At 45.1% G+C, this 137,391-nt stretch overlaps 3 protein-coding genes, 1 long non-coding RNA gene and 1 other non-coding gene across 11 annotated transcripts in view; 2 read left to right on the top strand and 3 right to left on the bottom strand.

Moving 5' to 3' along the window:
* RLBP1 (retinaldehyde binding protein 1) overlaps positions 1-13,257 on the bottom strand; it is a 14,209-nt gene extending 952 nt beyond the window's left edge. The window contains exons 1-8 of the mRNA XM_020909373.2: positions 12,996-13,257; positions 10,121-10,218; positions 9,733-9,861; positions 7,883-8,087; positions 5,821-5,999; positions 2,299-2,457; positions 410-520; positions 1-93 (exon numbers count right to left, since the gene is read on the bottom strand). The exon at positions 1-93 is cut by the window's left edge and continues 952 nt beyond it. Coding sequence (XP_020765032.1) covers positions 1-93; positions 410-520; positions 2,299-2,457; positions 5,821-5,999; positions 7,883-8,087; positions 9,733-9,861; positions 10,121-10,132 — 888 coding nt within the window. The 5' untranslated portion in view covers positions 10,133-10,218; positions 12,996-13,257. The remainder of the gene's footprint in view (positions 94-409; positions 521-2,298; positions 2,458-5,820; positions 6,000-7,882; positions 8,088-9,732; positions 9,862-10,120; positions 10,219-12,995) is intronic.
* A 9,511-nt stretch (positions 13,258-22,768) lies between these two features.
* On the top strand, positions 22,769-89,266 carry FANCI (FA complementation group I). Of its 5 annotated transcripts, none has more exons than XM_070478358.1 (38): positions 22,769-22,886; positions 25,519-25,621; positions 30,936-31,008; positions 39,422-39,552; positions 39,976-40,132; positions 40,213-40,270; positions 41,738-41,779; positions 42,106-42,229; positions 42,642-42,727; positions 44,278-44,404; positions 47,555-47,647; positions 48,282-48,418; positions 51,533-51,713; positions 53,097-53,184; positions 58,642-58,772; positions 59,243-59,313; positions 60,106-60,220; positions 61,722-61,844; positions 65,727-65,795; positions 69,398-69,499; positions 70,373-70,543; positions 70,620-70,741; positions 71,258-71,422; positions 71,994-72,173; positions 75,960-76,126; positions 76,458-76,534; positions 77,551-77,667; positions 79,731-79,782; positions 80,611-80,738; positions 80,838-80,906; positions 81,093-81,186; positions 81,485-81,669; positions 83,056-83,109; positions 83,192-83,251; positions 85,565-85,633; positions 87,176-87,271; positions 87,566-87,673; positions 88,602-89,266. In XM_070478358.1, exons 2-38 carry the CDS (start codon positions 25,538-25,540, stop codon positions 88,680-88,682), a joined length of 3,987 nt encoding a protein of 1,328 aa, XP_070334459.1. In that variant the 5' UTR covers positions 22,769-22,886; positions 25,519-25,537; the 3' UTR covers positions 88,683-89,266. The 5 variants fall into 5 exon arrangements, with proteins under 5 accessions (XP_070334459.1, XP_020765024.2, XP_020765026.2 ...); XM_020909365.2 differs by having other exon boundaries at positions 81,482-81,669; XM_020909367.2 differs by having other exon boundaries at positions 22,769-22,907; positions 81,482-81,669.
* On the bottom strand, positions 55,904-61,911 carry LOC139038763 (uncharacterized). Its single transcript, XR_011491927.1, has 2 exons — positions 61,682-61,911; positions 55,904-60,317 (listed from the first exon to the last, which is right to left on the bottom strand). It is a non-coding gene; the product is annotated as an uncharacterized lncRNA (long non-coding RNA).
* Positions 88,512-106,533, bottom strand: POLG (DNA polymerase gamma, catalytic subunit). 3 transcript variants are annotated; one of them, XM_070478359.1, is made up of 22 exons: positions 105,135-106,533; positions 102,039-102,234; positions 100,986-101,150; positions 100,744-100,890; positions 100,519-100,598; positions 99,531-99,713; positions 99,271-99,452; positions 98,920-99,046; positions 97,781-98,017; positions 96,748-96,868; positions 96,509-96,595; positions 96,103-96,210; positions 95,157-95,317; positions 93,241-93,294; positions 93,020-93,137; positions 92,518-92,653; positions 92,171-92,417; positions 91,103-91,225; positions 90,819-91,008; positions 90,485-90,693; positions 89,498-89,658; positions 88,512-89,019 (listed from the first exon to the last, which is right to left on the bottom strand). In XM_070478359.1, exons 1-22 carry the CDS (start codon positions 105,743-105,745, stop codon positions 88,961-88,963), a joined length of 3,702 nt encoding a protein of 1,233 aa, XP_070334460.1. In that variant the 5' UTR covers positions 105,746-106,533; the 3' UTR covers positions 88,512-88,960. The 3 variants fall into 3 exon arrangements, with proteins under 3 accessions (XP_070334460.1, XP_070334461.1, XP_020765030.1); XM_070478360.1 differs by having other exon boundaries at positions 90,819-90,987; positions 105,135-106,527; XM_020909371.2 differs by having other exon boundaries at positions 90,819-90,987; positions 99,271-99,425; positions 105,135-106,523.
* Positions 106,534-107,012: 479 nt separating this feature from the next.
* Positions 107,013-107,085, top strand: TRNAR-UCG (transfer RNA arginine (anticodon UCG)). Its single transcript has one exon. It is a non-coding gene; the product is annotated as a tRNA-Arg (tRNA).
* The last annotated feature ends 30,306 nt before the right edge of the window (positions 107,086-137,391 follow it).

Below are 137,391 nucleotides of genomic sequence, written 5' to 3'. Positions count from 1 at the left end.
ATACTTGGGCAGTGTACCCCCGAAGTCGGAGGGCAGGATGTCCTCGTCAAACTCTTGGTAGAAGCTGGAGAGGTCTTCTCCATGGACAAAGACCTGCAAGGAAGAAGAGGAGATGGGTCTGAGCAAGGAGGTACCCTAAGGATGAGGTTGGGGGAGAAGAGGAACAGGCACACATGCCATCTCTGCCTGGTGATGTCCTTCTCAGAAGTCCTCTTTGCTGTGCTGCCCATGGGATCCACTTGGTTCCAAATCTTGGTACAGAGCCCAAGGGGGGCTCAGGTCGGGTCCCCTCCTCCTCCACCCTCATCCCTCTTGTCTCCTGAACCCTTTCCTGCTACAAGCCCATTCACTCACTCACCCACACACCAGACGACCAGTGGGCACCTTCCCTGTGCAGCCACGCACTCACCCTCTGGAGCAATTTGCTCTTCAAGAAGGGCTTGACCACGTTGTAGGTGGTGGTGAAGTACCACGGCTGGTAGATGAAGTGGATGGCTTTGAACCGAGCTGGGAAGGAATCCTGCAGGGACAGACAACATCCCACCACATGGCCACGTGACCTCAAAGGTTCCCACTCACTCTCCCACTACACTGCCTCTCCCCACGACATGAGGACAGTGCTGTCATCGCACAGTTGCCCCGGAGATAGCCCACTGCAGGTTCCATCCCCAGGCCAGTACCTGGGGAGCCCTGGCTTCGTCAAAGCTCCAAACTAAAGGAAGGATAACCCAGAGGCAGCCCAACCCTCTTCCTGCTAATGCACAAGTCCCTGCCATTTAGTGGAGTGGAAATGGAAAGGTAGCCTTGCTTGGCTTTTAGGTGACCGAGTTTTTTCAAATCCACTTGCCTGCTGAGTAGACTACAAACTGTGATAGACCAGAGGGACACTATTGCCATGCATTATTGTCTTGATGCACAGAGCTGACTCATTGGAAAAGACCCGGCTGCTGGGTAAGATTGAAGGCAGGAGGAGAAGGGAACGACAGAGGATGAGATGGCTGGATGGCATCACCAACTCGATGGACATGAGTTTAGGCAATCTCAGGGAGATGGTGAGGGACAGGGAGGCCTGGAGAGCTGCAGTCCATGGGGTCTCAAAGAGTGGGATACGACTTAGTGACTGAACAACAATTGTCCTCCATCCCCTCCCATGACCCTCACTTCCCATCTCTCCTTTCCAAGGCAAAGCAGATTTAAGATTAGACTCAGTTCAGTTCAGTCGCTCAGTCGTGTCCAACTCTTTGCGACCCCATGGACTGGAGTATGCCAGGCTTCCCTGTCTATCACCAACTCCCAGAGCTTGCTCAAACTCATGTCCATCAAGTCAGTGATGCCATCCAAACATCTCATCCTCTGTCATCCCCTTCTCCTCTTGCCTTCAATCTTTCCCAGCATCAGGGTCTTTTCAAATGAGTCAGTTCTTCACATCAGGTGGCCAAAGTATTGGAGCTTCAGCTTCAGCCTCAGTCCTTCCAATGAATATTCAGGACTGATTTCTTTTAGGATGGACTGGTTGGATCTCCTTGCAGTCCAAGGGACTCTCAAGAGTCTTCTTCAGCACCACAGCTCAAATGCATCAATTCTTCGATGCTCAGCTTTCTTTATGGTCCAACTCTCACATCCATACATGACTACTGGAAAAACCATAGCTTTGACTAGATGGACCTTTGTCAGCAAAGTAATGTCTCTGCTTTTAAATATGTTGTCTAGGTTTGTCATAGCTTTTCTTCCAAGGAGTAAGTGTCTTTTAATTTCATGACTGCAATCACTATCTGCAGCAATTTTGGAGCCCAAGAAAATTAAGTCTGTCACTGTTTTCATTCTAAGAAAGGACTTCAGATACATCAGTATATAGGAGTGAGTTGTCATGAGGCCTTAGTGATATCTCTTTCTCAGGATAAATTCACATGCAGAGGGAGATAGCCTGACAAAACGGGACAGAGAATGGGATTCCAGGTCAGAAGGTGTAGTTCAAGTCCCACCTCTGCCCCTTGATAGCTGTGTGACCTTGAGAAGTCACTCAAATCTCTGAGCCTAGGTTTCCAGGTTTGTAAAATGAAGCAGTGAAGCAGAAGAGAATGTTTTTAAAGAGTAAATGAACTGATGAATGTGAATACGTGGCAAAGTGTGGATCACATGAAGTGTTTGTGGTTGGGGTTGTGATTGTCACTGCTCTTTTGGGCACTAGGTAGTTGCCTTCTCAGGCCCCTGCCAGCATTATTAAACCAGAAAACCAGGCCCTGCCTCAGTCTCCCCACCCATGACAGGCTCCTGCAGGACAGAGTTCTGAGGCCTCACCTGGAGCATGTCCACCATCTTTCTGAGATCGGAAGGCCGAAGTCCAGAAGCCTGCTGCATGGTGAAGCCCTTGAAGTTCTCGATGATGCAAAAGCCATTAATTTGAGTCTCCTCATTCTCCAGTAGCTTCTCCAGGATGAAGCAGTATGCCTGCAAGATCTTGGGCACAAAGTGAATGGGCTGTAAGATCCAACCCATAAGGACAGCTAAGACTCAAGGTCCTAAGAGGAGGGCTTCCCTAGTGGTTCAGTGGTAAAGAATCCACCTGCCAATGCAGGAGACTCGGGCTTGACCCCTGGTCTGGGAAGATCCCACTGGCCACAAAGCAACTAAGCCCTTGTGCCATAACTACTAAGTCTGAGCTCTAGGGCCCGGGGGCCACAGCTACTGAAGCCCGTGCGCCTAGAGCCTGTGCTCCGCAACGAGAGAAGCCACAGCAGGCGCAATGAGACGCCTGCACACGGCAACTGGAGAGTAGCCCCCGCTCACCACGACTAGAGAAAAGCCTGCATAGCGATGAAGAGCCAGCACAGCCAGAAGAAAGAAGGAAAATTTTAAGAAAGGTCTTAAGGGAAGGGCTATACCAGTTAGCAAATTAGAGGTAATTTGTCACAGGCTCGGGGCTGGAACAGCCCACCTTTCTGAATGTATCCCAAGAAAATAATCAAATAATCCTCAGTGTCATATCCACGGTTAGATGCCAGAGTGTCTATCCTTATACCATTATAATAGTGGAACAACCTAAATGTCCAGCAATAAGGGACTGGTGAAATTATGGTATATTCACACCATGGGGTATTTTGGGACAGTGATATATAAGACTAATGATACAGAAAGATATCCATTCATGGTATATTATTGTCGAGTATAATCATGTTTATAAGAAAAAATGTGTATGTCTGTATGCATTTGCATGCATGTATGTTTCTAGGTTTCTTGAAAAAATAGACTTGGAAGAATGTCAGTAGTAGAAATCTCTGGATGGTAGAATTCTGGATGATTTTAAATTTGTGATTTTTTTTTTTTTTTGTATTTTCTAAAATGAGTGGTATCACTTATGTAATCAGAAAAAAAATATTTTAAGTCTTCCTTAGCAGATATACGTATGCTTCAGTCCTAAAGCCAATATCTTATTCAGTAGCAGACACTACAGGCATTCCTAATAGGATCAGGAACAAGATAAGCATGCTCACTTTCCCCAGCACAGAAGTACTGACCAATGCATTTGAGGTTTTTTTTTTTTGTTGCTGTTGGTTGGTTTTGTTTTTGTTTTAATCAGGGGCATAAGAACTAGAAAAGGAAAAGAAAATATTTCCTCTAATTACAGGTATTATGATAGCATTCTTAGGAAATCTGAGTCAGTTATATGAGTAACATAAATAACAGGAAAATTCAGTAAAAACACTAGGGTATGAAACTAGGAAACAAAAACAATAATCTTCATAGATGCAAAAAATAACCAATTAGGAGATATAATGGCAGGGAAAGTTCCACTAATAGCAAAAAAAATAAATACTTTAATGACAAATGTGCATAAGGATTAAAACTTTGAAAAACTTCTGGAAGCTCAAAATGTATTAATAAAAGGGAAGGCATCCCTTTTTTGTGAATGGTACCACTGGCCATGGATGTTGCATTCATACTGATACTGATTCTCCTTGTTTGTTATTTACATTAATGTTACGTCAATAAAAATCTTCTAGATTTTTTCTCCTAGGGCTAAACAAGTTAATTCTAATTGTTTTAGGGAGGGTAAACATGCAAGAATAGCTAGAAAAGCCCTGAAAAAGAGGAGCATTAAGGACAGAACTAATTCCAACACATAGTAAACATTCTATACTGGACATGGAACAACAAACTGGTTCCATATTGGGAAAGGAGTACATCAAGGCTGTATATTGTCACCCTGCTTATTTAACTTATGTGCAGAGTACATCATGAGAAACGCTGGGCTGGATGAAGCACAAGCTGGAATCAAGACGGCTGGGAAGAAATAGCAATAACCTCAGAAATGCAGATGACACCACCCTTATGGCAGAAAGCGAAGAACTAAAGAGCCTCTTGATGAAAGTGAAAGAGGAGAGTGAAAAAGCTGGCTTAAAACTCAACATTCAAAAAACTAAGATCATGGCATCTGGTCCCATCACTTCATGGCAAAGAGATGGGGAAACAGTGGAAACAGTGACAGACTTTATTTTGGGGGGCTTCAAATCACTGCAGATGGTGACTGCAGCCATGAAATTAAAAGACGCTTACTCCTTGGAAGAAAAGTTATGACCAACCTAGACAGCATATTAAAAAGCAGAGACATTACTTTGCCAACAAAGGTCCATCTAGTCCAGGCTATGGTTTTTCCAGTAGTCATGTATGGATGTGAGAGTTGGGCTAGAAAGAAAGCTGAGCGCTGAAGAATCGATGCATTTGAGCTGTGGTGTTGGAGAAGACTCTTGAGAGTCCCTTGGACTGCAAGGAGATCAACCAGTCCATCCTAAAAGAAATCAGTCCTGAATATTCATTGGAAGGACTGAGGCTGAAGCTGAAGCTCCAATACTTTGGCCACCTGATGTGAAGAACTGACTCATTTGAAAAGACCCTGATGCTGGGAAAGATTGAAGGCAAGAGGAGAAGGGGATGACAAAGGATGAGATGGTTGGATGGCATCACCAACTCAATGGACAAGAGTTTGAGTAAATTCCAGGAGTTGGTGATGGGCAGGGAGGCCTGGAGTGCTTTAGTCCATGGGGTCACAAAGAGTCAAACACGACTGAGTGACTGAACTGAACGGAACTGATTCTGTCTATAATTAAAACAGTGTGGTTCTGGAGCATGAAAAGACAGACTGATGGCACAGAGTAGAAAGTCCAGAAATAGATCCACGTACCTGTGAAGATGCAGAATATGATAAAGATGGCATCTCAAGTCATTGGGGGGAAAGATGAACTTTTAAATATATGTTGTTGCAATAACTAGATAGCGTTTTCTAAAAAAAGTTTGTACATTTTCTTTAAGGCTTGGTGGCACATGCCAACGTTCTGCCAAGATGAACCCTACATCGACCACTACAATAGCTCTCTTAAGGGCTTGACAAGTGAAATCACACACATACTCAAACGCAAAGAACACAGGCTGCTTAATAGATTGGAACCCATGCTTTCCAGAATCTCTCCCAGTCCACAGTCCACTAAGCCCCTTTCTCTGTGCTGCTCTCAGCTTTCAGCATTTGGCAGGGTTGATCCCAGCTCATGGCCCACAACAGTCACTCCCACTCGGCAGGGATACCAGGGGACAGCCGTGTACTGGCCAGCGGGCCCTGCCTGCAAAGCTGCTGGGTTTTCCAGCTGCCACGGCACATGCAAGGACTTCACTTCCTGCTCAGAAAGGGCTTGGTGCCATGAGTTCCCAGACATTCCCTCACAAACCTTGCCTCCCGGGGAGCCAGGAATGAGGTTCCAGTGGAGACCAGATCTGGAGAAGGGAACCCAGCCCAGGCAATGGCGGGGAACCAGGTGAGCCCCCACTGACCTCATCAAAGGTGATTTCTTCAGAGTCCCAGTTCTCAATATTGAAGAGCATGACTACTCGGCCATACTTGTCCCGAGTGGAAAGGACACCAGGGTAGCCAGCCTCGACGGTGCAGCGGACGGCCTCCAGGGACAGGCTGTCGAAGAGCTCTGGGTACTGCAGCCGGAAGTTCACGTAGCCTGGCAGAGGGGGAGCAGAGGGGGCCCCTCAGGGAGCCAGCCCCTCCCGGGGTGGCACGGGTGGGCATGCAGAGACCCGGGCTCCTGCCTGGCTCCTCATCTACATGCTGTGTATAACCCGGCAGGGTACTCAACCTTTCTGTGCCCCGAGTTTCCCCTCCAAAAGATAGAAGGATAATACTGGCCTATCTTGCCAAGTTGCTGTGGTAATCAAACAAGATTCCAGGTACGCGCCGGTCAAGCACAGGGAACTGTGCTCAACATTGCGTGGCAGCCTGGATGGGAGAGGAGTTCGGGGGGGAAGGATGGCTGAGTCACTCTGCTGTCCACCTGAAACTATCACAACGCTGTTAATTGGCTACATCCTAATACAAAATAAAAAGCGGAAAAAAAATGCATGGATTTTTTCCAGATATGAATGCCATCAGTAAACTGTACAAAAATGAAGTGTAATCCTAAATCTGAGGACAGCTATTACTGGTTATTTTTCTCTTTCCCAAGAGTAGAAGCACGGGTGTTTCAGTTGGACACAGGGTTAGCTGAGCAGGGGTGGGGAAATGATCCCCAGATAAAATCCAAACCCCAGGCAGGACACAGAGGTCCCTTCTAATTTCAGTGGGACTTCCACTACCCACCAACCCCATCCTGAGCCATCCTGATTGGGTCCCTTCTTCTCTGCGGTTGTCTCCTCCACCAGACCCTGGAGGTGCCAGGCTCGGAGGAGGAGTTTGGGAGACATTTGCCAAAGGAAAGCCACTGACCTCCTTGCTGTTCCTCCAACACCCCAGGCACGTTCCCACCACCCAGTTTTTGTCCTTGCTATACCCTCTGCCTTATTGCTCTTTCCTCAGGCATCTCACTTCTTTTTAGTTTTTCTTTAAAAGTTTCCTTTGCAAACTAGAGCCTTCCTAACCATTTTACCTAAAACTTCAACCCCTCAGTCCTTTATATCCACCTCTTTTGTTTTTCTCTGTATATTTTTAATTGTCTGGTCTATTATTTCTACCATTAGACTATCAGGGCCACGAGGGCAGGCAGTTCTTGTCTATTTTGTTCTCGGCTGCATCCTTTGGCCTGAAACAGCCCTTGACACAGAGCAACAGTGAATTAACATTTGTAGAAGGAAGGAAGGAGTTAGGAGAAGGACTTCCCTGGCAGTCCAGTGGTTAAGATTCTAGGCTCCCACTGGAGGGGTGTGCTGGTGGATATCTGGTGGGGGAACTAAGGTCCCACAGCACCCCCCCCCAAAAAAAAAAAACAGAGTGATGAAAAAAAAAATGTTTTTTAAGAAGAAGGAGAATCATTAGGTTGCTGAGCGCCTGCTCAGACACGGTTCCTTCCAACAGCACCAAAGACTTGATTCCCTTAGGACACTGGTCTTCATCCAATGGGCGTGGCGGGGGAGGTTCTGTCCTCTGGGCTTACTCCCAGGGCAGGCACCATCTCCAATTCCACTCTTTGTGAGGTTTGGGTACTCCCAAGGAATCAGGCTCATACCCACCTTCCAAGCAGCAGCTCCAGAGCCAAAGCCTGGGAGGGGCCGGTGGGAGCGAGGAGGGAGCAGGGTTTGGAGAGGGAGCTCTGGCATCTTGGGCTCCCAGTTTGGGTGGCTAAGTTCTGCTCACTGAGAGTGGAAAGAGGCGCCGGATCTCCAGGAATCTGGTCCTGCCAGACTCACTCATTGTCAGAACTGAAAAGGATCTCAGAGACTATTCAGTTCACACACCCATTTTAAAGATGAGAAGGAGGTTCAGATAGTCACTGGACAGAGCATGGGAGGGAGGTGGAGTGGGCAGTCTCCTCAGTGCCTGGATGAGGGTCCACACCATCCTCATGACCCTCCCCTCTCACTCCCAACCCCTGCAACCTTCCTGGGGCCTCACCTCTGAGCAGCTCGTAGGCACGCCCCACGTGGAACTTGCGCGCGCGGATGAAGCGCAGGAAGAAGGCGCTGTCTTTTCCCTGCACCCTCTCCGCCACAGCCACGGCCAGCTCCTGCCCGGAGGCCGCCTCCGCCTGCACCAGCTCCTGCAGCTCCCGCACCGCCTCCTCCCGGGTCTCCTCCTTCTCGTTCAGCTCGTCCTTGGCCTGGAGCAGGAGCGGGGTGCGGGCACGAAGTCAGGTAGGTGAGGTGCGGGAGGCTTCTCCCGGGGCCAGACCGGCGGACGGGCAGAGGGCACCGCATCAGCGCTGGCAGCAGCTCAGACTGCCCGTTATATTTGGAGAAAATTAGGGCAAACTGCTCATTCTGGGTTTGTTTGCAGGAGACGGCCAAAGGGTTAAATGTTTCTAACCACAACAACCTATGCTTACTGGAGCCCTGAATTAGCACACTGCTAAGTCCTGTAGATACGTTAAAAAAAAAAAAAATATTGATTTGTCTGCTCTGGGTCTTGGTTGCAGCCCTCAGGAGCCATGGGGTTGCAAAGAGTCGGACACGACTGAGAGACTCACACACACCGTCGAACTCCTAGTTGGGGTATGTGAAATCCCAGTTCCCTAACCAGGAATGGAACCCAGGTCCCTTGCAGTGGGAGGGCAGAGTCTTAGCCCCTGGACCACCAGGGAAATCCAATACATGATGTTTTAAAATCTTGGCCACAGTCCATCACAGGAAGGTTTATTCTTATCCCCCATTTCTCAGGGTGAGCAGACTGAGGCTCATAGAGGTCGAGATAGTCTTACCCAAGGTCACCCAGATAGAAAGAGGTGAAGCTGAAACTCCTGATCAGACAGAACTGTTAATTGCTTCACTCTGCTGCTTCCCAGGTTCATTTCTGATTTTCTCAAAATTAAAGATACCATTAATTTAAAAAAAAAATTAAAGATACCAGTCAGGTGGCAGCCTGCCCTCTCCCTCACATTCCTCCCCTTGGATGAGCCTGGAGAAATCCTCAGCATTCCAGGGGCGGTTCTTTCCTTGGCTGGCATGAGGGGTGAAGGCAGGTCTGGGGGAGCTCGGAGCAGCTTTCCCTTGAGGTGCCCAGGGAGCAGAGATGGAAGCCAGGAGCCCAGGGCCAGCTCAACCCCAGGCCAGCTCTGCCACACTTGGACTCTCTCTGAGCTTGTCCGACAACCTTCTTTTGTAGGCATGGAAGACAGGACCCGAAGAGGGAAAGCGGTTTGCTCAAGATCACACAGCAAGTTGGAAGTGGATGTGATATTAGGCCTCGGGCCCTTTCCTATTCAGCTGGGGGCAGCAGCTGTACCTGTCCTCTCTAAGACCATTGCAAATCAGGGTTCCTCACATCTGAGTCTAGGATGATCCCTAGTCCAGAAGCCCTAGGTCCCAGCCTTGGTTTCAGGGAACCCTGTTGATGCCATAATCTTAGAATAGGGTGGCCTGGACATCTGGTCGACCCAGTTGCTACCATGGCCCTGACTTTCAGAATAGCCCCTAGAACAAGCCAGTCCTTTAGGTCCAGAGTGACCCAGAGGGCTGGTACTGGACCCCTTCTACAGGAGAGAGGATGTTATCAGTATTCCCTTATGTTGGGACTACCATGATGGTCCAGTTGCTGAGACTCTGTGCTCCCAGTGAGGGGAACCCAGGTTCGATCCCTGCTCAGGGCACTAGATCTCACATACCGTGACTAACAGCTCCTGCATACCACAACTAAAGATCCCACATGCTGCAACTAAGACCCAGCACAGCCAAATAAATAAATAAATAAATATATTCCCCCTTGTTGCCTCCCTACCTGTCCCTTCACACACCCCCGGGCCACCTCACCTTCTGCAAGGTGTGGCGGGGCAGCTGGCTGCACGGGCCAAAGACAGGTCCATGGTCTTTGGTTGTAAGCCTCTCCAGCTGGGCACGGAGCTCCCGTTCCTCCTCAGGGACCATGCGGAATGTGCCCGCCTGAGGAAGGAGAAGCCAGGAAAAGGCCCCCATCAGCCTGAGCAAGCCAGCCAAACGGGTCTGCTCATACCCCAAGCTAGTGCTTTTGCCCAAGGTCACTGTTGAACTTCCTCCCCATGGGTGGGGTCAGGGACTCCCGAGAGGTTTGAAGGGTGAATGCCCATAACCCTGAGGAGAGCAGACAATGGAGAAACAGGGAGGAAGAAAAGGAAGGAGGGAAGGTGGACAGTGGGGAGCCCCAGGGCACGGGGGTACTCACCCCCTCCGACATGCTGTCTCTGGAAGACTGGGAGAGCTGAAGACAAAGAAGGATCCCACTTTGTCCGTCCTGGCCTCTCAAGGCAGGCAGCTTCCTTCCTAGGGGAGGCATGGAGAAGTTCTTCTGTTATTGTCTCAGAACAATGAATCTCAGACTTTTGAGTGCATCAGAGCAACATGAGGCATTTGCTAAGAATACAGATGCCTTGGCCCTGTGCCTGACTCTGTATTTTAAAGCAGACCAGACATCTGTATTTTAAAGCAGCACCCCAGGGACTTCCCTCATGATCCAGTGGTTAAGACTCCGTGCCTCCAGTTCAGGGGACCCGGGTTCAATCCTTGGTTGGGAAACTAAGATCCCACCTGCCATGTGACGCAGTCAAAGAAAATAAAGCAGCACCCCAGAGGCCCTGAATAAGGTGGTTTTTGCGCTACGCTTTGGGGAACACCCCTCTAAGAAGGAGCACACACAAATATACCTCGAACTTCAGTTCTTAAAATGAGATGGCCCAGCCAGGGAGAAACTAGAACAGGCTTCCATTCTCGGTTACATGGTCACTGAGGGATGAGGCAATCCCTCTTCCCATTTGTGTCCCTCTTTTTCCAGTCCCAAGGGGCACCTGAGAAACTCCCCAGCCTCGTGGATGGCCCCATTCCAGTGAATTCACTCTCCGGAGGGATGATGGCTAGTTATGTAACCATAACTGGGTGCATGTTCAGGGCCTTGTGATGCACTTTGCAAATCCATTGTCTGGGAGCCAGCATTATTATACCCATTTTACATAAGAGGGAACAGGCCCAGGAGAGTAGGTGACTTGTCCAAGGTCACACAGCCAGAAATAGCCAAGGATCAGGACTCAAGACCAAGTTGTGACTTTCCGTCAGCACCAAGAGGCAGCCTGTTGTGGCAGAAGTCAGATCTGGGTTCAAATTCTGTCTCTCCCACTTGCAAGTGATGTGATCTAACCTGAATCTGGGTTGTCCCCTATAAAAGGGAGGTGGAAGGTTATGAAGATTTTATTAAATAATGTACACAGAAGCAGTGGGAGGCCAGCAGAACAAATTTCATCCTTTGCCCACGTTGACATCGCACTGATTATTTTTGGAGACAATTCTTCTATTTTCACATTTTCCCTCTCCTACCTAAACATCCCCAGGCCCGTCACCACGCCACTCCTGCCTCTGATAAGGTTCCTGTCGGTCAGTTCTGTCGCCTGTTCACTGTTGATTAGTGGCAGAGGTGGCACTTGAACCTATGTCTGCCTGACACCAAGACTTTTTTTTGACACCTAGAGCCAAGACATCTCCAGGCAAACTCTTAGGACAGCAGGTGTCACAGAAAACCACACTTTTGAGTTAGAGAGACCCAGGTTTGAATCAGCCTTTGTTATTTATCACCCAGGTGATAAATAAAACCTTTCAGAGCCTCAGTTTTCTCATCTGCAAATTGGGGATAATAGCCACACCTACCAAATAGAGTTGTAATGAAGATCATATAAGTTCTCTAGGGTACCTAGCACAGTGTTTTGCTCTGAAACATAGTTCCCCTTCTCTTTCTTAGCACCACCATCCTGATCATTGCCCCAGCTTGTAGAGAGAGGCTTAGAGGATTCCAGGGAGTATCTGAGGATCTTCCATCTCCTGTCCCATTCCGCAGCCCCAGGAGGACAGGGAAGTTCTGGGGGGCTGTAATCCACCAACAGGAATAAAATCGAAGTCAACTTTCTGAGAGATAGACTTCCAAGTATGCAGGAAGATATATAAGATAGACTGAAATGCGACAGTGCTCTCACTTCAGTTTTGCTGGAACAAAAATAGCAAGGCTAATAGAACTCCCCAAGCGAGAGGCTCCGACAGGAGAGACAGTAGCTAGACACCCCCAGAGAGTTAAGCAGATCATCACAAGATCAAGGGTCTTAGAAATGAAGGGTTAAAGTCAGTACAGCAACTCTTTTTAACATATGCCCAGGGATGGGAGGGGAATTGGAGGGAGAATGGATACAAGTACATGTATAGCTGAGTTCCTTGCTGTTCAACTGAAACTATCACGACATTGTTAGTTGGCTATGCCCCAATACAAAATAAAAAGTTTAAAAAAAAATAAAATAAAATATGCCCAGGGGACTTCTCTGATGGTCCAGTGATTAAGACTCTGCACTGCCAATGCAGGGGATGTGGGTTTGATCTCTGGTTGGGGAACTAAGATCTGACATGCTGTGCATGGCCAAAAAATTAAAAATAAAATATGTCCAAACTACTAACTGTGATTTTAAACTATTGATTTATGAGTTGTATACATGGAGAAAATACCCACCCCTCACTCATGTCAAAGTTATTCCTTGCCAGCTAGGGTTGCCAGATAAAATATAGAATGTCCAATTACACATGAATTTCAGATAAACAAAAAGTTTTGAAGTGTTTAAGTATGTGCCATACAATATTTGGGACATACTTATACTAAAAAGGGCTTCCCAGGTGGCACAGTGGTAAAGAATTCACCTGCCAATGTATGAGATGCAAGAGACTCTGGTTCAATCCCTGGGTTGGAAAGGTCTCCTGGAGTAGGAAATGGCAACCCACTTCAGTATTCTTGTCTGAAAAATTCCATGGATAGAGGAGCCTGGCGGACTACAGTCCACGGGGTTACAAAGACTGAGAACACAAACACACTAAAAATGTATTTGTGGTTCATCTGAAATTTGCATTTAACTGGATATCCTATATTTTTATTTGCTAAATCTGCCATCAGGTTGGTCGGACTCAACCTGAAGAATGGCCAGGTTTTGGGGGCAGCCTGGAATGTGGTCTCCCCACCACAAACTGCTCACCCTAATCCTGAGCTTCCTGGCCCAGCCAGGCCCCTGCTACTGACTTACCTGCCAAGTTAGCAGCTCCTCTTGGGACACCTGGAGCCTGTGTCCTCCGGGAGCCTGGAGGTTGCCTCTGCTGGGGGCGTGGTCCAGTCAGCAGGCTGGGATTACTGGGTCACAAGGAACTTCTCAGGGCCCCCAGTTTCCGTTTAAATCAGGCTCCCAGGGAGGCCCAGGCTGGGGCAAGTGACGCGCCAAGGGGGAGAGGGGCGCAGCTCGGGCCTGGCTGGAGCTCCCTCAAAGCCCTCCTTTGTGTGCGGCTGCTCCGGAGCTCCTGCTCAGCCATGTGGAAGCCGGGCCACGGGGGTGGGATCTGGGTCAGTCCCATTCTCTCCTCCCCTTCCCCTCTCTCATCGCAGAGGGGGTCTGAGAAAGCACTCCCTAGGGTAAGACATGCTGGAGACGGAGGGAAAATTGAAATGTGATCGTTGATGAAATGGCAGCGGCGGAGAATCTGGGTTGGTCACCCTCTCCCTGAGCCCAGCAGGGCCTGGCATGGTAGGGCAGGGAGCAGGGCCCGTTGGGGAAGGTAACTGGTTAAGGCTGCGTGGGGAAAGGACAAGACCAGGCTGACCCACTTCTAGGCAGTGGTGTGCAGTGATAAGAGCCTGCTTAGGAACCAGACTGCCCACCCGCCCCTGCACCCAGCGTGTTCTAGCTTCAAGAAGTGACTTCACTGCTCAGTGACTCAGTTTCCTCCTCAGAGAAGTGGGGATCATTAGAGGAAGTCCTATTCCCCAGGATCTCAGAACAGGACTGTATTTGGAGATACAAGAGCTAATTAAGGAAAACTGAGGTCATCACGGTGGGCCCTAATCCAAATCACTGGTGTCCTTATAAGAAGAGGGAATGTGGACGCCGACACACACAGAGGGAAGACGGCATGAAGACCCAGGAAGAAGGCGCCATCTACGAGTCAAGGAGAGGAATCTCAGAAGAAACTAGCCCTGGGGACTCTCTGGCGGTCCAGTGGTTAGGACTCTGCACTTTCACTGTGAGGGCCCGGGTTCCATTTCTGGTCAAGGAACTAAGATCCCACAAGCAGCATGTGGCAGGACCAAAAAAAAGAAAAAAAGAAACCAGCCCTGCTGACACCTTGACCTTAAACTTCTAGCCTTCAGAATTGTGAGAAAATGAATTTCTGTTGTTTAAGCCACTCAGTCTATAGTACTTTGTTACGCCAGCTTTAGCAAACTAATAGAGATGTGTCCTTGGATTTTTTTTTTTTTTCTCCAGGTACTTCACAAAGTGTGAGGGCAATAACGGAAGGAGGCAGTGGTGAGAGTTTAAGCTGCTCTGTGGGAAGGAAACATAGAGACCCCAGAAGCGTGCATGCGTGCTCAGTTCATGTCCGACTCTACGACCCCATGGACTGTAGTCCACCAGGCTCTTCTGTCCATGGAATTTTTCAGGCAAGAATCCTGGAGTGGATTGCCATTTCCTTCTCCAGGGGCTCTTTCCTACCGGGGTATCGAACCTGAGTCTCTTGCACTGGCAGGCAGATTCTTTACCACTGAACCCCCTGGGAAGCCCAGAGACCTCAGAAAAGGCTTTGTCAGAATTGGATGATGGGAACTTCCCTGGCAATCTAGTGGTTCAGACTCCATGCTTCCACTGTAGCGGACATGGTTTTGAGCCCTGGTTGGGGAAACTAAGATCCTGCATGCCACATGGAACATCCAAAAATAATAATACAAATTACTTAAAAAACAAACAAACTGGGTAATGGACTCCATCATGAGGAATATTCCTTTCTACCAAGAACACTTTCAAGTTGATGGCACAGCCCTGACCGGAGTGGGGATTTTCAGGATGCTGACAGGCCACAAGACCCTGTGTAAGGAGCAGAGCCTTCTGTGGCATTCTGCTCACAGCCCTTCTGTGCCTCTGCCCTGCCCTTCCCCCCTCCCAAGAGTCACGTTCACGCCCAGCCTCTCTGGCTGGAACAATGGTGCCGCTGTGTGCGTGGAGACGCTGCCCTGTGCAGGCCGCACTGGCAGACCCCATGGGCTCCTCGGCGCTCTCTGCCAGGCTAGAGGCACAGAGGGAGGGCCTTGCCTTCACCATGCCCCCATTCTGTACCGCAGCAGGGGCCTTGCCAGCATTACCTGATCTAGTCCTTTCCGATGTGAAGTAGAGAGTGAATCCCCCCTTTTCACAGAACAGGGAACTCAGAGTCCCAAGAGGCGAGGGGACCTGCCCAAAGCCACACAGCTGGAAAAGAGTCGAGTCCTGGTTCCTCTAAAGCCCTCTCATTATTCATTGCATAAGCCTGCCCTCTTCTCCAGAAGTGAGAGTGACGGCCCAGGAAAGTCACACATGCCCCCAGCTCCTGGGGAAGGTGATGTGGTCTCCTCTTCTGGGGAGCAGCTTCCAGGCACAAGAGTCTGGTCATTGCCATTCTCTCTTGGTCAGTACTAATTCCCCTGGGCCAAGGAGGACCCCAGCGAGTGCCCAAGCCTCAACCCCCCAGCTTTGAGAAGTGGGAAAACCCAGGTTGAGGGACATTCTACACCTTCCTTAAAATTACACAGTGGTAATAAGAGTCCCTCAACTAGTGTGGGCTGACCCGCAAGGACTGGCAGTCACCTTGTGCTCTATAAATCTCCACAGAATTCCCTGGCGGTCCGGTGGTTAAGACTCCATGCTTCCACTGCCATGGGCACTGGTTCAATCCCTGGTCAGGGAACTAAAGATCCTGCAAGCTGCATAGTGTAGCCAAAAAAGTAATAATAATAATTAAAAATAAATAATAAAAAGCTCCTGTTCTTAGACATAGACATAGAGAACAGATTTATGGACACGGGGGAGAAGAGAGGGTGGGATATATGAAGGGAGTAACTTAGAAACATACATTACCATATGTAAAACAGACAGCCAATGGGTATTTGCAGTTTGACTCAGGGAACTCAAACCAGGCTCTCTAAAGACCTAGAGGGGTGGGATGGGAAGGGAGGTTCAAGAGGGAGGGGACATATGTATACCTATGGCTGATTAATGCTGATGTTTGGCAGAAACCAGCACAATTCTGTAAAGCATTTATACTTCAATTAAAAATAAATTTAAAAATCTTAATTAAAAAAAAAAGCCCCAGTTTTTCCAAGAGGTATGCTCATTCATCCCATGAAAAAGGGTCTGCCCTGTGGCAGTGGGGGAGAAGGAGGTGCCAGAGATGAAAGTTACAAGAAGTAGAAGAGTAAAATCAACCAATATGTTGTTCAAAGAGTATTTTCAAATTAGTAGGTTTAACAATATGTGGCGACTCAGCAGTAAAGAATCCACCTACAATGCAGGAGTTGCAGGCAACTTGGGTTTGATACCTGGGTCAGGAAGATCCCCTGGAGTAGGAAATGGCAACCCACTCCAGTATTCTTACCAGGAAAATTCCATGGACAGAGGAGCCTGGTACAGTCCATGGGGTCGCAAAGAGTCGGACATGACTGAACGCGCATGCCACACAACAATACAGGGAAAACCCACTTTGTGCTTTCAGATGGCAGGTTGGTTTTAACTCCCACTACTAAAGAAAAAGACACAAGTATTTGCTATGGACTGGATGTTTGTGTCTCCCACCAGGTTCTTATACTGAAGTCCAACCCTCAATGTGTTGGTATTAAGAGGCAGATCTTCTGACAGGTGATTAGATTTAGATAAGATCTTGCTGGTGGGGTCCTCGTCATGGGATTAATGCTTTTATTTAGAAGAGGAAGAAGACCCAGACCAAGCTGCTCTCTCTCTCCATGCGAATACATGGAGAAAGGCCTCAAGCACACAATGAGAAATTGGCCATCTGCAAGCCAGGAAGAGGGTCCTCACCAGAACTTGACCATGCTAGCCCCTTGATCTCAAGTTTTCAGCCTCCAGAACTGTGAGAAAAAAATGTCTCTTGTTTAAGCCACCCAGTCTATGATATCTTGTCATGGCAGTGTTTATAGGAAGGAAGCCATAGAAAGGGAGAGGTTAAAGATGAGTTTGAGCAAGCTCTGGGAGATAGCGAAGGACAGGGAAGCCTGGCGTGCTGCAGTCATGGGGTGGGAAAGAGAAGGACACAACCGAGCGACTGAACAACAACAGTGACCATGTTCAGAGAAGGGGAAGTGGCAGTGCGTGAGTTTCTTGCTGAGAAGATGGGAGAGAGTAGGATTCAGTGCTCCAGCAGAAGTCCTGGACACAGTCAGTTTGGTCGAACACTCTCTCGTCACTACAAGAAGCCAAAGAGAAGAATTTGTGCTGATGACTGTGAGTTTAAAGATTTGGTATAAAGTTCAGGTCATCTGCTGAGAGTAAAGGAGGAGATAGGAAACTTTGAAATAATCTTCATGAAGAAAAATGGTTAAACTTATTAAGGAAGATTGGCTGTGTTGAAGCCTTGAGATTGGTGACAGTGGCTTTTTCTTTTTTTTCAAATTGAAGAATAGTTGATTTATAATGTATTAGTTTCAGGTGTAAAGCAAAGTGATTCATATATATATATATATATATATATATAGTTGTTTAGTCGCTAAGTCATGTCCAACTCTTTTGTGACCCCATGGACTGTAGCCCAGTCCATGGGATTTCCTAGGCAAGAACACTGGAGTGGGTTGCACTTCCTTCTTCAACGGATCTTCCCAACCCAAGGATTGAACTTGTGTCTCCTGTGTTGGCAGGTGGATTCTTTACCACTGAGCCACCAGGGAAGCCTATATATATATATATATATATATATATATATATACATTCTTTTCCAAATTATTTTCCTTTATAGGTTATTACAAAATGTTGAGTATATTCCCTGTGCTATACAGTGGGTCCTTGGTGATTATTTATTTTATGTGCAGTAGTGTGTATATGTTAATCCCCAACCCCTCATTTATCCTCCCTCCCTCTTTCCCCTTTGGTAACTGTAAGTTTGTTTTCTATGTCTGTGGGTCTACCTCTGTTTTGTAAATAAGTTCATTTGAAACTTTTGTTTTTAAGATTCCACATATAAGTGATATTGGTTTTGCCTGGCCTATTTAATTTGGTATGATAATCTCTCAATTCATCCATGTTGCTGCAAATGGCATTATTTCATTCTATTTATGGCTAATATTCCATTGTATTAATATGTATGTACCACATCTTCTTTATCCATTCATCTGTTGATGGGCATTTACATTGCTTTCATGTCTTGGCTATCATAAATAGTGCTGCAATGAACATTTGGGTGCATGTATCATTTTAAATTATAGTTTTGCCTGGATGTATGCCCAGGAGTGGGATTGCTGGATCTTATGGTAACTCTTTTTTTTTTTTTGGCCACACTGCAAGGCTTGCAGGATCTTTGTTCCCTGATTGGAGATTGAACCTGTGCCTGTTGTATTTCGAGCCAAGTTCTTAACCACTAGGCCCCCAGAGGGGCTTTCCTGTTGGCTCAGTGGTAAAGAATCTGCCTGCAATTCAGGAGACAAGGTTTCAATCCCTGGATTGGAAAGATATCCTGGAGGAGAGCATGGCAACCTACTCAAGGATTCTTGCTGAGAAAATCCCATGGACAGAGGAGCCTGGCTGGCTATGGTCCCTGAGGTTGCAGAGTTGGACACAACTGAAGCGACTACACATGCATGAGATCACCAGGGAAGTCCCTAAGTCAAAATTTTCATTTTGAAATTTATTTCATTGAAATAATTTAAAAACCTATTTTTCTAAGGATGTGTTCATAACTTTGCACCCATTTAACAAATTCTCATAAATGGTGATCTATAAAATAGGGCATTTTTTTCTAATAAAAAATTCAATTAAAAAAAAAAAATATCTGAAGCACCCACTATGTGCCACCTTTCCAGACACTGGGAATACAAACAGTGAGCTGTTAAATCTCTGAACTTAAGCCCTTCTAAACCAGAATTTCTTCAGAATGAATTCAGCTGGTTCTTCTTAATAATCCTGTGGACTTCCCAGATAGTAATATCTTTTTCAAATCTTGGCCATTTTTAAGTATACACTTCAGTAGTGTTAAGTACATTCACATTATTGAGAAACAGATCTTCAGAACTTTTCATCTTATAAAACTGAAACTCTATACCTATTAAACAGCAGCTCCCAAATCCCCCCCTCTCCCCAGCCCCTGGAAACCACCATCTACTTTATTTTGTGTGTGTGTGCTGCACAGCATGTGGTATCTTAGGTCCCCAACTGGGACCTAATTGAACCCGAATTCCCTGCAGTGGAAGCTCAGAGTCCTAACCACCAGACTGCCAGGGAAGCCCCTTCCATTCTAATTTCTCTTTTCTTGGAGTTTGTCTCCTTAAGATATCTCATATGAGTGGAATCATACAGTGTTTGTCTTTTTGTGACTGGCTTATTTCACTTAACATGTCCTGTGGGTTCATCCATGTAGTAGCATGTGACAGGATTTCATTCCCTTTTTATGGCTGAATAGTATTTCACCTTATGGATATACCACATTCTGTTTATCCATTCATCTGTTGGTGGACATTTGGGTGTCCAAATGTTTTGGTGCATTGGCTTAGTTGCTCTGTGGCATGTGGGATCTTCCAGGATCAGGGATCAAACCCATGTCTCCTGCATTGTCAGGTGGATTCTTTACCACTGAGCTACCAAAGAAGCTCCCCCTTTTTAAAAAAAAAAAGGTTTTTTTTACATGCTACTTTGATTATTCCCTCAAGCAATGTCATCCTTAAACCCAGACAACTGGAGTGCCTGGGCTTAGTGGTGCCTCGATGGCCCCCTTCTTTGATGATGAAGAGTCCAAGGAACTTGAAGGGTATATCCTCTGAAGCCCACATACCCTCCTTTAGACCATGCTCAGGGTACCTTCCCAAACATCTCCAAGCTCAGTTCCTCAGTCTATACAGCTTCTTCCTAAGTTCACCCTTCTCAGAGTGGACCTGTTAGTGTGTATAGCCCTGGGCCCAGAAGTAGTCAAGGGTAGCCAAGGGCAGCTTTCAGAGAGAGACGTGGTGTGGGTTTTCAGACTGAGTGTCCATGTGCAGGCATATACGAAGGCCCTTACACTGCAGGACTGAGTGGGAAATGACAGGGGGCCTCCATTTGTACTTTTTCTCTGGAGCCCTGCAAATAGCAGCAGCTATAATATTATTACCCAAACATGAACCAGGTCTGAAAATCATGTGGTCCCAACATTGCAAACCTGTTTTTAACTGGCTGTATTTTCTAGAATCAGTGTACACCTAGCTGCCCAGTGTATGGAGGCTGGGCGGTTGAAGCAGATGGGTAAGATTTGTTGCTTAGTAAGGAAATTTGCACCAGGGTAGAAAATACTGTCACGAGTCTAAGTCTGTTCTTGTCCTTTGCATACGTAACACCCATGAGCACTAATAGGAAATACAGATGATACATTCATGCAAAAAGGGGAGGCAAGACCCTCTAGTTGTCATTGTCCTTACATAGGCAATGCAGCAAGTGTGCCTGGGAATGCAAAAATGGAAGCTGAAAACGAGCCTGTCTGAGCTACACAGACACAGCTGCTACAAATTCACGGCTACTGGCCCTTCCCCAGAAGCATCCTGGAAGGGTGGTTTTGTGGGGAGAACATGAGGTCAATTCTCTTCCTTGGAAAGCTAAGGGAGTCCCCTCAGGAATAATCTTCCAACTCAGCTGCTGTGCTTTAGCTACATGTGTTTGTGTGTTTAGTTGCTCAGTCGTGTCTGACTCTTTGGAACTCCACAGACTGTAGCCTGCGAGGTTCCTCTTTTCATGGGATTCTCCAGGCAAGAATACTGGCATGGGTTGCCATTCCCTTTTCCAGGGGATCTTCCTGACCCAGGAATCAAACCCAGGTCCCTGCATTGTAGGTGAGTTCTTAACCATTTGAGCCACCAGGGAAGCCCACTTTAGCCACACATCACAGCTCAACACTGGGCCAGGAATATGGTAGAAGTAATAAAGTGCTTACGAAGGGTCGTGAGCAAGTAGTAGACAGCTGAGAGGCATCGTTCTCTTCCAGCAGCTATATTTCTTCCAGAACTGGCCAAGTAGATCCATTCTGCTCCTGGGGACTGGGAGTCAGTCTCCAGACTGAATAACCCCCGATCTTAGCATTCCTTCCAATGCCATCCCGTGGTCTCACACTTGGCAAGTCCAAGTCTAAAAGCCAAATCATCACCCTCAAACTTGCACCCTTCCCTGTGTGTCAGTTCATTGGCAGTATCACCCACTTCCACCCCTGTCACTCAAGCCTGAGTATTCCTCAACACCTCCCACCTTTTCCCAAGCCTGGGCCACCACCACCTTTGTTCAGGACAATTTAGAGCCTCCTAAGGGGATCCTGACTTCAGTCTTCCTCACCTCCATCATCTCTTTTGAGTAATCTCTGCAGCACTCACCTGCCAGGAATATCGTTCTGCAAGGTGAATACAATAATGCCCTTCCCATTGATCCATTCCCCACTTGCTCCTGATGTGAAAAAGACTGCTTTTCCACCTCCATCCAAAGCACCTGAGCCAGCCAGGGGCTTGATTTCTTGTTGCCATCAGACCCTTTGCACAGGCTGCCCCTTCAACCTAACCCAGGCTCTCAAACCTCCCCTCCATTGCTCTTTGTTCTACTGTCAGTTGTTTGTTTTACAAATATTTACTGCTTTGCCAGTGGTGGTGGTTTAGTTGCAAGTCTTGTCTGACTCTTGAGACTTCATAGACTGTAGCTCAGGCTTTGTGCTAAATGCTGAGGTTTTGCATGCAATAACCCCCCTAGCCAAATGGGACTTACATCTTAGGACTGTCCACTGAAAGAAAAATACACAACCTAAAAGTGAGTTAAGTTTTATCCAGGGACCTTACACAGCATGATAACCCAGGAAACAGCCTAGCCCTTAAGGGAGGATATATATATGAGATTTTTTTGCAGCGGGTGGATGGGTGGGAAATCCATCCATCAAATTGAACATCAAAAGATAACTGATCATACACAAAAACCCAGCCATTTCAAGTTAATGACTTAAATGCTCTTCTATGTGTAGGAAGATGCAAGAATCTTGTTCCGTTGCTCAGTTGCGACAGACTCTTTGCGACCCCATGAACTGCAGTACATCAGGCTTCCCTGTCTTTCAATATCTTCTGGAGTTTGCTCAAACTCATGTCCATTGAGTCAGAGAAGCCAGCCAGCCATCTCATCCTCTGTTACCCCCTTCTTCTCTTGCCCTCAATCTTTCCCTGCATCAGGGTCTTTTCCAATGAGTCGGTATGCGCAACAGGTGGCCAAAGTATTGGAACTTCAGCTTCAGCATCAGTCCTTCCAATGAATGCAAGAATCTAGGTTCATTTAAATTATTCCTTAATTTGCATCTTCACTATCTAAGGATCAGTCCATTCAAAACACAGAACGTTTCCTGTTTTCCCCTCAGGCACACTGAGACCAGAGACTGCAATGGCTACAGACTTGATTCCTGCAGAACAGGAATTGCACACAACGTTTATTTTTCCTTTACTGGGGCAACTGACACCTCCTCTGGCACAAGGAGTAGGACGCCTTCCTCTGCCTTCCAGGCACTTCCCATGCAACATCACTTGATGCATTTCCTCTCTCACTGACCCTTTCCCCAACAGTACACAGGAAGGCCTTAACTAGTCAAGACATCGTGGTGACTATGCCCAGGCCACACTTCCCCTGCTCGTTCTGAGGTCCCGAATTAGCGTTCAGAGATTGTGCCCCCGACCACCACCACTTTGAGTGGGAACATCCGAGGATTCCACGGTTCCCCCCCTCCCCAGTTGTCTTAATGGTACGCTCCAAGCAAGAGCTCCCGGGTACCGGAAATAAGCCTCGGGGGGGCGGGACCCGTTGCTCAGGGTAACGGAAGGACGGAAACTGCCGGTTGAGCGGGTTTTTTGGAATTCCGTGGCTGCGTTGAGGTGGAGGTGACCGGCTAGAGGAGCTTCGCGCGCTGCAGGGGAGGTGGGACTCAGCTCCCGGGAGGTAACGGGTCTGGGAGGACAGGACGGCACCCCTTCCGAATGGCGTTCTGGCGTTTTCCTTGGCCCGAAAGAGTCAGTGTGCCCTGGTGTCTCCGGTTGCGGCCTTTAGCTTTTCTCGCTCCTTGGGCGGCCTACAGTTGGCCCTCTCGTTAAATTCTCCTTCAGCGTTCAGCTCCTCCGTCTGAGACATTTCTCTAAACCCGTTTCGCCTTTGTAGCTCGGTCACAGCGCACATCCCCAGCTGCCTCGTTTTATAGTTTCTCTGTGTTTACTTCTCGCTCTCCGAGAAGCCCGGGTGCTAAACCCGCGGCGTCTCCCTTCCGCGGTGCCTCACTAACCTCAGGGCCTCTTGACAAGGAGTCTGCTATCCGCACAAGGACTTAACAGCCACCTATCTGTGTGCTACTCAATTCTGGTCTTAGGACTAATTTAGCAAATGTACCTGCTGAAATAGAAGGAGTTCAGCATCTTCCCTTTAGGGTTGGACGTCTCTTTTGGTCAGTATGCCTTTTCTGAATCCTCTACTACCACTCAGCCCCTAACAGAGGGGCTAATCGTAGGTAAGAGTCCCCAGTAGTGGGTAAAAGCATGGGTTTTGGAGTCTGGAGTTGGACAGACTTAGGTTTCAGTTCTACTTCTGCAACTTACTAGCCTTCTAACTGTGGGGGACGTTCCTTAATTTCACTGAATCCCAAAAGATCTTCATCTGAATTGGGAGTAATAGCACCAGTCAGAGGACTGGTGTGAGGATCAGTATCATTTTTCCCACAAATACTTATTGGGCACCTATTACGAGCCAGGTACTGTGCTAAGTCTTGGAGATTCAGTGATAAACAAAACCAGAGATGGCCTGCTGCCCTCCTGGAGTTTGTGATGGAGTGGGAGATGTAGTTCTTAATCTAATAAGTGTAATGTTAAAAGTGTGGTGATGGTGAGAGATTACAGTTGCCTTGAAAGAATGTAATAGGGGAGTGTTTAGACTGAGCTTGTAAAGGAGTGTGGCATTGAGCTGAGACCTGAAGGATTTTTAGGAATTAACAATAAAAAGATTGGTGGGCAGGGGATGAAAGAAGGGGTATTTATTTTTATATAAGTTCCAGACAGAAAATCATGTGAAATTGTCTGTGGCAGGAGGAACTTGGGGGTTTGAAGGACTCAGCAGTTCAGTGTAGCTGGCATATAGAGTGATGAAAGAGAATTAGCATGGACCAGACCTTTATATCCTGACGTCAGGATTTTGGACTAATAATGGAAAGCCACCAAATCGTTTTTAAGATGAGGATGAGTCACAAATCTGGTTTGTTGTTTCAAAGACATATTAGCTGCTGTGTGGGGAATGAGTTAGGAAGCTGTGTAGTAGTTCTGGTGAGAGATGATGGTGACTTTGGAATAATGTGGCAGTAGTGGATTTCAGAAGTAGACTTGAGAGATGTTTGGGGACACAGGACTTGGTAGTGGCTGTGGAGGATGAAGGTGAAGTGGTTAAGAATGTTGCCCAGGTTTCTTGTTTCAACAGCTGGGTGGATGATGGTATAATTTAGGGAGATTGAAAACATCAGGAAATACAGGAAGGGGTTTTCTTTCCACCAGTCTGCGTTGCCCTCTTCTCGTAATACTCCCATAGCTACTCACTACTCACTAAAGCCTATCTGTGTAATGTGCTTCCACTTCACCCTTTCCTTTGCACTCTCCAGAGTCAGCCACCAACATCAGCTTTTGTCACTACTGCTGAAAATAGCTCCCAGTAGCCTCTTAGCCTATGCTTTTCTTTGTTATTCCCTCCCTACTTTAATCTGCGCATTGATGCCATATTTAGTTTCTCAAACACCGATTCAGTCTTGTCAGATTCTCTTTTACTCCAGAACATTTTGTCACTGTTACTTACAGGATAAAGTCTAACTTCCTTAATTCGACATTTAAGATCTTGCACAGTTTATCCCCACCCTTTTACTAGCCTTCCTTCTCCCTGCTCCCCTAGTTGAACTCTCTACCTCAGGCTACGTACTCATTTTCCCCAAGTAAATTTTTCGGGGAATTTTTTATGAATGCCTTTGTTGACAATACTTTCCTTCCCAATAATGTACCATGTGGTTCTGGTGACTATCTAAATTTAATCTTTACATTCCAGTTCAAGGTTTCCTTTGCTGGGAAGCCTGCTTGATGTTTGAGCACACATTTATTTCTTAGCCTTGTTAACTTCTCATTTATTTTTATACCATTTAATTGGTATAAATGCATTTGCAGTGCTATTGCTTTATTCATTTATTGTGTATGTGTAGATAATAGTATATATTTGCAATATTGTTAAATGACAGCTTTGTTCTAGGTAGCATAATGGGTAGATACTAAAAAAAAAGAAAATGTGAACAATTGAATTATGAGACCACTTGATTAGACTACAGCTTTCTAATAAGGAAATTCCAGGGGATTCTCCAGATTCTTTGGTTTGGCTAAGAATCACCTACTCCTACAGTTGGTAGTCCTTAGCCTGTTGAGTACCCATTGTGTACATAACATGTTTGAAATACTCAGTTAACAAGTAGAGAAGGGAAAAAATCAAATTTGTTTACTTTTGGTAGTTTCATCCAGCTCTTGACATTTTTCCTTTTCAGTTCCTTGCTGTGTGCAACAATGGACCAGAAAATTTTATCTCTAGCAGCAGAAAAAACAGCAGACGGCCTACAGGAATTTCTTCAAACCCTGAAAGAAGATGATGTGAGTATTGGGAAGCAAGTTCTGCCAAAAGCAGATGCCAGGCATGATGACAGATGCAAGGGACATGTTAGAATTAATTCTGCCACTTCATCTATCGCCCACTCTCCTTAGAAGACAAGGGTTTATTTGATAACAATTCATAGATGTAAAGAAATGGGGGAGAGGAAGAGACATGGACTACTTAAGGCCATTTCTGTACATTTATACAACTGTATAATTTCTTGGGAACATACAGTTTAATGAAATCGACCCAGTTTGAGATGGAGTGCTTAAACAGATCAATTTTCATAAAAGAAAAAAAGTTAGCAGTTCAACAAAAATACCAGGCCCAGACAGTTTTGCAGGAGGCTTCTACCAAACCTTTAGAGATCAGAGATAAGAGCTAGATAGTCCCAATGCTACACAAGTTGTTTTAGAGCATATATATTACATAATGTATGTACATACATAAGGAAAGCTTCCAAGTGCTTTTTATAAAATATAACATTGATGTCCTAAACCTGATAAAGACAGCTTGAAGGGGCTTCCATTGGTGAAATGTGAACATCAAAATAATCAAATTCAGTTATGAATTATAAACCACTGAAATATAAAGAAATCCGTGAGTCCATATTGATAATAAAAATAAATAAATGGTGAGAAAGGTTCTTGCTTACCATAAAGTTAGAAAATCATCATTTGTCAACAATCATGATCAACATTGGATCAGGCAGAAGCAGCAGTGGATGCTAAATCCAGGGAGAAGTTTTTTGAACTTTTTATTTTGAACTGATTTTAGACTTACAGAAAAGTTGTAAAAATAGTAGAGTTTCCATATAGTTCTCTCCCCAGTGTTAACATCTTACATAATAATTTCAGTAAAATTTTACGAACCAGGAAGTTAATATTTGTACAACACCTTCAGTGAGACTAAAGACTATTTGAACCCTACCTGGTAGTTTTTTCACTGATACCCGATTTTTTAATGTTCCAGAATCCTACTCAGGATCCTACACTGCACTTAATTGTTATTTTCCCCTGATTTTCTGCAATCTGCAACTGCTCCTCAGTCTTTCTCTGTCTTTTGAGAACACTGAAGAGTTTTGATCCATTATTTTGCTGATTGTCTGATGTGTCTCATGATTGGACTCAGGACATGCATCCTTAGCAAAAAGACCACAGAAATGGCTCCATGCCTTTTCACTGTGTGTCATATCACTGGGCTTGTGATATGTCATACCTGGTGATGCTGACTTTGAGAACCTGATATCAGAGGTTGCTGCTGGGCTTTTTCATTATACAAGAGAAAGTTAGATGAGGAGCACGATATTTGCATAGTCTTAAAGTTTCTTCCACAAACTGCATACTGCTTGCAAAGGGAGGGAAAAAAAAATTATAAAGTGGGAAAATAAGGCAACACATTTGACTGGGTGATCAGATTCATACTACCAGTGAAGGACAGATGGTATCACATGCCTCCAGGTGTGATACTCCAAGAAGGACACAGTATCACTTGTATTCTGTCCAAGAATGCATAAACTCAGTCTAATCATGAGGAAGCATCAGACAACAGAAAATGAGCACTGTCCTGTCTTATAAAAATCTATTTTGAAACAAAAAAAATCTATTTTGATGGTGCCATTAACTTGGTAGTTCCAGTCTGTCCACTAAAAGAAAAAATTTTAAGCTTTCCAACGTAACAAGGATACTTAATCTTACTTGGAGCTTTTCTGGTGCCTCAGACGGTAAAGAATCTGCCTGCAATGCAGGAGACCTGGATTCAGTCTCTCGGTGGGGAAGATCCCCTGGAGCTGGGAATGGCTAACCCACTCTAATATTCTTGCCTAAGGGAATCCCATGGACAGAAGACCCTGACGGGCTGCAGTCCATGGGGTCGCAAAGGGTCGGACATGACTGAGTGACTAATACACACTTAGTTTACTTTTGCATTTTAAAATGTAGTAAAAAGGTAACAGAATAAGGTCAAAAAACTAAGACCGCAGATCATGTAACTAGAGGGAGGAAGACAAAATAGGAGTAGAGGACAGAAGGAGTGGAAGAGAGCTAACATTTGTTGAGAGCCTGCTGTGCACTAGACCTGTACAGGGTCCTCTACCTGCCATCTAGTGTAGTCCTTCTAACAGTGCTTTGAGGCAGGAAGTAGACACACATAACAGAGGTTAAATAACTTGATGTTATAAAGCTAATATATGACAAAGCGAGGATTCATATCTGGGTCTTCTGATTCTGGGGCCAGTTTTTTTCCCTGTATGCCACTTTGCCTTCTCTTAAAACTGAATTTTTTCAAGAAGAGTCAGGGTTTCTCAGCCTTGGCACTGTGTGTATTTTAAAGTGGATAATTCTTTATTGAGGGAGGTTGTCCTATGCATTGTAGGTTGTTTAATAGCATCCCTGGCCTACACCCATTAGGTGACAGCACCCTTCCAGTTATAACAACTAAAAATGTCTCCAGACTTTGCCCTGTATACCCTGCCTGGGGTGGGGGTGAAGGGGTAACCCCTGGTTGGGAACCTCTCCTCTAAGGGTTATGTCAAGGGCTATTGGAGGTTCCAGGCAGAGCAGTCAGTTATTTCCTTGTTAAGTATTTAAGAAGGGAGAGATGAACTCCAGTCAGAAAGAGCAGGCACATGTAGAAGAGATCAAATTCAGTATTTTATTGGTTTTGGCCTCTGTGATAGTCCTTTGTCTGGATATTATCAACCTTATCTCAGTTTTTGCTGGCTGCTGCTGCTTAATCACTGAATGTTTGTGCTTTTTTCATCTTTACATTTTCTCCCTGGATGATCTTACATGTTCCCATTGACCTCTTTCCTCTGAGCTCTACTTTGGCATATCCAGTTATCAACTTGACATTACCACTTGGATATCTTAGGAATAGTAGTTCTGAGCCCCACATCAGATCTGCTAAATCAGAAACTGCAAGTGGAAGTCTCTGTTTTAACAATCCCTCTGAAAGATTTAGATGCTTGCTTAATCCCAAATTTTCACCATGTCAGTAAATGGTGTCACCATCTACCCAGTTAGTTGCTTAAGCCAGAAAATTTGAATTCTGCTTGATTTCTCTTTTTCCTTTATCACCACAGCCATTTCACTTCTAAATCATGAGGAAATCTGTCTTTGTCTTAGTCCATTCAGGCTGCTATAACAAAATACAGTAGACTGGGTGACTTATAACAATTATTTCTCATAGTTCTGGAGACCAAAAGTCCTGGATGATGGTTCCAGTGTGGTCAAGTGAGCGCCCCCTTCTGGGTTTCAGGCTTCTTATTGTACCTTCATATGGTAGAAGGAACCTGGGAGCTCTGTGGGATCTCTCATAAGAGCCCTAATCCCATTTGTGGAGTTCTGTCCTTATACCTATTCACCTCGCAGAGTCTCCACATCCAGATACCATTATAATGGGTCTGAAGAGTCCAACACATGAATTTTGGGGGACATAATCATTCAGACCATGGTAAAGTCCTCCTGATCAAGCTCTCAAATATATCTTCAGTATACCGATTTTCAAATTAAGATGGGGTTATATCCCAATAAACCCATTTTAAGGTGAAAATATTATACATTGAAAAATACTGTAAACCAGAAATGCATTTAATACACCTGCCAAACTTCGTAGCCTACCCTTACTTTCAGTGTGTGAAGAATACTTGCATTAGTCTTCAGTTGGGAAAAATCGTCCAACAGCCTGTTTTTTAATAAAGTCTTGAATATCTCATGTAATTTACTGAATACTATTCTGAAAGTGAAATACTGAATGGTTGCATGGGTGCAGAGTGGTTGTATGTGTATTTGTTGTTTATCCTTGTGATCCCAAAGCTGATCACTAGCCCAGGAAAGGATAAAAATTTGAAATATAATACCTACTGAATGTATATCACTTTTGCACCACTGTAAAGTTGAAAAATCATCAGTTCATCCATTGTTTTAAGTTGGGGACCATCTGTACTTCATCTTACAAAGTAATTACAAACTGCAGTAGCTACTGTTTTTACAGTTCTGAGGACTGGAAGTCCAGAATCACAGTGTTGACATTGTTGGTTCCTACTAGGGCTGTGATTATCCATTTCATGCCGCTTGCCTAGCTTCTGGTCGATTGCTGACAGTCTTTGACATTCCTGGCCTTGTGTCACCTACACATGGTCTCTGCCTTCATCTTCACATAGCATTCTTGCTGTGTATGTGTTTCTGTCCCAAGTTTGCCATTCTTCTAAGGACATTAGTCATATTGGATTAGGGCCTACCCATATGACCTCACCTTAACTAATTACACCTACAATGACCCTGTTTCCAAATAAAATCACATTCTGAGGTGCTGGGGATTAGAACTTAAGCATGAATTTTGGAGGGGAACACAGTTCAACTCATGACTTCTCTGATTACATCAGTGTAGGCCATTATCTCTCTCTCGATCACTGTAGCAATCTCCTAACATATTTCTATTTCACTCTTAAACCCTTCCACAGTGTATTTTCTACCACAGTAGGGAGACTGATTTTTTTTAAACATCTATCATGTCCCTCTCTTCTCTTTAGTTACTTCTATTGCACTTAGACAAAAATCTGAACTTCCTTCCATGGCCTACAAGATTCTTATCATCTGATTCTCTTGAAATTCATCTTGTGCCACTCTTCCTTACTACTTTTCATCCAAATTGGTCTTTTAAATTTTTTTTTTCAGGCCATCCAACTTGCCAGACTCCTTGCTCCTTCAGGACCTTTGCGTGTAACAATACCTTCATCTGAAGTGTCTTCCTTTTCCCACTTTGCATAACCAGCTTTTTCTCATCCTCTAATTCTCTATATGGAGATGTCCTCCGCCTCAGAGAAGCTTTCTCCCTGACTCTTCTAGCTGAAGTTGCCTCCCTTTTCTCAATTATTGTCTATTTCAGTCTTTTCAACCATTTCTTTTTCTGATTTTTTTTCCTGTTATCCTTTTTCTCTGTCCTACTGTAAACTGAGTCAGACTGTCATGTCTGTCTTGTTCATTCTTGTATACCTAATGCCGAGGAAAAAGAAATTTTTCAAAGAGTATTTGTTGAATGCGTGTATATCCCCAAGAACATAGCTCAATACCTAGTGCTGATTAAATATTTAATAAATGTTTGTAGAATGAACGTATGAATAAATTTCATCTTGACGGCCCAGTATCATCTTGCGATCCACCCTGCTATAATGTGAATACATGTTATTTTTGATTCCTGGATTTTCTGAAAGATATGATCCTGACAGATGAGCGTTTTTCATATTGGGAGTTTAGGTCATTCAAATAGGGAAATTGTTGCCAGACTTGTACCTTTTCCTCTCTTTTTTTGTAGCTGACTGACCTCCTTCAGAATCAGGCAGTGAAAGGAAAAACTGCCGGAGCACTGCTGAAAGCCATCTTCAAAGGTAATAATAATGCCACTTCTCTCTCTGGGTTCACTGGTATGTTTGTTTACTGTTGGCTCCTATTGCTATTTTTCGTATTGCTTGACACCCCACTGAAACTTTTCTGTTTTGGGGATTTTACAGAATCAATAGCACTATCTTGTGGACTTAAATAATTCTTCTAAGGCAGGTAGAAGTGGCTATCTGAGATTGTATTGCTAGTTTTGGAACCTGTAAAGGAGGTACTTCATAAAATACGGTTTGGTTTACTTGTGCTTTTAAGCTTGTGGAGAACGGCAATATTTAATACTTAATCTGTATTTAACAAGAGGCTTGGGAGCTCTGAGTTACCGAAATGGAATATCTTAGTTGACTTATTTAGAGATGCTTAATTCCCAGTGGGGCATATTTGTTTCCGTATCTTGAACAAGGGCCACTTTTATATTGTTGCAGATTGTAACTCACAGTCATTTTGTAAATTGTAGTAGAAATAAAATTCTATAAGCACAAATTAAAAGTGGCTTTAGACCCTTAGCAGGTTATTTTAATTTGGTTTATTTTTCTTACCCCCTCAAGTAATTGGGCCTTGCCTTGCAAGGGTTCAAAAACACATATTTAAAATTTAGAAACTTTTTAAATGACTGTTTTGTAGAAATATCAGAGACCAGGAAGTAATGGAGACTCAGGAGCTGCTGCCTATGTATACTAAGCGAAAGTAATAAGAGTAAAACTGGGAACAGATCATCATGGCTCCCACTTCTGTAACTAACCTTATTTTTACCTTATTTAAAATCATAGATTTGGAAATCCTAGTTTCAAAGTAGCATGATTATTGAGTATTTATGGAAACTGCCTCGTAACTATTTTAATCCTATTAAATCAGTTCTGTAAAGGACCAATAGTTAGCTAATGATGACGTTTTAAAAAATTGATATAATCCATGTACTAAAAAATTCACCCTTTTAAAGTATACATTATTTTATTGAGATGTAATTGACATAATAAAATTCACCCACTTAAAATATCAATTTAGTGGCTTTTAATATATTCACCAAGATGCACACCTGTCACAATTTTTGAGTATTTTTATTATCCCTGAAAGAAACTTTACATTCCTTAGCTGTCACCTTCCTAAATTCCTGATTGACTCCAGCCCTAAGAAACCACTTATCTGTTTTCTGTCTATACATTTGCCTATTTTGGCTATTTCATAAAAGTGGGATCATACTATATGTGTCCTTTGTGACTGGCTTCTTTTACTTCCCGTAAGGTTACTAAGATTCACCCATGTTGTAGCCTGTATCAGTATGTCATTTCTTTTTATTTGTTGAATAATATTCCATTATCTGAATAGATCATACTCTTCCATTCATGAATGGGTGGACATTTAGGTTATCTACACTTTTTAGCAATTACGAATACTGCCACAAATTTTGGTATAAACACATTTTCATTTCTGTTTGGTAAATATTTAAGAGTAGAATTGCTAGGTCATATCGGACACGACTGAAGCAACTTAGCAGCAGCAGCAGCAGCAGCAGTGTGGTGACTCTATGTTTAAGTGTTTGAGGACTGATGAGCTGTTTTCCAAAGCTGCTACATCATGTTTCCATCAGTATTGAATAAGGATTCCCATTTCCCACATCCTTTGTCAACACTTGTTGTTGTCTTTTTCATTCTATCCACCCTGGTGAGTGTGAAGTGGTATCTAATTGTGGGTTTGATTTGCATTTCGTTGACGGCTAATGATATTGAATATCTCTTCTTGTGCTTACTGACCAATTTGTATGTCTTTGGAGAAATCTGTGTTCAAATTATTTGACCTTTTAAAAATTGGATTGTCTTTTTATTACTGAGTTGTAGTATTTAAATATTCTAGATACAAGTCCCTTATTAGATGTATGAATCAATCACAGTTTTTCTTCCATTTTAGGTTCTTTTCATTTTTTTAATGTATCTTTTGATGCATGAAGCTTTAAATTTTGATGTCTACTTAATTTTTTGTAGCTTTTGCTTTTGGATTTTTATCTAAAAGGTCATTGCTTAATCCAAAGTTACAAAGATTTATACCTATGTTTTCTTCTCAAGATTATAATCTTAGCTTTTACATTTATAAATTTGACCCATTTTTGAGTTAATTTTTGTATATGGTGTGAGGTAGGAGTCCAGCTTCATTTTTCCCCATTTTTTTCCTTCTTTTTAAAAAAATATTTATTTATTTATCTGGCTGTGCTATGTCTTGGTTGCAGCATATGGGATCTAGTTCCATAACCAGGGATTGAACCTAGGCCGCCTGCATTGGGAGCACAGAGTCTTAGCCACTGGACCACCAGGGAAATCTCTTTCCCCATTTTCAATATTACCTTTATTGAGAATCAATTGCCCATAAATACTAGGGTTTATTTTTGGACTCAGTTGTATTCCCTTGATCTACATGTCTCCTTGTGTCATCACCACACTGTCTTGATTAGAACAACTTTGTGGTAAGCTTTAAAATTGCGGTGGCGATTTCTTAAAAAACTGGAAATAGAACTGCCATATGACCCAGCAATACCACTTCTGGGCATACACACCGAGGAAACCAGATCTGAAAGAGACACGTGCACCCCAATGTTCATCGCAGCACTGTTTCTAATAGCCAGGACATGGAAGCAACCTAGATGCCCATCAGCAGATGAATGAATAAGGAAGCTGTGGTACATATACACCATGGAATATTACTCAGCTGTTAAAAAGAATTCATTTGAATCAGTTCTAATGAGATGGATGAAACTGGAGCCCATTATACAGAGTGAAATAAGCCAGAAAGATAAAGAACATTACAGCATACTAACACATATATATGGAATTTAGTAAGATGGTAATGATAATCCTATATGCAAAACAGAAAAAGAGACACAGATGTACAAAACAGACTTTTGGACTCTGTGGGAGAAGGCGAGGGTGGGATGTTTTGAGAGAACAGCATCGAAACATGTATATTATCTATAGTGAAACGGATCACCAGCCCAGGTTGGATGCATGAGACAAGTGCTCCGGCCTGGTGCATTGGGAAGACCCAGAAGGATTGGGTAGAGAGGGAGGTGGGAAGGGGGATCAGGATGGGGAATACTTGTAAATCCATGGCTGATTCATGTCAATGTATGACAAAACCCACTACAATATTGTAAACTAATTAGCCTCCAACTAATAAAAATAAATGAAAAAAAAAATTGCAAAGTGTGAATCCTCCACTGTTTTTTTTTTAGAAGTAGTTTGGATATTCTGGGTCTCTTGAGTTCTCATATGAATTTTAAGATTAGCTTGTCAATTTCTGCAAAAATGGAAACTGGGTTTTTGATAGGGATTATGTTGAATCTATCTGTGGAAAGTATTGCTATCTTTATATGTCTTCCACTAATAAATATGGTATATCTTTCCATTTACTTAGGTTCTTTTGCATTTCTTTCAACAATATTTTGTACTTTTCAGAGTATAAGTGTTGCACTACTTTTATTAAATTTATTCTTAAGTATTCTTTGGATGTGATTGTAAATGAGATTGTTTTCTTAATTTAATCTTCTCATTGTTCACTGTTAGTATATAGAAACACAGTAGATGAGTATATCGATCTCATATCTTGCAACCTTCCTGTACTTGTTTATTAGTTCTAATAGTTTCTTTTTTTTGGATCCCTTATAAACAAAATTATGTCATCTTCAAATAGATTACTTCTTTCTCAATCTAGATGCCTTTTATTATTTTTCTAACCTAGTGACCTCAGTTGGAACCTCCAGTACAATATTGAATAGAAATGCTGAGAGTGAACATCCTTGTTTTTCTCCTGATTTCAGGGGGAAATCTTTCAGTTTTTTATTAGTAAGTATGATGTTAGCTGTGGGTTTTTTATGGATGCCCTTTATCAGGTTAAGGAGTTTTCCTTCTCTTCCTAGTTTTTTGAGTGTTTTTTTAAAATCATGAAACAGTACTGAAATTTTCAAATGCTTTCTCTGTATCTGCTGAGGTGACCATGTGACTTTTATCCTTTATTCTATTTACGTGGTATATGAAATTGATTTTTATACATTGAACCAGTATTGTGTTATTGGGTTAAATCCAGTTTGGTTAGAGAGTACAATCTTTGTTTTATATTGCTGAATTTAGGTTGCTAATATTTTGTTGAGGATTTTTGCATCTGCAGTCACAAGGAATATCATTCATAGTTTTCTAGAATGTCTTTGTCTGGTTTTGGTATAAAGATAATATTGACCTCATAGACATCAGTTTGGAAATGTTACCTCTCTTCTGTTTTTTGGAAGAGTTGCTGTTAATTCTTTAAATGTTTGGTGAATTTACCAGTAAAAGCCATTTGGTTCTGGACTTTTCTTTGTAGAAGAGGTTTTATTGCTAATTCAGTCTCTATTTATAAGTCTGTTCTGGTTTTCTGTTATTTTTTTAGTTGATTTTGATACTTTGTGTCTTTATAGCAATTTATTAATTTCATATGTTTATTGTATTACTTTATTTTTTTTTATATCTGCAAGATTGGTAGTAATGCCACTCTCATTCCTGATTTAGTAATTTGATTCTTCTCCATTTTTTTTCTTGGTCAGTCTGAAGATTTTTCAATTTTGTTTATCTTTTCAAAGAAAAAGATTTGGTTTCCTTGATTTTTATTCTTCTATTCTCTCTTTCATTTTTGACTGATTTTATTTTTATATTCTTTTCGCTTGGTTTAAGTTTCATCTCTTTATATTCCTTATGGTAGAAGCTTGAGTTATTGATTTGAGATCTTTTTTAATATAGGTATTTACAGCTATAAGTTTCGTTATAAGTTCTACTTTAGCTATATCCAATCACTTTTGGAGTGCATTTTTTTCTCCCCCATTCATCTCAAGATATTTTTCTCTATTTTCCTGCTGACTTCACTCAGTGATGATTTTTTTTTTCATGGTTCCTTAGTTTGTTTATTTTTTTTCATTTATTTTTATTAGTTGGAGGCTAATTACTTCACAACATTTCAGTGGGTTTTGTCATACATTGACATGAATCAGCCATGGAGTTGCATGTATTCCCCATCCCGATCCCTCCTCCCACCTCCCTCTCCACCCGATTCCTCTGGGTCTTCCCAATGCACCAGACCCGAGCACTTGTCTCATGCATCCAACCTGGGCTGGTGATCTGTTTCACTGTAGATAATATACATGTTTCGATGCTGTTCTCTCGAAACATCCCACCCTCGCCTTCTCCCACAGAGTCCAAAAGTCTGTTTTGTACATCTGTGTCTCTTTTTCTGTTTTGCATATAGGGTTATCATTACCATCTTACTAAATTCCATATATATGTGTTAGTATGCTGTAATGTTCTTTATCTTTCTGGCTTATTTCACTCTGTATAATGGGCTCCAGTTTCATCCATCTCATTAGAACTGATTCAAATGAATTCTTTTTAACAGCTGAGTAATATTCCATGGTGTATATGTACCACAGCTTCCTTATTCATTCGTCTGCTGATGGGCATCTAGGTTGCTTCCATGTCCTGGCTATTAGAAACAGTGCTGCGATGAACATTGGGGTGCACGTGTCTCTTTCAGATCTGGTTTCCTCGGTGTGTATGCCCAGAAGTGGTATTGCTGGGTCATATGGCAGTTCTATTTCCAGTTTTTTAAGAAATCTCCACACTGTTCTCCATAGAGGCTGTACTAGTTTGCATTCCCACCAACAGTGTAAGAGGGTTCCCTTTTCTCCACACCCTCTCCAGCATTTATTGCTTGTAGACTTGTGGATAGCAGCCATCCTGACTGGCGTGTAATGGTACCTCATTGTGGTTTTGATTTGCATTTCTCTGATAATGAGTGATGTTGAGCATCTTTTCATGTGTTTGTTAGCCATCTGTATGTCTTCCTTGGAGAAATGTCTGTTTAGTTCTTTGGCCCATTTTTTGATTGGGTCATTTATTTTTCTGGAATTGAGCTTCAGGAGTTGCTTGTATATTTTTGAGATTAATCCTTTGTCTGTTGCTTCATTTGCTATTATTTTCTCCCAATCTGAGGGCTGTCTTTTAGTTTCCTTTGTTGTGCAAAAGCTTTTAAGTTTCATTAGGAACCATTTTTTTATTTTTGCTTTTATTTCCAATATTCTGGGAGGTGGGTCATAGAGGATCCTGCTGTGATTTATGTCAGAGAGGGTTTTGCCTATGTTTTCCTCTAGGAGTTTTATAGTTTCTGATCTTACATTTAGATCTTTAATCCATTTTGAGTTTATTTTTGTGTATGGTGTTAGAAAGTGTTCTAGTTTCATTCTTTTACAAGTGGTTGACCTGTTTTCCCAGCACCGCTTGTTAAAGAGGTTGTCTTTTTTCCATTGTATATCCTTGCCTCCTTTGTCGAAGATAAGGTGTCCATAGGTTCGTGGATTTATCTCTGGGCTTTCTGTTCTGTTCCATTGATCTATATTTCTGTCTTTGTGCCAGTACCATACTGTCTTGATGACTGTGGCTTTGTAGTAGAGTCTGAAGTCAGGCAGGTTGATTCCTCCAGTTCCATTGCTTCTTTCTCAAGATTACTTTGGCTATTTGAGGTTTTTTGTATTTCCATACAAATTGTGAAATTATTTGTTCTAGTTCTGTGAAAAATACCATTGGTAGCTTGATAGGGATTGCATTGAATCTATAGATTGCCTTGGGTAGAATAGCCATTTTGACAATATTGATTCTTTCAATCCATGAACACGGTATGTTTCTCCATCTGTTTGTGTCCTCTTTGATTTCTTTCGTCAGTGTTTTATAGTTTTCTATGTATAGGTCTTCTGTTTCTTTAGGTAGATATACTCCTAAGTATTTTATTCTTTTTGTTGCAATGGTGAATGGTATTGATTCCTTAATTTCTCTTTCTGTTTTTTCATTGTTAGTGTATAGGAATGCAAGGGGTTTCTGTGTGTTAATTTTATATCCTGCCACTTTACTGTATTCATTGATTAGCTCTAGTAATTTTCTGGTAGAGTCTTTAGGGTTTTCTATGTAGAGGATCATGTCATCTGCAAACAGAGAGAGTTTCACTTCTTTTCCTATCTGGATTCCTTTTACTTCTTTTTCTGCTCTGATTGCTGTGGCCAAAACTTCCAACCCAACAGGTAAAGGAACATGAAAAATGCCCACCAAGTCAAACAAAAGAGGAGGAGATAGGGAATCTACCTGAAAAAGAATTTAGAATAATGATAATAAAAATGATCCAAAATCTTGAAAACAAAATGGAGTTACAGATAAATAGCCTGGAGACAAAGATTGAAAAGATGCAAGAAATGTTTAATAAAGACCTAGAAGAAATAAAAAGAGTCGATTAAAAATGAATAATGCAATAAATGAGATCAAAAACACTCTGGAGGGAACCAAGAGTAGAATAACGGAGACAGAAGATAGGATAAGTGAGGTAGAAGATAAAATGGTGGAAATAAATGAAGCAGAGAGGAAAAAAGAATCAAAAGAAATGAGGACAACCTCAGGGACCTCTGGGACAATGTGAAACGCCCCAACATTCGAATCATAGGAGTCCCAGAAGAAGAAGACAAAAAGAAAGGCCATGAGAAAATACTCGAGATAATAGCTGAAAACGTCCCTAAAATGGGGAAGGAAATAGCCACCCAAGTCCAAGAAACCCAGAGAGTCCCAAACAGGATAAACCCAAGGTGAAACACCCCAAGACACGTATTAATCAAATTAACAAAGATCAAACACAAAGAACAAATATTAAAAACAGTAAAGGAGAAACAACAAATAACACACAAAGGGATTCCCATAAGGATAACTGCTTATCTATCAATAGAAACCCTCCAGACCAGAAGGGAATGGCAGGACATACTTAAAGTAATGAAAGAGAATAACCTACAACCCAGATTACTGTACCCAGCAAGGGTCTCATTCAGATATGTAGGAGAATTCAAAAGCTTTACAGACAAGCAAAAGCTGAGAGAATTCAGCACCACCAAACCAGCTTTTCAACAAATGCTAAAGGATCTTCTCTAGACAAGAAATGCAGAAAGGTTGTATAAACGTGAACCCAAAACAACAAAGTAAATGGCAATGGGACCACACCTATCAATAATTACCTTAAGTGATGATGTTTTGAAGTAAAGTATGTTACTTAATTTGGGTTACTGGATCCCAGAAAAGCTTTAAGAAATACTAGAAGGTGTTCCTTCTGCACTATAAAATTATTTTAAAAATTAATGGCATGGATGGAAGTGTGCAGAAAAGGTGGTATTTCAGTTTTCTGTCTAAATTAAAAGACTTTTTCAAAGCTCCTAAATATTGCTGTTCTAAGTACCATAGTAATAAGTATTTTGATAATTCTGTTTCTATATTCAACTGCAAAGCTGTTTGTTATTTCTGTTTGCCTTTCAACTTTGTAAGACTTATTCGTTTTTTCTTTGTTTCTGTACTACCTGTTTAAAACAATAAGGTTTACCCTGTTCTGAGGAAGCTGGAGCTCTTAAGAGACTTAAGATATACAGTTGTTGTATCCAGTTGTTGGAATCAGGGGATTTACAGAAAGAAGTAGCATCTGAAATCATAGGATTGCTAATGCTGGAGGTGAGATGGAAAACAAAAACTTCTTTGGTTTTGGTTGGATTTGGAGCAGGGTTTGTAATTTGTTGAGGGAGGGAAAACGTAAATGTCCCACCATAGTTCCTACTTATAAGTAAGAACTACCGTTCTAAAATAAAATAGCCCATGAATGAGCCATAAACCACCTAGATGTTTATAATTGGTTTCCGGTATCGTGGACGTGTGTCTCTTTCAAGAGCTGGAATATTTAAGAACATTAGGGAACTGATAGAAGACCCTGACCTTTTGAAATCCTTTACCAAAGCAGAATGATTCCCTGAATCACTTTTAGAACCAGTTTTGGGCTTCAATGCCAGTTCTATCAACTCTGCAAAAGACGGTTTCTTAGAAAGAGGTACCAAACATCTAGATATCTGCTTAATGTTTTTTAATCCTGTGAACTTTTAGGTTCACCGTTTTCCAGGACAGTTATTGGTTGAATTAGCCAATGAGTTTGTTGGTGCTATCAATGAAGGCAAGCTAACAAATGGAAAATCTCTGGAGCTGTTACCCATCATTCTCACTGTCCTTGGTACCAAAAAGGAAAATCTGACTTATGGAAAAGGTAGTTTTTCTTCCAGTTTTAGTGGCTTTTTCTCTCTTCACTTAATTGGATTTATTCTTCAGTGTATTTTGCATTTCTAGGTGAACTAAGTGGGGAAGACTGTAAGAAGCAGTTGATTAACACCCTCTGTTCTGGCAGGTAAGTCCTTAATAATATGAAGAACCTTTCTCAGGACTACAAGTCACCAAAAAAAGGAATACCATTATTTTGGAAATTTATATCACTGAAGTTTTAGTCCATTTTTTTGTTTATGATTTACTACTATAAAACCGTTTAGTCCGAGATCAGTTTTTGAGAGAGGTTATTTGCTGAATTCTTTGTTCTAACATTATACATGTAGTCTCTACTTACTTAACTGTCCATCTTAACACAGCAATTTAGCCCTATAGTATTATTTGGAGTCCCAGGGTCTTCAAGGCTAGAAAGTCATCTTGCCACTATCTTTTATTTTTTTTGGGGGGGTGGGTGATATATAGTGATATTTTTAATTCTTTAAACCTGATATTTATATCTTTAAATCTGAAATACTAGTGTCTACACTAAGGAAAAACTGCATTGTATAAGAAAGTCTTCATACATGAACATTTCAACACAGAAATTTGTGACTAACTTAAGGATACAATAATGGAGATATGTAAGTTGTGGTATGTAAGCTATGAAAGAGCCACTCCATGTATTTATACCCATTAAAAATGAAATATATAAAGACATATAGCAAAGATGAAAGATCTTCGTGTATATATGTATATAGTAAGAAATCCTTAATATGTATCTTTATATGTATATATATATAGTCTGAAATGAATAGAATACTAAGTTACATAATACTGTTATTATACTTCAGTGTATTGAAAGGAACTAGATTATCTAAACCAGAGATAACTGCTTTCATGGTTCATAAGGTCTCTTACGGAAATGATTTTAAGCATGTATCAGCTCATGTATGTTTATCCATTTATTAGTTCTTAATTACACAAAAGTTTATTCATTCCACATTGTAATATACCTTTCATTTTTCATTTAACACATATGTTCATGTCAGCATATACTACCTTACATCATTCTTTTTAATAGTTCCATAGTATTCTAATATTTGGCTAATCTCTAATTGTTAGATTATTTAGTTTTTGCCAATAAATAATATTGGCTATTTGGTTTTTTGCTATTATAAAAGATGTTGCTAAAAAAAAAAAAAGATGTTGCTGTTAACATTCTTTTATGTCTGGGTGACCTTTTATAAGCATGTACATGGGATATATTCCTAATAGTAAGCTGGCTGGCTCTTTGGTTATGTGCACGTTTAAAGTCGATAAGTGGTGTTGCCAACTTGTCTTCCCAGAAGGATTATATCAGTAGATGTTCCCCAAAATAGTATGTGAAGTGTTTGTTTACCAAAATCTCACTAGCATTGAATGTCATCAAGCTGTTCAGTAGGTTAAAAGTGGTTATTTCATTGTTTTAAATGTCATTTCTTTGATCTTGTTTCCCAGTGGCAGCAAATCAAACTTAAAAGGGCCCTGATTCTTTTCTTCCTTGCTAATTTTACAAAGTAACATGTAAATAAATTAAAACAACACAAACTTTTTTTTTTTCATTTTTAATCAGATGGGATCATCAGTATGTAATCCGACTCACCTCTATGTTCAAGTAAGTATCATCATTCCCTTTTCTTTTTAATCCTGCTGTGAGAACTTACTTGCTAGAAGTTGAAATGTAGTAAGCTCAAAAACCACTGTTCCTGAGTAAGAGTATTGGTACCTCTGTTTTCTGTTGCAAGATTTCCCCCCACCCTTTTTTGCTTTAACTTCTTATTTAAAGTATAACTTTATGATGTTTTTTTCCAAGATAACTTTGCTGAGGTAAGGTTATTGGTTTCCTTTAAGGTTCTCTATCTGAGAAAAATCAAAAGAGGCAATTAACAATATTCTGATATCTCCCAAATTAGTCTCACCTTTAGAATCTTTGATCCACAGGGCTGTCCCTCTGACTGCAGAAGAGGTGGAATATGTGGTGGAAAAAGTGTTGAAAGTGTTCTCCAAATTGAATCTTCAAGAAATACCACCCTTGGTCTATCAGCTTCTGGTTCTCTCCTCAAAGGTATAAATAAAATATTTTTTTAAACTCTGGTGTAATGACCAATTAGTACCATTTAGCTTATTCATACTCTTTATTTTATGTACTAGGACATAGAAGCTTTCATTTCACATATGATGATTTGATCTACTAAAAATGTCATGGTCCTCAGCCAGAGTGAATGTGTATTATCTCTGGTCTCGTGTGTGTGGTAGGAAGAGGGGTGAAGAGCTCTGAAAGGGTGGATTGTAGGCCCCTTAGAGTCTGATATTAAGATGTATTTCAAACTCAGTTTCAAAAAGTGTTTTTATGAAAGTGTTCTATAAATTCTTAGTGTGAGTCTAGCTTATAATTTATTTAAATTCATACTTGAAAATTCTTTAAGCTGAAAAGTACTTTAACTTGCCCTTATTTATTTCGTTTTATTCTTTTTCAGGGAAGCCGGAAGAGGGTCTTGGCAGGAATCATAGCTTTCTTCAACAAGCTAGATCAGCAACGCAGTGAGGAACAAAGTGGTGATGAGTGAGTCAAAGAGTATAGAAATAAAGTCATTATTCCAAATTCATCATCTCATTATCTAACTCTTCAGTCCCTACCTTCCCCTTAGTATAGAATTTCCCTAGTTCCCTTAGCTGCTCAGTAATAAAATTAAAAAATAGTGTAGTCTCAACTCTTTTATTTTAATCTTTCCTGGAAAACAGCAATAATGACTCTGTAGTTACAAACTTCAAAGGCGTTTATTAAGTGTTTATTCTGTGTCAGAAGCTATTGGACCTGGGCCAGTGATGAACCAGTCAAAGTTCCTGCTTTCATGGAGAAATTTTAATGAGAAGAGAAAAGAAAGGAAATGACAAGAAAAGTATTAGAGTGGAAAGTGCTATGCATATGTTTCAAGTGGATGACGTGACAGTGACAGTGTAGCTACGTTAGGTTGAGTGGTCAGGGAAACCTCTGAGAAGTTGCTGTGTTAACTGAAGCCTGAAGGATAAGAGCCATAATATGTAGATCAAGGAAAAGAACATTCTTAGTGGAACAGTTAGTCCAAAGGCAGGACACAGCACGGTATGGCTGGAAAAGAGTTTTTGAAGCAGATATTTGTAGAATGCTTGCTATGTGCCAAGTACTGTTCTTAGCACTTTAAACTTCACAGCAACTCCATTTTGTCTCTATTTTATGCTTGGAGAAACCAAGGCACAGAGAAATTAAGGGATTTCCTGGGGTTATATAGCCATAAATTGCTGGATTTGCAATTTGAATGCATGCAATTTGTCTGCAGAATTTGTGCTTTTAATCCTATCTCAGTCTGCTAACCTGGAATAACTGTTATTTTACTTGAGCAGTTGATGAGAAGTTGTTCTTGTGTACTGAGTTAGGCAAGACTGACAGAATAGCAGATTTAGAGGAGAATAAGCTCAGTTTTTACCATGTAAGTTTGAGATATGTATTAGTATCTTATATGAAGGTGCTGAGCAGGCAGTCTGGAGTTTCAGGAAGAGGTTGGGACCAGAGATACAGATTGGAAGGGACTGAAGCCTGCAGGCTCTTTAGGGTCACCTGGGGAAGTTGTGAAAAGAGAAAAGGAACCCAAGATTGAAATCTCAGGCATTCTACCACTTGAAGGATGAGCCAGCACAAATAATTTGAGGCCAGTGACAGTGCCCCAGGAGCTAAGAGAACATGTTTCCAGAAAAGAGAGGGGTCAACTGTGTCAGATCTACTGAGGCTTTAATTAAGATGAAACTTGATTATTGATTTTGACAATGTAGAGGTCGTTTGTAGCCTTTGTAAGGATAATCAAATAGCATTGAAAGGGAGGTTAAGGAGGGCACAGAAGCCTAATTGAATTGGATTTAACTGGGGAGAGGTAAACAAGTGGAAATAATGACCATAGACAGTTCATTCAAGAAGTTTTATGAAAAGGAGCAGAGAATAAGACAGTAGATTTTGTACTTTCTGCCTGCCTCCAGTGATCCTGTTAGTTCAGCCTAAGTTTTTCTATTCGTTCATGTGAGCAAATGCACCGTTGTCTCTTGGTCAAGCTATAGCTCAAACCTTTCTGTTGAATCTTTTAGGTACTTGGATCTTGTCACTGTACCATTGGATGAACTTCGTCACGTGGAAGGCACCATTATTCTACACATTGTGTTTGCCATCAAGTTGGATTTTGAGCTAGGCAGAGAACTACTGAGACACTTAAAGGTAGTAACCAGACTCTTAAGGTGATCCAGGATCTCTTCATGAAATAAGGACATTTGAACTCAAGCCTCTTTTTATTCTGTTTAATGACAGGAAACCAATACATAGAAATACTATAGAATGACCCTGGGTCTAGAGGGTCTCTTTTTTAACTTTGAAAGTGGAAGATACATGATACCACTACATTCTTAAGCAAGTCTCATTTTAAAACCACACCTTAAGTATTCTAGTGTTTTTTGTTTGTTTGTTTTTTTAAAGATGAAGACTGTTCTGTAGGAAACTCAAAATTTAGCCTTAGCTCCATTATTATATGAACTACACTCTTGACCTGTTTCCTTATTTGCAAATTGGGGAAATTGTCTCTTAGTAAATCATGGAGTTCTCATAGTAAATCATGGAGTTTTGTGAAGCTAAGTCATTTTTAAATATTTGTAAAGTATTAAGATAAAAACTAGAAATGTTTTGAACTCTTTAAGTATTTTGCTATATTGACCTTATCTCAACTCTCTCAAGTATATTTTTTCTGAACTATTTAAAGGAAGAAATGTTGACACTTCAGTGCCTGAATATGTCCACATGTGTCTCGTAAGAATAACGATTAATACCTTTTTATTGAATTTTTTAAGAATCTTGCCCAGTTTTCTTGTGTCTCACATTGTCAGATTTGTCTTATTGTCTCCCCATGATTAGATTCAAGTTAAACATTTTTGGTGAGAATGTGTCACAAGTGCTGTTGTATTTTTTCTCTTGTTGGAGTCAGCGAACTTTCTCTGAAGGACCAGATAAACTATTTCAGGCTCTGCAGATGATATGGTCTCTGTCACCGCTACACTACTCTTGTAGCAAGACAGCTGGAGACAACACATGAATGAATGAGTGTGGCTGTGGGCCAGTGAAACTATATGGGCACTGAGTTTTAATTTTATTTAATTTTCATGTGTTACGGAATACTATTAACTCCCTTGACTTTTTTCCCCTCAACAATTAAAAATGTGAAAAGCAGTCTTAGCTTATGGGCTGTATAAAAATAGGTGGTGAGCTAGATTTGTCCCAGAGGCTTTATTTTGCTATCACTATTCTATTGCATCACATCAAAAGGCTGATAGTATCAGGCAATCATAGCCAAATCATTTGATTAAGACAAGGACCAGCAGTTTTCTTCACTTGCAAAGATATATGTTTCCCTTTGTAATTAGAAAGTAATCCATGGGGTCATAATTTGAGACATGTGAAAATCCTTTCCTCAGCAACCTTTGACACAGTGGATTTTGGTTTCCCATCTATTAATGATTCTTGTCCTAAATCAGTAATTATACTGGGAGTTGCAAAATAGTAGAATTAAAATCAGAAGTTTTTATTGGTCATTCCTTCTAGTTGGTTTTCTGTGAAAAGAGCCCCACACCTCCATTTTTTTGAATATTGTTATGCAAACATGAACCTTTTAAAATTCCATGTACTCATAAACAGTACCCAAAATGATCCATATTTGGCCATTTGGATCCCTGAGGTTGGCTTATGTGTCCTTCTGACATGACCCCGTTAGTCTTTGAGCACTTCCATGGCATAAGCTATCCAAGACACACCTGTACTTTCCTTATCGCATCTGATTTCTCCAAGGAGCCTCAGGTCCCTTTTGTAGGAGAAGATATTTAAAGACAAATGTGAAAAATAACCTTTAAAGCTCCTTTATCTTCTCTGTGTCTATTTACTTTTTTTTTATTTAGGTTGCTAGTAACTGTTCTTTTCAAAGAACCAGCTTTATATTTGTTTACTGTTTTATTTTTGTTTGTTGGTTTTCTGTTTTATTCATCTTTGATTTCTTTTTTTCTTTCATTGTCTGCCTTTTCTTTTAGGGCTCAAAAACCTATTTTTTAACTTTATTGAGTTACAATTTATGTAATGTAGAATACACTCATTTTAAGGTATAATTCAGTGATTTTTCATAAGTTTACCTAGTTGTGCAACAACCATCATCATACTTCAGTTTTGGAACATTTTCATCACTTTGTAAGATCCTTCATGCCTGTTTCTATAGATTTACCTTTCCCAGACATTTCATATAAATGAAATAATTTAATATATAATCTTTTGTGTATAACTTCTTTCATTAAGCATAATTTTTCAAGGTTTTTATCCATGTTATAGCATTTATCAGTATTTCATTCTTTTTTGTTGTTGAATAGTCTTCCACTATGTGTGTGTGTGTCTCCATTGACTAGATGTCCACCAGTTGATGACATTCCAGTTGTTTTTACTTTTTGGCTATTATGAATAATGCTGCTGTGAACATCCAAATGCACGTCTTTGTGTCAGCATATATGTTTTCATTTCTCTTGATAGATACCTACCAGTAGAATTTCTGGGTTTTGTAATACATTTATGTTTATATTTTAAAGAAACTACCAAACTGTCCTCCAAAGTGGCTACAACATTTTACATAGCCACAGCACTGTAGGAGGACTCCTTTTTTCCCACATCGTGGCCAATATCTGTTGCTGTCTGTTTTTTTATACCTATTCTAATAGCTATAAAACAGCTTATTGGCCGTTCTGATATCTTTGGTGTTGCAGAGTCAGACATGACCTAGCAGCTGAACAGCAACAACAGTGATATCTTTGATGAAATGTCTATTCGAATCTTTCACCCATCTTTTGATTGCATGACTTACATAGTTTTAAGATTTCTTTGCATATTATGGGTACAAGTCCTTTATCATGTATGTAATTAGCAAATATTTTTTTCAGTCTGTGGCTTGTTTCTTAATGGTGTTTCCTTTGAAGCACCAGAGTTTTGATTTTTAATGAGGCCCAGTTTATCAGTTTTTTACTTAACATAAATTATATTTTTGGCATTGTATCTGAGAAATCTTTAATCCAAAGTCTTGAAAATTTTCTGCTGTGTTTTCTTTTAAAGTTTTTATAGGCTTTTTTGGGGGGATCATACTGTATTATGTGGGATCTGAGTTCCCTAACCAGAAATTGAACCTGCACTCCCCGAGTTGGAAACTGCAGGACTGCCAGGGAAGTCCCAAAAGTTTTATAGTTTCAGCTCTTAGGTTTAGGTTTCTGATCCACTTAAGGACCTGTTTTTAAGTAGGATATGTTATATTTTTCAGATGTAAGTTAAGACTTCTTTTCGGTTTATCTGTTCTAGGCAGCTCAGCAAGGAGATTTCAGCAGTGTTATATGTCCTTTCAGCATCGCCCTCTTGCTCTCTGTAACAAGAGTACAAAGATTTGAGGAACAGGTATTTATGAGTGACTTTTGGTTTCCTTCTCTAGTTGATAAGGAGTATAAGAGCCTGTTTATCCTTTCCTAAACAATTTCACTCCCATCCTGCCAGCAGCAAATTACCCTGTAAGAATGTAGGCCCACACTCTTCTCTGGGAGCTGCTTGAAGACTTCTTCAGATACTTGATTTATACTTCTGTTTCTGACTGTGTGGCAAGCCAGGGGCTGAGATGGGAATAGCAGTGGGAATATGACACAGTCCAGGTAGCAAGAGTGGCAAGTTTAACTGGCTATTCATAGCAGTCATATTATGTTGTAGCTTTCTAAGAAATAGTCCTTGACCAAGTTGAAATTAATGAGAAAAGGTTATTTGCAAGAATGAAACTATAAAATCCTTTACCCTTTTTTCTCATATGTTTCCCTGGGTGTGGGTAATATTTATTTTTAGCCATTTTTCTCTCAAGACAGGCATGTCTTCAGCTCCTTTAAGTTCTCACTGAAAGTCATAATTTTTGCATCATGCTCATCTATTGAAACAGTTGTAGGGATATGAATGTGTGGCAGCAAGTAGGAACAGTTACAGGGTTAAGATTCTCTGGTATGGGCTATACATTTTTTGCTTCATTTTCCTATTTCTTTCATTATGTTAGGTGTTTGACTTTTTAAAGTCTTCAGTTATAAAAAGCTTTAAGGATGTTCAGCTTCTCGAAGGTGCAAAATATATGCAGAGTCTATTTCCTCATGGATGTTGTATTTCAACCATGATCTTGGAAGTGGTAAATAATAGGTAAGTTTATGAACCAAAAGATTTGTAAGCTCTTTAGTGTTAGAAAATGCAGTGTAGGTACCATACTTATGGCCCATCAGAGAAAACTGTTGACTTCACATATCAAGGTTTAAATCCCTTAAAATTGATCAAGCAGACTTCCCTGTATCAGAAGATTCTTAAATCCCAAGGCCTGATTTCTTGGCCACCTTGTTAGCAAGAACACGAAACTGAAGTAGGTACCTTTGCTTCTTTCATGTTATTACTACTCTGTTGGTCTAAGTCTTCATTGGCTTTTTAAGTAAGTAAAAAAGTTTTGTTTACTGTAACTGTTGGAGTTTGGGACTGATGGATGGAATTGAATTAGTAGTTTTAGACAACTGATTAGCAGTTTTAGGCAAATCTATCTTTAACCAAATAGGAAAAAAAAACTGGTTACCATCCTGGTTGTTATTTTCATGGTTAATGCTGTATTTCAGAATATACCTCAGCCATTATAAAAATCTTTACTGAGTCATGCTTTTTTGGTGCTTTTGGTTTGCTGTATTTAGGTCTGTTGACAATTTTTGTGTTTACCTGCAGATAACTTGGAGGTGCAAAACATTAATGTACTAGGAAAAAAATCACCTATGAACCGATACAACTTCTAGGTTATACTTACTCCCCTGTGTACCAATCACATATGAACTCTTTCACATTACACATAAGACATTTTGTAGCAAAACAGATTGTAACTGCCTCTTCTCTCCAAAATGAGAACTTTAGTGCATAGCACAATTTCTCCACTTCCTTCTTGTTCAACATTATTACTAACAAGCAATACTTACTTAGACTTCACTGTTTTACTGGTTTCTTTGTTTACCTTTATCTTTTGAATCTCATACTTTGGCCCATCTGATTTCTGCTTGGTGTTTGGTGTGCCCTTCCACTATAAGGATTCATGTATTTCCTTTTGAAATGTTTTTCTTTTATTTTTTTTGAGTACTCTCTCCTTTTTCTGTTGGAATACCTTGATCTATATACTGTGTCTCAATTTTTCTTTCATACTTTCTATATTTTTGTCTTTTTATGTCAAGTTCTACAAAAATTCCTGGGACTTCTCTCATGGTCCAGTGGCTAAGACTCCATGCTACCAATGCAGGAGCCCCGGGTTTGATTCCTAATCAGAGAACTAGATCCTGCATGCCACAGCTCACCCCTGGCACAGCCAAAATAAAAATTCCTTAGCTCACTCTTTAGTTACTTCTTCAGTTCTGTGCATTTTATTCTTAGGCCATCTGTTGAGGTTTTCACTCTATCCATCATGTTTTTTATTTCCAAAATTTCTACTTGGTTGTTTTTTCGTAACAGTTTATTTTTTTGTTTCATGCGATAATATTCTTTCTTCTCTGAGACTATTAGACTTTTAAAATATTATATTTGTTCCATTAATCTTTTCCCATAGGGGTTGGTTCTCTTTGTTGAGTTTGGTGCTTCTCTTTCCTGATGGTATTATTTTCTTGTATTTGGTGATTGCTTATTTCCTTACTATTGTATTTGACGTTCCCCATTAGTTTGTCTGAGGGTGCTGTATTTATTTAACACACTCTACCTAAGTGATTTGAGGATAGCGGTAGGATATACCAGGGGCTAATCTTCTAGGTATGGTGTCTCCCTAACCCTCCAGCATGTTGTCATCCTCTCATAGTGCTGCTCTGCCTCTCAGGCCCCAGATGCAGTGAGGTCTTGGAGAAAAAGGTGGAGAAGGCTGCTGTGTACCAAACATCATTCAGGGGTATCCTAGCCAGTCACCACAAAAGTTGCCCCAGGGTTCCTTCCAGTTCCCAGCGTACCTGCCCTTGGCATCTGCTTTTGGAGGCACCCTTTCAGTCTGCATAATGTTGTCTGTGATTTCCTCTTTCCTTCTATTACTTTCACTTTTTAAGGATTCCTCATAATTTCTAGACAGTCAGAGCACCTCTTATTTTTCCACGTTATCATGGATTGTATGCATGCACCACATATAGACATTCACACATGGTTATATCTATCTTTTCTGTCATTTGTAAGTATTCAGGTTGGGAAAAATGGAGCATGTACTCATTTTATTGTCTTGATCCCAGATCCCCAGAGTGTGACTGTTGTTAAAATCTGTCAGAATGTTATGAGAATCTATTCAAAACTGTCTCCTTCATTCTTTAATGCTGCATTATAACTTATTGCTGTTTAGCAGGTAGATGTAATGATATAAAGATTATTATAGACATGATTTCCACTATTGTGGGTAACATTAAGTGGTATAAAATCACCAGGGTTTCTCTTGCTTTGCAAAGGTTGTTTGTAGTTTTATTTCATGCTTTTGAAATCCAATCATTCATCAGTCCAATTCCTACTATAAATATGAATATGAAATAAATATGAATATAAATGTTCCTACTATAAATATTTACTGAGTGCCTTCTATATGCCAGAATTTGTGAGCAAAAATATGACTACAGTGTGCTCTCCACCATAGAGAATCTCAACCTAGAGAGGAAGACAGACTTGTACATACGTATATAAGAGTTGTTATTGGCATGAGGGGAATAGTAGAAGCAGAAATTAACATGTAGTCATGAAATTTTGAATGGCAATATCTAATGATCTGTGAAAAGTGAAAGTGAAGTTGCTCAGTCGTGTCCGACTCTTTGCAACCACATGGACTGTAGCCTACCAGGCTCCTCAGTCCATGAAATTTTCCAGGCTAGAGTACTGGAGTGGGTTGCCATTTCCTTCTCCAGAGGATCTTCCCAACCCAGGGATCGAACCCTGGTCTCCTGCATTGCAGGCAGACGCTTTACCATCTGAGTCACCAGGGAAGCCTGTAATGATCTGTACACTGAAATATTCCAGTTTCTTCCATATGTTGCTTCATGTTCCATAGTTTCTGGATTTTCATGGTAATCTGTCGGTAGAGATTGCTTGCCTACCAATTCCCCGTTACTGCTCCTCCAAAAATTCAGAATTTTGCCAGATTAAGGGTACATGAAAAGGAAAGACTCATGTGGAATATTGGTTATACAGGTCAAGTTTGGGAAATGTGTAACATGGCAAAGAATGTAGAGGTAAGGTATTTTATTAAGTTTTTCTTCTTAACAAAACTTTGTTTTCCTGCAGTGTTCATAGTTGGGATCATGTTACTCAGGGCTTGGTAGAATTTGGCTTCATTTTAATGGATTCCTATGGGCCAAAGAAGATTCTTGATGGAAAAACTGCTGAAACCAGCTCAGGTCTTTCTAGAATGCCAAACCAGCATGCTTGTAAGCTGGGAGCTAATATCCTGTTGGAAACTTTCAAGGTGAGACTCTAGTTTAGCAACCATTCCCTCATTTTGTTGTATTATATTATAAATAGGGCATTCACCTGGGAGTTTGGGGGACTGGGCAATTTGAGTATGTAGCGGTTTCCCAGAACAGAAACTGGGATAATAGTTGAAACATTAATAGATGCAATTTGATGAAATACTTTCTCACTCTTTATCTGAGTTTTTCATCTATTCTAATTTCATCTATTCTAATTCTATTCTTTCTGACCATTTCTTAGAAGTTTGAATATAAGTTAGCTTCCTTATTATTTCCTCTTCTTCCTCTAGCAGTAAATCATTTCTGAATTTATTTTATTCCCTTATACAAAAAAGAATCTTTTAGGTCGCTGTAGAACATCAAACTTGAAGAATCATGCCTATTGGTTTATTGTTTTTGAGGAACCCCAAATGGGAAATTTATATTCTTTTAATTCATTACCATATTATGACTGTTATCTCAATCTAAGTAAGATCATATCTGAGGCTAAACAAATTTGGTTTGCTAGTGATTTCTCTAAGTCATCTTGACATCCATTCTTCAGTGTATCTACACACCAAAAGTATCTGCTGACAGTGTTATTTGGAGGTCAGTTTAAATGTAAATCTGCTGTTCTGATCCAGAAGTGAAGTGAATACCATATAATAGTCCTTGAGGGTTGTGTGTTAGATACACATGACTTTTTAACAGTAATCTGATTTAAAAACATTCTTAGAATAAGAGACTTAATATTTTTTGTTTTTAAATTAATTTTTTAAAAAAATCAAGGTTTTACTTGGTTCACACAGTTGTTGGCTTTGTTAAGTTACCTGTAGAACATAGAATTTACTGATAATAAAATTATTAGTCCAGAGTCTGAAAGAAATCAGTCTCTACAGAAAGTAATCAAGGTCAGGTATGAAATTTAGCTAAAGTTCAAGTAAAAATTCAAAACAGATCTTTTTTAAGGCAACTACTCTGCTTCTAGAAACTGAGGACAGGGTTGGTGAAGATTTTCTAGATTTTCAGGGTTTTTTAATGGGCTTTTAAATTTTAATATGAAAGTTGTGCATACTGTCAGAAATATGGACATTGGCATATAGTAGATACCTAGGTAGAATTATTCCTGTTTGCTGCTGGACCTTACATGTAGCAGTACTTTCATGTGCTCTCTCTTTTAGGCTAATAAAAGTTTGCCTGGTTAATGAATGATTTGCGTACAGGATGAGAGTTGAATTGAATGATTCTTTCCAGATGATTCACATTATGTTTGTCTTTGAAATAAGCAGTCCAGTTTTACCCATATTCAAGCTATTGTTTATTCTGCCTAATAGGTATTAATACAGTTGTAAGCTGAAGGTCACCAAGGAATATTTTATTGATTCTTCTGTTCCTTATAGATCCATGAGATGATCAGACAAGAAATTCTGGAGCAGGTCCTCAACAGGGTTGTTACCAGAGCATCCTCCCCCACCAGTCATTTCTTAGGTATTGAACTTTGAAAGGGTGGAAAAAGTTGTCAGGAATATTTTTATTTAAATGTCATAATGCTTTGGATCCTGGGAAAAAACCTTAATGATATAGTAGATTATTGCAACATCTTTGATTATGATGCCAATAAAATATAAATTCCTTTATATTGTCTATGGTTGTCAAGAAGGAAAGGAGCATATAACTAATGACTGAAACTTGTACTTTGCATCAACTTTCTCTCTTTTTTGTTTTAATGATTGTCAGGTGAGTGCTGTCCCTCTGCTGTCTCCTTTTTGACCTCCCACTCTCTTAACCCTTGACATTCTGACTTCATTGGTCAGAATGACCAGTGGTCATTTGGTGACCTCTTTGGTGACTTCTGGATTTTTTGTCTTTTTAATACGTATTTCCTAATGCCTAATCCACTCATTTTAATCACCAATTTTCTTAATTTCCTTTTCTTTCTACACGATTTATAACTCTCCTGAAGTTCTCTGATAACTGTAATAGTTTGCATCTTTTATCCTGCCTTTTATCCTGATCAGTTTTTCTTTCTTCTTAGAGATTGGTTTTCTTTCTTCTATCCTTAAATGTCAAGGTTCTCCAAAGTTCTCTACTTGACATTTCATTCTACTTCTTTTCTTTCTTTACATTCAGCTTTACTGAAATATAATGAGGTACAGTAATGTACACATATTTAAAGTGTAACAGTTTGACTTTTGATGTATGTGTACATCCGTGAAATGGAAACTATCACCACAGTCAAGATGAACATATCTGTGTGTGTGCTAAGTCGTTTCAGTCATATCCAACTGTTTGCAACCTCCTGGACCATAGCCTGCCAGGCTCCTCTGTCCATGGGATTGCCCTGGCAAGAATACTGGAGTGGTTTGCCATGCCCTCCTCTAGGGGATCTTCCCAACCCGGGTATTGAACCCTCATCTCCTTCGTTGCAAGCAGATTCTTCACCTGCTGAGCCACTGGGGAAGCCCATGAACCTGTCTGTCACCCAGAAATGTTTCCTGGTGCCTTTTTCTGATTTGTTCTTGCATCTCTCTTTTCCTTCCCTGACTTCCTATCTAGTCTGATCTGCTTTCTGTCACTATAAATTCTAAATATTTTGTGTAAATGGAATCCTACAATATGTACTTTTTTTTTCTTTTTCCTTTTGGTTTGGCTTTTCCAGCATAATTTTGAGATTTTTCCAAATCCTTTGTCAGATATATGTTTTGCAAATACTTTCTCCTCGTCTGTGGTTTGACTTTTAATTTTTGTAACATTGTCATTTGAAGAGCAAATATTTTCATCAGTTCATCAGTTTCTTTGTATAGTTCCTGCTTTTTGTGTCTTGTATTTAAAATTTTTTTTTGCCAAATCCAAGGTCCCTAAGGTTTCTCCTATATTTTCTACTAGAAGCTTTATATTTTCATCTATTGTACTTAGATGTATGATCCAGTTTTGTTAAATTCTGTGTATGGTGTGATATAACAGAGTTCATTTTTTGCTTACGGCTATCCAATTGTTCCAGCACAGATTTTTGAAAAGATTATCTTTTCCTTTATTGAATTACCACGGTGTCTTTATTGACATCAACTAACTATATATGTGTGGATCTATTTTAGTAATTTTCTATTCCATTGAGCTCTGTTAACGTCTTGATTGCTATAGCTTCATATTGAGTCTTACAATCAGTAGTGTAAGTCCTTTAACTTTGTTCTTTTTTAAAATAATTTTAGCTATTCTAGGTCCTTTATATTTCTAAATAAATTTTCTAATCAGTTTGTCAAGTTTTATGAAAAGACTGCTCATGTTTTGATAGAGATTGCCTCAAATCTATGGATTAATATGGAAGACAATTGGCATCTTAACCATATTGAGTCTTCTAACTCATGAATACAATATATCTCTCCATTTATTTAGGTCTTCAATTTCTTTCATCACTGTTGTATATTTTTAGTGTGTGTATCTTGTATCTTTTGTCAGTTGATCCCTATTTCATTTTTTTGACACTGTTGTAAACAGTATTTAAAATTTTTTCAATTTGTGATTGTTCACGTTGTCATGTAGAAATAGTTGCTTTTTTAATGTTGACCTTATCGCCTACAGTCATGCTAAACCCATTTATTAGTTCTAGTAGCTTTTCAGCAATTCTTCAAGATTTTCTACATAGAAATCACATCATCTGCAAACTCAGGCATTCTTGATATCAGTGATTTGTCTTTTTTTCTTTATCAATCTGGCTTAGAAACTTGTCAGCTTACAACCTTTCAAAGAATGAGATTTTAGTTTGAATTTTCTCTACTCTTTTATTTTCAATTTCACCAAATTTTGCTTTTTATTATTTCCTCCCTCTTGCTTGCGTTGGGTTCATTTTGCTTTTTTAAAGTGGGTGAAAAAAATCAAAAGAATATTTCTTGATACATGAAAATTTTAGATTTTAGAGTCCATAAAATACAGTATTATTGGAATACTGTATTTATCAGCAAGAGGCTTATCAATTTTATTGATTTTCTCTAAGAACCAGCTTTTCATTTCATTGAATTTCTCTGTTTTTCTGTTTTTAGTTTTATTGATTTGTGTGCTTTTTTGGGTCCTTTCTACTGCTTACCTTGGGTTTAGTCTGTACTACCTTTGGTTAAATGCATGTGTCATTAATTTGAGATCTTTTTTTTTTCAATACAGGCATTAAACTGTAAATTTCCCTCTAAACATTGCTTTAGCTGCATCCTGTAAATTTTGTTTTTTATTTTCATTCCATTCCACATACTTTTTCATTTCTCTTGTGATTTGTTCTTTAACCCATGGGTTATTTAGAAGTGTGTTATTTAGTTTAGTCTACTAATTCTATCATTGTGTTGTTTCTGATATGTTTTTGTCGATTTATCTTCATCATGAGTTGTGTTTTCCTGCTTCTTTGCATCATTAATAAGTTTTGATTGGATGGCAGACTTTGTGAGTTTCACGTCGTTGATTTGCTGAATTTTTTTTCCTTCAAATATTCTTGAGCTTTAAGGTCCCTGGTGGCCCAGACGGTGAAGCGCCTGCCCACAATGCGGGAGACCCAGGTTTGATCCCTGGGTTGGAAAGATCCCCTGGAGAAGGAAATGGCAACCCACTCCAGTACTCTTGCCTAAAAAATTCCATAGATGGAGGAGCCTGGTGGGCTACAGTCCATGGGGTCACAAAGAGTCAGACACGGCTGAGCAACTTCACTTTCACTTAAGTTTCTTGAAAAGTATTTAATCCTTTTGATGATTATTTCTATGTTGTGTTATGAAAGACCAGACAGCTTTTAATCTAGGGCCAACTTGATGCTGCATTTAAAGCAATGTTCCTTGTATATTATGAGGTGTGTACAGTGTGAGTGTTGTGAATGTGAACTATTTCCTGTCCTTTAGGACCTCAGAGAATGGATTTGCCTACTCCTCGCCAGTCACTTTTAGCTTCACTTAGGTTGTTTTTTCACACACATTTACTGACTAGCACGCAGCTCACATACAAGGAGAGCTCCCTGCACATCTCCAGGGTGCTTTCACTGTAGCTCTTTCCTTTCTAGTGCTAGCTGCCTTGGCTTTCCTGAATTGTCAACTCTGTCTCTTTAACTCAGGAAGACCACTGGGTTCTGAGTTTCTCTTCTCTGTGTTCCTGCCTAGAATCTCTCCAGGCAGTAACATGGGACAATTAAAAGCCTCTCCTCATGTATTTCCCTCTCTCAGGGATCATTATGTGTACTGCTTATTGTCTGGTATTTGAAAATTGTTGTTTCATGTCATTTGGCTTGTTTTGTTGTAGGTGTTTAAAGTGAAGATAACTCTGGTTAGTGTTACTCCATCGTGATGGAAAGTGCTGCTTCTTCTTTTTATACTTTCTCTTGTAGATATCACCCCTGTTCTCATTATTTCAGTTTTGTTTTGGGTTTTTTTGGTGGGCTTTTGTGGGCATGGCTCCCAAATCTTTTATGTCAGGACTATTTGCTTAGTTCAGTGCCTGAATGCCTTCATTCCTGATAGCTGTTTTCATTTAGCTTTTTTTTTTCTTTTATTTCAAATGCAATACTGTTTTCTTTGAACAACCTCCTCTTTCCTTTGTCCCTATTTCTGTTACATGAAACACAGATGTCCGAGTCCTAGAGGCTAGAATTTCTTTTAATCTGGAATACATTTGGTACCTAAGTTCTCACATTCTTTCCCTCATACTTTTTATCTTCTTTTTTATACCCTCCCTGCCACACACAGACATCCGTTTGCCTAATTCCCAACCTTATAACCTTCCATTTAGGCTACTGCAACAGCTTCCTAACTGGTTTCCCTGCTTTCTTTTCTCTCTGCAGCAATTAACCCTGCAAATTGCTACCAGAACAGTATTCTCAAAACATCTGTCTGTCACCCAGAAATCACCAGTACCTTTTTTCATAAATTACCACGTCTTTATCCTCTTATTTCAAGTTCTTGATGGAATACCCTGGCTGTCCGGTGGTTAGGACTTGGTGCTTTCACTGATGTGAGCCTGGGTTCATCCTTGGTTTCAAAACTAAGATCCCAGATGCCACATGGCATGGCCAAAAAAAAAACCCAAAAATGTCCCTGACAGTTTGATTGAACCTCACTTTCCAGCATTAACTTCCGTTATTTACTTTTCTGAATCCTTCACCCCACCTCCACAGAGTTCCCCACCATCCTCTGCATGTGTCTTATACTTTCCTTCCTCTACTCTTACTTGGACTTTTCCCTGTTTCTTTGTGCATTCTTTAGAATCTAACTTAAATTTCCTTTTCCTCTTTGCTCACCTAAAGCATACCATCCCATAATGATCACTTTCTTTACACTCCTGTTTAAACGCTCTACTGTTTCCTAGACAGTGAACAATGTTTGGAATTGTTAGATACTTGATATGATTTTGTTACTTCTTTCATTCTTTTAAAATACTTTTTTCTTGGAAGGTGGGAGGGAGGTTCCAGAGGGAGAGAACATAAGTACACCTGTGGCTGATTCGTGTTTATGTATGGCAGAAACCAGCACAATATTGTAAAGTAATTATCTTCCAATTAAAAATAAAATTTTTAAAAAAGAAAAAAAACTTTCTTGATTTTCAACTAAATTATCTTTCTTGAAGGAAGAGAGACCATGTTTTGTGTTTCTGTATATTCCTTGTAGGACCATATAATTAGCTTGTTTATAATAAAAATTCATAAATATTTATTGATTTATTTCAGCTTGGAAATACGAAGACAATTTGTGCTGGTTGTTCAGGCACTATAATGAGTTTCTTCCTTTCTTTTAGACATAAAATTTTTGAAAAGTATCTGGTTAGCATTGACCTTAAAGTATATAGGATCAGCAGAAATGTATATTACTTGACTTACTTGAGAAAGGAGCAAAAAACTTTTTTACCATTTCTTTTTCCATATTTATGTTCCTTTTATTTAAAACCTCTAGTTATTTGAGGCAGCTGATCGTAGTTCCTGTTTTTCAGACCTACTTTCAGATATCATCAAGTATTCACCGTTAGTTCTTCAAAGCTGTTCATCTAAAGTTATAGAAACTTTTGACTATTTGTCCTTTCTGCCCATTCAAACCGTACAAGGACTGCTGAAGGCAGTGCAGGTAAGTCTTTTGACTCCTAAGCAGCTCATGGGCAAGGTTGAACTGTTTAGTAGAAGTCTGATGTATTTCTTCATAATTACATATGTATAAGAAATCCTATTTCCCTTGATTCTAAGACAGAACTTTCTATTAAAAGAGCAGAAGCACTGAGCTAGAGTCTATTTTCCAAGTTTATCCCCTCTTCATAGTACTATTCTCTCTCCTTTGATTCTGTTTCAAGTCAGTGAAGTAATTGAAAGGCTCTTAGGAAATTATTAATTGAAGACAGTAGATATAAAGATATTCACAACTAGTTTCAATTTAGCATTAGGATTAACTGGCCTTATTACTAGGTGCAGTAAACATTGCAGCATGTTTATAAAAAGGAACCAAGCTTTCTTACACAAGCCAAATGGTGACAGTATTGAACAGAAATGTGCTAAGGCTAATAAACAAATTGTTGTTTTTAACACTGATTCTTCCTCTTTCAGCCCCTTCTCACAGTCAGCACGTCAATAAGAGACTCCCTGATACTTGTCCTTCGGAAAGCCATGTTTGCCAGGTATGTAGCATCCCCTGAGATCCTAGGAAGTGACGCTTTCTATTGTTACCTAAAGTCCTCTCTGCAGTCACCTCTAGTAAGCAGTCATGCAAATTCCTAATGCACGATCGAGATGACAGTACCATCTCCTAAAGGGATTATGAGATGAGTACTGTGAAAAGAATTTGCTACTTTAAGGATAAAATACCAAATTATCATCACATTGTCCATATTATAGTACACTCATGGGTATTCAGAGGAGCAACTAGTAAGCAGCCAAATGCTATTTATCTGTGTTCTAGAGCTGACAGTTTTTGTTAGTCCTTTCCCAAAAGTGTGTGTGATAGGCCAGCATTGTATGTTGTAGTCTCAGTGAGATGAATGGTTTCTCTGGATGGAGGGTTTACAAGGTGCCAAGCACTGCACTTCTCTCTGTAGAAGGGAAATCTCCTCTAGACTCAGAAAATCAACAATTTTCTTTGCTATTTAGTACTTACATTTCAGTTATCAACTCATTGTGCAGCCTCTCAGGACTCCTGTTCTCACTGCCCACAAAGGCTTGTCAGCAGGATAGAGGAGAGTAGAGATGGTGTCATGAGGTTAAGTAGATGAAAACTTCAGCTGAATTCCTGTACTTCCTAAGTGATGTGAACAGCTATGCCTTATTTTGAGTATGTTTATTTTGCTCTGTTCTTCATTGTTAATATACATTCTTTTTCTGTACAAAACTGACTGGATTTTTCTGACACAGAAGCCTATTCCTGTGAAATCAATACTGTTTGGTAACTTCTTCTCTGTCTATTCCTGAGCTAGCCAGCTTGATGCCCGAAAATCTGCAGTTGCTGGGTTTTTACTGCTACTGAAGAACTTTAAAGTTTTAGGCAGCTTGTCGTCTTCTCAGTGCAGTCAGTCTATCGGTGCTAGCCAGGTAAGGACTTTTGTTCACCGGCTTATGTGTGCACTGATGCAGGAGTTGATGTAAAGATTTTTTTACTCGTGTTCTGGTTGTACAAATGATCCTGAAACTGAGGATATGATGATGATAATATCAGCCATCGCTTACTAATGGCAAATTTGCTGTATGTTAAACTGCTTTTCTGTATGGTAGCCGCTAGCCTCAAGTTGGCTCTTGAACTGTATGTTGATTGAAATGTGGCTAGTTCAAATTGAGTTGTGCTGTATATGTAAAACACACACACTGGATTTTGAAGACTTAGCATGAGATAAAAGTGTAAAATATCTCATAATTTTTTATTTTGATTATGTGTTGAGATAATATTTTGGCTATGTTGGGTTAAGTAAAATATTAAAATTAATTTCACCAATTTCTTTTTACTCTTTTGATTTGGCTATTAGAAAATTTAATATTATATATACAGCTTGCATTTTTAATTTGTATTGTGTTTCTAATGGACAGCACTGTGCTAGACACTATGCTAAGTGCTTTACATTTATTTTCTCATTTAGTCTTCACAGCAATCCTCTGGATAAATACTGTTATTGTCCTCAGTTTTAATAGTTTATTTGTTTGCACACCTGATAAAACCTGTATTCTGAGATAACAAAGCTTTTTACAATAATTTGATAATCTAGGCTTGGCAGCAGTAAAATTGTCTTTGTCATTTAAATTCAGTACTAATGTGATTTGTAAATAAGAGACATCTGTATAGCAGTTTCTTTAGGAATCCTTTATTGCTGTTACAACGGCTCACCACTTTTGTTTATAACTTATGCCGTAGATTAAATATTAGGAACACTGGGATATCATTTATGTATGGTTAATATCCCCATTTTAAGTATAAGAAAACTGAGACTGAGAGAAGTTAAATAATTTGCCCAAAGTGATAGAGCCAGTGAAGTGTGGAACTCGGATTTGCCCTCAGTCAATATTAACTACCTCACTAAGGAGCCTGAAGTAAGTAAGGATTAAGGTTCTTGGTCTATAATTGCTGAAATTATTATGTAAATCAAACAGGCAGTATTATTCTTTGTCATGTTCATATCTTAAAACTACCTGCCTCTAAACCTCTCAGGAGTTCATGGAACCCTCAGAAAAGCTCAATTCTTAGCCTTTTAAGTAGAATCAAGTTTATTATGACTACTAAATTCTAGTGGCATGAAATAATCTGTGTGCCTTCCTAAGTAGGTGACTTAAGAATATTGTTGTACCACATTGCCAAGGAAAATCTTAAGGAATGAGAAAGTTAATTTTTTTTAAGTGCTTGAAAATTCTTATTCCAAAATGGAATAAGATACTTATCATGGTCTGATATTGGTTATAATGTCTGCCTCAGCCCTGGGTTTTGCTGTATGGGAAAAGCTAAATGTAAGGTCCTTTGACCAAAAATATCAGCTCATTTTACCCCTTAAAGGAACTATTAATACCTACTCAGGTAAGATCTACATGAACAGACCTCTCTTCCTTTCAGATTCACGTGGATATCCATAGCTGTTACAATTCTGTCGCCAATGAGACCTTTTGCCTTGAGATCATGGATAGTTTGAAGAGATGCCTAGGTCAGCAGGCTGATGTTCGACTCATGCTTTATGAGGTAAATCAGTAGGGTGAAAGGGATGTAGTCCTGCTCCCCAACTCCACTGATCCTTTTAATTTTAATAATTTTTCTTACTGGAGTACAGTAGATATACTCTTATTTAGTGCAGTGAGAACTAGTAGTTAGTGATGCTTAGCCAAAAATTCATTGAAGGTGAGGAAGCATAAAGAATAGTTGAAACATGTTAAATGTTTTCATTTGAAATATTTAAATGTACTGTTAATTTACCAGCCTTTTGTTTTAAGGAAAAGTTCTTTTGCTTTTGAGTATAAAAATACTCCAGATTAGTCTTGGTAGAGAAATCTTCTAAATGTATTCAGTTTTTTCCCTAAGTTTTTAGAATTGTCTTACCCCTCCCCCAATCCATCAGAAATTAGTTTTAGAGATTTACTTTTATTAAATATTTCCAAAACATTCAACTTAGTTTTCATAGAAACAACTTCTTGGGTTTTTTTGTTTTTGTGTTTTTATTGGGGTGTTTTTTTATTGGCCATGCTTGCGTGCCTTGTGGGATTTTAGTTCCCTGACCAGGGATTGAACCCACATCCTCAGCAATGAAAGAGCAGAGTTCTAACAGCTGAACTGCTAGGGAATTCCCCCAAACAGCTTCTTTGTCATTTTGCTCTTGGTTTCCAACAGTTTACAGAATGTCTTGAGTAGATTACATAATGACAGTACAATTAGAAAAAATGAGTGGAACAAAATACTGATTACTACTGACTTGTAATTAGGATATAATCAGCCAGTGGAACAAAAGTCTGCAGTCATGGGAGACTGCAGTACAAGTTCTAGCATTTAGTATGCTTTGCACTTCGGCACACATATTTCATAGGATGGAGAACATTAGATAATCTAGCAGGTAGATTAAGTGCAAGTCATTTCAGAGAACAGCTTTACTTTCATTTGACATTTTTAAAATAGCATTTATTGAGCTGCTGTAGTTGTCAGGCACCATACCTGACATTGGATTTTTTCAGGTTTATTGTAAAAAAATATAGAAAGTACAGAAAAAAATTTTTTTATTATTACTAGTCCTACCATTCATATGTATACTTACACAAAATTGGAATCATAGATTTCTCTAGTGTTTTATCTCAATATTATGCTGTAAGCATTTCCTATTTTATTAAATGTTCTTTGCCACATAATTTTGAATGCTAAAAAGTGCTTTTTCTGTGTACAGTAATTTATTTAACTTTTCTTTATTCTGGGGGCATTTTTGTGGCTTCCAGTTTTTCACTATGAATATTGTTGTACCACATTGAATGTTTGACAATAATGTACCACTGTGAATGACCACATTGGCGGGTTAAAGATAGAACATTTTAAAGTCTATAGCATGCGCTGTCCAGCACTGAATTTTTTTTTTTTAATGGTTGAAAATACCTTTGTTTTAACATTTATTTGTGATGAAAAATCTCAGACACTCTTTGCAAATGAGGATTAGAGGGGAAATTTCTCAATTTAATAAAGGGTATCTATGAATCCTACATCTAATTTAAATAGTGAGAGAACTTAATGTGTTTCTTCTCTGGTCAGGAACAAGGATATTTGTTCACAAAACTTCTGTTTTACATTGAAGTGAAGGTCTGATCCAATGCAACAAGGCAAGAAAAAGAAATAAAGGCTCATAGATTTGAAAGTATGAAGTAAAGCTGTCTTGATTCACATAGTATACATAGACCATACCAAAGAGTCTACAAAAAATGATATAGTAAGGTTGTAGAATACAGGATCAGTAACCATGTAATAGTCAATTATAGTTCTGCTTACTAGCAACAGATAGTTCAAAATTGAAAGTAGTATTTATAGTAGATGAAAAATACCTAAGGAGAGGTTCCACAAAGTATATGCAAGATATGTACACTGAAGACCTCAAAATATCACTGAGAGAAATTAGAGTTAAGTAATTGGAAAGATATGCAATGTTCACAGAATAGAATGCTCAATATTGTCAATATTTTTAAGTATCTGAAAGATCTGTAAATTGAGTGAAATCCCAGGCTTTTTTGGTAGAAATTAAGTTGATTCTAAAAGTTACATGGAATGTAAACCACCTCTAAGATAAACAGCACAATTGAAAAGTATAAAGTTGGTCAGTAGAATGTTGACAAAGATCCCAAGGTAATTCAATGGAAAGAGGATAGTCTTTTCAACAGACAATTCTGGAACAATTGTTTGTTGTATTGGGGGGGTCCCCAAAGCCACCTCTATTTAAAAATTTCTTTAGGAGTCATAAAACAACATATATTTGTTCTCATGGCTCAGATTATAGTTGAGCATAAAAGCAAAAAATAGCACAAGTGAGAGGCTCATAGGGTAAAGTCCACAGGAAACCAGATTCCTCTTTAAGAATATAAGCTATTCTTTATACAGTTTAGGCACAATAACTTCTCATTGTTTTGGGAGTTTTATATCAGTATGAGAAACTATCAACCAGATTCACAGTCACCAGCCAAGGGCTAACCTTGGAAGCAGACCTTACCAAGGATAGCAGTCTCAGACTACTAGTTAACTCTTCTCCACAGTCATCCGTATTAAAAAGAAGAAACCCTCAACCCTTATTTAGCTCCAAATTACAAAAATTACCTTGTAATGTCTCATAGACCTAAATCTGTTAGAATATTGGTATTCATTTATTCATCAAAGACTTAAGTCAATCTTTTGATTTGTAAGAACTCTATGTATTATTAACATAAATACCTTTTGTCATACTTGTTTTAAGTACAGGCCAGATTGCCATTTGCTTTTTTTTTTTTTAGTTCTACCACTTTATTGCTACTAACCCATCTCCCTCCACCCTCGTGCACACATGCTCAGTCATGTAACCCCATGGACTGCAGCCTGCCAGGCTCCTCTGTCCATGGATTTTTCCAGGCAAGAATACTGGAGTTGGTTGCCATTTCCTTCTCCCCTTTTTTTTTAATGATAATCATTTTAGAGCTAGAAATGTAGATTTTACAGTTTGGTTGTAATCTTCACCTTTGAGATACCTACCATCTCTTTTGTGTAGAGTCCATATCCTTCCAGTGAATATTTACTAACATTTTCTTCTATTTTTTTTTTCATGCTTTTGTTTAACTACTTAATTCTTCTGCAATTTTTATATTAATATGTAAAGACCCAACTCCCCCCAGATTAACCATTTCTTTTTTCAGATATAATATATTGCCTCTTTTATGAGTACTGAGTCTTTCTGTTTGTATGCTATGCCTTTATTTTTCTGTAATTTTTGTGCCAGGACCACAACTGTCTTTTTATTACCATTATACTTTTATAAAATTCCCTAATACTTATAAAGCTGATCATCCTTTGTTTAAAAAAAAAAAAATGGGAGGGATGTCAATTCTCATTTTCTGTTTCTCACTGGTGGACTGTATAACCTCTTTCTCAGGTTCCAAAAAGAAAAGCCTCCCCAGGATTTTAATCTGAGCAGTTTTAAACTAAGACTGGGAAATTTTGGATGGGAAGAAATGTCATAGTTGTTCACATTAGGGTGCTTAGGTCTAGGAGGCACTTTTGAATCACTGGAGACTAGGGGGAGTGCCCTAAAAAGGAAGGCTGCTAATGTATGATAAGAGGAAAAAATGAGGTCTGGGAAAGGGAAAAGTACCCCAAAGCCAGACGAGACCTGACATCTAACAGTTGTGAGGATTATGGTCAGTTTATAATCGAGTTCTCATTGTCAGAGATCTCACGTTAGCTTAGGCCAATAACCTAAACTTTCTGAATTGTTTCTCCCTCTAGCATATATGGCCTCCATCTTTTTTTCAGAGAGCTGAGAATAGGTAAAGAAATACAAAGTTATTTTAAAGTTAAGATTGTCCAAATCACTAGTGACTCTGATAGAGAGCTTATTTGTCCTCTTATTCCTTTTAGGGGTTCTATGATGTCCTTCGAAGGAATTCTCAGCTGGCTAACTCAGTCATGCAAACTCTGCTGTCACAGGTAAATTATATTTTCATGGATATAAGAGAACAGGTACCAAGGCATTAAATAAGTGACATTTTTCATAATTTTCAAAATATAAAATAATTCCCAACTAGTCCACTGGTACATTGCAAACATGCCGAGGGTACATGATGCTATTTCATGTTGTTTTATTTTAATCACTGTTTATCTGTCTACCATATTGCCATCATCTGACAATTAACCTTCTCAGTTAACATCCTAAGTCAGAAGGACATTTTGTAGAACATTTTATACAAAGGCCATCAGCAGTAGTATCTGTTATGTTTATTTCTGATAAAGAAGAGTGATTTGGAGAAAACAGTAAAATATTGACATTTCTTAAATCTGAGTAACATATTCATGAGTGTCTGTTAGTATTTTCTGTATTTCTCAGCTTTTTTAAAAAGCTGCAAATTATGAAATAGTTCAAAGAACCATCAAGATGAGAAGGATTTAGCTGAAGAGTTTCTGATGTGAATAAGACCTTTTTACTCTCGACATTTATTATTAAGCATTTATTTGAATTAGTGTATTCACAAAGTACAACCATCACCATAATAAATTGAGAACATTTTGTCATCTCAGAAAAAAACACACCGTTTAGCTACCCCGCCTCTAATTTTCCCATCCTTCCTCAAACCTTCTACCCCTAAGCAATCATCAGTCTTCTTTTTCTCTCTGTAGATTTACCTGTTCTGGACATTTCATATAAATGAAGTCAAACAATGTGTGGTCTTTTATGACTGACTTCTTTCACTTAACATGATGATTTTAGGGATCATCCATATTGTAGGGTGCATCAGTACTTTATTCCTTTTTATGGCTGAATAATATTTCATTGTATGATTTATTTTTTTTTAATATATGTTGAGAGAGTTCAAGAGACTATTATGCACTAATAGTAATAACAGTGCTTAATGTTTAGCACTTACAGAGGGCCAAGCAATTTATGAATGGTGTATGGTGAATCTCATTTAGTCCTCACAAAACCCTGTGAAATATCTGCTTAGTTCCATTTTTCAGATGTATGTTTTAAGGCTCCAAGAGGTTAAGTAATTTAATTTGCCCAAGGTCTCACAGTTAATAAGTGATGGAGCTAGAATTTGAACTCAGATCTTCTGGCTCAAGAGCCGAAGCATGTGTTTCCCCTATTTGGAGCTGATTAAGCTATTTGGATCTGTAAGTTGATGCTTGTCACCAAATTTGAGAATGTCCATTCATTATTTCATCAGATTATTTTTTCCTATCCCCTCTTTCTCTCCTTTCCTTCTGGGACTTCAGTGGTATGTATATTGGAATGCCTGATATTGCTCCACAGATCTTTGAGACTTGGTTCATTTTTCCTCAATATTTTTACACTGTTTTCTTCAGATTTTATATTTTCTCATAATCTGTCTTCAAGTTTACTTTCTTCTGCCATTTCAGTTCTATTGTTTTACTCTTAAATGCATGTTAAATTTTATCAGATGCTTTTCTGTATCTGTATTTTTTTTTCCTATATGATTTTTCTCCTTTAATCTGTTACTGTGATGAATTATATTATTTGATCTTTTTTAAAAAATTGCATTCCTAGAATAAACTCAAATTGATTATATTACCTTTTTTATACACTACTGGGTTTGGTTTCCATTTAGGACATACATATATCTCTACAAGAAGGAATGGCCTATAATTTTCATTTTTCATACTGAATTTCTTTGGTTTAGTATGAGCTTAGTAAAATGATGGGGATATTCTCTCTTTTTCTTGTTTATGTAAAATTTGAAGTTTCTTTTATTCCATTTTCCCCCTTACTTGTTTCAAAGTTAAACACTTTCTTAAAGAAAGTTTAAAACTTTCAGGTATATTGTCTAATGATTGGGACAGTTTTAACTCTAAAATAACCCTATATTTGAAGTCATGTGAATTCCAGCCCCAGCTACATTTGGAGACTAACTTATGGTTAGAAAGTCCCTGAGGAGACTTTTCCCCCTTCACCTGAAGTCAGAGGTAGTTAGCTAGGTACATATCCCCCCACTATCTTCCTCCATGTGGTGGATTTATTTTTTAGGTTCATCCACCAAGGATATCTGCTTTTGAGAATTCCAGCTTTCTGTGAAAGTCTCTGATACAATCTCAGATACAGTCTCTGATACAGTCTAGATAACAATCTCTGATACAACCCCATGAGGACCCTAGGCTCTATCTTAAGTTTCATGATTCCTTTTACTTTCCTTTCATATTAGCTATCTATTTAATAAATGTATATAAAAATTTTAATGCAGTATTTTTTATTGTTCTTTACCATAAGGGTTTCTCTAAACCATTTTGCTATAAATAGAACTTCTCTTTCCCTCTTGCTCTTCCTCCTTATTTATGCCATTGCTTTGTGCTAATTCTTCTAAACAAGCTCCATTTGAAAGTGGAGAAATTATTGGAAAGTCTTACACTATTTATCAAAAGTTTTTCAGTGGGCCTTGGACCTGATCTTATATAAAATTTATATCTTATCTTTCAAACTAATGATCAGTCCATCTGCGTTTGCACATTAACATGGTGAGTTATGACTGAAAGCATAGAGCAGTGCTTCCCAACGCAGGGTAGTGTGTGGGCCAATAAAGTTATATAGACTCCAAAAGTTTTTAAAAGGGGAGAATGGCAATTAGCATTTTTTCTTTATGGAAGTATAGTTTATTTGCAATGTATTTGTTTCTGGTTACAGCAAAGTTACTCAGTTACATATATTTTCTTTTTCATTATGAGTTACTACAGTATATTCAATATAATTCTCTGGGCTATACAGTAGGATCTTGTTTATCTCTTTTATATATAATAGTTTATTTCTGCTAATCCCAAAGTCCTAATTTATCCTTTCCTCACCTGCTTTCCCTTTTGATAACCATAAGTTTGTTTTCTGGGTCTGTGAATCTATTTCTATTTTGTAAATAAGTTTTATTTGTATCATTTTAGATTCCACATGTAAGTGATATCATATAGTATTTGTCTTTCTCAGTCTGACTTCAGTTAGTATGGTCATCTCCAGGTCCATCTATTTTGCTGTAAATGGCATCATTTGATTCTTTTTTATGGCTGAGTTAGCTAACTTCTTTTGAGCTCTGTTATGAGCTGAATAGTATTTAAAGCTCCTTACATGTGTTAGCACATTTAATCTTATACAAATGTTTATGCTTATATTAATAATATCCTCAATTCACAGATTTAGAAACCAAGACATCCACCTTTATTGAATTAATAAGTGGTGGTACTGGGATTTTAGACTCAGTCAGTCTGACTCTGGAGCCTGTATTCTTAACAACCAAGCTGTACTGAAAGTGCTTGATAGCCTATACAAATTAAGTAACTGGTGTGAGAGTGCGAGGTGTCTTATAGGTGAGGTGGTGGAGTGGACTAGGAAAGATCTCAGTCAGTGCCCTGCCTGATACAAGGGCAAAGGAAGGACAGGGTTAAGCCAAAGCAACAGATTTTCCTGCAGTGTTCTTTGGACAGTTGGGAAATAATGTCTTAGAAGGCATTAGACATTAAAGTTGCCATTAGCTTGACCAGTTAAAAAAGTGAAAAGCATTCATGAGCCATGGTGTCTTTTTCCTTTCCATACACAGTTGAAACAGTTCTATGAGCCAGAACCTGATGTACTGCCTCCTCTGAAATTAGAAGCTTGTATTCTGACCCAAGGAGATCAGGTCTCTCTACAGGAGCCACTGGTGAGACTTTGTTTCCTCCTCCTATAACCATTATTTTTACTCTTAAGTAAAACTTCCAGCCCTGTTGATATGGTTAAGCTTCAGAAAGAGATGACTTCTCTGTGAAACACCTGGTACTGCCAGTGAATTTTTACTCTTGACTCTTCTCTGACACATCACCACCTTGGTTCTGGTGGTGAGGTATCTGCATGTCAACACTTGACTAATAATCAAGGCATCCATCACTTCTCCCAAGGAGCATTTTACCTCCCATTAATGGCTCTCTGATTGCAAGTACTAAATAGATATACTTTAGAATTTGAAGAAAGAGGTTACCCAGAAGCAGATGAACCCAGGGGATCTGCTTCATTAGTCTGGAGTGTATCATTTAGGCTGGGCTAGAACTGGCATTCTGTTGAACCTTCAGAGGAACTGGGACAGGTTGGTTTTCTATTCTCGTCTAGCCTCAGAAAGACAGAAAAGAAAGAAACTGAAACTCCTGAGTGACCTAAAGCTGAGGTGTGCTCCGCCTACTGGTCTCCCAGAGATTCCCTCAACCCAAACCCATATGTTTAGAATAGCCTCTGGGACTCCAAGGTGCTGGAGAGGATTTAATTTCACAGCCTGGCTCCTTGGTATTTGTACCAGATCAGGGAGAGCACATTTGATGTTTCATTCTTAGGTGTCAGCTACTTGTGAAGCCGGTGCCTTTGGGAAAGGCCAGAAAACAATGCCTCTGTTAGTTCAATTTTTTTTTTTCTGTTTTGGTTTTTTTTTTAACTCCAGATTGACTTAATTTGTGATGCTAATGAATAACTTTATTTATCCTTATAGATAAGGATTGTTTGTCAATTCTTTAACAAGAATATTCAGTTATTATATTTTCTTCTACAGGATTATCTGCTATGTTGTATTCAACACTGTTTGGCCTGGTATAAGAGCAGAGTGGTACCATTACAGCAGGAAGAGGAGGAGGAGGAAGAGGGGTTCTACCAACACTTAGATGATATGTTGGAGTCGATTACGAGTAGAATGATTAAGAGTGAACTAGAGGACTTCGAACTGGTAATTGCTAAGTCTAAGCTGTGTTGAGTAATGGAGGTTTTTAGTAGCTTATTAATTTTTATCTTGTGTCTTTTAGGACAAATCAGCAGATTTTTCTCAGAGCACTGGTATTGGCATCAAAAATAATATCTGCGCTTCTCTTGTTATGGGAATTTGTGAGGTTCTAATAGAATATAATTTCTTCATAAGTAATTTCAGGTAGGGTATTACTGTAACTCTACTTGTAGTTCATTTTGTATGTGGGAGTGTGTTTTCTTAACACTAACAATAGGCTAGAGATGAACAGACAACAGCCCCATGACACTATCTCTTAGATGGACCTCTAGCCTAAGACCAAACTATGTTCTTTCTACCAGGGAACATCAAAGCACATGACAAACAGGCTCATAAATTTTGTCTCTCCATCAGTCTTTACTTTATTGAACATTCCCCAGACCTTGAACATAACAACCCCTGGTTTTAATAGAGAAATTTTGATTGGTGGTAGTACTGAACTTTCATTCTCTGCAATGACTGATACAAATAAAGGAGGAAAAGAAATGACCCAGATTGGTATTACCTAGGAGTACTGTGTTAATAGTGAAGATCCATTCATTTGTAATATTGGGTCTAAAGTATGACATCTAAAGTATTGTGATTTCCTTATTACTGTTTTGAAAGTAAACCATAATATTCTGACACCTGTCCTTGGTGGTCTCTTTTTCCTTTATACAGTAAGACTAAGTTTGAAATGATTCTGAGCTTATTTATGTGTTACAAGAAGCTCTCTGACATCCTTAACGAAAAATCTGGTAAAGGCAAAACGAAAATGGCCAACCGAACAACCGATAGTTTTTTGTCCATGAAATTTGTGTCTGATCTTCTCACAGCTCTTTTCAGGTAAGGTTCTAACAAAGAGCTTAAAGACAGCCTTAAGGTGAAGGTAGAGACACCTACTAAGGGTCACTGATATTACCTAGTTTGGATTCACAATCCCTTAGCTTATATACAGTAAAAAGTAAGTCAAGGGGGTTGTAATTTTCTTGAAAGCAGAATAATCCCACATAGGCATTTAAAGAGATACTTTGAATTACTAAAGGGAACGTCAGAAACAATGAACTAGTGGATGAAAAGATAGGATGGATTCCAAGAAATCAACCTAAGTAGTGTGAAAAGAGGGGAAAGAAAAGCCTGAATTTAAAAAAAAGGAACAACAAAAAAAACATTAAAGAAAGTTAACTAAGACTGACCTTTAAATTTCATCAAAGTTAAAGGATTGGGGGAAGGGGGAGAAAGGGAGGTAACACTGAGAATAATATTTGTAGAAAGACAGCCTTGGCAGTGACTCTGGCGTGGGCTGCCTCGAGTCTATCTTAAGAGCTGGCTGGGTGTTATTGTGAACTGTCCCTAGAAAATGTAATTTCAGGTCCCAGTAGCAGGGGAATCTTTCTGTCTCTTTTTTCCTGTCTAGGGACAGTACCCAGAGCCATGAAGAGAGCCTGTCTGTTCTGAGGTCCAGCAATGAGTTCATGCGCTACGCAGTGAATGTAGCTCTGCAGAAGGTCCAGCAGCTAAAGGAAACAGGGCATGTGAGTGGCCCCGATGGCCAGAACCCAGAGAAGGTCTTTCAGAGCCTTTGTGACATAACTCGGTAAGCCCCACGCACCCTTAGAGACCTGTTCCACTTGCTGTGGCATCTCCAAGAGAGGAAATTGGCAAGGGGGTTGGGGAGAGGAAGGTGGTTTGAAGTTGGGTGGGGAGTAAAGTGGTTTGAAGTCGGGCATACCCGAAGGTGGAAGTGCAGTCAGTCACTATGTTGGGGTTTTTTCCTAGTCCTGTTTTGGTGTGGATTGTTGGCCACATATAAAATGTTATTCTAATACCAGGAATAAAAAGGGATATTACATAATGACTAAATAATTCATCAAGCAGACAGAACAGTTTTAAATGTATATGTACCTAACAGCACCTAATAACAGCTTCAAAATACTTAAGGCCAATACGGTAATACTGAAGGAGAAATACACAAATAATAATCTACCTTTCTCAGTAATCAGTAGAATTAGATAGAAAATCAGGAAGGATGTGGAAGACTTGAACAACACTATCATCCAGTTTGACTTAATCAATATTTATAGAACATTAATAAGTATTTAAGGTAGTGAGGTATTGCCAGAATCAGTGGAACAGAAATAGATGGTTCAGAACTGATCCACACAAGTATGGTCTTTGGACTTTTGACAAAGGTGCCAAGGTAATGGAATGGAGAAAGAAAAGTCTTTTCAAACAAATGTTTCTGGAACAATTGTACAGGAATGTGTGAAAAAATGAAATTAAAAGACGCTCGTTCTTTGGAAGAAAAGCTATGCCCAACCTAGACAGCATATTAAAAAGCAGAGACATGACTATGCCCACAAAGGTCTGTCTAGTCAAAGCTACGGTTTTTTTCCAGTAGTCATGTATGGATGTGAGAGTTGGGCTATAAAGAAAGCTGAGTGCCAAAGATTGATGTTTTAGTGCTAAATTGATGTTTTAGAATCAATTGATGTGTTGAAGAAGACTCTTGAGAGTCCCTTGGACTGCATGGAGATCAAACCAGTCCATCCTATAGGAAATCAGCCCTGAATATTCTTTGGAAGGACTGATGCTGAAGCTGAAACTCCAATACTTTGGCCATCTGATGTGAAGAACTGACTCATTTGAAAAGACCCTGATGCTGGGAAGGATTGAAGGCAGGAGGAGAAGGGGAAGACAGAGGATGTGATGTTTGGATGGCATCACCAAATCAACGGATATGAGTTTGAGCAAGCTCTGGGAGTTGGTAATAGACAGGGAAGCCTGGCGTGCTGCAGTCCATGGGGTCGAAAAGAGTCGGACATGACTGAGAACTGAACTGATGTGAAAAAAAATGAACCTTGATCCATTTCTCATGTTATAACAAAATACTGACTTGAAATGAATCAGAGGCATAAGTGTAAAACCAAATATTGTAAAACATCTAGAAGACAGAAAAACCTTTGCTACCTTGTTTTAGGTAAAAAATTTCCTAGGTATAATACCAGAAGCACAATCAATATTTTTAAAAAATTTAACTCTTCCTTGAAAACACTCCTAAGGAAATTAGAAGACAAGCCACGAATTAATAGGAAATATTTGTAAAACACGTGTCTGATGATGGACTGGTAACCAGAGTATATGAAGAACTCTCAAACTTTTTAAGAAAATGATCAAATTGAGAAAATGGACAAAGTGTTTTAACAGACTCTTTACCAAATAAGATGTATAGATGACAAATAAGAACATGAAAGGATGATCAACATAATTAGTTACTGCTGCTGCTGCTAAGTCGCTTCAGTCGTATCCGACTCTGTGCAACCCCATAGCCGGCAGCCCACCAGGCTCCCCCGTCCCTGGGATTCTCCAGGCAAGAACACTGGAGTGGGTTGCCATTTCCTTCTCCAATGCATGAAAGTGAAAAGTGAAAGTGAAGTCACTCAGTCGTGTCCGACTCTTCGCAGCCCCATGGACTGCAGCCTACCAGGCTTTTCCATCCATGGGATTTTCCAGGCAAGAGTACTGGAGTGGGGTGCCATTTCCTTCTCCAATGCATGAAAGTTAAAAGTGAAAATGAAGTCGCTCAGTTGTGTCCGACTTCGCGACCCCACAGACTGCAGCCCTAGGTTAATGCAAATTAAAATCACAATGAGATATCACTAAACACCTATTTTTTTTTCTTTTTAAAATTTATTTATTTATTTTAATTGGAGGCTAATTACTTTACAATATTGTGGTGGTTTTTGCCATATATTCACATGAATCAGCCATGGGAGTACATGTGTTCCCCATCCTGAACCCCCATCCCACCTCCCTCCCCATCCCATCCCTCAGGGTCATCCCAGTGCACCAGCCCTGAGCGCCCTGTCTCATGCATTGAACCTGGACTGGTGATCTATTTCACATATGATAATATATATGATTCAATGCTGTCCTCTCAAATCATCCCACCCTTGCCTTCTCCCACAGAATTCAAGTCTGTTCTTTATATCTGTGTCTCTTTTGCTGTCTCATATAGGGTCACCGTTACCATCTTTCTAAATTCCATATATATGCATTAATTAACTGTATTGGTGTTTTTCTTTCTGACTTACTTCGCTGTGTATAATAGGCTCCAATTTCATCCACCTCATTAGAACTGATTCAAATGCATTCTTTTTAATAGCTGAATAATATTCCATTGTGTATATGTACCACAGCTTTCCTATCCATTTGTCTGCCAGTGGACATCTAGGTTGCTTCCATGTCCTGGCTGTTGTAAACAGTGCTGCGATGAACATTGGGGTACACGTGTCTCTCTTAATTCTGGTTTCCTCAGTGAAAACACCTATTAAAATGCCTAGAAAAAAAAAATAATAAAATGCCTAAAAGTTTAGATTGACTATACCAAGGTGTTGTCATGGATGTGGAAGAATTTAAACTCCATGTTTTTTGTTTTTTTAATATTTATTTATGTATTTATTTTTGGCTGCCCTGGGTCTTCTTGCTGTGCGGGCTTTTCTCTAGTTGTAGTGAGCAGGGGCTACTCTAGTTGCGGTGCACAGGCTTCTCGTTGCAGTGGCTGCTCATGTTGCAGAGCACGGGCTCTTGAGCCACAGGCTTCAGTAGTTGCAGCTCCTGGGCTCTAGAGCACAGGCTCAAGTCATTAGTTGCTCCACTGTATGTAGAATCTTCTAAGATCAGGGATCAAACCCGTGTCTCCTGATTGGTAGGTGAATTCTTTACCACTGAGCCTCCAGGGACGCCCAGAATTTAAACTCCTATACACTTGATGTAAATGTAAAATGGTGCAGTCACTTTGGAAAATAATTTGGCAATTTCTTAAAAAATTAAGCACACACCTATCTTACCATATTCCCATTCCACTCTTAGGTATTTACCCAAAAGAAATGAAAGCAGATGTTCTTATCACAGTTTGTATATAGTAGTTTTATCTGTAATAGCAAAATCTGGAAACAACCTAAAGATGATAAATTGGTGAATATGCAAGCTGTGGTACATTCATACCCTGGAATACTACTCAGCAGTTAAATGTGACAAGCTACGTGCAGCAACATAGGTGAATCTCAAAACCATATGCTGTTAGCAAAGCCAGACTCTAAACCTGCATAATGAATGATACCATTTTTATATGATAGTTTGTAAATTGTAAAACCACTGGGACAGGAAACAGATCAGTGGTCGCCTGGGAAGTCAAAGAGAACTGACTGCAAAGGAGCACATGAGAACTTTTGGGGTGATGGAAATATCTAGATTGAGGGGGATGAGTACATGACTATGGAAGTGAGTCAGCAGAGCCATACATTTATAGGATGGGAATTTTACTGTATGGAAATTGTATCTCAGTGAACTTGACTTTGAAAATAAAATCACTTTTCCCCAGGGTCTTGCTTTGGAGATACACTTCAATCCCTACCTCAGTGGAAGAGTTGGGGAAGAAAGAGAAAGGAAAGAACATCTCACTGCTGTGCTTAGAGGGCTTGCAGAAGATCCTCAGTGCTGTGCAGCAGTTCTACCAGCCCAAGTGTCATCAGTTTCTCAAGGCTCTGGGTGGGCATTTCAGTTTTGATAACTTGGCTCGATCTGAGTCTCTCTCTCTCAACCAAACCTCTCGATTTCAGTTGTTAGCCTAGCAGAGGACACCTGCGAAGAGTCCCAGTGTGGCTAAGGAGTGACACCTAGTGGATTCAGAATCGGCACTTACTGGATTCCATTTAACCACAGATGGGACTGAGAAACTGAATATAGCCTTAAGAAGCTGCAGAATGTTAGGAATATAATTAAAGCTGCCTCCAGACTTTTGGCCTCTTAAAATTTTAGCTTGGCAAAGAAAAAAAGCCAAGCCCCTTTCAAAGCACATAGCGTTCTTTTCCTTTCCTAGATGCTACAGATAAGGAGGAAGAGGAGGAGGAAGTCAGTGTCTCTCAGAGAGCAGCTTTCCAGATCCGGCAGTTCCAGGTGAGAAGCCTAGGAGACTGCTGTGCTTTGTGAGGGTCCTCAGAAAAGGACCAATAGCCAGGCCAGCTGGTGGGAACAGGCAGACCGTCCGCAAGTAGGACAGCAATTTTTTCTGGGTTGTCATTCAAGCAACTTGACATAGCTCTGAGAATGAAAGATAATGCGTTTAAAAGCATTCCAGGAAGGATGTGTGTCAAGCCACCCCAATCTGTAGCACTCATTGCCTCTAAGAATCACTGTTTGAGCTGATATTATACAAAGAGCTTGCCAGGAGCCCACTCGTGCAGGGAGTAACTTGGCTTTGTCTGTCATATGGTTCTAACCACTAGTTGTCACGTATCAGGAGCTTTTATCCCAGAGGATTTCTTTAATAATGTTAAAGTTCCTATCACATGCCAGGAACTGTTCAGGCGCTGAAGATATAACAAGGAATAAGAGACAAAACCCTACCCTCACAGAGCTTACACTGTAGTGGGGAGGGACTGACGGACCAAAGACAGTGTTCTGGGTGGTGAGAGAGAAACACAGAAAAGGGAAACGGAAAGTGTGTAGGGAATGCCAGTGTTGGGGTATGGTCTAGCCCTCAGCTGAGTGAATGGGCCTCAGGCCGTTGAGAACCACCCAGGCCTGGGTGCACTGGAACTCTGTGGTGATCAGTGGTTGGGACACAGCACTTACACTGGGCCCGTGATCTGTCCCTTGTCAGGGAACTAAGATCCCACAAGCTGTGTGGTGCAGCCTAAAATAGACAAAACTGGGTGCACAGTTCATTCCTAATGTATATGTGGCAGGGGGTTGGAGAAGGAGTCCATAGCTCTCAAGAGAACACTCAGACGTCTGATCACAAACAGGGTAGGCAACTACCTGCTCAATCCAGGTCTTATTTCCAGATTTTATCCTCTTGGATTTTTGGTATTTTTGAGTCATTTCTGTCCCAGCCTTAGGAATCTCTGGCTAGATGTTTCTTCTCTTTGCTAGTATCATGTCTGCTAATGTTTCTGTGTATCTTTTCTCAGAGGTCCTTGTTGAATTTACTTAGCAGCCAAGAGGAAGACTTTAAGAGCAAAGAAGCCTTGCTTCTGGTCACTGTTCTCACCAGCTTGTCCAAGCTGCTGAAGCCCGTCTCTGCTGAGGTATGAGCATCAATCAGTCCCACTTTGCATCCCCCAGAAGGCCAGGAGTACTACATCTGACAGTGTACAGCTAAATGTCCTCTTGAAATCTAGCTTATTTAAAATCATGTATCGTTATGCTCCTGAATTAATATAAGATCTGTAAGATGTACCCACCCACACACACATAGTGTTTCTACCATGACGTAGTTACTGCTTTTGTTCATTTGGCCACTGTCAAGGGTAAACAGTAAGCACTGTAAAAAAAGTTTTATCTGTGGGGCCTTCAACCTTCTTGTGTTTCCCTACCCCCTGCCCCTTGGTGTTTTCTAAGATGAAAGGATGTTAATGATCAAGGTAGCTGACATTCAGCAGTTAACTTTTTCTCATCAAAATTAGCTGATTCTGAGTTTGGGGGATAGTCAGCAAAAGGTGATAAGTCAGAAAGCATGATTATAGTCCTAAAATAGAATCTGTTCGACCCAGATAGATTTTAGGTATATGTGCTTGGGTCTGCACATATACACGAAGAATATATGTACCCATATATATGTGAAGTAAGAGAAGTGCCATATTCTGTGGGTCTGTTCCATTCAGGAGTAATTTCCCTAAAGGATGATAAAGAGAGTCCTTGAGAGCCTAGGGCTATGTGGTCCTCCCACATCTACTTCCTGACCTGTGGGGAGACCAGTTGAGAGTGCTGAGGTGCAGGCCTCCTTGTATAAGCCCTTGCTTTTAGGAGGAGCTAACCAGACTACAGCCTAGTATGTTATGACATTTGAGTACTGAAAAAGCAGACTTGATTTTCCTGTTGTCCTAGTTCCAGGTAGCCCAAAGAAAATCCCCATTGCTACTTATTTCATCCTAGATCGGAACAATGCATCCCCACTTTACTTTCAGCTTCATTCTTTCATGTTGCTACTTTTGCTGCAAGGAGCCCAAGACTAGGAAAGAAACACAGGGAATTGGAACATGGGGATATTTGAAGGAAAATAGATTTGGAAAGGCTAACACAAACAAGAAATTTTTAAAATTTTACCACCCCATCATAATTTTGGGTAGTGTGTCTAAAATTTTTTAATTTAACTTTGAATGGGTAATAAAGTTCTTTGATTTGAAAACCAGACACTATAAAAAGATTTGCAGGAAATTGTCACCTTTCTGTCCATGTCCTCCATCTGTTCAGCTCTTCTCCCCCAGCATGTAAATACCTTTTAGTTTCTTGTGTAAAGAGTTCTTTTCTTCCTGTACAGCCATATGAATATAGCTTCTTACGCCTAACCCTGCCCTCTTCACACAAAAGCCTGTTCAACATCCTGCTCTATTTATTTATTACATTTAACACTGTATTCTGGGAAATACTTTTATATCAGTTCACAGAGAATTTTCATTTAGCCTCTGAAGTTATCTTTTTCCCTGACAGATCAAAACCTGAATTCTTACTGGTCATTTTACCTTTAAACATCACTGCATTTCAGTGTCTTGGTGGCTAGAAGCCTATCACAAACAACTGCTGAAGCAAAAAGCTGAATGTGTGTCTAGTGAAACACGACCTACTAGTCCAAGGCCTTAAGCTTCCCCAACTTTTTTTTTTTTGCCCCTTTTATTTTTTTTCCCCTGCTCCCTTTTAACCTCCTGTGGCCATTTGGTTTCTAAAAGCTAATTTGACTGTCACTGTGGCCAGGATCTTACTCTCCTATGCCTCTGTTAGCTTACTATCCTTAAAAGATGTCTCAGATGCAGAGTGTGCTGGGCATGGGAAGAGGAAGAAGGGCACTTTAGCCCCAAACCGTGGTGGGAGTGGCCAAGGAAGCTCAAATAACAGCCCAGACCCCAGGACCTTCGGCCCTTACTGAAAACATTTGAGAATTGAGTCATAGGCTATATTTAAGAAAAGAATCAGTAATTATTCTCATAAGTTTGGGCTTATTTTTATGCTATTTTTTAGTAGAGTACCACTTTAGATCTAGGCACATGTTTTACCAGGTGATTTGCTTAGACTTGGAAAGGACTAGAGCTCTTTTAGTCTGATAGCACCTAGGTCTGTCTTTTGAATGTTTCTATAATATCTGAATGATCTCTAGTTTGTGCAGATGTTATCCTGGACATCTAAGATTTGCAAGGAAACCAGTTGGGGTAAGTTTCCTGCCATATTTCCTTTTTCGGCTTTATATAAAATCATCACCACCAAACAATATTTAGAAAATTACACATTCACCAGAGTAGCCAAAAGGAAGAAATACACAAAACCAATCCCAAGGGTTGGTAAGAATATAGTGCAATTGAGCCTCTCATTCACTGCTGCTGGAGGTGTCAGTTGGTATAACCACTCTGGAAAACTGTTAGCAATACTTAACTACTAAAATTAAATGTAGGCTTACAATCAAGCAGTTCCACTCCTAGCAAAAACAAAAATGGGAAAATTCTCACAGCAGCGCCGTTCTAACAGGCAACACCAAACCCAAACGTTTGTCAGCAGTAGAATGGATCAAGGGGTTGTGCTGTATGCACACAGTGGGACCCTGCAGCAGTGAGGATGAACAGACCCCGCTGACACATGACGTGGAGGGTCTGGCGTACAGAACATTCAACAGACGACAGACACAAAAGAGTACTCACTCTGTGATTCTACTAGATCAAGTCCAAAATCAGACAAAACTCGATGTGAGGTTACAAGGCAGAATGACAGCTTCCTTGGTGAGGTGAGGGGTGTCCTGGGGTGCTCATATTTCTTGACCTGTATGCTAGTTCTGTGATGATAGTGACTAATAAATAGGAAACATCCCCGTCATTTGCACCCGTGGGTCGAAGTGTACCTTTGTGGGCCAGCTGCCTGGGTTGGAGTGTGTGCAGCATGGGGATGTTGTGCCTGAAACATGACAGGCTAGCATTCCAGTTAGGCACCCCACCTGCTACAGGACTGACTGGGATTATAAATGAATTTTCTTTTCTTTCTACTTCTAGAGGATGCCTCCTTCTCCAAGGGCATGCTGAGTTTGCTCTTCAGCCTCCATGTTTCATGTAAGAGTCCTGTTAGTCTGCTGCGTGACTTGTCCCAGGATATCCATGGACATCTTGGAGACCTAGACGAGGTACTGTTGTGAGCCTTCAGTATGGTGCCCCGAGTTGGGAGTAGAGGCAAGGGGAACAGCCTTACTGTCATTACATCTCACCTCTCTTTCCGTGCCCAGGATATAGAAGTGGAGAAAACAAACCACTTTGCATTGGTGAATTTGAAAACAGCTGCCCCTACTGTCTGTGTAAGTGTTGACCCTGACACTTGGGAAATAGCCTTGTCATCCCTTCCATTTTATTCCCTGTGAGGAGTGAATTACAGTGGCTCAAGTCCTGAGGCAACTGTAACCCACCCACGGGTGGCCGTGGCTATCATGTTACACCAGCAGCTGTGTGTAGTGAGCCATGTCAGGCGTTTTTTTCTTTCACAGCTGCTTGTTCTGAGTAAAGCTGAGAAGGTCCTAGAAGAAGTGGACTGGCTGATCACCAAGCTTAAAGGACAAGCGAATCAAAAAATCATACCAGGTAACATGAGTTGAGGGAGAGGTTCCAGGAATTATGATCAAAGCCAAGTCAACTAAAATCTGAACTGGAGAAAACATAAAGGCAGAGCCCCTGGGCTCCGTCTGTTCATTTGTGCTAGATTTCCAAAGTAATGAAAAGTAGACACTAGTGTGGCTTATGACAGCATAATTATTAATGTATTCTGCATCCAGACTTCCTAGTTAATGATGTTTAGTTGGTTTCTAAATCTCTTTGACTTGAACTAGAAAATAAGGTGAATTGGGTTTGAATGTGCTAAAACTTCATTTCCTTTCAGAAGAGGCCTCTTCTCAGGCAGCCCTAACAAACCATCCCATGGAGAAAGTCACCATCATACAGTTGGGAACTCTGCTCACATTTTTCCACGAGCTGGTGCAGACAGCCCTGCCATCAGGCAGCTGTGTGGACACCTTGTTAAAGGACCTTTGCAAAATGTACACCACTCTCACAGCACTGGTCAAATATGTGAGTATTGGAGTCGATCACCATCACTCTGCCCCACCCAGCCAGGACAGTGCTCCTGGTGCCGCACACCCCAGTGCAGGGCTCGTGTCGACATCTCTGCAAGTCAGTGTGACCAGTAGATGGCAGGTGACTCCACAGGCCTGGAAATAACAGCTGAAGCATAATTCTGTTTTTAGAGCTCCGTATTTCTTTAGCATATGAGTATGTTGCTCACATGATTGAGTATAATGAATGTAAATACCTCTTGATTGAGTGTAAATGATTGAGTGTAAATGCCTTTTCAAACACCTTCTAAGACTCAAGTCTAAACTTTAGCTAGAGAATTTAATCTGATTCCAATTACACAAAAAATTAGACAATTTCAGACCAGTCTGGACACCGAAAAGGTGTTTGTCCTATAACAAGTAGGTGTTAAATGCCTCACAGTTCAGGTATATGAGTAGGGAATAAGTTTATTTTTTGAAAATACAAGGTATACTTGCCCTGAGTTTAAGTTAATGCTTCTTAGTATCTGTTAACAAGAAGCTTTTTTTATATTTGCAGTATTTTGATTCTCAGCAGACATTCAAGAGCGATAGGAACTACATAATTTAGTTCCAATTCTAGCAATGACCCACATTACTTAGGAAGGCACAGACAACCCAAGAAAGATGGTGGACTGCCTTACACCATATACCCAAACAGCACCTCTGCCATTTCTGAGAAGGTGCAGCTCTGGCTGTAGCATGTGGCTAACTAGCTTCTGTGGTAGAAAAGCCAATAAGGTTATTGGCTTTTTCTAAGGGAAAAACAGCAAAGTCGTTGGCTTTCTAGATGCAGGGACTATCACCCTGAAGGATTTTTGAAGCAATAAATGGAACAAGTCAGAAACAGAAATCTTTCATTGCCTCCTGTCTGGGAAGCTTTGGAGCTTAGGGGAGAGAAAAAAGGAAGCCTGGAGTCTAAGATTCTCCATGAATCTGGGTAGCTTATTTTCTTTTCTCTCTCCAGCCAGAGCAATAGTCATACACCATGTGCTCGCTGAGTCACTACCTATAGTTTCATGGGACATCTATATAGGAATAGCATACTAAATCTGGATTCCCAGGCGGCTCAGTGATAAAGAATCTCCCTGCCAATGCAGGAAACATAGGAGATGCGGGTTCAATCCCTGGGTTGGGAAGTATCCCCAGGAGTATGTAATGGCAACCCACTCCAGTACTCTTGGCTGGGAAATCCCATGGACAGAGGAGCCTAGCACGTGACAGTCCATAGGGTCGCAGAGTTGGCCATGACCGAGCATGCATGCATGCAAGATTCCAACTTTTCTCTAGAACTTTATGAAACCTTTGAGAGAAGTGGGTGTCCTGCCTTTGCCTAATACTAAATCTTGGATTCTTTTGTTAGTATCTCCAGGTGTATCAGCGCTCCACAGGAATTCCAAAAAATATGGAAAAACTGGTGAGTTGAGAATGCCTTTCTTAGGAATGGGGAAAGCATCTTATTCCTACAGTTATATTGATTTCTTTCTCCTTTGCTACAGGTGAAGCTGTCTGGTTCACATCTGACCCCTCTATGCTATTCGTTTATTTCTTACGTACAGGTAAGTGATTGTATCACGATGTATCTTCAAGTGAGAAAGGACTCCTTATATTCCCAGGGGACTGCTCACTCACCTGAGCGGAGCGTATATAAAGTTTCTTCTACTTAAAATAAGCCAGAGGTGTCCATTTGAGAACACGCCAAGGCTTGAAGTCTTTGCAGCAGGAAAATCTTTAAAAAAAGAAAAGTTTGATTTAGAGAGAAAAAGCGTTCGGTATGTTTGCACTTGGAGCAGAGGAGAAACAAGCATCCTTAGGCTCAGTGACTTGGTTTATTTCTGGGTGATTCCAAACCCAATCCTTTGGGAATGTGAGTGAAGTAGTGGCAGGCATAGTGAGGATAAATGAGGTGACTTGTAGAAAGTGCTTAACACAACACCAGGCAGGTGTTCTCTAAATAGTTCCAATAAAATGAACAGGACCTTAGAGCATCATTTCCCAAGCTGTCAGACATAAGACCAAAAACAGATAGGTTAAGATTCCGAGCGTGGGTTTGATCACTAATATCCCATGTGCCATGTGGTACGGCCAAAAAAGGGGGCAGAGCTGAGGTTCAAACCGGGTTCTTTGACTCCATGACAGTGGTCAGCAAACTTTCTGCAAAGGGCCAAATGGTAAATGCTTTAGCTTTTGTAGGCTGTAGAGTCACTGTCACAACTAAACTTTACTGTTGTAGAATAAAAGCAGCCATAGTCAATATACAATGAAATGAGCTTGGCTTTGTTCAGTGAACCTTTTGAAAAACAAGCAGTGAGCTGGATTTGGCCTCTTGGTTGTAGTTAGCCAGCCCCTGCTCTGGAACCATACTTTGATACTCACTGACATGTAAAATGCTGGGAGGTTTGGGGTTTTGTGTTTGACCCATTCTCAAGCTTTTCTTCTGCTTATCACTAGGCACCTTCTAGAGTATCTTTTTTTCTACACTACACAAAAACTGGTTGATGTATTCCTCCTTGGATATTTCTCCCCTTCTGGATCTGTGTTTGACTTAAAGCCTTATTTGACAAGTCAGCTGATCCACAGGCACCTTTTGTGTTTGTGAGATGTGCTTAATGAGCCAAGAGCCCATGGTTCCATTAACCCTCTCCAACTTTTATCTAGAAATCTGGATTGCATTTGCCACATCTTTCAAAGAGCTGCTTATTCTCTTTTAGCCCCTTCTTTTTTCCCATAGCCTTGGATCTCAGTGAGAAGAAAGCAGTGAAAGCCATTGCTCCAAAACCCTTAGCTTAGCATCCTGCTCCCGACTGTATACCTTTAAAAGATACTTCTCTTCCCACTAGTTTTAGTCCTGCCTGAATCAGCAGAAACAGGCTGTAACTGGGATTGATTTAGGGAGTTTCAACAAGGTCCTTTCTGGGGTACAACTTTTAGGAAGATGGCTCACTTCCCATTTGGTCACATGAGTTCTATCTGTGCTGCTCTCTGCCCCTCCCTACAAAGTATTCACCCTCTACCCTGCCTTCCAGGGCCAAAAATAAGTTTCTTCACACCAGCATCTTTGGGATCCCTACATTTTCTTATTTTCCAGAACATGCCCTGTGGACCAAGCCTCCTCTCTCACATGGCTGTAGTCATGTAATCTCTCTCCATTTGCAGGCCTCTGTTTTTAACTGTTATTGTCCCTTGGGGCGTGGTATGTCATTCCTAGAGGGCACAGCACGCCCCTTCAGGTAGCAGGTTCCTGTTTGTGTACTTCACGCTTGGGTGGTCTCTGACTCATTGTGCGTTCTCTCCTGCCTTATCGGAGCCCTGTACTTCTTGGTCCCCTTCTTGGTTCTTCCCTTCTCCAGGAGCTCTTTATTTTGATTATCTGCAACATAGGGAAACAAAGTGTTTCTATCACCTTTAAACCTTTCTGGAGCCTGTAACCACTTGTCCTGTGAGACACATGGCTCTGGGAACAACCTCTCCAGCGTCCTGTCTTTTCTACAGCCCTTTTAGCGAACGTCCCAATAGGGAACACCTAGTCCTACTCCCACCTTGACAGTTCTTTCCTGGCTCACAAGTCCCTTGGCTGCTCTGGTGTTAATAACGGTGGGTCCTACCCTAACTTCCATGTGATAGACCTATCCAAGAGCAAGACTATAAATCTCCCAACAACAAAAAGCAGAAACATATCTGAGGATTATAAAGTGTCCCAGACTGTTTCCCATTGTCCAGCATCTGCTTCAGGATAATCTCTTCACCCAGACTTGGTCCCCTTAAGAGTTCCCCCATTATCGCTATAATCATCACATTAGAAAATCACCACTAGCCTGGTAGCTGTACAGAAAGACCTTCAGGAATGAGAGAACTTGTTTGCTCTCCTTTAGAACAAGCACAGTACGAGCCTCAAATGCACAGGAGAAAAGGAGAAGACCGCTGCCGGCCCCACAGCCATGGTAAGTCGCTGACAGCAGGACGTGGCCACTCAAGAGTTCCCTGCTAGTCCAGTGGTTGGGACTCTGTGCTTCCACTGCAGGGGGGCACCGGTTTGATCCCTGGTTAAGAAACTAGGATCCTGCATGCCATGCAGTACAGCCAAAAAAGAAAAAAATGGTTGCTGACGAACCTTGAAAATACATTAAGTACATTAAGTAAAAGAAGCCAATCATACAAAGACTATGTGTTACATGAATCCATTTATATAAAATGCCCAGAAAAGGTAAATCTAAAAACAAAGATTAGTGGTTGCCTAGAACTGGGGAGCAGGAGTGGTGAGGGGGATGTTAGAGAAACTGGGAAGGTGCCTGCTAAAATGGGTATAGATTTCTTGTGGGAGTGGAGTGTGTGAAAATGCTGTAAATTATGGTGATGGTTGTACAACCCTGTGAATGCACAAAGAAACACACACACAAAAGTATGCAATATAATGGGTAAACTGGTTGGTATGTGAATTACATCTCAGTAAAGCTGGGGGAAATGTGCTTATTTGTATATGGCTGCTTCTCAGCTCATGGACTTTGTTCAGATGGAACGTCTTTTTCTTCTGTATATGCTCTATTCAGGAAGTACCAGGAAATCTTGAGCTCTTTCTTCAAAAATAGAAATAGCTTAGGATAACCATTGGGAAGGAGCTGATTTTAGGAAAAGTTGTGAGTGCAAAAGGTGCCTCTTAAAGGATGTGAAAGATTGATGCCAGAAAGTGGGTTCTCCAGGGCACTGCTGGCAAAGTAAGAATTGAGTCCTCTCTCAAGGGGAACATTTGGCAATAACTGTTCACATGCACCAGTCTTTAATGCCACAGTTCTACTTGTAGAATAGAGAAATTGTAAAGGCCTGTGTATATTCAGTTCTAGTAATGTGGTAAGTAAAAGTGAAATATTGGGAAAACTAAGATGCCCACTGGCTGGCTTTTATAGTATATTTATACTGTAGAACATTATGCAGACATGAAAAAATACAAAGCTAAATGTTCAGATATAGAATTCTAAGATAATGTTAAAGAAAAAAAAGATGAGAACAGTGTCCTCATTTGTAGTTTAAAAAATATAAAAACATGTCTATATGCATAAGAAACATATGGAAGGATCTACAAGCTACAATTCAAGTTGAGGGGAGAGAGAATGGCAGCAATGAAAATGCATCTGTAGACTAGAGCGGAAACAGAGCTAGTGCAGAGTGGGCTCATTGTTACAGGAATCCTAAGTCAGAGAGGCAACCAGATACCTACACATGGTCCTTCCCTCAGCCAGCCTCTAGAAAACACATGTTTAAGAATTATGAGTAGAAGGGTTAATTGCCATCTTCATTGGCATTTTTAGGTCCTTTGATGAAACTGAACTGTCAAAAAAAATCTTAATGACTGGTGTATAAGTAAAACTGCATTTCATTGGAGGTCAGACTATCTTTCCCTCAAAGCCACGAGCAGTTCTGCGACAGGCAGCTTCAGAGGACTTTACCACTCCTGAAACCCATATTTAGGTCTTCTCTTTGCCCTGTAGGCCAGAGCTCTTCGGGAAACCAAGCCAATTCCTAATCTCATCTTTGCCATTGAACAGTATGAAAAATTTCTCATCCACCTTTCTAAGAGGTCAAAGGTAAGCATATTGTTATTTTTGTGCTGATGTCCACTTACCCTGTGAGGGGACCTGGCAAACTGAAGCAACGCAACTGCACTGAGTGGGGGGGGGGGGGGGTGTCGACCATTTGATTCTTTGCTATTTCTGATCTGATGGCCTGAAGCCAAACACTGACACAGGGAACCTGATGTGAAGTCTAGTGGGTGTTTACTTGCTTCTCTAGCAACTGAAGGTTTATCAGGGATGGCTTAGGCAGCCCTGGGCAGGTTTTATTGGTAGGAAACTGCGCCTGTGTTTATAATCCTGTCCCAGGTGAACCTGATGAAGCATATAAAGCTCAGCACCTCACGAGACTTCAAGATCAAGGGAAACATCCTGGACGTGGTTCTTCGGCAGGAGGAGGAGGATGAAAATGAAGAGGTCAGTGCCTGCTCTGACTAGAGTGCAGCACGCTTCAGCTGCCCTCCTGGCTGGTTGTCGGTAGCCTGTCTGGGAGCAGCCACAGAGAAAGGGCCAAAAGCTGGTCAAAGACGAAACTAGGCATTCTCAAGAGAAAGGTTGTAAATGGTGAACCACACACAAAGTTCCCCAGGCTTGTGTACATTTAGGGTGGACATTTCCAGAAAGGGGATGTTGAAAACAAGGTCTTACTGTGGGTCTTCCCTCCATAACCTTTTAAACCACTGGAAAATTATGAGCCTAAGTATTCTGGCTCAGAAACCAGTGTTTTCCTCTTCTGCCATGCCCTCATTCAAAGTAGAGCCAACTACTCTGAAGGACGTTCAGTGCATTTCTCAGCCTCTTTTCCCGTCTGCTGAGACTAAAGGGAGAGGAACAGACCTGTCCCAACAGCATGCTGTGAGCCCTACAGCATCTCTGAAGCAGAACCCAGTGTTCCCTTACCTCTGGTGCCTAGAATTTCTATCACCTTATGTATATCCAAGATAAACTGGAAGTTTACATCAACCACCCTGGATTTCTAGCTTCTCAAAAATTCTGAATCTACATGCTTCCATTTACCACACTCTAAGCCATAAGACACCTGGCCCTGTCCACTCCCTCTGCCTACCTGGCATTTGAGTTCAGGGGAGTTCTGCAGCATCTTGATGCTCCTTCTCTGTCACCGTGTTCCCTGCGTCATTACAGAAGTCTAAGGGAAGGGGAGTCAGCACCACCTTGCTCTACTGCAGAGCTCGCCCCATCTCCAACAGTTACCTCCCGTGAGTGGGATGGGGGAGAAGGCATGACCAACACAAGCTTTGATGAGAAGATAAAGGAATTCTGTTTTTATTTCCACTGCCTCTAAACAGGCTTCTCACATTACAGTGTTACTTCTCTCCCCTTCTAGGGCACTGCATCAGAGCATGAGGGGCAGAACAAAGAACCAGCCAAGAAGAAAAGGAAAAAAGAAATGAAATGCCTGAGTTAATGTGAACTTTGGGGCTTCTGCTTTCCTTTTACCCAGCAAGCAACAATGCCCCCTTGTCCTAATGCCTGTACCACGTTGGCATCTTGGTTCTGAACTCAACTGCACCTTTAGTTTAGAGGCAATCATTCTTGGCAGGTCCTGCTACTGAAAAATGGCTGGCCTCCCCTTTTGCAAAAAGCAGAGCTGAAAGCCTGAGTTTTAGGAGCCTGCACTGCCCCGATGAAGCTCCATGGGAGCAAATACAGAGCCTCCAGGCAGGGCTATAGTCCAGGCTGGCTTCATTTCTCCAGGGAGCCTTTGGTGAGTTCAATTATCTGGTAAATATCCAGTGCTTCACCTGAAAAATAGTGCAGTTCGTTAGGATGCCCCCTCACGAAGCAGTCAGAAGTGAGAAAAGGAACTTAATGTTAAGGTCAAAATAGATTGCCCAGAATGGTAGGGTCATATTTGGGGAGGGTCTGTTTTCTTTATGTATAAAATAAGTTTGTCTTAGATACAGTTTAAATAGACTTTAAGCTTTCTAATCTACTTGTTGCCCAAGAACTCACTGTGACTTTTAAATAATAAATCTCCTTTAAATCTTTTGTGTGTGTGTGGTTGAAGAGGAAAGAAACCAGAATCAAACACTTCTTGCCTTTGTGATCTGAACAGTATGCTCACTTTGGACTCTGGGCCGTTATAAACCAAAACAGCCCAGTACACAGCACAAGATGGGGGTTATTATCCTCTAGTGCCCCAAGCCTCTGTTGTCCAAGACCACTTTCTAGTCCACCTCCCATCCCACGTGTAATAAGGAATGAAGGTGTTGCACTCACCCTGGGGAATCCCATATCGCCTTTCCATCCCAGTTGGGTTAGAAGGGGTTTTACAGTCCATGGTCACTTCCTTCCTGAGGCACTGGTCAATATCGACGGTACTGAAAAACGCGACTGACTGGGGCAGATCATTCAGACCCAGCTTGTGGGCGAACATGCACCTGAAAGAGACCCGACCTCCTTTCAACAGCCGTGTCCCTGCTCTGAACAAAGGCCCGTCTCGAGGACAGGGCCTGCCCACCCAGCTCTGTTCACTTAGCAAAGAAAGCTGAAGGGCCAGCACGGCCCTCCACCCAGCAGCCCACACCTCCCGCTGAGCCACTCGGTACAGCTGTGGACTCAAAACACACCTTTTTCCCCACTTTGGTCAGAAGATGAGGGCAACAGTATTGATCACTGTAAACATTCATTATATACCCATTAATCAGGACAGACCATGGTTCCCAAACTGGTTCTTAGTGGCAGATCAACATGGAACTGTAACATCAGTTAATCCAACCATATAAACTAGGGATTTTACTACAAGGAAATGCAACTCAATATGTATACTTGAGCTTCCCTTTTAACAATGTTTTTTGTTAGTAATCAGAATAACATACTTTTGGCATTTAAGAATCAATGTTTACAAATGAAAAATTATCTCAATTTTCTGTGAGTTTAGAAAAGCCTGTCATTTGATTTTCAAAACAAAGGTGTATTCTGAGGGGAGCACAGTTTGAGAACGCCTCTCTGAGACTACTCCCTGGGCTCTTCCACCTCCTGACCACCCCAGCGATCTAGTTTGGTGATAACGACACTCTCAATCTCCAAAAATCTTTTCTAAATATTGAGCTAGTCTTTTTAAGAATTCAACAGTTTTTAAAAATCAGAGATAAAAGTGGAAACACTTATTCCCAGGGGAATGAAATTTCAGACTGCGCTCAGTGTGGTCCAAGCCCCATGTATCTGGCAGATGGTCAGGCCAGAGGGGCCACGGGCCCTGCCCACCTGGTCAGGAGGTTGGTGATCTGCAGGGCGAGCGCCGCGCGGTGTCGGTCCTCCTCCCGCACCAGGTAGCGAACCTCGTCGTGGATGCTGATGCAGAAGCGCCCGTCAATGGCGAACTCCTCGAACAGCCACTTCATGGCCACAAGCATGAGGTGCAGGTAGTCCACCGCGGAGCTCTGCACCACCCAGTTCACACGGCTGGTCATGAACTGGGAGGGAAGGCAGGCACAGCTGAGAAGGGTCAGACCACAACCAGCTCCCTCCCGGGTAGGAGGCGGCACAGGAGCCCTGCCTCCCCTAAGGCCCCCGTTCCCCATTCCACGGGCAGTGGTACCTCCCCGCGGACAGCACAGGGTTCCAGGGCCCGGCTGATGCGGCAGCCCAGCACCGGGGTACGAGGTATGTCAGATGTGGCAATGTTCTCCAGCTTGTTGAACATTTCTGACTCTGTGCCCCCCATCCAGGCTCGCTCAGCAACCACTTCCCACTTCTTCCATCGCGATCTGGGCAACAAAGAGGGCAAGCTTTGTGCTTCACTATATCAGAGCAAAAGCACGCCAGCTCTCCACAGGCCAGCCCAAACCCTCCCACTGACATGAACACAAAGAAGGTTCTCACTTCTTCGAAGCTTCTCTCTGGATCTTGCGCAGATCCTTCAGGGAAACCCAGCCGTCCTCAGTCCTGTCCACAGGGAGGTCCAACTCCTTCACCAGCCACTCGCCCTCATCTGACAGCCGGTACCTGGGGGGCAGCAGCACAACCGTCACTCCCATGGGAATGGCTGTTCTGTGCCAAACCCTGGGATAGGTGTGTTCAACAGCACTCCATTTCCACAACCACCCTGGGGTCAAAGGCTCAGAGATGCCAAGTGACTCTGGGATCACACAGCAGGAGGAAGCAGAGCCTAGACAGGATCCCAGGATTTTGTGGGCTACCTGAGGGTAACCCAATAAAGGACGGGACCATTACTGTCCTAAACCTTCAACCCTGCACTGCTCAGTGACCAACAGGTGTCATGTTAGTCCAGGAAGCAGCAAAGGCTACCACCCTGCATTTCGGGGTGAGGGTGGGGAGAGCATTTAGAAAGGCAGAAGACAGGACATACAGCCAGGCCTGGCTCACTCTTCTTGGTCCCTGCTGCCCCAGACTCCCAGCTTCACTGCAGCTTCAGACGACACCAGGCTAGTCCCCTGCTGGCTCGTCATGTCACTCACCTGCTCAGAGGTGCAACAGGCTTTCCCCACCACCCCAGTCCACACTGACACCTTCAAAGGTCTCCACGACTAAGACCCAGCCATCTCTGTCGTCACTGCCTCGCCTCCGCCAGCACACGCTGCCCTAGTGCATCACCCCCCAGCCCCATCTCCCCCTCACCTCCCTGGACAACACTGCTCTCCCTCTCACTTGCTCTCATGCCCTGTGGGCATGTGGGTTCACAACCCCCACATTACTGTTTATTCTGCAGGAGCAGAGCATGCACCCTGCAACCACTCAGTGATAACGCACACAGCTTTATGAGGAAAACGGACTGTGAAGTGAGCAAACATCACAACCAAAGGACAGCCCACCTAGAGCTAGGTCAGAGGTCACGTGAGGGCTCAGGCAACGGGAAGGCCAAAAACACAGGCGCAGCAAAGACAATAAAGCAAGCCTGAGGCCCAGGGGTGGGGAAGGGGGGACCCTCACCGGCGGAGGCCCTTGGTGACCGCATACATCTGCTGGGCCTTCTCAGCCGCCTCCTGCCGCGTGAGTCGGTGGTTGAACTGCATGAGCAGGCGCTCGGCGAAGGGCTGCCCGGCCCCGTAAATGCGGCCGTAGTTGATGATCTTGGCGTGCTCACGGCTGATGCCCACGGTGGCTGCCGTCTTGCTGTGCAGATCGGTGCCCCTGCTCTTCCTGCCCTGCAGGGTCATCCAGCCGAAGGCCGTGCATCCTGGGGGGCAGGGTGACAGTGAGAAAGGTGGCTTTGGAAGTGCTCCGCCGGCCACGCGTCAGGCTGCCTCCACTCCACCTCAGCCCTGGCTCCCGCTCACCGTGCATGCCAGCAAAGTGGGCATCTCCCAGCACAGCTGCGATCCACAGCTCCTGGGAATCCACGTCAGCACCCACGAGGACGTAGCCAGGCGGGGCCTGCACCATGGCCTTCAACTCACTGCCTACGCGGTCAGGCTGCGGGAAGAGGGAGGTCAGACCCCACGTAGGTGCCCGGTGAGACTCCTCTTGCTCACCCCGGGGCCTGACTAGACTGAGATGTGGTGGCCCTTCCCAAGGGCATGGTTTTAGGGAATGCAGCCAGCTCTGCCAGTTCCAGGTAAAGATCCCCTGCCCTATGCAGACTCTACAACAGCTGTGCCACGCATGCCTGGCCAGGAGCAGGTGCCCAGAACTTATCTGCCCAACAAATGGAGGGGCTGTGATGCCAGATTTAGACTTGAGTCCCACCAGACTCAGATCTTAGTACAGGCCCACTGCAACCCCAGCCTCTCAACACAGGAGAGGAAGCCCAGGAAGAACAGATGTACAGAGAACACGTACCCGGGCGTTGCTGGCAGTGAGCCACGTGGGCTCCACGGCCCGCCGAGTGATGGTGCCGGCCGTCACCACCTGGGGCAGGATGGCCCCGTAGCGGCCTTCCTCATCATAGTTGGCATGCCTGTGGGGTGTGGGGGGGAAGGACCTGAATCTCCGCAGCTGGCTTTGGTCTTAGGCCCCGCCTCACTCCGCCTTCCTGTTCCGGCAACCCCGACAGGACATACCTGGTCACGGCCCGGGGCAGCGCAGACCGGGGCAGCCACACCACCATCTGGGAGCTGCGGGGACACACTGCTGAGCACAGCCGTGGGGGCAGGAGCCACCCCCTCACGACGTGGCTCTCAACTACCCTGCTCTGCTGCGTGCCCTCCGTGCCCGGCCTCCACCCTCTCCATGGACCTGACTCGGGCCGGGCCCTGCCATCTCCCATCCAGGAGCCTCTGCTGCATGCCCTCCGTGCCCGGCCTCCACCCTCTCCATGGACCTGACTCGGGCTGGGCCCTGCCATCTCCCATCCAGGAGCCTCTGCTGCGTGCCCTCCGTGCCCGGCCTCCACCCTCTCCACGGACCTGACGGGCTGGGCCCTGCCATCTCCCATCCAGGAGCCTCTGCTGCGTGCCCTCCGTGCCCGGCCTCCACCCTCTCCACGGACCTGACTCGGGCTGGGCCCTACCATCTCCCATCCAGGAGCCTCTGCTGCGTGCCCTCCGTGCCCAGCCTCCACCCTCTCCACAGACCTGACGGGCTGGGCCCTGCCATCTCCCATCCAGGAGCCTCTGCTGCGTGCCCTCCGTGCCCGGCCTCCACCCTCTCCATGGACTTGACGGGCTGGGCCCTGCCATCTCCCATCCAGGAGCCTCTGCTGCGTGCCCTCCGTGCCCGGCCTCCACCCTCTCCATGGACCTGACGGGCTGGGCCCTGCCATCTCCCATCCAGGAGCCTCTGCTGCGTGCCCTCCGTGCCCGGCCTCCACCCTCTCCACGGACCTGACTCGGGCTGGGCCCTGCCATCTCCCATCCAGGAGCCTCTGCTGCGTGCCCTCCGTGCCCGGCCTCCACCCTCTCCACGGACCTGACTCGGGCTGGGCCCTGCCATCTCCCATCCAGGAGCCTCTGCTGCGTGCCCTCCATGCCTGGCCTCCACCCTCTCCACGGACCTGACGGGCTGGGCCCTGCCATCTCCCATCCAGGAGCCTCTGCTGCGTGCCCTCCGTGCCCGGCCTCCACCCTCTCCATGGACCTGACGGGCTGGGCCCTGCCATCTCCCATCCAGGAGCCTCTGCTGCGTGCCCTCCGTGCCCGGCCTCCACCCTCTCCACGGACCTGACGGGCTGGGCCCTGCCATCTCCCATCCAGGAGCCTCTGCTGCGTGCCCTCCGTGCCCAGCCTCCACCCTCTCCACGGACCTGACGGGCTGGGCCCTGCCATCTCCCATCCAGGAGCCTCTGCTGCGTGCCCTCCGTGCCCGGCCTCCACCCTCTCCATGGACTTGACGGGCTGGGTCCTGCCATCTCCCATCCAGGAGCCTCTGCTGCGTGCCCTCCATGCCTGGCCTCCACCCTCTCCACGGACCTGAGGGGCTGGGCCCTGCCATCTCCCATCCAGGAGCACAAGCCCTCAGCGAGATGACCAGGCTGCTTCTGCCCGCATCCTGGGGTGACCGTGAGGCACCCCGCTTCAGCCCTGCCACCACTGCCGCCTCCACGCTCAGGGCAGACGTCACAGCCCTTACCACTCTTCTCACAGGAGCGTGCTGCTGGCGGCCACCTCTGCTGTGGAACTAGACTTCGATCCATCTGCCATTCCCGGCCTAGGACCCAGCCCGCAACACAGCTTACAGGCCACGAGCCCTTCACAGAAAGGGCCTCACTGGGAGGGGCCTTCAGGGACCTACGGTACCACACTTCTTACATAACAAGGAAACTGAAGCTGGAGAGGGAAAGAGCCTGGCCTGTGGGGGCACAGCACCTGGACCAGAGAGCCTGGCCTCCAGACCAGGCGAGCCCTGCGTTGCAGTACAGGCTGTCAGGGGCCCCGGGGCCGGGGGGCTGTGGGGCGGGGAGGGGAAGGGATCCCAGGAGAGCAGTGACCTGGTCAGAGGCATGGAGAGCAGCAAGTCTCTGCCCTCCCCCATGGCCCACCTGATACGCTTATGGGCATTCCTCCAAAAAGAGATCATCTTATTGATTTCCAAGGCCCGGGGCCCACTGGCACCTCCTGGGCCAGCCTGCAGGGTGCCGTCCTCCATCTTGGGCAAGAAGTCTTTGGCGAAGGGGCTGCCCACATTGCAGCTGTTGCCATCCTGCGGAGAGCAAAGGAAGTGGGGGCTGGAGGCGCGCGGCGGATCCCCAGTGCCTTAGGCACTGCCCGACACCCAGCCCAGACTGCCCCACAAGCAGAGCAGTGTGGGGCAAATCCCTGATTGCAACATAGATACACACACAGGCGCGAACACACACACGTTCACACACAGGTACTAACACACACAGACACAAACCCAGCCCCCCTCCCAGTAACAGCCACCAGTCACCAGGTGTGGTAATAGGTTCCCGACACGCCCCATGTCATTTTTCTTTTTTCTCGCCCTATGTCATTTAATTCTGCCACCAGATCCCTCGCCACTCAATTTTTAGAACAAAAACAAAGGCTCAAAGACTTCCCTGGTGGCTCAGATGGTAAAGAATCTGCCTGCAATGCAGGAGACCCAGGTTCAATCCCTGTGGGGAAGAGCCCCTAGAGGAGGAAATGGAAACCCACCCCAGTGTTCTTGCCTGAAGAATCCCATGGACAGAGGAGCCTGGCGGGCTACAGCCCGTGGGATCACAAAGAGATGCCCCATGTCATTTTTCTCTTTTTTTCTTGCCCTATGTCATTTAATTCTGCCACCAGGCCCCTTGCCACCCAATTTTTAGAAGAAAAACAAAGGCTCAGAGAGATTGCAACTTGTGTCCGAGATCATGCTCTGCCCCTCTACTCCTGGCATTCCCAGAGAAAGGCCATCTCCTGGTTTGAGTCACTCAGCAGGCCTACTATGCGCCCCGATGCAGCAAGGACACCAGGGAACAGGGTGTGAACCAGAACACACACCTTGTGAGGCAGCTTGAAGAACCAGCAGCCGGGGATATCCACATCATTGTAGGGTCCATTGCCATGGTGATAAGCTGGCTGGCTGGCTTTGGGGCCACCAGCAGCAGTCTGTGGGGGCCACACACCTAGATCAGGCCCTGCTCCAGCATCTGCATTCAGCGAGGGCCATGGGGCAGGGGTGGGAAAAGGGCCTGAAATAGCATGCAGCTGGGAAATGACAGGATGGCCACAAGGTCTCAGGCTCCCTCTCTGGCCTCCAACAAGGGTGGGGCTGCCCAAGGGCATGGCAGTCATCTCCCAGCCCCCCAAAACCTTGGTAACTGAGGGGGAAAGAGCTACTTGGGTGCAAGAGGACGTGGCCACCCAGCAACCACCCAGAGAAGCCCTGAGCAGGCGCCCAGCTCACCGGAGGTAGCAGTTGACCTGGAACTGCCTCTCGCGAGTTCTCCATCTTTGCCTCGGCCTCCACCTCCAAGCAGCCCAGTTCTTCCACCTGGAGGGGCCCAGGTACCAAGCGAGTAAAGCAGGGGGCTGGGCTGGCCCACATCCGCCAGCCCCACTCTGGGCTGAGTGAGCAGACAGTGCCTCTGGTGCCCGGCCCCCACGCAGAGGCTGCCCCGTCCTGGAGGCCAGAGCCGCCCTCACCGTCTGCCACAGGGTGCCGCTGTCGGACAGCAGGAACTCCTCGGCCAGGTCTGCCTGCGGCGGCTCCGGCTGCTGCTTCCCCTGTTCAAGACAGTGCCTCCTGTACAGGGACTCGATGGCTCTGCGCAGAGAACGGCGGCCGCAGCCTGATTACCGCGGGCCCCTCCGGGCCAGGCCGCTCGCCGGGTGCCTTCCACCGTTCCCTGTTCAGTCCCCAGGAGCGCCTCTGAGGCAGGAATGGACAGCACTCTCCCTGGCTCACAGCGAGTGACAAGCTGAAAACGACAGCACGCTGCTGGCAGGCTAGGCTTCGGGGCCCGGGCTGACTCAGGAGAAGAGTGTGCGGGGAGCAGGGCAGTGGGGAGTCAGGGCCAGGCCTGTCCCAGGCCGACTCTGCCCACGCACCCACTCTTCGGCTAACAGGCACAGGCTGACCCCCATCCTTCTGTCCTCAGGCCCCACAGGCGGGTCAGACTGCCCTGCTGAGCCAGGACCCTCAATTCTGGGCCACTTTGCGCGCTATGGCTTCTCCCCAGCACCTGCCTGTCAAAAGCTCAAGGGTTTGGGATCTCAGACAAGAGACTGACTTCCCAGGGCCTTTTCTTCAGCCAGCTCTAAAATGAAGATAACCACCCTGTCTCATGTGCTGCCTCGGGAACAAACGAGGGAAGCGCTGTGAAGCATTTATTAACAGAGAATATAACCAGTGCTCAGTAAATGATACTCAAAGGAGGCACACGAAGTCCACAGACCCATCACGTTCAACAGCCCTCCAGCCTGCTCTCTACATGTTCCTGTGTGGGCGGCCGGGCTGCGGGCTCCCGAGCAGGACCTCAGCCCTTCCCACTCCAACCCCACACCTTCAACTCCACAGGGCTCAGAGGCCTGGACAGAAAGACTGCCATCAGAAAAGAACTAGAAGCCAGATGCTCCGACTCAGGCTCCTCACCCTAGCCCGAGGTGGGCTTGGTCTCTCCAACAAGGGGAAGGGTCCCAAGACACCAGCCCCTTCCTCCCCGAGCCAGAGCCTTACGTGTGGGGGCAGGCCACCCCAGCCGACGTGAGGGCGCTGCCGGCCGGCACCTGAGCCAGGTTGTCCCGCCGCCCAGGCACCAGGTAGCCCCAGCCATGCTGCTCCGAGTAGTGCAGGGGGAAGCCATCCCAGGTCAATGCCATGAGCTTAGGTGTGACCCGCATCTGGAGGCTGAGGAGACTGGGGCCAGGGGTCCACGCAGGGTCATCGAGCCGGGGACACAGCTTCCGATACCACCTATGCCGCCAGCAGAGAGCGCGTCACAGCAGTCAGGGGAGGACGGCGTGTAACGAGGAAGGCTCTCTCCACCCGACAACGCCCACCCATCCCAAGGCCTGCTGGTGACCTCAACCTGCCATCACCCCCCCTCCCTCTGGGACTAAGCCAGGACCCCCACAGAGGCCCCTAAAATAATTCATATATCCCTCAAGGACAGATCCTCTGTCAGCCCCATGTTCCAGGACCCATACACACAGCCCAGGGCAGGATCCTCACCAAACTCCACGTGACCAGGGAAACTGCCCAGAGCAGCATGCAGGCTGCCCGACCTCTGCTGCTCCATCCCTCACGGGCTGTCCACCAGAGCCAATGCCAGAGGCAAGTGAGACACTGTGCCAGGGCACAGATTCAAGAAGGCCTCCTCTTAGGCAAACACAAAATTGGCCCCTTGCTGTTCAGTCTGGATACCCCTATTTTCTCATCTCTGCCACTCTGTGGGGCGAGAATGAATGTCACCTCTTCAAGGAAGCCTTCCTTGATTTCCCCAGGCAGAGTTTTAGGCTCTGCCTCAACACTGATGACTCTTCTGTCTCATGACGGATATAAACTCCAGCTGTACAGGCTGATCTACACAACTGGCTCCTCCCAGGGAGAAGCTACTAGAAAGGAGTTATGCTCCTCTTTGCCTTTCAGAGGCTGCAGTGAGGCCCAGAACACAGCAAGTGCTTACTGTGCTTGCATTGAACAAGACCAGTGACCTGGGGGTGAGAACAGGACAGGAAGATGGCAGGAACAAATGGCAGCATGTTAGCAGGAGCTCATATGCATGCTACCCCCTGTGCTGGGGCCCAGAATGTGGGTGTCTCGGGGTGGAGGGAGGGATAGGGTGGCCTCTAGACATGTGAAGGGGCAGCGCTCACCCTGGGTGTCCAGGAAGGTGCTGGGGCCGCTTGGGCAGCAGCTCTGTGGTCCCCCTCAGCTGCTCCAAGCAGGTGCGGGCTGTGACATCTCGCTGGAACTCCTCCTCCTCACTGGGGGGGCCGGGGTCTGCACAGGGTGGGGAGGACAATCAGGACCAGGGAAGGGTGTCTCAGAAAGACCCTCCCAGGACCTGCCCAGTGGTCCAGTCCAGTGGTTCTAACTCTGCGCTTCCACTGTAGGGAGCACGGGTTCTTCTCTGGAAGGCTGGAGCCACCACTGCCAAGGGACCCCCGGGTCCCAGGCCCTTCCCAGGGCCCCTCCCTTCCCCGCCTCCCGCCCATGTTCCCCACCTTCCTGATCCCTGGGGTCCCCAGGGGCATCAGCCCCCTCGACAGGCAACTTGCTGGCTGCCGCCGGCTCCCTCCTCTTCCCCTTCTTTGCTTTCTTCTGCTTGAACTCCTGCACGTCCCACTCCAGGTCCCAGAGCCAGGGGTCCTCTTTGTACCTGCACAGCCAGTTCACCAGGGCAGGGCTAAGGCCAAGCCAGAGGCCAGGCCTCCTGCTGCCCGGCCACTGCAGGGGGACCCTGCCCACCCAAGGGCCTGGCTACCTCTCTCCCGAGAGCAACTGGCAGGCGTCGTTGGCCAGGTCCATCAGTGACTTCTTCATCTCCCGCTGGAGCTCCTCGTAGGTGCTCTGCGCCTCCGCCAGGTAACGCTCCCAGTTCTGGTTGACGGGCAGGTAGGAGACACCCATCTCCAACATGCCAGCCAGAGTCACCGGGTGGGGACACCTTGAGGACAAACACCAGGGCTTCCATAAATGACCACGGGAGGCAAGGCTCTGGCCCAAGCCCTGAGCCTGCCTGGCAATCCTCAAGCCAACCACCCATGTCAGACAGACAGGGGTTTAAACCCCAGTTCTCTCCTATTTCCCAGCCATGAGACCCTGCATAAGCGACTTCATCTCTCTGAGCCAAAGTTCCTTCATCTATAAAATGGGGATAATATCATTCCAACCTCAGGGATAATGTGGGAATGACAGATCACAAAAATGGAGATGGCTGCCACTTGCTGAGTAATGACCAGCTGCCAGACACTGCATTAACAACTCCATACACACAAAGTGTCATACAAGAGCCTTACAACTGGAGTAGTCAAGTATGACTGTGTGTGCTTCACAGATAAGACCACTGAGGCTCAGAGAAACCAAGTGCCTTGCCCAAGGTCACATGAGCTGGACCAGAGAATTAAGATCAGAACCGAGTCTGGCTGAGGCTTCCAATTCTGACCGCATCATCAGACTGACTCACTAGGACACATAACCAAGATGGACGTGAAGCCCTTGGCTCAGGATCTGGGTTCAGAGAGGGCGCTGAGCAGACCATGAAATCAACACAGCCTGGGTCTTCCCCTCTATGACTCTGTAGGCATCCCAGAGTCCAAGACCCAGGTGGCCACCCCTGGACAGAGCAGCTCCATGCTCTCAGGCCAGAAAGGCTGAGGGCCCCAGCCTGAGAAAGGCCCAGCAGCACCTGGCTACAATGGGCCCAGGTGCCACCAGGAACCCACGGACCCCCCAGGGGGGCACTCCCTCACCTCTCCAGGAAGAGTGGAAGCTGCTGCTGGAAAACCTCATAGGTGGCCCACACGTCCTGGGCACAGTACTGCATCAGGTCCTGGCACAGGCGACAGGAAGGCTCAGGGTCGGCAGTCATCTCACTACTGCCGCTGGGGCCCAGGGTCAGGTGTGGCAGCTACACTCCCAGCGTCTCTAGGGGCCTGCCCCTGCCCACGCCCCCGGAGCCCCCTCCCCCACCATACCTGGAAGTTCTCACGGACGTCCTTCATGTTGCCCTTGATAAACAGCTCGCGGGGCTCCTTCTCCAGGCGAGGCCCCCCCACGTAGAGGCCATGCACGTCCGCCAGGTTATTGACACTGCTGATGTCCAGCCAGTCCCAGGACGAGATCTGGGGGCCAGAGTGAGGGACATGGCAGATCAGCGTGGCCTTGAGCCAGACAGGCAGGCTGGTGACAGGGTCCCCCATGCCCACTGTGCCCTCACCGCCGGGCCATTGGCTTTGCTCTGGGATTTCTGGCCTCGTTGAGTAGGGGGCCGGGCCTTGTGCTTGCCCTGCCTGGCAGCCATCCACAGACTGCGCTGGAAGCTGCTCAGCCCCGAGATGGCCATGTGCATGCTCATGGTGTCCAGGAAGCGCATGTGGGAACCCTGAGGAGGAAGAAAGGCTGTAGCAGAGGGGCCCGCCTGCCCCATCTCAGGGCTTCAGCCCACCAACCCCGCCACAGGCCCCCTCCCAGCACACAGCCGGATACTCAGGATGCAGTGTCTTCAAGCTTGCTCGTGCTTGTTCCTTCACCTGTGAGGGGCCTGCCTTTAGATCCTAGCCACCCTGGAAGGCACAGGCCAGGCTCAGTCCCAACACATGGCCCTTCCCAGCAACAGAGCTGAGGAGCACCTTGGGAACAGAGGGGCCTAAACCAGGCCTTCTGAGGTATCAGGCTTGGCTGCCCCACCCTGCCACTCACCAGCTATGAGGCCCTGGGCAAGTTAACAAGGCTGTCCGAGCCTCAGCATCTGCAGTTGGAGGCCAAGGCTGCTCTCACCTGCCCCACCTCTCCTGGGGCACTGTCCACAAATTCAAGAAGTGCTACCACTATGGTTCTGAGTGTCTGACATGTGCACTGTTCAAACCCTCTCAGCAATTCTATGATGCAACTTCTGCTATCTCCCTCTCTTTACGAAAGAGGAAACAGGCTCAGGGGTGTCAAGAAGCGCATGCTGCTCACCAGTGGCTGAGGCAGGATGTGTGCCCAGGCTGTGGGGCCCGAGGCCTCCAAAGCCCAGGCCAAGCTCTAAAATGCCGCACACAGACAAGGGCCATCAGCACTGTGACAGCTCAGGTCCTGTGCCAGGGATCCTGGGGACCCAAGAGCTGGGCACAGGGACCACGGGCAGGGCTGGTCAACAGGGGGCCCTGGAGCCGCTACAAAGGTGATGGAGGCGCCAGCCAGGACATGCAGTCCTTCCCCGGCCACTGAGAGCCGGGCTCTGAGTCCACCCCGAGCCAGGACCTGCACTCGGCCCCGGGATCCTCACCTGGATCAAGTACTGCTCCCGGATGTGGGCTCGGTCGAAGGACACATTGTGTCCCACCACTAACCGCTCCCGCTGTTCTTGCTGAGCAGGGCCGCCGGCACTGGCAGGGACCTCCAGGGGAATGAGATCAGCCGGCGACAGCTGGCTGGTCCAAGAGTAACGCTCTTCCACCAGCCGCCGGCTGCACCAGGAATACCTGAGGAGGCGAGAGGTGGGCAGGCTCAGCCAAGAGATGTGCATGCCCCGCTCCATAAGCCCCACTGCGCACCTTCCACCACATGCAGGTCCTGCACTAGCAGCTGGAGACACAAGGGAGACAAGGTCTCCTAACCCTCACAGAGCTGGAGGTCGGGTGGGGGGCTGTCGGGGGCCGTGCTGGGAGTGAGGAGGAGTTACAAAGCCTTCTTTAATTCTCCACCTCCAGAGAGGAAGGCAGCTACGCTCCACAGTCTCTGGTGTCCCGGACGGGCATGCAGCCTGGCCGTCAAGATGTCTATTAAGTCCAGGGCTCACCAAGTCTGTGCTTGACTCTGAGGTGTCTTAATGAATGTTACCGACCCCTCACATCTATAAGCATGAAACAGCTCATGTTCAAAGAGCTAATAAAGGGGACAGACAATTATAACAGGACCCAAAGTGGAATTTCACAGCTCATGTTCAAAGAGCTAATAAAGGGGACAGACAATTATAACAGGACCCAAAGTGGAATTTCTTTTTAATTGAAAGTGGCAAAAAAAAAAAAGACAAATGCTGCACACATGTACAGGATGAATCATCTGACGGCTAGAAAGATTCCGAAGGACAAAGAGCAAGTCACACACCTTGTAGAAGGTGCTGGGCCTCTGAGCAACCACCCTCAGTGACAGACCAGGGAAAGTGCCAGAAAGGAGGAGATGTATGCACAGGTTCTAGAAGTATGTGCTAGGGGTGGGGGGCGGGGGGGGGGGGGGCGACAGGGGGTGAGTGCTGCCTGTTGGGGGCCTGACACTGACTCAGGAAAAGGCTGGAGTTTGCTCAAGATCCACAAGACTAAGTATGGAGAAACGGCCACTGAGCAAAAGCCTCTTGTGAACCACGGATCGCGCCAAAGGCTCAAGGCCACTCAGCACCAAAGTGAGTGACGAGGCCACCTGTGTGGCCACCACAACTGCAAACAAGCTCCCCGGGTCCCTTATGGAGGGAAGGAGGGGTTATCTGCCACAATAATCAACGACAAACATAAAACTAGTTTCTCTGGGGGAGGGGATTACCAGCAAAAAGTGGTAATTTTAAAGCTCTAACCACATCCCAAATGATGAGAAAACGCTCAGGAACTCAAGTTGCAACCTCCTTCCCTCTCAATTCAACATGTCAAAGCCCTTAATAACAACACGGAAGAAAAGGCTGAAGGATGTCAAATATCAGAGGCTGCGGTGATGACAAGGACTTTGGTTGCAATAAAAAGCCAGACTGGTGTCAAGATCTGGGTCTGCAGCTGTGCATGAGAACCATCTTGCTAAATTCCTTTGTGATAAAAAAGAAAGCCAAAATGCAAACACCTTTGGCATACTGAAGATGAATCAGAACCATCGCCATTAACACTACACTTTCCCTGTGAACCTCAGCTCGGCACTGACAGCCTGTGCAATGTCCCTCTGGTTTGATGACCAAAGCCCTCACCTGCGGCCTTTCAGAAGCTGCCCTCTGGCCCGTGCAAGGCTTCTCCCTTCCACTGGAAACTGAAGGCTGCTCAGGTATCTGACGTTACACAGCCAGGTTCCAGCGATGTGCCCAAGTTAAGTGGGCTGCTGTCAGGGCCCCAGCCTCCCACCCCCCACCACAGTCAGGCTTCCAGGAGGAAGGCCCTGTATGAGCCCGGTCCTCAGCAGTGACTTCCACCGCCAGGCAAGCTGAGCGGTGCCTACCACTGGCAAGAATGGTATGAGAATGAGAGAATGATGGAAAGGACAGGAAGAGAAAGAGGTGAAAAGTCAGGAGAGGAAGAAGAGAAAAGAAAAAGGGGACTAGAGGTAAATTGGCCAAGAATGACCAAAAGGTTGAAAAACAGTTCTCATCACCGGTTATCTAATTTCCTTTCAGCTACCACAACCTACTTTACTTTCTCAAATGATGGACAGTATTCCCTCTATTTGACCATCAAGTTACATAGTAAGCTGAGATTCTCATCTTAACTGAAACTAATCAATAAAGAATCATCTAGTTTTGCTTTTTTCAGCCATTAATGCCTACCTTATCTATTTAGCCATGTTTTCACCATTTTCAACTGCATATTTAACATTTCGCAGCTTTCTTTACAAAGATGTAGCTTCCAATAGGAATAAAGAAACTGCCAACTTTTTTTTTGCTGGCCATGCCTGAAAGCATTAAGGTTGTAAATAGTATTTTAATCCTGGAATGAAGAATAAAAAAGGGGAGAAACAGTACTGCCATCATTGTTTGAAAAAGAAACTTGGGTAGCACTTAGAAAGTTACTCAAAAAGAAAAGAGTGATTGGACATACATTTGGGGGACCAAAATGCCTGCAGGCCTACTTGGGAGGCTGGGGGATGGAAGAAGTGTTTCTCAACTAGGGGTGGTCAGCAAGGTGTTACCTGAGGGGAGGGGTATTTGGAAACTGAAATGGGGGGGGGGGGGCGCCAGCGGGATTTGGTCTGGCACTTAAAGGAGCAGCTGGGGACACTAAGTGTCTTATACTGCCTGGGACATACCCACCAAAGAGAAGTTTCTCCTGCCCAAAATAACCACTGACATCCCCAAATAGAAACACTGTTCAAATGTCTTGGACTAACTTTTCAGGAAGCTCTTAGGGGAAGGGTAAAGGCACCAAATCAAGGTAATATCAACTGGTCTCCCAGTCAGCCTCAAGTATAACATGTTACTGGGACTCTGCTGAACCCGTCACCACCTGACACTTGCTAGGGTGTCCTTTACCACCCACACCTTCCCCATCATAAAGTAAGCTCTATCAAAGCTGGGGTCAAGCTGATTTCAGTTCACCACTGAGTCCACAGTCCCTGGAAACCCACTCGCCAGACACAGAGTAGGGGCCCGCCCACGTGGGCTCAAGTCCCCTGACCCCCGCCCCTCCCTACTCACCAGGCCGAGGGGGATATGGCCACCGCCAGCGTGGGGCAAGTTCCCTCTGCCAAGCAGACCTCCACGTCGAACACCAGGGCCCGCTCCTCGGGGATGGCCACGGGTTCGGCCTCCCCCGCGGGGCCGTACCGGGTCCAGCCCTCCGCCCAGGCCCAGCTCGGGGGCCGCGGGGGCAGCTGCGCCTGCAAGAGCGAGTTGGCCGCCTCCAGGTAGGGCAGGCTCTGCTTCTGCGCCAGGAGGCGGAAGTGCTGGTCCAGGCTGCCCCCGAGGAGGGGCGGCAGGCGCAGCTCCACGTCGGGCAAGGGCGCGGTCGGCTGCCCCCAGAGCCCGTGCTTCTGCAGGTGCTCCACGCTGCGGTGCACCGCGGCCTCGTCGGGCCTCTCCCCGCCGGGCCCGAAGATCTGCTCGTGGAGCCCTCTCGAGAGCATCTGGATGTGCAAGGGGTTGTGCCGCAGCTGCCCGCCCTCCGAGGATGGCACATGCGGCGGCGGCGGCGGCCCGTCGCTGGGGACGGGGTCGGAGGCGGAGCTGGAGACCCAACGCCCCGGAGCTGGAACCGGGCCTGGCCCGACGGTGGCGCCGGCCACCTTCCTCCAGAGCAGGCGGCTCATGGTGGGTGCAGGGAGCCCCCCGGTGGGCGTCAGGACACCCAGCTTTGGGATCCAGCTTGGCAGCGTTCACGGGCTGAGAGACGTGGAGAGGGCACGTCCTGCCAGGGAAATGGTTCTGACCATGCCTGCCTTCCACCCACAAATCCTAAAGGAGACAGATGATGTACAGTGTTACCAACTACATGCAGAGCACGTGCGATCTCATCAGCCCTCCTTCCGCGAGCACTGCCTGCGTCCCAAAGTAGGGTGCCAGGCGCCTTTAGGTGTATGTTCTCAGCTAATCATCAAGCAACCTTGCGAAATACCAACACCCCTCGGAAAACCGAGGTTCACGTCAAGTTCATCAGAGGAGACGGCAGTGGTTAAGAGCGCAAGACTCTGGTGGGGACGACGCGGGTTTGAATCCCGGCTCCAGCTCTTCCGAGACGTGTGACCTTGGGCAAGCGCCTTAAGCCCCAATTCCCTGCTCTGTAAAATGGGGTGCCTGGGTTCTACCGGTCATACAGGACTGCAGTTTGGGTGACACACAGGGCGAACCTGTCGCCGACCCTCGGCAAGTGCTCGGCAAACAGTGGCTGCCGCTGCCCCGACCGCCGCAGCCCGAGGGCCTAGCGCCCTTAGGGGCCGGCGCCCGGGTTCGAGCCCGCCAGGGGGGCCGCTGTCCCGCGGGAGTCCTAAGCCCGAGCCCTAGCCCAGCGCGCCGCAGGGGCCCTCGGCCGCCAGCCTGAGCCCGGCGGCCGAACCGCGGTGCGCGCTGGGACGAGCCTCCGCCCAGCCCAGGGCCGCGCTCCCAGACTGGAGAGGGAGGGGCCGGGCCGCCGCTCAGCGACCCGGCCGCCCGCCCCCCAGCGCCGAACCCGCCGGAAACCTCAGTGCGCCGGGTGCCTCCCGGTCTGCGGCTCCCGACCCCAGGCTGGCGACGCCCCGGCTCCCTCCGCGCGGCCTGTGCAGCCTCGGGGTGGCGTGTGGCCTCCACCCGAGCGACCCGCCTCGCTGGCAGGGGCAACTTCCCGTCTGTGCCCAGCCAGGTCCCGCGGCTACCGGAGAGGCAGGCGGAGACTCCCAGCGCGACCAATAGGAGAGCCACAAGTGGACCGGTCCGCCCGCAGGGGGGGTAAAAAGGACTTCCGGGTGGACTTTCCCCTGCGGAACTCCGGGAGCCAAGGTCCAATCTCCCCTGCTCAAGAAGCAGGTGGGTTGGTCCCAGGCAAGCCGGTGGGCGGTAATAATACTTTTTAGATTGTCCAAAGAGAACTAGCTAGCGAGCGGCCGCGTGGCCTAATGGATAAGGCGTCTGACTTCGGATCAGAAGATTGCAGGTTCGAGTCCTGCCGCGGTCGCAAAGGAAAAAGTTGCTTTTTGGTCTTTAAAAGCCTAAGAATTTAAGTAACAGGACCGTACGGAAACGCTGTTGCCGATTGTCACCCTTCCTTCACGTCTGGGAACACCCAGATCTGACGAAGTAACCGCACCCACACCCCACGCGGCAGTGTCCCTGTGAAATTGTTCCTCTACCTGCTACAGGTGGGCGGAAGTGGTGGTCCATTTCTAAAAATGTACCATCAGCGCTCATACACCCCCACACTGGTAGAGTAGCGGGAGCATCCTTTGCGGGAACCCCGATTTTAAATCAACTGATACGTGGGAATCACAGAGATTCACATTTGAAGGCAAGACCTTTCCCTCTCTTCATCCTGGTCAATTCTGATGAGTAAAAATACTGCCTTCCCTTGAAGCAGAATCTGTCGCCGGGTATTAAGCTGTCGTCCAACGCGTCTGGCTCACCCCGCCGGCCCGAGGAGCCACCAGAGGTACTCTTCCATCTTCGCGGTCTCCTGTCTGCCTCCACCGCCTGTTGCTCCAGGTGCCTCTGATAAATTGTAAAGTGCCGCAGAGAATCAGGTCCACACAGACGGCGAGAGCCTGGGGGTTGGATCCTGGAGGCTCGGCCACGTGGATGAAGAAAGTGAGGCTTGGGAGAGGTTTGAGACAGGCCTGAGGACACACAGCTGATTAGGGACAAAATTCAGGCCTCTCAATCCAGTTCAGTCGCTTGGTCGTGTCTGACTCTTTGTGATCCTATGGACTGCAGCACGCCAGGCCTCCCTGTCTATCACCAACTCCTGGAGCTTGCTCAAACTCATGTCCTTTGAGCCAGTGATACCACCCAAACATCTCATCCTCTATCGTCCCCTTCTCCTGCCCTCAATCTTTCCCAGCATCCGGGACTTTTCCAATGAGTCAGTTCTTCACATCAGGTGGCCAAAGTATTGGAGCTTCAGTTTCAGCATCAGTTCTTCCAATGAATATTCAGGGTTGATTTCCTTTAGGATGGACTGGTTTGATTTCCTTGCTGTCCAAGGGAGTAATACCTGAGAAACCACATACATTTCCCTACAATTCCCTGGACCTCTCCTCCCACACAGCAAGAGACAAATTCATTAAGAACCCCCTGCCCAGACGCAAACACTCTGTACTTTCTTGCAAAGCAGGAATCTCAGGTGTAACAGAAGCTGATTTTATTGTTTTTAATCTCCCCCTTCCACTTCTGTTAAATACCCAGGAAGACTGACCTTGTGTCTCATTGAATGCTCTGCTCCAGGATCTGGCTGGAGCTTGGTAATAACTACTAGCAGATATTAGATGTCAGGTTGTGGCATCTAAATGAATTAATCCTTGCATTAAACCTAGGATGGAGATTCTGTTATTATCCCCTTTTACTGATGAGGACACTGAGGCCCAGAGAGGTAAAGTTGGGAGCCTAAAGCCCTATAGCAGGTAAGTGGTAGAGCTTCCCCAAGATTTCAGCCCAGGGAGACCTGCTGTACTGTATTACTTGGTGAGCACCCACTAACCCTGAAAGCTGGGGACCCCTGCTCCTAGGCTGTGGGCCAGACACAGGCTGAGGCTGGAGATGCAGGCTGGGGCAGCTCTGTGTCACTGTTGCTGACTAAGGGACTCTTCAGCCACTGCCTTCTCCACCACGGTCCCTCTAGGGAGCTTCCCTCCTGGTGACCTTTATGTGTCACCTTTGCCAAGCCCAGCTCCAGCAGTTTCTGCCTCAGAGAGAAACTATCACTGTTCTACCTTTAACAAAAGCTACCACTGCCAAATGAACCAGGCTAAATGCTTTAGAGTAGCATCTCCTTCAATCTGTTCAATGACCCCTTTGGTACTATTGGTGTGCGTGTGCTAAGTCGCTTCAGTGGTATCCGACTCTGTGTGACCCTATGGACTGCAGCCCACCAGGCTCCTCTGTCTGTGGGATTCTCCAGGCAAGAATACTGGACCCTCCTCCGGCAGATCTTCCAGACACAGGGATCAAACTCACGTCTCTTATGTATGACTGGCATTGACAGGCAGGTCCTTTACCACTTGCACATAGATACTACTATTATTTGATTTTTCTTTTAACTATATTTATGGGGCTTCCTAGTGGTACTAGTGGTACTAGTGGTAAACAGCCCGCCTGCCAATGCAGGAGACATAAGAGACTTGGGTTCAATCCCTGGATTGGGAAAATCCCCTGGAGAAGGACATGGCAACCCACTCCAGTATTCTTGCGTAGAGAATCCCACGAACAGAGGAGCCTGGTGGGCTACAGTCCGTGGAATTGCAGAGTTGGATACAACTTAGCATGCACACACACAATACTAGTTTATTTCAATATTAACTATTTTATTAGAGCAATTATATTATTATAATTGTTATATTAATATTAATTATATTAAAGTAATAATTTGGGGTTGGAATAATTGAATCTTAGAATAGAAAGGTATGGTTGATGTTCATTGTTTTTTCTTTTTAATACCCAATCTTTCTGCTTTTTAAAAAAAATTTATTTTTCAATTTCAGGGAAATTGCTTTATAATGTTGTGTTGGTTTCTGCCCTACAACAATGCAAATCAGTTATAATTATGTATATATCTCCTCCCTCTTGAGCCTCCCTCCCTTCTCCCCATCCCACCCCTCTAGGTCATCTCAGAGAACCAGAGGAGAAAAAAAGTCTCCAGTAATAAGTATGAGGTTGACTCACTTATCCAAAAATCATACAGTCAGTGCAGGGCCTGGATTAGGACCCAAGCACCGTATGATTCCCAACCCACCAGGCATTTCTTTGAGCCCACTAAACACCCCACAGGCGAGAAAGCGAATTTGAAAAGACAGAAAGCCAATCCTGATCCTGGGTTTGCTACTGGCCCGCCCCAGAGTAACTGGCACAAGATCCCAGGTCACAGCGATAGAGGCCCTTCTGATATTTGTCAGAAAGCAAATGTGAGTTTATTTTTTTAAAAACATTTTACATTTGTATCTGAGTGATATAGGTCTTTTTTTTTAACTTTTTCTTTTATATTGGATATAGTTAATCAACAATGTGAGAGTTTCAGGCGTACAGCAAAATGACTCAGTTATACATATACATGTATCTATTCTTTAGGTTATTTTCTCCTTTAGGTTGTTACCTAATATTGAGCAGCCTTCCCTGTGCTATACAGTAGGTCCTTGTTGGTTATTCATTTTAAATATAGCAGTGTGTACTACATGTGAATGTAGTAATATTTTTCATGAGACTTCCTCCTTCGTGCTTTACCAGTGGGACCCCCCAAAGGAGCTGAACAAGAGGAACAGGACGAAGCAGTGGGTAGGGGAGGTGTCTTAACCAAATATTATTTACTATGCAGTTCATGAGCCTCCTCATCCATAAAACGGGGCAGTTATAGCATCAGCACCATGCAGTTACTGTGAGGGTCAAATGAGTCCTACGTGTAAAGCACTGAGAACAGAGCCTGGCCCAGAGTAATCGCTCACAAAATACAGTGTATGATTATTCTTAGATCAGCACCTCCGTAAAAGCTGTAACAGCATTATGAGCACCTCCAGGGCCTCCGTCCCTGAAATAACAAGACCTTCACTACCAGGCTTCAGAAGGCAGAAGGCAACCATCTCTCTTGAGCTGTTTCTACCAAAAACACACGGTAAAGGGGGTGCTCGTTTGGGGTCAGCTCCTGCAGAGTCCCAGGTCTCTGTCTACCGCACGTGGGATCACCCTGGCATGGGTGTAAAAATCGGGATGAGAGGCATAGGCTAGTTTCAAAATGTGCTTCATATTCCAGAGGGGTAACTGTTTTTTCAATAATCACTTATTTGGCTACGTCAGGCCTCAGTTGCAGGGTTTTGTTGCATCATGTCGAATCTTTCGTTGCAGCACATGGATTCTCTAGTTGTGGCACTGGGGCTCAGTGGCTGCGACCAGCAGGCTTGAGCACTCATTAAACATTTGCTGAATAAATGATTGAGCTTTTTAAAAAAAATATCTCTAGCTAAATGTCACTGAAGTAAATTTCACCAGGCCGATACACAAGATTCTTCCATTTGCAATGTGCTATGCAGCTGTTAATTTCACATTAGCTGCACAACAATTTATGATACTGGAGCTCTCTCTGATACAGAGAAGTATCTGGAAGGAAAACGAATTATTTCTACCATAAGCCAAAAATTATCACATCATAAATATAATTTCAACATAATCAACTATATAATAGCTAATTTATATATTAAAAATACATTGAATTATAATTTAACATATAAAATTTAAAAATAACAAACACCAGTAAGAAATTCAACTGATTTACAAAAACCCACACCTGAGGGCTTCCCCATCTATTTGCCATGAAGTGATGGGACCGGATGCCATGATCTTAGTTTTCTGAATGTTGAACTTTAAGCCAACTTTTTCACTCTCCTCTTTCACTTTCATCAAGAGGCTCTTCAGTTCTTCTTCACTTTCTGCCGTAAGGGTGCTGTCATCTGCATATCTGAAGTTATTGATATTTCTCCCAGTAATCTTGATTCCAGCTTGTGCTTCCTCCAGCCCAGCATTTCTCATGATGTACTCTGCATATAAGTTAAATAAGCAGGGTGACAATATACAGCCTTGACGTACTCCTTTTCCTATTTGGAACCAGTCTGTTGTTCCATGTCCAGTTCTAACTGTTGCTTCCTGATCTGCATACAGGTTTCTCAAGAGGCAGGTCAGGTGGTCTAGTATTCCCATCTCTTTCAGAATTTTCCACAGTTTATTGTGATCCACACAGTCAAAGGCTTTGGCATAGTCAATAAAGCAGAAATAGATGTTTTTCTGAAACTCTCTTACTTTTTCGATGATCCAGCGGATTTGGCAATTTAATCTCTGGTTCCTCTGCCTTTCCTAAAACCAGCTTGAACATCTGGAAGTTCACAGTTCACGTATTGCTGAAGCCTGGCTTGGAGAATTTTGAGCATTACTTTACTAGCGTGTGAGATGAGTGCAATTGTGCCGTAGTTTGAGCATTCATGGCAAATAGATGGAGAAACAGTGGAAACAGTGGCTGACTATTTTTCTGGGCTCCAAAATCACTGCAGATGGTGATTGCAGCCATGAAATTAAAAGACGCTTACTCCTTGGAAGGAAAGTTATAACCAACCTAGACAGCATATTAAAAAGCAAAGACATTACTTTGTCAACAAAGGTCCATCTAGTCAAGGCTACGGTTTTTCCAATGGTCAGGTATGGATGTGAGAGTTGGACTATAAAGAAAGCTGAGCACCGAAGAATTGATGCTTTTGAACTGCAAGGAGATCCAACCAGTCCTTCCTAAAGGAGATCAGTCCTGGGTGTTCATTGGAAGGACTGATGTTGAAGCTGAAACTCCAATACTTTGGCCACCTGCTGCGAAGAGCTGCCTCATTTGAAAAGAACCTGATGCTGGGAAAGATTGAGAGCAGGAGAAGAAGGGGGCGACAGAGGATGAGATGGTTGGATGGCATCACTGACTCAATGGACATGGGTTTGGTGGACTCCGGGAGTTGGTGATGGACAGAGAGGCCTGGCGTGCTGTGGTTCATGGGGTCGCCAAGAACCGGACATGACTGAGTGACTGAACTGAACTGAGGGCTTCCCTGGAGGCTCAGTGTTAAAGAATTCACCTGGCAATGCAGGGGACACAGGTTCAATCTCTGATTGAGGAAGATCTCACGTGCAACTCGGCCCGTGTGCCACAACTACTGAGCCCACTCGTTGCAACTACTGGAGCCCTTGTGCTCTGGAGCCTGTGCTCTGCAACAAGAAAAGCCACTGTGATGAGAAGCCTGCGCACTGCAACTGGAAAGTAGCCCTCACAGCAACAAAGATCCAGCGCAGACAAAAATAAAATTATTTTTTAAAATCCTTAAAAAAAAAAACCATGTCTGAAAGTAAGTTCTTCCATCAGAAGAATGAAACATTATGAACACTATGCAGAAAGAAGACAGTTAACATATCTTAGTTTAAGATAAAGAGGAGGTTCTGGGTGAACAAGACGATTTCATTTTTACAATGGTAATATTAATCAGCTCCAAGCATCTCAGTCCACCTGTGCACACCACCAGAAAGGCAACTGAACTGCCTTCTCTGACAGACATTAGCATCCTTACAAATACTTCACATACTAAACAAATGCCAACTTCTGGAAGTAACAGGTCTACAAATCGCTGGGGAAAAAAAAAATCCCCACAAGGATCCATCCTGGGGGCCATGGCATCAGTGCCATGTGTCCTTCCAGACAGAGAAGGGCCGAACCCTCCATTCCTGAAGGATTGAAATATCCATGGGCTCCGAGCCCCGGCGAAGGCCCTGTGGCATGTTTTGCCAGCTGCAAAATTGCGAATCCTATGTCCTAATCTGTTAGATCCCGGCCTGGCCTGGCTTGGCAAGCAGTGTCCCCTGCAGGGTGAGAACAGCACAGAGCCTAGACCTGCAGTGGCCACTCCACATGCCCGCCGGAGAAGGCAAATGGGTTTCTTGCCATTTGTTTGTCTCTAAAGATTTTATACTCAAAATACAAGCTCTGGGATTAAAAGAAATGTGTATTTCTCTCCTGCAGAGACATTTCCTTTGAGGAGTATATTGGATTGAACTCTTTTACTTTTTTAAGCTGATTTTCTGGAGTACAGTTTCTTTACAAAGTGGTGTTAGTTTCTACTATAGAGCAAAGTGAATCAGTTATATATATATATACATATATCCCCTCTTCTTTTGGATTTCCTTCTCATTTAGGTCATCACAAACATCGAGTAGGGTTCTCATTAGTCATCTGTATTCTACATCCTATCAATACTGTATATATGTCAATCCCAATCTCCCAATTCCTCCCACCCTGCATTCCCTTTTAGTGTCCATACACTTGTTCTCTATGTCTGTGTCTCTACTTCTGCCTTGCAAATAAGATCATCTGTACCATTTTTCTAGATTCCACATACATGCATTAATATACAGAATTTGTCTTTCTCTTTCTGACTTACTTCATTCTGTATAACAGTCTCTATGTTTATCACATCTCTGCAAATGAACCAATTTTACTCCTTTTGTGGCCTAGTAATATTCCATTGTATATATGAACCACATCTTTATCTATTCCTCCATTGATAGACATTTAGGTTGCTTCCATGTCCTGGCAAAGCTTCCCTGGTGGCTCAGATGGTAAAGAATCTGCCTGCAGTGCAGGAAACGTGGATCATGAAGATCTCCTGGAGAAGGGCATGGCAACCCACTCCAGTATTCTGGCCTGGAGAATCCCATGGACAGAGGAGCCTGGCAGAATACAGTCCATGGGGTCACCATGAGTTGGACACGACTGAGCGACTAACACTTTCACCTCATGTCCTGGCTATCATAAATAGTGCTGCAGTGAACACTGGGGTGCATGTGGGTTTTTTTAAATTATTATTTTCTCTGCATATATGCCCAGTAATGGGATTTCTGGGTCATACTGGGCTAAATTCCAAGCACCAAGAATTTTTGTAGTGACAGTCTTGCTTGCCTATTAAAAGAGGACACACCCCATCCCATCCCAGTAACAAACAAGGTTTAAGTTATTCATTCAATGGGGGGAAAATGAGAGCAAGACTCTCTGAGAGCAGATTTTCTCATGTAGGGGAACATCTCTAGTACCCCACTTTCAGAAGGAAATGGTCATCCTGCCTTGGCATTTAATTGTCAGGGTTTCGAGAGAAAATTCTGTCTGTTGTCTTTCAGGGGGAATGATGGACATATTCGGTAACTGTAATGTGCCATTCAGTTTGGACTGGTGTGGCTATTTATTTATTTACTCCCTGCTTTGTCCCAGAAACACTTTAAGGTGGCAGAGGTTAGTTGTGCTGGAAAAGACCCTGACGCTGGGAAAGACTGAGGGCAAGAGGGTGACAGAGGATGAGATGGTTGGATGGCATCATTGACTCAATAGATATCAGTTTGAGCAAACTCCAGGAGATGGTGAGGGACAGGGAAGTCTGGCGTGCTGCAGTTCACAGGGTCACAAAGAGTCGGACACAACTCAGTGAGTGAACAAGGTTAGTTGTGATGAGGTGATCATCAGTTAGAGCGTAGAACCAGGAAGCAGCTCAGGTTAGTGTCCAGTGGGGTCAGCAGCCACAGGGGAGGGGGTCCTGCCAGAAGGTGCACAAAGGCTTGCTATGCCCAAAGACCGCCCCCAGGAAACCAGCTGTGCTCCCCCAACCACGACTGACTGGGCTCAGTCAGGTACCTGAGTCAAGGTAGCTATGGACCAGCCAGGTTTGAAAGAGACTAGATGTCAATGCAGTGAGGCTTAGCCCACAGGGGTGATTCAAACCAGACAGTGACCAAGTGTCCCTACTGCATCCTCTTTCAGGAAGCGTGACGGGGCCCTGGCCAGTCTCATCTGAGAATACAAGAGGCCTGATGTTACCAGAGCTTCCGCTGTACCCCTGTGAGCTCTCCCCACGATGCTCGGTGCCCTAGCCTGGTGCAAAATTGCAGGCCTGGCTGTGACTGGCAGGATGGTCACTTTGCTGGAGGGTCAGTTCTAGAAGTTCATTCTGGAGGCCCAACTAAGAGTCTACCCTCCAGCCCTTCCTAAGATTTGTAAGCGCCTAATTCCTTGTGCTAAGTCCCTTGTGTATTAAAATATCTGGAAAGGGGAAGAATTGAAACATATACATTACCATATGTAAAATAGATAACCAGTGCAAGTTTGATGTGTGACGCAGGGCACCCAAAGCCGGTGCTCTGTGACAACCTGGAGGGATCAGGTGAGGCGGGAGGTGGGAGGGGGAGCTCAGGATGGAGGGTCACACGTATACCTGTGCCCAACTCATATTGATGTATGGCAAAAACCACTGCAATGCTGTAATTATCTTCCAATTAAAATAAATTTTAAAAAATATGACACTGAAGCTGAAGCTCCAATACTTTGACTACTTGATGCGAAGAGCTGACTCATTGGAAAAGACTCTGGTGCTGGGAAAGATTGGGGGCAGGAGGAGAAGAGGGCAACAGAGGATGAGATGGTTGGATGGCATCATCGACTCAATGGGCATGAGTTTGAGCAAACTCTGAGAGATAGCGAAGGACAGGGAAGCCTGGTGTGCTACAGTCCATGGGGCTGCAAAGAGTCAAACACAACTGAGAGACTGAACACAACAACAAAAATACCTGGAAAGCTCTTTGTTTCCCGAGACTGAACCCTGACTGATGCCAGGACCCTTCTCTGGGCTCCCATCGTGCTCTCTGGTATGGATCACATGGCCATGCTGTGCTTAAGTTCCCTGCTGCCCTCACCCGCCCCAGCCACAAGCTCGCTGAGAGCTGTGTCTGGTTTCCCTTATGTCCCTAGCACCCAGCACAGAACCTGCAGGAAGAAGGTGTCCAGCCAATATTTGTTGCATGGACCAATGAATCTCCCCAGTGAGAATAAGTTCTTTTTCACCTTCATAGCCACATCATTCAGAGTAGGAACTGGGGAACACTCTGGCTATTTCCTGCAAGAGGAGACTCGGTATAGAACTTCATCAGCAAGAATAAAGATGGCGGACGGGCTGGCAGAGTGGGTGTCTTGGGTGACTTGCTTCAAGGTCACGCCACTGCAGCGGGGACCTGGAGCCAGATTCTAGAGGGAAGAGGGCCACCGTTGCCACGGCTACCACTGTGGCTGCTGCCACAATGCGAATCCAGTGACAAGAGAGTGACACACCAAGTTGGGCTGGGACTACCATCATGTCAGCCAGAGCATGCTGGTCTGTGCGGAGGCCACAGGAAGGCGGTCCCTGCCTCTCTCTGCCTGTGAGACACAGGCAGAATAGAAATTACAGCCAGAACCCCAGCTGCAAGGGCCTCTGGGAATTGCACGCTGGCTCCCAGCATGGAGGGCAGGAGCTATTTCTTCATTACCCTGGGCCTGACCCGTGCTCTGAGGACAACAAGGGCTCCATTGAGGTTTCTCGCCAAGATCTCACACAAATTTCTGTGGGTTCCTAAGAATGGGGATCTAGGAGAGGGACTGCTGGGATACTCCTAAAAAGTGCCAGCAAACCACCCCCACCCCCTGACCCCTACTCAGAGGTATTGAGAGGCTGCAGGAAACAGCAGCTGAAGGCCTGGCCTGAGGCACCTCAGCTCAGGGACCAGCGACCTCTTGGAAGGCAGAGGACACAAGCAGGCGGGAGGGCAGGCCTGGATCAGGCAAACAGGGGAACTCAGAAGACTTCGCTGGGGAAGCCTGGTGGCTCCAGACAAGGGCTACGCCCCCGGTGTGGGGCTCCTGGGCAGGGTGTGTAATCCCAGCGCCCACAGCAAGAGAAGACAGGGCTCAACTGCCCCTCCCTGGGTTTGCAGAGAGACTCGGTGACTCCCAGACAGACGCCAAGGCCATTGAAGTGTGACTGGTGTCTGAGAAGGAGGAAGCCAGGGGAAAACGATGGCCTCACTGCAGGATCAGAGAGCAAAGGCGGCCGCCCCACCCCACCAGCACAGGGCCCCTCACCCCTCACCGGTCGAGCTGCGTGGGGTTTGGCTGTTCTGCTTTGGCGCCTCCTGAGTGGGCCTGGGCCCTTCGGCTACCCGTACCTGGTAGACGGCAGAGTCTGACCACCCAATTTGGGTGCTTCAGCCTCCTACCAGTCCTGGGTCTGAAGGGCTGTGAAGAGACCCCAGGGTGGGGCAGGCCATGATCAGGTCAGAACTGCATTGGAACCTAAGCCCCAGCAGGCGGGGGTGGGAAGGGGAGGGCCTTGTGGAAGCTGCTGACACCAGGGTCACCCGTGCTTCTCTTAGGGCTCAGCTGGGGAGGCCGGGTCCACCAAGAAAGCAGGCACATCCAGGGCCTGACAGGAGCGGCAAACACCAGCACTTGGTTCTCCTGTGACCTCCCCTCCACCCTGGACATCCTGAGGGGAGCTCTCAGGGCTCCTCGCCTTCCCCTAAAATGCAAGAAACTGGATCTATCAATGCCCCCAGGCAGGACACAGGGAGAATCTTCACTTCAATCCTGTGGTACCTTTTGAATTTAAAAAAAATTTTTTTTAAGTGTTTATTTGGCTGCACCAGGTCTAAGTTGTGGCATGCAGGGTCTTTAGTTGTGGCATGCATACTCTTATATGAGGCATGTGGGATCAAGTTCCCTGACCAGGAATCGAACCCTGGTCCCCTGTGTTGAGAATGTGGAGCCTTAGCCACCAGAACTTCAGAGAATTCCCAGCTCTTGAATGTTGAATGATGAACTTCTTATTGTTCAAAAATAATACTAAAAAGAAAACTAAAAAGAAAACTAAAAAGAAAAGAAGTGATTAAACCAAAGAGAAAAAGAAGTGATTTCCCCACCCCACCTCACCCCCATATTTTATTAGTATCTACTTCCATGGTTAGGGCTTCTCTGATAGCTCAGTTGGTAAAGAATCAGCCTGCAATGCAGGAGACCCTGGTTCGATTCCCGAGTTGGGAAAATCCCCTGGAGGAGGGAGAGGCTACCCACTCCAGTATTCTGGCCTGGAGAATTCCATGGACTACAGTTCATAGGGTCACAAAGAGTCGGACATGACTGAGCGACTTTCACTCACTTCCATGGCTAACATACATTCAACTTAACTGCGAGCACCAATCAAGTCACTATGGTTCCTCAAGCAGGACCCTCCGTGCTACACTTCACATGCACCCTGAGTACACAGCTGGCTTCCCACAATGTGCCCGTGTGTGCGTGTGCAGTTGTGTCCAACTCTTTGTGACCCCACCAGGATCTTCTGTCCATGGGATTTTCCAGGCAAGAATACTAGAGTGGGTTGCCATTTTCTTCTCCAGGCAATTTTCCCGACCCAGGGATTGAACCCGAGTAAGTGAGTTCTTTACCGCTTGAGCCATGGATTCCCACAGGTGGTCCATAAAGAGCTGCAGACCCCACCTTGGCCACAGGGACTGATCTAAAGGTGGCAGGTGAGCCAAAGTCAGCCCATCAGGCTCTTTGCCTGGAATTTCTTTAAATGACAGCTAGAAGAGGGGGTCAGGTCTCAAATGTGCCGCAGCCTTGCATCTGCAGTGTGAAGAAAGCTGGTCTGACCCGCAGGGAGAGGAGAGGAGAGCCCGATGAGACCCCGATGACGTCAGGTTCCTGTCGTCCTTCCCTTTCTGCAGTTTGGCTGGGAAAGCCAATACATTTTCCCTTGGTCTGCCAAAACTGGTGTGAATCAGGTTTCTGGTGCGTGCAGCTAAAAGAATTGTAAGTGATTAGTCTTGCCTTCTGTAAAATAAAGGGGCTAGACAGGCTGGTCTTGGGAGTGGGGGTGGGGGGTGGGAAGTGTCCTGGTGGCTTTGGTATCGGGGGTGGTAAAGTCCATGCCCTGTGCCCTGGATTGAGCCGGGGAGTGACCTGGATGTGACATAGACCATCCCCCTCTGTGTCGGGCAAAATGGCTCATTCTTGGGACACTGCATTCAGAAGGCTGGGCCAAATGACAAAAGGGCATTTGGCCACCTTCTCTAGCTCCAGCCTGCCATCACCTGCCCTGCCGCTGGGACAGCCAGCTCTGGAGAAGGGGGAACACAACCAGAGCCTTTCCGAGTAGGGAATCAGCCCCTGTTACTGCAGTGAAACCTCACAAGCTCCCTCTGGAGCCAAGGCTTCCCACTTCTATAGAGGAGGGCTGGGGCCCAGGGAGGTCCAGCATACTCTGCTGGAGGTCGCAAGGCTTCAACAGGTGGTGTCAGGGTTCAAACTCCTTTTGTTCATAGGCTTCTTCTTGGCCTTGCTTACAGGCTCAATTGCTCTTGGGGGCAGCCCCTTACGCCCTCCAGGTTCTCTAGCCAGGCCCACCTAGGAGGAAAGGGGAAAATCCACTCTTTTCCAGGGGCTTAGCCCCCAGAATTTTTCAAGGGCTTCGCTGGTGGCTCAGCTGGTAAAGAATCTGCCTGCAATGTGGGAGACGTCGGTTCAATCCCTGGGTTGGGAAGATCCCCTGGAGAAGGGAAAGGCTACCCACTCCAGTATTCTGGCCTGGAGAATTCCATGGATAGTCCATGGGGTTGAATGAGTTGGACATGACTGAGCGACTTTCACTTGGCCCCCAGAGGCCCCAGAGCAGCACCAACTCCATGGATGTTGGGAGAAAGCATCACGGTGAAAGGCCTGAGCCAGTGGTGGGCCACGTCCAGTGCTACGTGACTGCAGAAGGGGGACCTCAAAGAACCACCATCACTCATCTGTGAAGTGGGGAGAAAATGCCTCCTTGCCTCCCTCACAACAAGGTGAGCCCTCAGGAGTGGAAGACTAGGGACACTGCCCAGCTCCCTGCCCTCGTCAGAGTTCTCTGTGCCTTGTGGACAGAGTTGTGGCCTCCCACTCCCCCAACCCCCTCACCCCCTGGCCACAGCCCAAGCCAAGGGCCACCTCCATTTGAAGGGACTGCTTCCACTTTAACTCTGCATGGAGGACCAGGGTGGCAAATGGAATTAATAGCAGAGGTGAAAGCACACCCACTCCCCCAACCCTTGCCTTTTTTTTTGTTTTGTTTTTTAAGTAAGCAATATTTTTTTCTCTGTTTACCACCCTTCCCCATTCAAAAAAAAACCCACAGATGAACTGTAGAAATTTTAGAAAATATATCTTAGTCATTATACGATCCAGGACTTCCCTGATGGTCCAGTGGTTAAGAGTCCTCCTGCCAGGCTTCCCTGGTGGCTCAGTGGTAAAGAATCCACGTGCCAAAGCGGGAGACATGGGTTCGATCCTTGGTCCAGGAAGATCTCACATGCTAGGAGCACCTAAGCCCATGTGCCCCAACCACTGAGCCCACGTGCCCTAGCGCCTGTGCTCCGCAACACAGAAGCCTGAGCACCACAACTAGAGAGTGGCCCCACTCGCCACAACTAGAGAAAAGCCCGCGCAGCAATGAGGACTCACATGGCCAAAAGTAAATAGATACATTTCTTTTTTAAAAAGAGACCTTCTGGCAATGCAGGGGACACCGGTTCAATCCCTGGTCCAGGAAGATCCCCTGCCCCGAACTACCAGGCCGTGAGCCACAACTCCTGAGCCTGCACACCTGAGTCCAGCCCGGCAGCAAGAGCAGCCCCCTCCAAGGGAAGCCTGGGCTCCACAGCTAGAGCGTGGCCCCAGTCGCTGGATCTAGAGAAAGCCCACGCGCAGCAAGGAAGACCCAGAGCAGCCAAAAAAGGAAAAAAAACAAAAACAAAACACAATCCATACTCATAATTCATGGATTCTATATTTGTGAATCCACCTATTCTCTAGCATTTACTTGTAACCCCCCAGATCGATACCTGTGGGATTTTCACGGTCATTCTCCAACATGGGCAGAGCTGAGAAAAATCTGAGTGGCCGGGTGCTGGCATTTCTAGCTGAGGTCCAATAAGACAGAGTTCTGCCTTCTCCTTTCAGCTCTCAGATCCCAAACAAGTGTCCTTTTGGTAATTTACACGGGATGATTTTTTTTTCACATTTATGCATTTTATTTGGTAGGTGATTTTGATCTTTATAATGACCCCCAAGTTTGGAGGTGAATGAAGTACAGTCAGGTGTTCCTAAGCAGACTCAGCATGCGATAGGCCTTAAGGAGAAAATATAGCCATTCAATTAGCTCTGTTCAGACATAAGTCATAGAGCTATTGACCCTGAGTGCAACGTTAATGAACCAACAGTACACATTAAAAAGATGTCTTTAAGTAGAAACATCCCCCCAAACAAGGCTACATACTTACCTATTGATCCACTGAGAAAAATGCGGTGACCCAACATTGGCAAGAATCCAACTCCACGTTGCCCTAGGAGAGCTGGTTCAGCCTTCGCTTCTTCCCTGTTTTCAAGGGTCTTTACAGAGCATGACTACTGGATAATGAGCATCATCTGTTCTCTAATCTAGAGGATGCCCATGACAGTTCAATGAAGACTGAAGGTTGAAAAGTACTGACGACAGGATGACCCCATATTGTAAGAAGTAAATAAACAAAGCAACGTTTTTTTTTTTTTTTTTTTAAATCCTCCACCTCTGTGTTTTATGTTTGTTGGAACTCAGAGAAGAGTGGAGAGATTCAACCTGACTTTCCTGGGGAAGGATAAGGGGTGAGGGGATGATGAAGTATTTTCTTTATACGCCTCTGCTTTGTTATGAGAGGTGTGTGTCACTTTTGTAATGTTTTAAAGTTCCATCCCTCCTTATACTGTTCATGGGGTTCTCAAGGCAAGAATGCTGAAATGGTTTGCCATTCCCTTCTCTGGTGGACCACACTTTGTTAGAACTTTCCACCATGACCCATCCGTTTTGGGTGGCCTACACACAGCACAGCTCATATTTTCACTGAGTTAGGCAAGGCCGTGATCCATGTGATCAGTTTGGTTAGTTTGTGATTGTGGTTTTCATTCTGTCTGCCCTCTGATGGATCAGGATGAGTTGGGCCATAAAAAAGACTAGGCACTGAAGAATTGGTGTTTTTGAACTATGGTGTTGGAGAAGACTCTTGAGAGTCCTTTGGATAGCAAGGAGATCAAACCAGTCAATCCTAAAGGAAATCGACCCTGAATATTCATTGGAAGGACTGATGCTGAAGCTGAAGTTCCCAATACTTTGGCTACTTGATGCAAAGACCTGAATCAGAAAAGACCCTGATGCTGGGAAAGATTGGGGAGAAGAAGGGGACAACAGAGGACAAGATGGTTGGATGGCATCATCGACTCAGTGGACATGAGTTTGAGCAAACTCTGGGAGATGGTGAAGGACAGGAAAACCTGGCATGCTGTAGTCCATGGTGTCGCAAAGAGTTGGACATGACTGAGCGACTGAACAAAGTTCCATGCAACAGAAAAAAAAAAAAAAAAGCAGTTAGAGCTTTCTCCTGGTGGTGGCACCTTGTGGGTACAGCTGGAGTTACTGACATTACTGATTCTCCCTACCTGGTGAGGCTCATAGTTTCATTGAGTTAGACAAGGCTGTGATCCATGTGATCAGTTTGGTTAGTTTTCTGTGATTGTGGTTTTCATTCTTTCTGCCCTCTGATGGATGAGGTCACCCATGACCCCAGCTCTTACCCCAGGTACACCTCAGAACCTCTGGGGACATCTCACATGGATTCAAGCACAAGTCACACCGTCTGTCAGTTCACCGAGGCCTGTCTGCATGCCAGCTGGCCCCCAGCACGGCACCCTGAGTGCCTGGCTTCTCTGATGGTAATATGGAGGGAGGTCATTCTCAAAACCACGGGGGAACCTGAAGGGTGGTCAGAGTGAGTGGGGCTTCCCTGATGTCTCAATGGGTAAAGAACCCACGTGCAATGCAGGAGACACAGGAGACGTGGATTGGATCCCTGGGTCAGGAAGATCCCCTGAAAGAGGAAATGGCAGCCCACTCCGGTATTCTTGCCTGGAGAATCCCATGGACAGAGGAGCCTGATGGGCTACAGGCCATGGGGTCACAGAGAGTCGGACATGACAGCCTGAGGATGCAGAGTGAGTGGTTAAGAGCTGGGTTCTTAGCACTGTGTGACCTTGGATGAGCTACTCAACCTCTCTTGGCCTCAGTTTCCTCATCTGTAAGATAGGGATACCAAGGTTATGTAGGCATCAAAATCAAACAAACTGCCTGGCAAATACCGAGTCCCTTATAATGAATATGGAGGTTAGCTATTAATATTATAGAATTTATAAACTTTCAGAAGATTCCTGTGATGTTGTGATCTGTAAGAAATGTACATTTGGTCCTTATGCATGGTTCCTGGCTCACAGCTTTCCAAACCCTTGGAATTTTCTGAGCCACAAAAGTATGACAGCATCTTTTGTTATAATATTTGGTCTCTTGTCCTCAGTTCCTGGGGGCTTCCTGGTGGCTCAGTGGTAAAGAATCCGCCTGCCAAGGAGGAGACATGAGTTCGGTCCCTGGGTTGGGAAGATCCCCTGGAGGAGGAAATAGCAGCCCACTCCGGTATTCTTGCCTGGAGAATCCCATGGACAGAGGAGCCTGGGGAGCTACAGTCCATGGGGTCGCAAAGAGTCAGACATGACTTAGTGACTAAACAACAAGAACAATCTCAGTTCCTGAAATCACTTCAAAGCTATAAAAGTTAAATATTTGTCTCATTCACAAGCCTCTTTCCACCACCACTGGGTTTATGCTAATGGGGTGACTTCTGGAAATCCTCTAAAGATGGGGAGCTGGTGGCCAGAGGAACCAACACTGAACAGAGGGGTGAGACATTCAATCTCACCCCTTGATTTACAGGAAGGACAGTGAGGCTGGAGGAGGGATCAATTACCAATGATTAATGTATTAATCAATCCTGCCTATGCCATGAAGCTGCCAGAAAAATCCAAAAGGAGAAGTTTCAGGGAGCTTCCAGCTTGATGAACCAGAACTCTTCCACATGCTACCTTGTTGGGCCCCAAGCTCCCCAGACTTCTCGAGGACACAGGTTCCTTTATTCAGGGTCTTGTCCTGTGAATCTCTTCCCCTGATTGTAGACTCACATTCTTTAACGTCCTTTGTAATACACCAGTGGTCTAGTGAGTCAATGAGTTTCCTGAGTTCTGTGAGCCATTCTAGCAAATCCATCAAACCCAAGAAAGGGGTCATGGAAACCTCTGTTTGATAGCCAGTTGGTCAGAAGCCCAGGTGACACCATGGACTTGCAAGGGACGCCCACAGTGGAGGGTGATCTTGTGGGACCGAGCCCTTAAGCTGTGGAGTCTGATGCTCTCTCCACAGTGTCAGATTGAGTGGAATTATATGACACCCAGCTGGTGAGCAACAAATTGACTGGTGATGAAGGAAACCCCTACACACATGAGAAACAGCGACCAGAATCCTGGTTGGTGGGGACTTCCCCGGTGGCCCAGTGGCTAAGACTCTGCATTCCCAATGCGGGAGGGCAGGGTTCGATTCCTGGCCAGAGAACTTGTTCCCACGTGGTGCAACACACAGAACAAAGATTCTGCATAATGCAACTAAGACCCGGGGCAGCCAAGTAAACAAATAGATATTAAAAAAAAAAAAAAGAAGAAGAAGAATCCTGATTGGCAGGATTGTGGAACGAGAATTGTAGTTCCCAGAGGTCACATGCAAATAGCCTAGTCCGCAAGTCCAGCCCAGGCTGTCTGAGTCCCATTCAAACCCAAACTGGTCCTCACCACCACCCCCACACTGACAAACAAAAAAAAAAGAGAATTCAAATATTCTAAGCCCATCACCCTGAGATAATCGCTGCTGATGCTTCGGTGGGTGCACTTTGTGAGGTTGCTATATTTGTCATTTTCGGTGTGAGCAGTGCACCCACACCCCTGTCTGTCATCTGACACTATCGAGTGGTTATTTTTCTGTGCCCGCACGTATTCCTTTACACAAGAACATTGTGACTGGCTGGACACTCGGCTGTTTTCCACTGATTTCTCGCTTCAGTTGGCCTTCCTCATTCCAGATGGTTTATGTGGATCCGTGGGCTCTGCCAAGGTGATGACTAACTCGTGAGCAGGGCTGGGAGCCGCCCATGAGGCACAGAAGGGTGGCATCGCTGCCTTTCCATTTAGCTGAAATGAAACACCCACGGGTGCCACCTGCACAGGCTGCTGGGAATGTGGCCCGGGCTTGTGCCATAAAATCTGTCCTGATCTAGAACCAGCCTGTCTCTAGGACAGAAGGGCTTTGGACAGATGAAAACAGGCCTTTGGGGGGATGGGTCTTACCACTTGCTCTAGCTAGGAGTGAGGCGATGCCCACTGCTGGCCCTGGCCAGCCACAGAGCACGGACAGGACAGGGGAAATGTGAAATAACAGAACCTCTCTTCTCAAGCAGACCGAAATTGGGGCCAGTGTCAGCCTGGAACCGTCCAAGTTTCCAGGGTGAATGTGGGACTTGAGGGCTAAAAGGAGCCGATGGCAGATTTCTGAGCATGTGCGGGGTGAGGACAGGTGAGTGTGGATCAAGAAATGACAGCAGGTCCCTCAAGGAGCCACACACACCAGGCTTCAGGTAAGGATGGTGGTGGGGACTGGGTGGAGGGGAATCAAGAGAGTCCAGTGACCTGGTGACCAGGTAAGACCTGTGGACCTGGACCGCATGCCCTAGGACATGGGGGGGGCATGGTCTTTGCATGGTGATGACCCCTCTGTCCCAAATTCACACTGGCCCCGGCAGGCTGGTAATCAAGTTGCAGTGAGGTCCTCAGAGTGGGCTGTAATCCAATCTGACTGGTGTTCTGATAGGAAGAGGGGATAGGACACAGACAGCACAGAGGAGAGACCATGTGAAAACTCGGGGAAGAGAAGACAGCCATCTGCAAGGAGAGAGGCCTCGGGGGAAACCAACTCGGATTGGCTAAATGCTGACTCTGTTCTTGGAACTGTGTGGGGCAGCATGGATAGACTGACATGACCCCTGCCAGGAACACCCTGCCGGTTCTTTTCTTCCTCCTCCTTTGCACTACATAGGATCGTGATTATCAGTATTCTTTGGGGGGTGGGGTTGTTGAAGGCTGTTGGAGGTTACACGGGGCCTAAAGCTACCCCTTGGCCCACCTCTCCTGCTGGTGGCTGGGGCCCCTGCCTTTTTACCACATTTGGCCCCCACCCAGCCTGTCTGATGCCCTCCAAAATGCATTCACTCCCTGCTGGACACGCAGAGGTGTCAGCCAGGAGCTTGTCGACACTTCGGGAAAACCAGACTTCTCAACATTTTTCTATGATCACTATTGGGGGAGGGGGGGTGTGCATTCTGCACCACACAGCTTGTAGAAATTTAGTTCCCAGATCAAACCCAGGCCCTCTGCAGTGGAAGCCCAGAGTCCTAACCACTGATTGCCAGGGAAGTCCCTCTGATCACCTTTTAACAGACACAAACATCTCCTGCTCTCCCCTGCTAGTTGCACACACCATTGAAAATCAAGATCTTCTCCACAGACCCCATCAGAAGAGAAGATTTAGTCCACCTTTACTTTCTATGGTTGTTTTGCCTAAACAATGAAGGATTTAATTTTTCTCAAAAGGTATATCCCAATAATGGATATATATACTTTTAAATAGTGTCGATTTGTTTGACTACATCAGGTCTCAGTTGCAGCACTCAGGATTTTTGTTGTGGTGCACACACTCTTTAGTTGCGGCACGTGGGTTCAGTAGCTGCACTCAGGCTTAGTTACTCCACGGCATGTGGGATTCTAGTTCCCCAACCAGGTTTCAAACTGCATTGGAAGGCAGATTCTTAACCACTGGACCACCAGGGAAGACCCTGCATATATATGTTTTTTAATGACATTTCTCCTTACCTAAAGGGGCTTCTTGGAGAAGGAAATGGCAACCCATTCCAGTACTCTTGCCTAGAGAATTCCGTAGACAGAGGAGTGTCTATGGACAGGTGGGCTGCTGTCCATGGGGTCGCACATGCATTGGAGAAGGAAATGGCAACCCACTCCAGTATTCTTGCCTGGAGAATCCCAGGGACAGAGGAGCCTGGTGGGCTGCTGTCTATGGGTCGGACACAGACTCAGACATGACTGAAGCGACTTAGCAGCAGCAGCAGCAAAGGTGCTTCCCTGGTAGCTCAGCGGTAAAGAATCTGCCTGCAATGCAAGAGACCCGGGTTCCACCCCTGGGTCAGGAAGATCCCCTGGAGAAGGGCGTGGCAACCCACTCTGTGTTCTTGACTGGAAAATCCCAAAGACAGAGGAGCCTGGTGGGCTACAGTCTATGGGGTGGGAAAGTTGGATATGACTTAGTGACCAAACCACCACCATTGTTCTGATAGGCTTCCCTCCCTCTGCAATATGCAACCCTGGGGGGGAAGCACTGGGGTGCAAATGAATGGCACCCCTTGGAGAAATGCAGCACCCAACCTGTTCAACTGTGCCTGGTGACCCTGGCTTGGGAGGAAATCCTAGCTGAACAAGGCAGCTCCACAAGCTGTCAAAGCTGGACTGTCAAGGTGTGGGGGCTGTAATCACCAAGGCAGGCAGAGATGTCTGCAGACAGGGAGAAAGAGTGCCTGCTAGGCTCCTTCTGAAGCTAGAGCCAGGACCTGAGACTCCTTGTTTCAGGCCTGAGGGAGGTGGCCAGGCATTGGCTGGCATCCCCTGGCCTTCGCTGAGAGGGTGACTTCAATTACCAAAAGGGACGGAGAGGCAGCCAAATCACAAGGGCTTGGCAGAGAGAAAATGAGGGCATGAAAGCAAGGAGATGGAGACCAGCAACCCATTAAAGAATAAAACCAGGAGGGGGTCTGCATGGGCTGGATGCTTAAGACATGAACTTCAAGATGGTTCCTGAAGCCCCAGATGAACTGTGGCCTGAGGGCATCCCTGTCTGTCTCCCCCAACCTCTTGACTCTGCTTACATACCTCCAACAACAGGGAACTCACTGCCTCATCAGGAAGCCCATTTCCTGTTTGTGCAGATCACATTCCTGAAATCTTTGCCTTGCATAATCCTGGTCTCTCAGGATGCACTAAAGAGAGGGCAGCCCGTGGTCCACAAGGAGGCTCCAATTTTTTTTTCTTCTCCAAAACCTGCTCTAGAGTACACCGTGAGAGGAAATTTACAAGCAATAATTCAAAGACTTGTTGCTGTCTCTAGAAGAGAAATGCCAGAATTTGCCACAGGAGTAATGAAAATAAGCAGAAATATGCAGAGCATTTTGGCAGCTTCTTATCTCTTGAAGGGTGCAGCTTCTAGAGATGTTGCCTGGACTTCCCTGATGGTACCGTGAATAGGAATCTACCTGCCAATGCAGGGGACACAGGTTCAGTCTCTGGTCTGGGAAGATTCCACATGTGCGGGAGCAACTAAAGCCCGTGTGTCACAACTACTGAGCCCAAGAGCTGCGACTACTGAAGCCCACACACCCTAGCGCCCGTGCTCCAACGTAAGAGAAGCCACCACAATGAGAAGCCCGCGACCCACAATGAAGAGCACCCCCTGCTCACAACTACAGAAAGCCCTCGAGAAGCGATGAAGACCCAGAACAGCCACAGATAAAAGTAAAATAAAAACCAAAAAAAAAACAAGTCATTTGTTAGAAATGCTGCCTGTGCCTTCTGTGTTAGGAGTGAAAATGTGGAGATGAATAAGGCAGGATTTCTTCCCTCACTGGGCTCACATTTGTGGAGGGCAAACAGATGAGATGTACAACAGAGTCTGATAAGGTAAAGAATCTGCCGGCCAATGTAGGAGATGCAGGAGAGGCAGGTTCGATCCCTGGGTCAGGAAGATCCCCTGGAGAAGGAAATGGCAACCCACTCCAGGACACTTTGCCTGGGAAATCCCATGGACAGAGGAACCTGGCGGGCTACAGTCCATGGGGTCACAAAGAATTGGACACAACTGAAGTGACTAAACAACAGCAATAAAAAGTGTTGCCTGTTTGTTTTTCTTTAAGAACATTTGGATGATTTGAACAGGAAGTGGGACAGTGGAAAACTGTTACTAAGAGGCAGTGTAATGTAGTGGAAAAGAATGTGGACTCTGGATTCACATCCGGTCAGCCACTGACTGACTATCTGTGATGGGGCAAACGACTCAACCTCTCTGTACCTCGGTTTTCTTATCTGTTGAATGAGGAGAGAGAGAACCTCTTGGAATAAGGATGGCTGTGAAGATTAATCATAAAGTGCTAGGATAGCACACTCACTCAATTATTGTTGCTGTTCAGTCAGTAAGTTGTATTGGATGTGACCCTGTGGCTACGGAACACCAGGCTTCCCTGTCCTTCACCATCTCCCAGGAGTTGGCTCAAACTCAAGTTCATTGAGTCGATGATGCCATCCAACCATCGCATCCTCTGTTGTCCCCTTCTCCTCCTGCCCTCAGTCTTTCCCAGCATCGGGGTCTTTTCCAATGAGTCAGCTCTTTGCATCAGGTGGCCAAAGTATCAGAGCTTCGGCTTCAGCAACAGTCCTTCCAATGAATATTCAGGGTTAATTTCCTTTAGGATCGACTGGTTTGTTCTCACTCAATTAAGTGTTAGCAAACTCTCACCCCGTGAACAAATCTGAAAAATGCAAACCCTAAAACATTTTAAACGTTAATCAATAGGCACATCTTTCCCGGGCTGGCTCTCGAGTGGACGGCAGGCTGTGTTTCTCAGAAATGCCACACGGTGGCGCTATGCAGCAGGAGCAACAGAAGCGCCCGCATTACGCCAGGTGTGACTCTTGCCAGGTGGTCAAGTGGGCCGCTTCCGCGAGATGTGCCCATTGCCAGGAGGTGCCCACGCACACGAGGGAGGAAGGCCAGGCTTGACAGGAGGGGTTTTTTTCTGGGTCAGGAAGCTGTCAGGGGCAGAGAACAGAATCCTATGCCAAGAAGGCCAATGGATACAGGCTTATTGCAATACTCTCCTGCCAGGGAGGGGCGACAACCCTCTAAGAAAGTCTCAGGCCCTCTAGTCCTGGAGCCCTGGGATCTTTTCTCTGTCCATTGGCTCCATTCTCTTCTCAGCGTCCCTGCTCCCATTGCCTGGGACAGCATCCATCAGGCCCATGCAGACTTGCTCAGCCAGCTCTCACTTCAGTGCTCAGGAGAGACTCCATCTGGGCCAGAAATCAGCCTCAGGGGGCCAGTGGCCATGCCTGATATAATCGATGGATCACCACGGAGAGGAAAGAATGCAGGAGGTGTAGACATGGCCACTTCGAACTTCCATGACGGACCAGTGGATAAAAATCTGCCTGCCAATGCAGGGGACACAAGTTTGATCCCTGGTCCAGGGAGATTCCACATGCACCAGGGCAACTAAGTCCACACACCTCCACTGCTGAGACCTGCATGCCCTAGAGCCTGTGCTCTGCAACAAGAGAAGACCCTGCAGTGAGAAGCCTGCACACTGCAACTAGAGAGTAACCCCAACTGGCCACTTAGGCCCATCTGATCTTTTATCTGAAGGGAGCTATGTCTGAGTCAGAAGGTTTTATGGAGGAGGTGACATGTGCCTAGAATCCAAAAGATACTCAGGAGAACTATTACAAGCAGAGGAAGGGTTGGTCACACAAATGCAGGTAGTGAGTGGTGCAAGAGCGTGGGCCTTGGGGAAATGAAGACGTCTGGGATGACGGGAGTGTTGGGGACCCAGAGAAGAGGTCACAGGTCAGGTCACAGAGGGAGCTTGAATGCTTCTGAGGAACTTGGGCTTTTATTTTGAAAGTAGCAGAACCCTCTGAAGGATTCTGAGCAAGGAGGAGACATGACCAACCAGACTGGCATCTTAGAAGGGTCCTGGTCCAGAAGTGTGGATGACATAATGGAGGGGGCTGAGTTCTGAAGAGGAGCCCCAGCCGGGAGACCTCTGAAATCATTCAGGTGAAAGAGGAGAGATGGAGGTAGGGTGGCATGCATCTGAAGCTGAATCCTGGCTCCAGCAATTTCTAGCTGTGTGACTTCCAGCAAGTTACCTCCCCTCTCTGAGTTTTGTTCCCAGAGGCATGTAGTTGGAGCTCAGCTCTGTTGAATACATGTCAAGAACCTATCAAAACTTGATCAGGCAGAAAGGAGAACACCATGCTTGCAAGGGCAGAGATGCTCCTACCACTGGAGGTGTGAGCCTAGACTCTCCACCTCCAACTCTCTTGGAACTCGAGACTCTCCAAACCCCAGGCTTTGCCCACAGATCCCACTGTTCCCTTGGCCCATTCCTCAGACCTAATTTCATTCCTCAGGCTTTTTGCAGAGGTGGTGAGGGGAAAGCTGGGAAGTGACGAGGGGCACAGCTTGCCTGGCTGCAAGAACCCTGAGGGGGGGGGGGCGTCCTAAGCCTGCCTGATCCCCCTCAATCTTCATGGGATCTTCCTGAAGGAGGCCAGGATAGCAGAGACCCTAGTCCCAGGTAGAACAGGTGAGCTTTAGGTTTGCAGACTGGCTGCCTCACTGTTGTTCCCACTACCTGAGTGCCTGTTTCCCGTGAGAGGGCCCGGTGCACGCGAGCGGGTGATGTGCGTGCTGGCTGAGAGGACTAGAGGAGCCAGGGGTGAGAAGAGACAACCCTAAACCATCAGGCTGGCGCCCCGCGGGTCTGGAGACTTTCCTGCCCAGGCCCCAGTGCGCCTGTACTTCCCGGGAACTGACGCCAGAGGGCGTTGTTGGACAGCGCGCCGAGCCGCGCTCCGGAGGGCGGCGAGGTCAGGACAGTGAACAGGAGGACAGCGGACATTCGGAAAGAACAGGAGGAGGGCTTAGGGTGGGAGGCCGGGATATCCTCATAACTCCTGCGTCCCGCAAGAGTCCTGGCATTGCATGGCCAGGTCCTGGGCGTGCGCGGGCTTCAGCCTCCCCAGCTTCGAGTCTGGAACCCGGTGGCAAGGAGGATGTACAGGTGGCACTGCGCGGGCTGCAGCAGAGACGCCAGGGGCGCTAGTCTGGCCTCTCCGCCATCCATCTAGGCCGCAGTCTGTTCCTCGAAGTCTCCGCGTCCCCCTGCGGTCCCCGCCCGGGGGTCCGAGTCGCGGGGCTTCCTGGGAGAGATCGTGCAAAAGAGGCCGCCCACCCTCCCTCCCTCCCTCCCTCCGTGGCCTGCGTAGCCCACCATCCAGCGCTCTTCCTCTGCGTTCCCGGGCCCTTCTCCCTCGAAGGGTCGGGTCCTCCTATCCCCGGCTCGCCTATGAGCTCATCTAACCGTTTTCCCTCCAGCTCTGTTCCTGGGAAGGGCGTGTTGATCCTCGAAATGGACGAAGCAGGTCGAGCCAGAGGTTTGAGTGACCTCTGGGGCCAGTTGTCTATTCACCCTGGGCCCAGGGACCCCATAGTCCCGCAGTAGGAGGGTAGGATGGAGGCTGCGGTAAGAGAACCTTAGGAAACCAGGGAAAGACATGCTAACAGTAACCGACCCTTTCCTGGGCACTGGTTCTGGAATCTCGATGTTTTTTCCTGTGGCTTCAAGCTGAACTCTCAGTCTCTCCGGGACTTTTCGGGTCTCAGAATGCAAACATCTTCCTGTAGGACCAGGAGGGACACTCGCTGGAGCTCTAGGTAGGGCCTAGGCATCAGAGTCGGATCCCCAGGCTCGCACCACCGAGCTGAGCCCTCTGAGGGGTTTGTGGGCACTCCCTCTCCTCCGGTCCTGAGGCAGGAGAGGTGAGCCCACTGGGGAGCCTGCTCTGGCACCCGGGGAGCCTGAAAGTCATGCCTCAGACCAGAGCATCTCTCATCCTTTTCCTCGTGATCTGGGAGAAGACCTGTCATGCTGAGGAGACGGGCCTTAGAGTGGAATGCCAGGCGCCTGCTCGGCGCAGGACAGAGCTGATGTGTCCTTCTGTGCTTCTCCCCTAACACTGGGCTGCCTTTTTTCATGCCCTTAACCCAGGAGAGGCTTGAACCGACTGGAAGCTGAGGGTCTGGGCTGGGAGGAAAGAGAGGAAGGGAAATTCGGGCTGCAGGAGAGCCGGGGAGGGTGGTGAAGTCACAGCGGTGTGCGCTGGCTGTCCCCCCACCACCCAGTCCTGAGGCCGAGACTGTGGCCTCCCCAAAAGCTGCCCCAGGGGGCAGACGACAGGGTCTCGGCAGCCCCCAGGCTGAGAACCCGCAGGCTGGGACAGGGTCAGCAGGAATCATACTAGGCCTGCATCCGCGCCCATTCCCTCTGGAAGGGGAGAGACCCAGGTAACCCTGGGCGGACTCCCCTGAGGCCTCTAAAAAGGGCAGCTGGGCGCGGGAGTGGAGAGGACCGGAGGGGGCCAGGAGCCTGGGTTTGGCGGGCGCCTCAATGGGCGGCAGGGACCCGAGCAGCGGCCTAATGGATTCAGGCCTGCCGGCAGGAGCGAGGCCCGCCCCGAGCTCTCAATAGCGGACAATGGAGTCCCGGGGTGACCCGAACAAAGAATTTGGAAGTAGTTAAACTGCAGAACACGTTCTGGGCCTGGGTGCCTCCTTTCAAAAAGAGCTCTGGGAGAAGAAAAGAAAGCACTGGGGGGTGGAGGGGGTGAGAAAATGCCCAGGGGAAAAGTTGGTAGGTCGCCCTAGCTGCCGCCAGCTACCAGACACCAGGAATTCAATAGGAAATGGGGGTGGGGGGAGGCCAAGTCTGCCGGATGGCAGGGAGAGGCTGAGAAAGTTCTCCTGGAGGAGGCTAGGGTTCCCCAGCAGGACTGAGTCTTGCCCAGTGCAGGGATCCAGACCCCAGGCTTTCACTGTGGACCAGACTCAGGAGCTGGGCTGCCCAGAGAGGCTACAAGAAGTTTCTCTTGGACTTTGAATGCTAGAATGGAGGCCAAAGGGTAGGGAGGGGGGATGGAGTGACTGGGCCTGGCCCTCGTTCTCCAGTAGAGATTCTAAATGTCCCTCTCTCTCTGGGTCCCTCTACCCTCTGGGTCTAGCCCTCTACCTCCCGGTTCTCTTCGAGGCTCCTCTAGCAGGATCTGTTTGGAGAGGTCTCCCTCTCTGATCCTTTCCTCGGAGCTTATTTTTGTTTTCCTTTCTCCATCCGTTTCAGGAAGGATGGGTGCCTTCCCCATCTCGGCTCACCCCACCCCCACCCCTACAGGACCAACAATCGAGATTCTTCTAAAGAAAATATTTTTTTTCTCTATCTTTTGCCTTGAAAGTCAGGCCTCTAGGTTAGAAATTAGGGCCAATTATTATTTTTATCTCATATTTCTCTAAATCTCATTTTTCCCCACCATGAACAGTCATAAGGCAGAAAAAGGGGGAGTCAGTTAGAAAAGCACTCAGTTACACTGCTGTCAAACTAATTTAGAAGAGGAGAAACTGGAGAGGTTATGGAGACCATAACAGTAAACAAAATGACGAAAGAAAATGGTCAGGAAATGCATTGGGGTTGGTGGGATGGGGAGACAAATCACCTTTCTCTCTTCCAGCCCTTTCCCCGAGTTATTCAGGAAAGAGAGAAATGGGAAAGAAAAAAGGTGCTGTGGCGACCACAGCTTTGAGGAGGCCTCTAGAATCGAAGAGAGCGCGCCCCAGCCAGGCAGCTCCTTCTTATGGGAGGCGCTCGGTTTGCAAGGGGTTAACAGCGTTGCTCCTGAACTTGGCCTGTCGGTCTGGCTCTTGATGGATGGTGAAACCCGCTGACAAGTTCAGCCGGAGGGACCTCCCCTGCTGTGGCGGCGGGAGAAACACACAAGCCGAGGGGACCCGGGACGCGCGGCCAGGGCGCGCGGGGGAAGACGGCGGTTCGGCGACAGGGCAGGGCAACCGACACGGCGCGCGGCTCTGCCTGCCCTCTCGGCTCCCTCCTTTCTTTAACCGCTCGCCTCCTTCCCTGAAGCTTTCCGACCTCTCCGTGGAGCACCAAAGTTTCCCGGGACTCCTCGCTGGGTGTCCCAGAACCCCCTGCCGGCCCCTGTGAGCACTCTGGGCGAGGGGAGCGAGGCATGGGGAGCCAGCCTTTAAGGAGGCCGGGTTCAGCATTTGGACAGCGGCTCCGGGGCGCCAGCGGCCAAGCGCGTGGAGTTTGCAGGTGCACAGCCCCGCGCGGGCCGGCGGGGAAGAGGAGGCGGAGGCCTTGGGCGTTGGAGAGGCAGGACGCAGGCTGGAGGGCTCTCTGCGCTCCGCTCGGGACACGTTTCCCCATGCTAAAACATCCCTTCTGAGCTCCCACGGGGGCTCCGGCCTATCGGCGAGGATATCCTCACCCTAACCCACACTCGCCTATGGAACAAGGTAAGACGTCCCCTTCCAGCCCGGAGAGGAGACGTCCCCATCCTCCCAGCTCTCCATTCTCCCCGGGTCCCTGAGCTCAGAGCTGCCAGCGAGGCTTCCAGCCCGCTGCTTCCAGTTGTCGGTGGCTCTGCACGAGTCAGGCGGCGTGAGGGGAAAGCAGGGCTCGAATGGCGCCGGACTCCCCGGAAAAAGCTGGGAGGCGAGCGGGGCCGGGGGCGCAAGCGCCGGGGCGCGGGGCTGGGCGCCCCTCGCCGCTTGCCTCCGCCCCCTCCATTCCGCACTGGTCCGGGTGAGGGGAGGGGGAACGAGCGGGGGGAGCCGCGCTGACGTCACTGCGGGCCGTGCCCGCCCGAGGAGGCGGCGCTGAGAGCGGCTCGGAGCCGGAGAAGCCGCGTACCGCCGGGAGCCCCCGAACCACCGCTGCCGCGCTAGCCTCCGGAGGCTCTTGGCCGTGCGTCCGCCGGGGCCGGGGAGCCCGGAGAGCGGCCGGAGCCGGGCCTGAGCCTGGGGACGCGCCAGATCAGGGACCGCGGAGCCGCCGTCCCCGCAGCCGCCCCACCCCCGCCGCCGCCTCGCGGGCCCCCGGCCCGCTTCCCGGTCCGTAAGTGCCGCTGCCGGCTGTGTGTCAGTGAAGCTGGGGAGCGGGGTCTCGGGCGCCAGGGCGGTAGCCTCGCCTAGGGCAGCGTCAGGAAGCTGGTCTGGACTGGGAGAGGGGGCTGGGGCGCCCCTGCTCAGCCCCTTTCGGCAGCACCGGCAGCTCCAGGCTTCCCCTTGGCGCCGGGCGGGGTGAGGGGTGCGCTCCGACTGCGGGTGGAAGGCGGGATCGGCCTCTGGAGCCTGACCCGCCCCCCTCCATCCCCAACAAATCACCAAGGCCAAGGTCAAGGGTCGTGGGGCAGTAGGAAGTGCCCAGAGGTGAGGACTTTGGGTGTGCAGGGAGGGGAGGGGCGCACGGCCGACGGAAGTTGTGGGATGGCCGACAGGTTGAGCAGAGAGGAGGCGATGTTTCCGAACTGAGGTTCCCTGGAGTCCGCGACCTCCCCTTTCCTCACCCCACCCCCGCCCCTAAAGCTTCTCTTCCTTCTTATCCCTCCCCCCCCCCCCCACAGAAAACAATCTAGAAAGTGGTTTCCTGGGAAAATATTTTAAGGAATATTGCAACCCACAGCACCCACTCTAGACAAGATTTATGGCAGGCTTTCCCCTTCTGTAATGGGAAGTTGTGGGGAAACCCTTTCTGCTCTGTTCCCTTCTCCATGCCTCAGAACAGGCCTCTTGGATCTGTTTGGGGGTGTCTGCAGCCTTCTCCAGCCTGGGTTCCAGTGAACTGAGAAAGAACTGAGGGTGCCAGTGGAGGTTGAGGCTCTGGAGAGGGCATTCTCTGGGAGAAGTCTGGGTGGGGGTGGTAGCCAGGCTGGCCCCCCAGAAAAGCAGGGAGGTAGAAGAAGCCGGGAGTGGCTCCGGGCCAGTTCGTGGGAGCTGTCTATGCATCCAAAAAGACACAGTATGATTCTTTGTGACTGAGAAACAGAAATGCTCCGGCTGAAAGGGAACTCCTTTCTGAGCGCCCCCCACCCCTACCCTGAAAAAGGTGGTTTCTCTAGCAGTGTAGAGGGAGAGAATGGAGTTTGGAGGCCTGGCTTTCAGTCAAGGAACAGAGGCCAGAAGGTGAGACAGGTGGTCACTGAGGTGGGGGTAATATGCAAAGCTCCACTACAGGAGCCTCT

This window comes from Odocoileus virginianus, chromosome 16, assembly GCF_023699985.2.
Source record: "Odocoileus virginianus isolate 20LAN1187 ecotype Illinois chromosome 16, Ovbor_1.2, whole genome shotgun sequence".
Classification (NCBI taxonomy): Eukaryota; Metazoa; Chordata; class Mammalia; order Artiodactyla; family Cervidae; genus Odocoileus; species Odocoileus virginianus.
The sequence above is the reverse complement of the archived record's forward strand: the minus strand, read 5'-3'. Positions and strand labels throughout refer to the sequence as shown.

Coding starts and splice junctions, on each gene's coding strand:
- FANCI (XM_020909365.2), top strand. CDS start 25,538: ATGGACCAGAAAATTTTATCTCTAGCAGCAGAAAAAACAGCAGACGGC. Junction 40,271..41,737: donor AACACCCTCTGTTCTGGCAG/GTAAGTCCTTAA, acceptor ATTTTTAATCAG/ATGGGATCATCAGTATGTAA. Junction 69,500..70,372: donor TCTCTCTACAGGAGCCACTG/GTGAGACTTTGT, acceptor TTTCTTCTACAG/GATTATCTGCTATGTTGTAT.
- POLG (XM_070478359.1), bottom strand. CDS start 105,745: ATGAGCCGCCTGCTCTGGAGGAAGGTGGCCGGCGCCACCGTCGGGCCA. Junction 101,151..102,038: donor GGGAGCAGTACTTGATCCAG/GTGAGGATCCCG, acceptor CTTCCTCCTCAG/GGTTCCCACATGCGCTTCCT. Junction 91,226..92,170: donor GTCACCAAGGGCCTCCGCCG/GTGAGGGTCCCC, acceptor GCTGCCCCCCAG/GTACCGGCTGTCAGATGAGG.